The following is a 144,179-nucleotide window of genomic DNA, read 5'->3' as shown; positions in this document are numbered from 1 at the left end:
CAGACCTACAGCTGTGCCTGATTGACCGACATTTCTGTTATTAGCCACAAAAAAGGCCACTTTTAATGGCTAAAGCAAGAATGACCAGCTGGTGTGACAGGCCTTGGGTTTTTGCCTAGTTGCATTAAAATTCATCCGTTCTGGTCCTTTTTCATCATTTGCATGGTTTCAAGGGTGGTATTTCCAGACACATCTTTTACTGAAGTTCCTGGCTATCAAATATCTACTGTTCTTTTTTTTTTTCTTCAAAATGATATTCTCCATTTTGTAGGTAGCTTTAAACTTGCATTAAAAATGACTTCATATTTCACCTAAAACACAAAAAATTTAAAGAAAAAGAAATTCAGAACTATAAAAAAATGGCTTAGTAAAAATAAGTGGGGGAATCTTGTTATTCATCAAGAGAGACCTGTTGAGACATTGCATAATACAAAATCAAGAAGTCATGCTAAATTCAAATCATATGTTAAATAGATATGATCATTTGTCTGGAAAATGAATGTTTTCTGTTACTCTGGATCTGAAACTCACTAAGAGCCCTCAAAGTTTAAACTGAGCATAAACTCTTCGGATCTGGGATCTTTTTGTTTGTTTGTGGGCCCTGGGACTAGAGGAGAAGGGTTGACAATTGTACCATAGGTTAGTATGATAGGAAAGGTATATATCATTGGAAAACATTGGCACCAGGTGCATTTTTTTCACTCAACTCAGTTGAAAGAAATAAATTTGTTTTAAAATTAGTTAATTCATTAAACTTACCATGAACACCTACAATGAACCAGCACGGTGGGTGGTGCAGAAATGAATAAGACATAGTCCCTGACCATAAGATGTTTACCTACAACATGTACACAAATAAGTATTTTGAAAAATCCAGATGGTGAAATGTGTTAAAATGAACAAACAAAAAACAAAAACGAAGAAACAGGAGATATGAGCAGAATAATCTACTAATTCTGTGGATGATGAGATTGCTTTCTACTGGAAATATTGGGGAAGAAAGCCTTCACGGAGGGGTTTGATAGGCAAGCTTTAGTTTGTTCATTTTAATTTAAAAAAATGTCACACCCCTAGTCTTTAACCACAACTGGATTCAAATCTGTCTGTGAAAAGCCTCAATTTGAATTAAATCCCTTTCCTTTCAAGAACATGAAATTTTGTGAAAGTTAATTTCTATTTCCATCCGGTATGTAACTCCAAATAGTAAATCATCTGGGACTGACATGGCAGATCTTTCTAAAAAACATACCACAGAATGATGTTCAACTTTATTGCTAGGTCAAGGAGGTCTGGAGAAAAATCTCTCTGCAGCGCTTCCTAATCAGATGTCCATAATTTTAAATTAATCATTCTCAGTTGAGAATCTCAGGGGGCAGGTCCCAGGCTTCTGTACTAGAAACGAGTTCTAGAGGTGAGGCTGATGAGCAGCCAGGGTTGAGAGCCACTGCTTTATGTCTAGTATTGGAACACATACAATTATCCACCTAAAGAAAGGAAGCACAATCTATGGATACCACATTGCAATGGTTTGAATTGTGTGTCCCAGAAAGTTATAAGTTCTAGTAGTCCCTGATACCTGTGAAAATGACCTTATTTGGAAATAGTGTCATTGCAGATGTGATTAAATGAAGATGAAGTCATTAGGGTGGGCACGAATCTCTTTATGAAAAAACCAGATGCCATGGAGTCAATTCTGACTCATGGTGACCCCATGTGTGTCAGAGGAGAACCATGTTCCACAGACTTTTCAATGGTTGACTCTTTGGAAGTAGATTGCTAGGTCTTTCTTCTAAGGTGCCTGTGGGTGGACTTGAACTTCCAATCTTCCAGTGAACAGCCATGTATGTTAACTGTTTGCAGCACCCACAGGCTCCAATGTGTTTTTGACTGATGTCCTCATAAGAAGAAGCGAGGAGACACACAGGGAACACAGCTATGAGAAGATGGAAGCAGAGATTTTGAGTTATGCTGCCACAAGCCAAAGAACCCTTGGGACCACAAGAAAGTAGAAGCAGCAAGGAAGGATCCCTCCCCTAGACCTTCTGGAGAGATCATGACCCAGCCAACACCCTGATGTTGGTTTCTGACCTCCAGAACTGTGAGAAAATACATTTCTATTGTTTTAAGCCACCCAGCCAGTGGTACTTTGTTACAGCAGCCCTAGAAAACTAATACATACCTTAATTGCTGTTTATTTTCCTAAATTTTATTAATTTTGTTGTTGTTGTTGAGAATATACACAGCAAAACATATACCAATTCAACAGTTTCTACATGTACAATTTAGTGACACTGATTACATTCATTGAGTTTTACAACCATTCTTACCCTCATTTTCTGAGCTGTTCCTTTCTCATTAACATAAACTCACTGCCCACTAAGGTTCCTATCTAAACTTTTGAGTTGCTGTTGTCAATTTGATCCCATATAGATAGTTTTTAAAAGAGCATAATGCTCAAGGCAGACATTTTTCACCAGTTTTTAAGCTAAACTATTGTTCAGTTTTTAGAAGATTTCAGGGGATATTCCTGGTTTAAGTTTTAAAAATTATGTCAGGGCAGTAGTTTCAGTGGTTCATCCACCCTCTGTGGCTCTAGAAGGTTTGGAGTCCATGAGAATTTGAAATTCTGTTCTGCATTTTCCCCCTTTTGATCAGGATTCTGCTATAGAATCTTTTATCAAAATGTTCAGTGTTATGGATTTAATTGTGTCCCCCCAAAATGTGTGTCAACTTGGCTAGGCCACAATTCCCAGTATTGTGTGATTGTCCACCGTTTTGTCATCTGATGTGATTTTCTTATGTTTTGTAAATCCTACCTCTGTGATGTTAATGAGGCAGGATTAGACGTGGTTAATGAGGTAGGACTCAATCTACAAAATTAGGCTGTGTCTGTGTCTTACATCAATGTCTTTTGTGATATAAAAGAGAGAAGTGAGCAGAGAGATGTGGGGATCTCATGCCACCAAGAAAGTAGTGCCAGGGGCAGTGCAGTGAAAGCAGCTGAATGAGTCCTTTGGACCTGGGGTTCCTGTGCTAAGGAGCTCTTATACCAGGGGAAGATTGATGACAAGGACCTTCCTCCAGAGCTGACAGAGAGAAAGCCTTCCCCTAGAGCTGGCAGCCTGAATTTGGTATGAGAGAAAAAACTTCTAGCCTTCTAAAGTATGAGAAAAAACTTCTGTTTGTGTAAGCCACTCACTTGTGGTATTTCGATTATAGCAGCATTAGATAACTAAGACACTCAGTAATGGTAGCTGGGCACCATCTAGTTCTTCTGGCCTATGGCAAAGGAGGCAGTTGTTCATGGAGGCAGTTATCCACACATTCCATATCCTCCTCCTGTTCCTGACACTCCTTCTTCCTGTGTTGCTCCAGGTGAATAGAGACCAATTGTTGTGCCTTGGATGGCCTCTTGAAAGCTTTTAAGACCCCAAGCACTACGCAACAAATTAGGAGATAGAACAGAAGCACAATACACGTTATTAGACCAATTAACTGGGAAGTCCCATGGAACTATGACCCTAAACCTCCAAACCAAGGAATCAAATCCCACGAGGTATTTGGTTGTACATCAGCAGCCTCAGCAGCTACTCTTTTTGTCATTGTTGTAAATATATCTATCACACAACTTTTGCCAGTTTAACTTTTTACAGGTGTATGGCTTACTATTAACTTTAAAAGAGAATAATTCCTTCCTTAACATGTTTCTGCAATCCAAAGAGAGCGATATAGCACAAATCTTATGCCTATGGGATAGAACCACAATCACAGGCAAGGTTATGCTACTTTTGTTCTCTAAAAATTAAAATGACCTCTATTTTCTAGTAACACCAATAAAGACAATTTAGATTAAAACAAATAAGAAATTCCTTTGACTTCCTTGGAAGGTAGGTTGTGCAGGTAAAGTTTTACTGGGGTACAGTTCTGTTTACAGGTTTGGATACAAGCACTTTTAACACATGGTGTTGGGTCTTCTCCATTTGCCCTTCTTCACCTCACCTGTGAGATTCATTCTCTGCCCCTTCCTTTCCTGTGTGGACTCCCTTGAGCTGCAAAACCCACCCCTCCCTGCCCAGGAGAGGATGCATACTCCCAGACTATAGCTCCTGCTAGCTAGCTAGTTCCTTATCTTTGGCTCCAATTCTCACCAAGCTCTGGTAACACTAATTCTTTACCTTCAGGCCTGTGGTGACAATGGCTTCCCACTGTTGCTAGTCCTGGGTACTTTGAAATCTCTCATTGGACCCCCTAACTCTGCTCTGTAAATAGTCCTTCTTTAATTTTCTTTAGAATCCCATCTGAGTGTGGCTTCTGCTTCCCACCAGAACCTGACTGCTACACCAACCACATTCTAAAAAGCCCCCTGGATATTCACACAGAGAAGCCCGAAAGATTTGTCTCTTTAGAGCATAAAATAATCAAGTACCATAGTAGTGCCATCAGGAAGGAGAGATTGGGAAACGTGGAAAAAAAGATTCTAGATAATTAAAGCAGATAGGGGCATAGGAAAGGTTTATACTGACTGGAGAGGTTTATACTGACTGCAGAGAGTGTCTAAGAACTTTTTTTTTTTAAAAGATTAGATTTACCTTGCGTTCACAATAGAACATTTTGAAAATAGATATTGGAAGCCAAATGATGAGGACTTGCAATCTTATCTCACAATATAACCACGGATTTGAAAGGATGGAGCTGACATCAGATCAAATATAGTAACTACTAAGTATGGGCAGGGCACTGTCCTTGCTCTAATCGCTGATGTTCCTGGCATCTGTGGCAGCACCTGCATGACATGGGGAAGGTGGGGAAGTGCTGAGGACAGCTCGGCATGTTGGGAAAAGTTTTTGTGTTCTGTCAGACTTTTTAAGTCTTACCAGGTTACCAGAAGGCTAACTTTGTGTATGTCTTGTTTCTCAGTTGTGTATGTGGATACTTTCAAAGACATATACTTTACTGATATAGGGGCGTAAGTTTGATTTTACAATCTAAGGTGGAGAAAGAAAAGTGGGAAGAGTGTAAGGAAAGAGCTTGTAGAGAAATAAGTTCTAGTCGCGTTCATAGTTAATAGCTAATACTAAAAAAAAAATACTATCGAGTGTTTATCACAGGCTAGATAGTGTTCTAAGCACCTTCCGTGAATTGGGTTATTTGAGTCTCACAGTGCTTTGAATTAGATTCTGTTATTCTCCCCATTTTACAGATGAGAAAATTGACGCACATAAAAGTTTAAATAACCTCCCCTGGGTCTCACAGCCAAGAATGTGGCAGGGCCAGCATTAAGCCTAAGTCTAACTTCAGAGTTGGGGAAGAGGCCAGATATGGTGGACAGAACCAATAAAGATTCTATGAAGGAGACTGTATTTGAAAAGGGTCTTAGAAACCCATTAAGATTTTGATATTTTGAGGTGTGTATTGGACTGGAACCCTAGTGGCATAGTGATTAGGAGCTTGGCTGCTAAACACAAGGTGGGCAGTTTGAACACATCATCCGCTCCTTGGAAACCCTATGGGGCAGTTCTACTTTGTCCTATAGGGTTGTTATAAGTTGGAATTGACTCAATGGCAATGGGTTTGGTTTTCGGCTATCGGACAGACAGAAGGAGCCCTGGTGGCTCAGTGGTTAAGTGTTAGGTTGGTAACTGAAAGTTTGGTAGTTTGAACCTACCAGCTGCTTTGGAAGAAAGATGTGGCAGCCTGCTTCTATAAATATAAATATTACAGCCTTGGAAATCCTATGGGGCCATTCTACTCTGTCCTATAGGATGGTTATGAGTCAGAATCAGCTTGACAGCAACAGGTTTTCGTTTTTTTTATTGGACAGACAAGGGAGGGCATTCCAGCTGGAGAAACAATATAAATACCTAAAAGTAAAAGTTTTTAATCCTAACCATGCTTTTCCATTTCTTCTATTGTCACCATGTAATATAGACAAAGGACTCAATTCCAAAGTGACCACAAAAGTCTCTGGAAAACTGAAGATTGAACTCATAGCATCACTGAACAGAACCCTTAATTAATGACAATACAGACCTGGCAGTGGATATTGAAGGCCATGGAATGTGAAACAAAAAACTCTCCATGTTACAGAAGGTTCAGCCAGGAGAGGTTGAAGGTGAGTTTAGGATAAGCCGAAGTTCTCTTGCCACATCAATGATTCACCCTTAAGAAAGTGTAGTTACTGGATAAAAGTAAATTTGGGCTTCCAAGTGCCTTTGACCATTTTTGAGGCATGCCTTCAGCAGGCTTCTTGCTGGGAAGGTGTTTCTTCTTCTCAGTGTGGTTTTACCTTAAATCAGGGCATTCTTGGGCAGCAGCAAAGCTTTTAAGGGGAGCCTTTGGGAGTCCTTCTGGACATGGGCTGGGAGAGGAGATTTGATCAATTCATCAATCAACAATATTTGTTGGATACTTATTCTATTGGTCTAGACCTGTAGTGTGAAGCATGTTTAATAACAAATAGATTTTTACAAAAACATAAAGATGGGTGCTAGTGACACAGATGATTGATGTAATTGGTGTCGCTGAATTGTGCATGGGAAAATGTGTTATATATATTTTTATAACAATAAAAAAAGAAAAAAGTAATAAAGGCAATTATAGTTAGTGTTATGGATTGCATTGTGTTTCTCCAAGATATGTGTTGTAAATCCTTGCTTCTATGCCTATGGTTCTTCTTCATATAGTCTGGCTTCTTATTTGTTCAGTATACAGATTGAATAAGTATGGTGAAAGGATACAACGTGGCATCAAGATTGGAGGAAGACTCATTAACAACCTGGGTGTGATATGCAGATGACACAACCTGGCTTGCTGAAAGCAAAGAGGACTTGAAGCATTTACTGATGAAGATCAAAGACTACAGCCTTCAGTCTAGATTACACCTGAACATAAAGAAAACAAAAACCCTTACAACTGGACCAGTAAGCAACATCACGATAAATGGAAAAAAGATTGAAGTTGTCAAGGATTTCATTTTACTTAGATCCATAATCAACGCCCATGGAAGCAGCAGTCAAGAAATCAAACGTGTTCTGCAGTGGGTAAATCTGCTGCAAAAAATCTCTTTAAATTGTTAAAAAGCAAAGATGTCACTTCAAGGACAAAAGTGTACCTGACCTAAGCCATGGCATTTTCAGTCACCTCATGTACATGTGGGAGCTGGACAAAGAATAAGGAATACCAGAGAAGAATTAATGCCTTTGGATTATGGTGCTGGCAAAGAATATTGAATATACCATGGATTGTCAGAAGAATGAACAAACCTGTCTTGGGTGAAGTACAGCCAGAATGCTCCTTAGAAGCGAGGATGGCAAGAGTTCATCTCATGTACTTTGGATATGTTATCAGGAGGGACCAGTCCCAGGAGAAGCACATCATGCTTGGTGAAGTAGAGGGTCAGCAAAAAAGAGGAAGACCCTCAATGAGATGGATTGACACAGTGTCTGGAACGATAGGCTCAAACACAGCGACAATTGTGAGGATGGTGCAAGACCAGACAGTATTTCATTCTGCTGTACATAGGATCTCTATGAGTGAGAACCAACTCAGCAGCACCTAACAACAACAACAACAACAACAACATGCCTGTGGTTATAATCCCATTTGGGAATGAGTTGTCTTTGTTAATGAGACGAGATTAGTATAGGATGTATATTGAGTCAATCTCTTTTGAGATATAAAAGAGCTCAAACAACCTAAGATGCAGAGATGGATCAAGACAGATGTTAAGACACATGGAGATCTTTAAGGAACAAGGATACAGAAGCTGAGGAGAAAAGAACCTTCCTCCAGAGTCGAAAGAGAGAGAAAACCTTCCCCTAGAGCTATTGTTATCTGAATTTGGACTTTTAGCCTCCTAAACAGTGAGAAAATAAATTTCTGTTTGTTAAAGCCATCCATATATGACAGAGTAGAACTGCCCCATAGTCTCCAAGGAGCACCTGGTGGATTCGAACTGCCAGCCTTTTGGTTAGCAGCTGTAGCACTTAACCACTATACCACCAGGGTTTCTAAAAGCCATCCACTTGTGGTATTTCTGTTATAGCAGCCCTAGATAACTAAGACAGAATTTGGTACTGGAGGATTGGGGTGCTACTCTAATGGACAGCTAAAATGTGGAAGCGATTTTGGAATTGGGTAATGGGTAGAGGCTGGGAGAGTTTTAATGTGTCACTATGAGTCAGAATTGACTCGAGAGCAATGCATTTTAATAGTAAAAGCCTTGATTGCCTTGTAGAGGCTGTTGGTGGAATTATGGACATCAAAGGCAATTCTGATGAGGGTTCATTAGAAAGTGAGGAGAGCTATAGATAAAGTCTCTGTCATCTTAGAGAATACACATGATACCAGCCACAGAAGTTGCAAGAAATGTGGAGATTGAATGTGTTTCTGGTGAGGTATTAAAAGAAAATGTTGAACATGAGGTTGGACAATGAACTGTGCAAGACGAAAACAGAACTTAAAGATTTGAAAAATTCTGTTGTACAAACTAAGGACACATGTCCTAGAACATTTGCCGAAGGTGTGGCTACACAATCGTTTGTTAAAGAGATTAAGTGTGTGACTGATGCATCTCACCAACCACCACAGCAGAAAACCCATCAGCTTGTACTGAGGGGAACAGAAAAAGAATGAGAGGAAAGAAAGAATGCTGTCTGCCTCTTGGAATTCTACAGGAATAGGCCAAAGGAGCTACACCTGTTGTCCTCCAAGAAAAGTACCATCCCTGGAGACACTCAGAGGCCAAGAGACCTGTTGGAAGGAACATGGGAAGCAGGGCCTTCTTGGTTTCAAGGGAAGGTGGAGGACACGGTCTTCTGGATCTTAAAGAGTGGGGTCATAGCCTCCTAGGTTTCAAAGAGTCGGATCTTCACCAACTGGGTTCTGGAGTGTGGGGCTGCTGTTAAGGTGTGCTAAGGGGATGGGATTACTGCCAAAGCTGAGGCGGTGGGGCTGCCGTGTCCAAGGTGCAGAAGAATGGGATCTGCTGGAGCTGAGGCAGTGAGGTTGCCACTCAGATGGACAATGAGAATGGGCTGTCCCAAAGCTGAGAGTAGAGCTGCTGTCCCGATCGGCCTGGAAATCAGAGCTGAAGTCCAGAGCTAAAGGAGCCCCACCCAGAACCCAGAGGGCATGGCCAACACCCAGAATCTGGAGGGCAAGGCCCTTACCCAGATGGTCTCAGAGAACAGAGGATTATGTTCAAGCCTTGAGAGCTAATGTAATTTTTTCTGCTGGTTTCTGGACTTGCTTGGTGCTTGTTATCCCTTCTTTCCCTCCAATTTCTTCCATTTGTAATGAAAATGTCTACCTTGTGCCTGTTCTACCATTGTGCTTTGGAAACAGATAACTTGTAATTCTAGGTTTCATAGGTCCACAGATGAACAATTTTGCCCCAGGATGGAATAAACCTAAAGTCTCACCCATATTTGATTTAGATGATTCAGAAGATGAGATGTTGGATTTGGAGCTGATTAAAGGCTTTTGGGATGATGTGATGGGGTGAATGTGTTTTGCATGTGGGAAGGACATGATTTCTGGGGGGCAAAATGGTGGCATGTTATGGATTGAATTGTGTCCTCCCAAAATATGTGTTATGTGTTGTAAATCCTAGCTTCTATGCCCATGGTTATAATTCCATTTGGGAATGAATTGTCTTTGTTATGTTCATGAGACAGGATTAGTGTAGGATGTGTCTTGAGTCAATATCTTTTGAGATATAAAAGAGCAAACTAAGAAGCACAGATGGGGTAAAATAGATGCTAAAATACATGGAGATCTCCAAGCAACCAGGAAGCAGAAGCTGAAGAGACAAGAACCTTCCTTCAGAGCCGACAGAGAGAGAAAGCCTTCCCCTAGATTTGGTGCTCTGAATTTGTGGTATTTCTCTTATAGCAGCAGTAGGTAACCAACACTATTAGAATTTGTTTCCTTCTTATACTGTGCCATTTTAGAGACAAAGGCAGTTCAGCTCTTCAGTTCATGCCAGGAGCCTTCATTTCTGTGAGTCACAGTACTGTGGAGAGATCTGCTGTCTCTCTCTGCAAGCACGGGGGCTGGCATTGCCACTGTGCTTCTGGGGAACAGGTTGGGTTGAGGAGTGACAGATTTATTCAAAGAGTGCCACTGTGAAGAAATAATGTATGGAAATGAAGGAGAGGTCATGATATAAAAGCAGAATATGACTGTCTTGGCTTGGACACAGAGGATAGTACTGCAGAAAGCTGCTCTGAAAGCCATCACTGATTGTAGGCAGAGCTAGAAGGAGGATGGCTTTTTGTCTTTGTCACCCCCACTCAGTTTTCCATTACTGAGTTACCCTGTTTTAACAAAAGGATTTCTCTGTCCTGCAAGCACATGAGTTCACAAATAGATGCAAAATATTTCCATCTGGAAGTCAGCCAAGTACGGGGCACCCTGCCTTGCATTGCGAACACTTCCCATGAGCCTGCGGAATGCAAAACCCCCTGCTCACACATTGATGGGACTGGGTTCTCCCATTTTCTTGCAGCCTTGTGGCTCTTTAAAGGATGAACACTCTTTAATGACCTTTGGTTTCTGAACCGGTAGCTCTCAGGCCCTCTGTTGGAGAGACAGCTGACTTCTCTCCAGTCTTAGAGAGAGCCGATGCGTGTCAGGCCTTGGTCATGCTGGCATTCCCTGATTTCTCAGTGCCGCCCCCATCTCCACCGTGATTGGCAGGAGCTGAGTGTGGGGCCCTGGTGCAGGATGAAGGGAGGAAGGAGTCTTTGTGACAGAGAAGGAAAGGGGACAGGTGGTCAGATGGAACGAGAAGGCCCCCAGCCAGCTCTTTGAGAAAAGGTAATGCATTTGATGTACTCTAATGGTACCCCTGACTGAGGGGCCATATGGAGCCCTGGATCCTGCATAATTCCATCTTACTCCCCAGTCGAGGCCACCTTTTCCTGCTGAAATTGTAGCGGCAATTGGGTCAAGCGGTTGCCACTGTTAGTTCCTACTGCTCTCATTTGAAGGGAAAAGTAAAAAATATAAGGTGGCACCCTGGTATCTGGTCCTAGTACATCTTTTATAATCAGAGTCTGCTCAAACTTTAGCAAAATGGAGCCTTCTGCAAATGGGTTATTTTAAAGATCTGCAACTTTAAAGATTGTCAAGGCTTCCTCATTAAGCCATAGAATATAAACCAGTAGGCCAAAGGGCCAAATCTAGCTACAGCCACACCTGGAGTACTTGAACCTCTTTAGGTTGGGCCAGCAGTGCTGTACCTTCTATTGATTCTTACAGCTAACTCACACAACTGGGCCCAAAAGGCATTTGGGTTTGTTATCCCTGTTTAGGCACTGGCACTTGTAAGTGGCTCCTTGATGGAAATATTTCTAACAGGTACTTCACTTCTGTGCTTTCTGAAGACATATGCAATGAATATAATTTTGTTTTCTGACGTCATCGTACACTCTAGTTTTGGCTCTACTCAAAGCTGTAAGCTCAGAGTTAGAATACGTGTGGAGTGGATAAATAGTTGGCTGGGGCTGACCCAAGCAGGCCTTGGAACTTGCTCTGAAAACATCCCTGAACGCAGGCTGCCCTTTGATTGCTTGTCTGATTCTTGTAAAGGCCAGGTGAAGCTAGGGCATGAAGGACAAGCATGTATTTTCTTTATTTTCCTGTAAAAAATGTTAGGAATCTTTAGCGTTATGCTCCTTTTGGTCTAGAATTTTCTCATAGGCTCCAAGTGTTTTCCCCTTTCTCATTCTCTAAGTGGGGCAGAACCTATCCAGGCTAGGTGTTTGCCATCCGAGTGGAGGGTGGTGAGTGTCATTAACTTCCCTTAGTGTCCACTGGGGTGTAAACAAGCTCTGTTGCTTAGATCTTCATGGTGGGGGTGGGGAGGGGGCAGTGTGACGTGCTCAACCTCCAGCTCTGCGCAGATCACCTGGGTTTCTGACTATGCTGGAGGGTGAGAAGGAGACTACAGTGATTCTAGGACATGGAAGATTCTACAAGGCAATGCCCCACACGTGCCCTGCTCATACAACTCTTCCTGAGTTTTCCCTTGCTTATCATACTACTTCTGCAGGAGACTCCATTTCCCAAGATGCAGTTTACTGCCACTTATCCTCCCAAATTCCTCTATTGATACCTTGTGAATGGATTTGTGATGGCAGGAGCTATTGGGGCAGCCATATTCTGGAAGCTCAGAAGGCAGTCCTAGACAGATGAGGGATGGCCACCTGAGTCCTGGTTGGTATACCTTTCATCCTGGGGTGGTGAGCAGATACTAGGAATGAGTCAAAGTCCATTTCCATAATTTTTCGATATTATTTGGATCAGAAGATAGAGTATATGCATTCAAAGAATATTTTTTTAATCTATCCCCATTTATATTTTCAGTTAATGGAACCTTCCCCTTGACTATGGCCTATGGTTACCTGTCATGTTTAGATTCTTGGACTGTTGCCAGTTCTTGTCCTTTTGTAAATTCCCTTGATGATTTTCATCAGAAGTTGAGGAGGGGGGTGGTCATAGCAGGCACTGTTTTGTACCACCATCTTGGTGTAGAAGCCCTCCGTCCTCTTTTGAAAAAAGAGTCAGTGGCAGAGCAGTACCCTGACCTTATTTCTTTTATATCTTTTGTTTTTGTTAAAAACGTATCTTTTACTAGAAAAACAATGTTTCCCTCTAACCTCTTCTCATCTGCTATTTCAATTTTTTGATTCTTGTCCTCATTTCAATTTTGAGCAAGAACCTCTTGATGCTAATTCTGAATCTCATGTTGACAGTGGGGCCTAATGGACTGCTAAGCATCTGATTTGAAATAAGAAAGCTAAGAGTGGAATCCTGTCATGTTTTCTGTCAGTTCTTTTTTCCTCAGTAAATTGGAAGCAGGGACCATCTCACATTTTTCTGCTTACCCTATTACCTAGCATAGTGCCTGACACAAATCAGTAGGTGAATAAAATGTGGAATAAAAGTGGAATAACTGCTCCTTCTAGCTACTCTTTTTGGAGTCCCTGGGTAGTACAAACAGTTAATGTGCTTGGCTGCTAACCAAGAGGTTGGAAGCTCGAGTCTACCCAGAGACACCTCAGAAGAAAGACCTGGCAATCTACTTCCAAAAAAATCAGCCATTGAAAACCTTATAGAGCACAGCTCTGCTCTGACACACATGAGTCAGAATCTACTCAATAGCAACTGGTTTTAGCCGCCCTCTTCACATACCCCCACTCTAGCTTACCCCAGACTATTCCACATTACTAGAGCCACTGTGGCCCTGATTCGCTTTCTCATTCAAAGCTCCCCTGTAAAATCTGCCTCCTCCACTGGTGTAGGGTGGGTATAGGGAAGAAGACAAAGGTTAAGAGACAAAGGGAAAAATAGAGAAAGAACATAGGAAAATGAACATTCCTTTAAACAAAAGCCTCTCCTTAGTGACAATCTAAGATGATGCCTTTTAAAAAACCACCCCTATTTATAACCATTAATAAGCAAATGCCATAAACTACAGTACAACTAGAGCACCAGTGAGGTTTGAAGACCAAGACTGAAAGGCATCTCGACAGAAAGTCAACTGCATCATTTTTAAGTGAGCACAGCTCCGAGCAATGGCAGATATTTAACAATTAATAGCAGGCTGATAAAACGCCTCGCTGCTCTGCCCGAGTATGACCTGGATACTTGTAAGCACAGATGGAAACCATTCGGGGGACTTATAAATTCTGGTCTTTGACCTACAGGTCTGTAATGTATCAGGCGAACTTTTACATGGTGACGCATTCGTTTCTATAATACAGAGTAAGGTCAGGTGGGACCATCCCTTCCAGCTACTTAAAAAGTCAAAGGCCAAATTCTGCACTATGATGAGCAGTTATCAAAACTCCTGACCCAGCCTATCAATAGATTCTAGCCACTTTCTCTCTCTCTTTTTTTTTTTTTTTAAAGGAAACATACAACTGTTTATTGGCTGCATAATATCATTAGATTTCCAACGTTTTGGCTTTTACATCTATAGGTTTAGTCAATTATTGTGATAGTTTTTGGTCTCTCTAAGAAAAGCCATATAAAAATTTTTTCAAGGTTGCCACAGACAGGTAGTGATTAGAATATATTGTCAAATCCCTTCTCTTTTTTTTTTTTGTCACATAGCTCACCTGCCAGCTTGTTCTTGTTAATTCAGCTCTTCTGGCTCCTGCTTGTTTCTACACTTAGTTGTGGGAAGATGAGGTGACTGAGATGGAATAGGAGATAGCAGTGGTAGCTGAAGCAAGATGAAAATGAACGATATTTTCAAATCCTAAGCAGGGCAGCAGAGGCTAATAATTACATTAAAAAGGCCCTCTGTAGGTAGGTGCAAATAGGCTAGTCTAAACAAGTGCGCTGTTTTAATATGGGCTGTTGGAGAGATGTCATTACCTGACGAGACTGCCACCTTTCACCTCCAGCCATTGTGATCCGTTAGGTCTCACTAACGGGGAGAGTGAGGAACTTGTTTTCAGGGGATTTGTTGTCTCACGCTCAGAGGCAGCTGAGAGACTTGCCAAATGACAAGAAGACGCTTACATTCACAAGGTGTGATTGCCTAAGTGTTTGTCTGTGTCTAATTAGTTTGCTTTTGCTGGTTGGTAACTCCACAGCCAGGAGGCAGATTGACTCTGCAGGCTGTAAGCAAAGAGGGTTGATTGGTGTTGTTATCATTTGTTTATTTAACCCACCCTCGAACCAGGAAATGTTCTTGAAAGGAGAGCCTTTTCTGCTGCCTTGTAAAAAGGCTTTTTTTTTTTTTAAAGATCAGGAAAAGAAAATAAGAAAGAAAGAAAATAGCTTGCACCGTTGCTGTCGCACTGTCTTCCTTTGTCACGTACCAGGAACGTGTAAGTTTGGCCAGTCACGGATATTCTTTGTTCAAGAACATACAGAACATTTTGCTTAGAGAGGATGGCCCCAAAGCTCGAATTCTTCAGACAGAGGAGCAGAAGATTAATTTGAGTCCAGTGCTGCATTTTCCTTCTTCAATGTTATAAACAACTGTGGAAAGGAAAGCAGTGGCCTGGGCCCCTGCTGTCGCTGCCTTCTAGTGCCCTGCACACCCGGCAGAAAAATGTGATGAGAAGTTAATTTAAAGAGGGGATTGGGTTGTGTCGTCTTGGTTGCCTTTCTGATGTGTGGCAGTGGCTCTGCCATAAAACCGCCGTTGACAGACATTCCCTGGTGCTGGACCTTTCAGGTTTGGGGGACCTGTTCAGGTCAGGCTCCAGGGCAGCCAGGTTCCCTTGCTTCCGCTTTTGAACTTGTCCTCAAAGCAGCCTCAAATACCTGTCTGAACTCAGAGGGCCATTACTTCAGGTAGACTTTTACAAGCAATCAGGTTTCCCAAGGATACTACATAACCTCAGTACATACCCTCAGATCTTTGTTTAGCTACCAAAAAAAAAAAAAAAAACTGCAAATGCTCTAAGAATTATTTTGTTTTTATAGGTCTGCTTCTTCCAATATGCTATGAGGTTTCCTATGAAGGGATTCTGACTTATTAACACAGTAACTAGCACTAAGTAGTTACTCAATAAAGTGTCCTGAATGAATAAACTTACATGAATCAACTATAATATCCATTTATACTTTATTTTTAAGCTCCACTTCTTTAAATGTTGCTTGTTACCCATTAAAGGACATGGTCTGGATCCTGTGCACAAGGATGGGTTACAATAATACTTAGCTTTTATTTAGTGTCTGAGGAGCCCTGGTGGCACAATGGTTAAACACTTGGCTGTTAAATGAAAGGTCAGCGGCTCGAACCCACCAGCTGTTCCTCAGGAGAAAAGACCAGGTGATCTGCTCCTGTAAAGATTACAGCCTAGGAAACCCTAGAGGGGCAGTTCTACTCCATCCTATAGGGTCTCTGTGAGTCAGGATCGACTCACCAGCACGCAACAATGACATTGAGTGTCTACTATGAAATCCTGGTGGCGTAATGGTTAAGAGCAATGGCTGCTAACAAAAAGAGGTCGGCAGTTCCAATCTACCAGGTGTTCCTTGGAAGCTCTCTGAGGCAGTTCTACTCTGTCCTGTAGGGTTGCTGTGAGTCAGACTCGACTCGATGGCAACGGGCTTGGGTTTTTTTTTTTTTTTTTTTTTTTTGTTATGTACCAGGCAGGAGTTCCTGGGTGGTGCAAATGATTAACACGCTTGGCTACTAACCGAAAGGTTGGAGGTTCAGGTTTACTCAGAGGCACCTGGGAAGAAATTCCTGATGACCTACTTCTGAAAAATCAGCCATTGAAAACCCTATGAAGTACAGTTCTAGCCTGTACAAACGTGGAGTCATCATGAGTCAGAATCAACTTGACAGTAGCTGGTTTTTGTTTTATGTCCGAGACACTAACTGCTGTACTAACTGATTTATATACATCATCTCATTTCATCCTCGCAACAACCCTCTGGGATAGGTGCTATCACTATTCCCATTTTATAGGTGAGTAAAATTGGACTCCACAGCTCCAAGAACCTTGACAAAGGTTGTGCAGCTAATAAATGGCAGACCCAGAACTTGATCCTATATCTGTCTGATTTGCAAGTCTGTGCTTGTGATCCAGCTCTCCACTGAATTTAAGAGGGTGTTCCCTGGGGGCCCATGTGTACATTGAGCCAAACAGAAATCATGAAAACCCAACCAGAAGGAAGTCAAGATCAAAGTTCAGAGAGAATGAATCACGTGCCAGGGTGAAGGGATTAGCCAAGACTGTTACATTCAATGAAGTTTACACTAATGGAACGAAGCTCATGGTTTCTAGCAGGTGAGGACAGTTTTATAAAATATATCCATACTTCCCTGGGCTCTGAAGAGGGCACTGCTTTTCTGTGAATCTGATACTTCTCATCGAATTAAAGGAGACTTCCCAAAGAAATGCATTATTATCATTACTACCATATTGTTTGGCTTACTATTCACAGGCTATACTTTGTCACAGAAATATTTGGGAGATTTTTTGGCAGGAGAAGTGAAGCAAGTAGAAAGGCCAGCAGCCAAAAAGCCACGGGCCATGAACAGAGACAGTAGGCACCAAAAAGAACATCAGAAACAGAGTGTGGTGGGCAGAGGCCCTAAGCAGGGTAGAAGAGCTGTCCATCTCAGAGATAAAAAGACACCATTAAAAAGGGTGGAAGCAGAGGTGGGGACAAACCATCAGTACAGAAAATTGCAGGAAGGAAAATCTCAGGGCATCCAGGGAAACATAAAATTTTTTTTTTTAGGTAATAGTGATTATTATAGTACAGTCATGCTATGCTCAATGTCCTTTTAGGCAGCATCTGACCGCATATACGTCTGAGGTCCCATAAGGATATAATAGAGTTCGGAAATCCCCATCGGAGAATAGGAAGTATCTGATGTAATCAGACATAGTGAATGCCACAACTTCCCACACTCAGCATGGGTATTTTATATCTCTTGTATATAAAGTGATTGCTCCACCTGTCATATAATGGTGCAGTACATATATAACCTATAATAATATGTCTTGATAGTCATAATATATGCCTATGTTACTGGCTGATGTGTGTCCTGTGTTGTACTTTCTATTTTTATTTTAAGGTGAACTTTCCCTACTTACAAATAAAAAGTTTACCGTATAACAGCGTTTGCATTGACTCACAGGCAGCAGCTTCCAATCTCCTGTATTGTGCATCTTTTGGGTGTTGTAGCATTATCTATCTGTTTAATTTTCTCTTGAAAATATCACCACTAAGTGCATCACGGCTCCGAAACACAGCAAAACCAGTGCTAGTGATAGCGGCAGCAAGAGGCAAAGGAGAAGTACCGATTTGGAAGTGAAACAACACAAAGGTAGCAAATCAGTGAAACCTATTGCTTGAGATTTAGGCATGTCGCACTTGACAATCACAGTGATGCTCAAAAACAAAGAAAAATTCACCAAGCTATTAAAGGATCGGCTCTAATGAAAACTACAAGGCTAATGAAAATGAGAGAGGGAACCTTATCAGATATGGAGAAATTACTAATGACACGGATTGAGGGCCAAACAGAAAAACGAATCCCTCTCAGCAAGCTGACAATCACTGCTAAGGAATGAATCTTGTTTGAGATGCTTAAAGTAAAAGCAGGGCCTTGCCGAATACCTTAGCTGAAATACAGTGCTGCATGTGTAGAGTATCTTGGCCATTTCGCCAATCCATGTACATACACTACAGTATCCCATATACCTTTTCTAAGCATATAATACGGTGTTTGCACAATGTCCAAATCGCATACTGTCCTATCTCACAGAACATATCGTGGACGTTAAGTAACGCTTGCCTGTATTAGTTTTGGTTTTTTTTTTGTCTGTGAGCCAAACCGGTGCTTAAGCAAAGTCAATAATTATAAAGCCAAAGTGATTTCAAAGCAACTCTTACGTTCATATTGCCACCAAGAAGGGTCCAGGTCATTGTTCTTACCCTCTGATAGCCACATCCTTGTGGTACTTGGAAATTCACATTTTACGGCAAGTCTGGATTCCTCAGCCCTCACTTCCTGAAAGCACTGTTTGTATAAGATTAGAGAAATAAGTGTAATTAAAAGAGAAAATATGTAACAAATATGGATACCAAGCCTGACCAAATCTCCATCCCCAGTGGGCATATGTGAATCTTTATGATTCAATCTGAAAAGGGACAAAGCGGGAGGAAGTAGGAGGTTTGCTCGTAGCTCCTGTCTGTATCATCTCTGCTGAGCAGCTGGCTGGCTCCTGGCATGTGCCTTCATGGCTGAAATCAGCAGGTTATTCCCAATGCTGGGTCGCCGTGCAGGGGCCGGGGGTGGGGGCAGCTGTTCTATTTCTGCTACCACTGTCACCCACTCCTTTGGACAACCTTGTCATATCCTTCGCTTACTTGACAGTCCTGGAATTTTAGAAGTGGATTCTTTTAGGGTTTGGTGTCTAGTTCCTTCTTGTGGGGCAAGGACTAGTATGAGAGAAGAGTTGTCTGTGAGGATAGTACCATGTATTTCGTATGTTTTATTTTTTAAGAAATCTTTAAAAAATCATTTATAGTATTGATCCATGCTTTGAAGAAACAAAGGCTTGTCCTTCACCACAGATAATTGGCAAAGAACTAGTATAGACCCTCCTTGGTCTTGGCAGGCTGGAGAAAGGAAGGAGTTCTCACATGTTTTCCTGCATCTCTGTCTATATCTTTATCAACTGTATCTTTTTTTCTGTATTATTGGAATCTGTTTTTTTTCTCCTGGATGCCTTCCTTCTTTTACACACGCACACACCACTGCCATCGCCACCACCCAGGGACAGATTACCCAATATGCAAAGTTCTCACGGATTTACTAATCCGTAGTGGTAAAACCCATGTGAAATTGTGCACTACGGATTAGTAAGTAAACACAAGTAAGCCTGTGCGTACCTTGCGTACTGGTTAACCTGTCCCTGCTATCACCACTATCACCAGCAGCAACAATATTCGTGATCACCAGCCATTAATCTTAAGATTTGATTTTCACTTTCTCTAACAATAGACCTAATAAATCTTTGGCTGCATCAGCCATTTTTGTTTGTCTGTAATACTCTTCCTAGGAATGAATCAATATATATATTTTTAACTGTGTTAAAATTTTTGAGTTTTTTTTGGAAAGGAGCCTGTTTAGCATGCATGTGAACCTGGCAGGATGCCACAATAAACCAAGTTGCTCTGGCACCGCTAAATGGATCAATGAACCACAAACAAATCTCTGCAAGAAATCAGGAGAAGAAACCCAGTGCAGCCTCCTGCCACCATTATCCAAGGCTATATTTTCTAAGTGGAACATGATTCATCCATTTACTCAACAAATATCTATTAAGCAACAAACCAAAGATGAGAAGTGAGTCCTAGCCCACCATTTCCACAATCACCTCCAGACTTTATGGGGGATTCTCTGTCTTCCTGGGAAGACACATCAAGTGTATCCCCTCTGTACCCCCTCACATCCCTCCTACCTCCCCCTACCCTCCCAAATTTCAGAGCTGCTGAGGAGTGCAGGGGTTTGAGTGGGAGACTAGAGAATAATGCCTGTGGACTGCCTGTGACCTTGCATGGCTTAGAGGGGATCCAAGAGTTTTCTGTGAGCAAGAGTTGGCCATAGGCTAAGAGTTAACTGTGGAAGTATTTGGGAGCATAAGGCCTGGGTGGAAGTGGGGTTTAGGGGCTTGGGAAAGGACAAAGATTTGGTACTTTTTCTGCATACCTGCAAATCTTTAGTGAGGGCTTATTATGGGCCAGACACTCATCTAAGTACTTTATACCCATTTTCTCATGTAGTCCTTGAAACTCAACAACTCCATAAAGTAGGCACTGTCATTATTCCTAGTTTACAAAGGTAGGAATAGAGACCTGGAGAGTTTACATACCTGTCTAAGGTCACGCAGCCAAAGAATGGGGGAATAGCATACAAACTAGGCTGTCTGACCCCAAGGACTGGCACTTCTCAGCCTTTATCCTGCATAAAAATCACCGGAGGTTTGTTAAAACACAGAATCCTGGACCCCACCCCAGAGATCCTGATATCCGTATGTCCAGGTGGGATCCAAGAGTCTGCATTTCTAACAAGCTCCCTGATGCTGCTGATGCTGCTGGTCCTTGGAACACATCTGGAGTTACTACCAGGCCACACTCTTAACCACTATGCATAAGGCTTCCTCTAAACTTCCCTCCAACCCCCACAACCTTCCAGCAGAGAGGGAAACAACCCTGTTTCATTCTTTTGGTTTGAAACTTAAGTCTCTGTCATACCCAGCTAGCTCTTTAGTGAATCCAGCAGGATAAAATTTCACGAGGTCTCTGTCTTTATGTGTATTGGGAGAGGGGGAGGTGTAGGCATCAGGGAAGCAGAATTCATCGTTTTGTGTTCTAAGTTACTGCTCCAAGGAAACGCTTCATTCCCCATCCATTACTATAGGAAATGCCAGGCAGGGAAGCTAAGCTGGACCAGAACTTCAGCCACACTCTCCTGTCTGCCCACTGGTTGTGGGTTACCACAATCCCACCAACAAAGCACAGTTATGAACATTGGAAGTTTACCTTGTAAACGTACTTTGTGAAGCCTCCTCTGCGTGGCTTACACGCGGCTCTCAGTTTCCCTCCGCTGGAGAGTTCGTGGATCTCAAGAGTGTACATTTCAAGGATCAGTTTCCATTCACTTCATCTCCTGAAATAACCAGATTGGGCTTGCTTCTTGCATCTTTTCCCTAGGTCTTTCCTTCGTAGGCATCTGCGGAGGCATTGGGAAGCATGGTCTTTCTGGAAGGAATGGGCTCTGCGGTTCTGCCTGGGCAAGATGGTTCTAGCATTGACTCTGCATGGCGTGGCTTACAAATCCGTCTCCTGCTAAGCCAGGATGGCAATGCTGACCTACCAGCCTAGTGGTACTTACCAAATCAAAACCAAACCCACGGCCGTTGAGTCGATCCCGGGTCATAGCAACCCTGTAGGACAGAGTAGAACTGCCCCATAGAGTTTCCAAGGCTGTAATCATTACAGAAATAGACTGCCGTATCCTTCTCCCCAGGAGTGGCTGCTGGGTTCGAACCACTGACCTCTCGGTTAGCAGCTGAGTGCTTTACCTCTGCGCCACCAGGGCCCCTTGGCAGTAGCAAGGGATGGTAAATAAGTGATTGCAGAGCACCTGGAAAACACCGAGTGCTGCCTAAGAGCATAATAACGCTACATCACATCACCATGGCTGATCCTCTGCGTGGGGGACTGCGCGTTAAAGCAGGCCCTATATATCGCACTCGTCACAGACACAGTGTGGAACTCATGCTCCTCCAGCCTTCCTCTCTAGTGTGTCTGGATGAAGCCTTTCCACACGTAGGGAAGGATGACGATTCCTTCTAAAAAGACACAAATCACAAAGCAGAAACCACACAGAAGAATAATTTCATTGAATGTATCAAGAGCCTAACTAAAGCTCAAGGGCACTTTCTGTCCAGTCTGTGGTTTTTATTACAGTAACCCTGTCTAGGAAAAAATGTAAATCTGTTTTCTGTTGTGCAAAGGAAGGGGAGAGATAAATGCAGAAACTCAAAGACTGACAGCAATAATAGGCTGCCCCTTCCCTCGCCCCCAGTTTGTTGTTTGGTTTATTTGCTTGATGTGATTTTTACTTAAAAACATTTATTGAACCTCTGTTATATGCCCAGGATAGGCCTGGGCCCTGGGAATTCAGGGGTGAATATAGCATAGCTCCATGCTCTTGAAGTTGTTGTCATTAAAAGCTGCTGTCAAGTCAGCCCCTGAGTCATGGAGACCCCATAAAAAAAAGGAACTACACAATGGGATGGTCCTGTGCCATCGAACCCCTGTGATCCATAAGGTTTCCATTGGTTGATTATTGCCAGGACTTTCTTCCTAGTCTTAGTCTAGAAGCTCTGCTGAAATCTGTTCAGCATCGCAGCAACAGGCAAGCTTCTGCTGATAGATGGGTGGAAGTTGTGCATGAGGGGCATTGGCTAGGAATCGAACTCAGGTCTCCTGCATGGAAGGCAAGAATTCTACCACCGAATCAATGCCTCTGCTCTTGAAGTACTCAGAGTTAAATGGGGTAGAAAACATACAGAGATAACATAAGAAGCTGTGTGCTGAACGCTACTTCTAGGACCTGGAATTGCAGGAAGCTCCCTCCTGGCTGGGGAAGCTTGAGGCTGAGTGGGTGGATTCTGAGGTTAAAATTTTCCTTCCTGTATCCTGACTCAGAAAGTAGATTTGTGTGAGCTGGACCTGCTGTTGTTGTTGTTGTTAGGTGCCATCGAGTCGGTTCCGAATCATAGCGACCCTATGCACAACAGAACAAAACACTGCCCGGTCCTGAGCCATCTTTACAATCGTTGCTATGCTTGAGCTCATTGTTGCAGCCACTGTGTCAATCCACCTCCTTGAGGGTCTTCCTCTTTTCCGCTGACCCCTTACTCTGCCAAGCATGATGTTCTTCTCCAGGGACTCATTCCTCCTGACAACATGTCCAAAGTATGTAAGACGCGGTCTTGCTATCCTTGCCTCTAAGGAGCATTCTGGCCACACTTCTAAGACAGATTTGTTCGTTCTTTTGGCAGTCCATGGTATATTCAATATTCTTCACCAACACCACAATTCAAAGGCATCAACTCTTCTTCGGTCTTCCTTATTCGTTGTCCAGCTTTCGCATGCATATGATGTGATTGAAAATAACATGGCTTGCGTCAGGAGCACCTTAGTCTTCAGGGTGACATCTTTGCTCTTCAACACTTTGAAGAGGTCCTTTGCAGCAGATTTGCCCAATGCAATGAGTCTTTTGATTTCTTGACTGCTGCTTCCATGCCTGTTGATTGTGGATCCAAGTAAAATGAAATCCTTGACAACTTCAATTTTTTCTCCGTTTATTATGATGTTGCTCATTGGTCCAGTGGTGAGGATTTTTGTTTTCTTTACGTTGAGGTGTAATCCGTACTGAAGGCTGTGGTCTTTGATCTTCATTAGTAAGTGCTTCAAGTCCTCTTCACTTGCAGCAAGCAAGGTTGTGTCATCTGCATAACGCAAGTTGTTAATGAGTCTTCCTCCAATCTTGATACCCCATTCTTCTTCATATAGTCCAGCTTCTCGTATTATTTGTTCAGCATACAGATTAAATAGGTATGGTGAAAGAATACAACCTTGATGCACACCTTTCCTGACTTTAAACCAATCAGTATCCCCTTGTTCTGTCTGAACAACTACTTCTTGATCCATGTAAAGGTTCCTCATGAGCACAATTAGGTGTTCTGGAATTCCCATTCTTCGCAGTGTTACCCATAGTTTGTTATGATCCACACAGTTGAATGCCTTTGCATAGTCAATAAAACACAGGTAAACATCCTTCTGGCATTCTCTGCTTTCAGCCAGGATCCATCTGACATCAGCAATAATATCCCTGGTTCCATGACCTCTTCTGAAACCAGCCTGAATTTCTGGCAGTTCCCTGTCAATATACTGCTGCAGCCGTTTTTGAATGATCTTCAGCAAAATTTTGCTTGCTTGTGATATTAACGATATTGTTCTATAATTTCCACATTCAGTTGGATCACCTTTCTTGGGAATAGGCATAAATATGGATCTCTTCCAGTCAGTTGGCCAGGAAGCTCTCTTCCATATTTCCTGGCAGAGACGAATGAGCACCTCCAGTGCTGCATCTGTTTGTTGAAACATCTCAACTGATATCCCATCAATTCCTGGAGCCTTGTTTTTCGCCAGTGCCTTCAGAGCAGCTTGGACTTCTTCCTTCAGTACCATCGGTTCCTGATCATATGCCACCTCTTGAAATGGTTGAATATCGACTAATTCTTTTTGGTATAATGACTTGTGTATTCCTTCCATCTTGTTTTGATGCTTCCTGCGTCGTTTAATATTTTCCCCATGGAATCCTTCACTATTGCAACTCGAGGCTGGAATTTTTTCTTCAGTTCTTTCCGTTTGAGAAACACTGAGCATGTCCTTTCCTTTTGGTTTTCCATCTCCAGCTCTTTGCACATGTCATTATAATACTTTACTTTGTCTTCTTGAGATGTCCTTTGAAATCTTCTGTTCAGTTCTTTTTTTTTTTAATTAATTTTTATTAAGCTTCAAGTGAACATTTACCATTCTAATCAGTCTGTCACATGTAGGTTTACATACATCTTACTTCCTTCTCCCACTTGCTCTCCCCCTATTGAGTCAGCCGTTTCAGTCTCTCGTTTCGTGCCAATTTTGCCATCTTCCCTCTCTCTCTATATTCCCATCCCCCCTCCAGTCAAGAGTTGCCAACACACTCTCCAGTGTCCACCTGATTTAATTAGCTCACTCTTCATCAGCATCTCTCTCTCCCCCGCTGACCAGCCCTTTTCATGCCTGATGAGTTGTCTTCGGGGATGGTTCCTGTCCTGTGCCATCAGAAGTTCTGGGGAGCATTGTCTCTGGGATTCCTCTAGTCGCAGTCATACCATTAGGTATGGTCTTTTTATGAGAATTTGGGGTCTGTATCCCATTGGTCTCCTGCTCCCTCAGGAGTTGTCTGTTGTGCTCCCTGACAGGGCAGACATCGATTGTGGCCGGGCACCAACTAGTTCTTCTGGTCTCAGGATAATGTAGGTCTCTGGTTCATGTGGCCCTTTCTGTCTCTTGAGTTCTTAGTTGTCGTGTGGCCTTGGTGTTCTTCCTTTGCCTTTGCTCCAGGTGGGTTGAGACCAATTGATGTATCTTAGATGGCCGCTTGTTGGCATTTAGGACCCCAGGCGCCACAATTCAAAGTGGGATGCAGAATGTTTTCATAATAGAATTATTTTGCCCATTGACTTAGAAGTCCCCTCAAACCAAGTTCCCCAGACCCCAGCCCCTGCTCCGCTGACCTTTGAAGCTTTCATTTTATCCCAGAAACCTCTTTGCCTGTTCAGTTCTTTTACTTCATCATTTCTTCCTTTTGTTTAGCTGCTCGACACTGAAGAGCAAGTTTCAGAGTCTCCTCTGACATCCACCTTGGTCTTTTCTTTCTTTCCTGTCTTCTCAGTGACCTCTTGCTTTCTTCATGGATGATGTCCTTGATGTCATTCCACAACTCGTCTGATCTGTGGTCACTAGTGTTCAGTGCGTCAAATCTATTCCTCAGATGATCTCTAAATTCAGGTGGGATATACTCAAGGTCATATTTTGGCTTTCCTGGACTTGCTCTGATTTTCTTCAGTGTCAGCTTGAACTTGCATATGAGCAATTGATGGTCTGTTCCACAGTTGGCCCCTGGCCTTGTTCTGACTGATGATATTGAGCTTCTTCATTGTCTTTTTCCACAGACGTAGTCAATTTTATTTCTGTGAGTTCCATCTGGCAAGGTCCATGTGTATAGTTACCGTTTATGTTGGTGAAAGAAGGTATTTGCAATGAAGAAGTTGTTGGTCTTGCAAAATTCTATCATTCGATCTCCAGCATTGTTTCTATCACCAAGGCCATATTTTCCAACCACTGATCCTTCTTCTTTGTTTCCAACTTTCACATTCCAATCACCAGTAATTATCAATACATCTTGATTGCATGTTCGATCAATTTCAGACTGTAGCAGCTGATAAAAATCTTCTATTTCTTCATCTTTGTCCCTAGAAGTTGGTGTGTAAATTTGAATAATAGTCATATTAACTGGTCTTCCTTGTAGGTGTATGGATATTATCCTATCACTGACAGCGTTGTACTTCAGGATAGATTTTAAAACGTTCTTTTTGACGATGAATGCAACACCATTCCTCTTCAAGTTGTCATTCCCAGCATAGTAGAGTATATGATTGTCTGATTCAAATGGCCAATACCAGTCCATTTCAGCTCACTAATGCCTAGAATATCAATGTTTATGCGTTCCATTTCATTTTTGATGATTCCCAATTTTCCTAGATTCATACTTCGTACATTCCAGGTTCTGATTATTAATGGATATTCGCAGCTGTTTCTTCTCATTTTGAGTCATGCCACATCAGCAAATGAAGGTCCTGGAAGCTTTACTCCATCCACGTCATTAAGGTTGACTCTACTTTGAGGAGGCAGCTCTTCCCCAGTCATCTTTTGAGTGGCTTCCAACCTGGGAGGCTCATCTTCCAGCACTATATCAGACAATGTTCTGCTGCTATTCAGAAGGTTTTCACTGGCTAATGCTTTTCAGAAGTAGACTGCTGGGTCCTTCTTCCTAGTCTGTCTTAGTCTGGAAGCTCAGCTGAAACCTGTCCTCCATGGGTGACCCTGCTGGTATCTGAATACTGGTGGCATGGCTTCCAACATCACCGCAACACACAAGCCCCCACAGTACGACAAACTGACAGACACGTGGGTTAGCTGGACCTGCAGTGAATTCCTAATGTGACTCTAGAAAACACAAGCAAGCCTGTGTGTGTGAAATTGTCCACTAACTGAATTGTCCACTAACTGAATCACCTGATATAAACACAGATTCCCAGGCCCTCTGCAAAACCACAGGTTAGGTGTTCTGGGGGCAGGATCTTGGGATCTGTATTTTAATGAACACAAGGTGATCTGACACATTAAAATATGAGAACCACTGATGTGAATTCTTCTTTTGGAATATCCTGTGTGGTTTGTGCCATGATTTGGATTTTACCCTTTCCTACACATCAGATGAGATAAAGTGAAAGGAAGCAGTTTTTTGATGTATAAGCACCAGACAAATATAAGGCACAACTACCATTAGCTAAGAAGTCCTGGTGGTGCAGCTATCAGCACTTGGCTGATAACTGAAAGGTTGGTAGTTCAAACCCACCCAGAGGCTCCTCGAGAGAAAGACCTGGTGATCTGCTTCTATGAAGATTACAGCCTAGAAAACCTTATGGGGCAGTTCTACTGTGTCATATGGGTTGGCTGTGCTTCAAAAAATTGACTCGATGGCACACAACAACAACCGTTAGCTATTTTACATAATTATGTAATTGAATCATGAGGCATTAGCCTTCCAGGGCAAAAGATCCTTATGAATAACAAAACATAACTGTTGTTGTTAGTTTCTGTTGAGTCAGTTCCGACTCATGGAGACCCCACACGTGCAGAATAGAACCGCTCCACAGTGTTTTCAAGGCTGTGCCCCTTTAGAAGCAGATTGGGATTTGTTGTTATTGTTAGGTCCCATCAAGTAGCTTCTGATTCATAGCAGCCCTGTGACAACAGAACAAAACACTGCCCCGTCCTGTGCTATCCTCACAATTGTTACTATGCTTGAGCTCATCATTGCAGGCACTGTGTCAATCCATCTCATTGAGGGTCTTCCTTTTTTTCACTGACCCTCGAGTTTACTAAGCATGAAGTCTTTCTCCATGGACTGGTCCGTAATGTGTCCAAAGTACGTGACATGAAGTCTCGCCATCCTCTTTTCTAAGGAGCATTCTGGCTGTACTTCTTCCAAGACAGATTTGTTCGTTCTTCTGGCAATCCATGGTACATTCAATATTCTTCACCAACACCATAATTCAAAGGCAACAATTCTTCATCAGTCTTCCTTATTGTCCAGCTCCTGTATGCATATGAGGTGACTGAAAATACCATGGTTTGGGTCAGGTGCACCTTAGTCTTCAAGATGACATCTTTGCTTTTTAACACTTTAAAGAGATCTTTTGCAACAGTTTTGCCCAGTGCAATATGTTGTTTGATTTCTTGACGGCTACTTCCGTGGGCACTTGATTGTGGATCCAAGTAAAATGAAATCCTTGACAATGTCAGTCTTTTCTCTGTTTATCAAAATGTTACTTATTGGACCAGTTGTGAGGATTTTTGTTTTCTTTATGTTGAGGTGTAATCCATACTGAAGGCTGTGGTCTTTGATCTTCATTTCATTAGTAAGTGCTTCAAGTCCTCTTCACTTTCAGCAGCAAGGTTGTGTCATCTGCATATTTCAGGTTGTTAGTGAGTCTTCTTCCAATCCTAGTGCCCTGTTCTTCATATAGTCCCACTTCTCAGACTATTTTCTCAACATACAGAGCGAATAAGTATAGTGAAAGGATACAATCCTGAAGCACATCTTTCCTGTCTTTAGACCATGCAGTATCCCCTTGAGATTGCCATTAACCCAGTGCTGCTGAGTCGATTCCAACTCATAGCGACCCTATAGGACAGAGTAGAACTGCCCCATAGAGTTTCCGAGGAGCGCCTGGTGGATTCGAACTGCCAACCCTTTGGTTAGCAGCTGTAGCACTTAACCACTACGCCATCAGGGCTTCCGAGATTGCCATTAGGGCTGTAGTAATATAATTGTTCTAATTTAAAGATGATTTCAGTGAGCTTGTTAGGAAATCTTTTTTCATTACAGATATTGTTCTTTCTGCCCTGTATTATTAATAAAAGGTAATCCTGTGAGTTTTGCTGATGATATTCATTCCTTTTCTAGTTTCCCGGAAGCAGGGCTGCACTGTGGTAAGAGTCAGCCTTTAGAGCCAGACAAACCTGGGTTTATGTCCTAGCTCTGGACTTGTGAACCATGTGATTTAGAGATGGAATTTTCCTCTCTGCCTCTTAGTTTCCTCATCTGTAAAATGGAAACTACCATACCTACTTGACAAGGCTGTTGGAAGTATCAGCGTTCAACATAGGTACACAGGCTCTCAACAAATGGTTATTATTACTATTCTTTTAAATTTTATCTTTCCTCAAAAATTGATAACTTAGTGGCAGTTCATTCTTTTGTAACCTTGTCACAACCCTGCCATGCAAATCCCCCTAATCTCAGCTTCACTAATTTGCCTTGTGAAATGCCTGCGATGAAACAAATTGTAATGACATTGGAAGATCGCTTAGAACATTAGCTCTGCTGCTGCTGCTGCTTGTTCCTGTGGTGCCTTGCTTGCATGCTAATCTGCAGCCAGTGCCTTCTTAGGTGACCAAGCCAGATGCCTAGGACCCTGTGAACTATTTTTGCAATGGCTAACAGAAGCAGGACACAAAGGAGCATGGCTACTATTTAAGCTAAAGGAAGTTATATCTACAACACTTTCCCCAACTCTTTTCATCTTATGATTCATTGTCAATCCAATGGGAAAAAGTAAAAAGTAGCAATGCATCACACTTATACTAAGCCTGCCCTTGGATGAAAGCAGACAATTTATATTACTTATTCTGTATAGTGAGAGTTTATAAAATTTTATCAGTTTATGGAAATTGTTAGAAAAATCTAAGCAATTAACAGGAAAACTGGAGGAGACGTCCTCTTTTGAGTATTGGTAAAGTGCCAGTTAACGTGTACTTCTGGGTAAAATGAGTAATAAAAGTTGTCAAATCTAAAATTGGTTGACTGAAATTTATTCTTGGTTTTACAATAGATTTTAATCAAAAGGTTATAGCTGTGAGGGCTTTCATGACAAAATATGTATATATTTAAGTTTCGTTGGTTGCAGAATTACATCAGATCTAACTGATGTAAATGTAAATTTATTCAGTGGAAAAAACCCCGCTACTATAATGCATTCATTTGCATGTACAATGCCACTTCAATCTTTCTTGTTTTTTTCCCCCCTTCCTTTTTTAACTCTCTCCTTTCTAATGCTGTCATTCAGGATAAAAATCTATAGCAGTGAGAAGAGTCTAAATGAAATTTTAAGCTACATACAAGATAAAATTCTAAGCTTTGAATTGGTTTCCTTATAAAAGTGTCAATTTCCGTGCTATATACCTGATAGGAGCAAAGTTTGATTATGGTGACACTTAGATCCTTTTTCTCTCACTAATGAAATGATGGATTTTTTTCATATCATTAGACCTCCCGTTTTATCCTAATTGTGCTAGTTGCTTTGAAGTTTCCTCCAGTCTCTCTTCTGCCCATCTCATTACACATCATTTTTTAAAAAATGCAAATAATGATTCTGAAAAATTTTGAGTCATTAGATTTATTATTATACTTTAGATGAAGATTTACAGAACAAATTAACTTCTCATTCAACAGTTAGTACACATATTGTTTTATGACATTGGTTAACAACCCCATGACATGTCAACACTCTCCCTTCTCAACTTTGGGTTCCCTATTACCAGCTTTCCTGTCCCCTTCTGCCTTCTAGTCCTTGCCCCTGGGCTGGTGTGCCCCTTTAGTCTCATTTTGTTTTATTGGCCTGTTTAATCTTTGGCTGAAGGGTGAATCTCGGGAGTGACTTAAGTATTCAGCTAAAAGGGTGTCCACGGGCCATACTCTCGGGGTTTCTCCAGTTGTCCAGTCTCTGTCAGACCAATAAGTGTGGTCATTTTTTGTGAGTTAGAATTTTGTTCTACATTTTTCTCCAGCTCTGCCTGGGACCCTCTATTGTGATCCCTGTCAGCGCAGTCAGTGGTGGTAGCCGGGCACCATCTAGTTGTACTGGACTCAGTCTGGTGGAGGCCATGGTAGATGTGGTCCATTAGTCCTTTGGACTAATCTTTGCCTTATGTCTTTAGTTTTCTTCATTCTTCCCTGCTTCCGAAGGGGTGAGACCAGTGACTTATCTTAGATGGCCACACATAGGCTTTTAAGGCCCCAGACACTACTCTCCAAAGCGGAATGTAGAACATTTTCTTTATAAACTACATTATGCCAGTTGAACTAGATGTTCCCTGAGACCATGGTCCCCACAGTCCTCATCCCAGTAATTTGGTCTCTCAGGGTGTTTGGATGTGTCTATGGAATTTCCATGACCTTGCCTTGGACAAGTTGTGCTGGCTTCCCCAGTCTTGTGTACTGTCTTAGCCCTTCACCAAAGTTACAACTAATCTATTGTCTATTTAGTGTTTTTCCATCCACACCCCTTCCCTCCCTCATAACCATCAAAAATTGTTTCTTTTTGTGTGTAAACCTTTTCATGAGTTTTTATTGTGGTGGTCTCATACAATATTTGTCCTTTCACGATTGACCTATTTCACTGAGCATACTGCCCTCCAGATTCATCCATGTTGTGAGATGCTTCACAGGTTCATCATTGTTCTTTATCATTGCGTAGCACTCCATTGTGTGTGTGTACCATAATTTGTCTATTCATTCATCTGTTGATGGGCATTTAGGTTGTTTCCATCTTTTTGCTATTGTGAACAATGCTGCAATCAACATGGGTGTGCATATGTCTATTGCTGTGACGGCTCTTTTTCTCCAGGATATATTCCTGGGAGTGAGATTGCTGGATCATATGGTATTTCTATTTCTAGGTTTCTAAGAAAGTGCCATATCGTTTTCCAAAATGGTTGTACCATTTTGCATCCCTAGTAGCAGTGCAGAAGAGTTCCAGTCTCCCTGTAGCCTCTCCAACATTTGTTATTTTCTGTTTTTTTGATTTGTGCCAGTAATACCAGGGTAAGATTATATCTCATTGTGGTTTTGATTTGTGTTTCTCTAATGAAAAAAAAAAGATTTTTTTTTTTTGATGGCTAGTGATCACAAGCATTTCCTTATGTGTCTGTTAGCCTCTTGAATGTCTTCTTTGGTGAAGTGTCTATTCATTTCTTTTGCTCAATTTTTAATTGGATTTTTTGTCTTTTTGTTGTAGAGGTGGATTTTCCTATAGATTTTAGAGATTAGAACTTTGTTTTATTTGTCATGGCCAAATTTTTTTTCCCAGTCTGTAGGTTCTCTTTTTACTCTTTCGGTGAAGTCTTTTGATGATCGTGTTTAATTTTTAGAGGATTCTGGTTATCTAGCTTATTTTTCAGAGTTTTTCTGTTGTTAGTTATGGTTTGTATCCTGTTAATGCCTTGTATTAGGGCCTCTAATGTTGATCCTGTTTTTTCTTCTATGATCTTTATAGTTTTTGGTTTTCTATTTATATCTTTGATCCATTTTGAATTAGTTTTTGTGTAAGATGTGAGGTATGGGTTCTGTTTCATTTTTTTGCAGATGGACATCCAGTTTTGCCAGCACCATTTGTTAAAAAGACTGTCTTTTCCCCATTTGATGGACTTCGGGCCTTGTCAAAGATCAGGTGAGCGTAGGTGGATGGATTTACATCTGCGTTCTCAATTCTGTTCCATTGATCAATGTATCTGTCATTGTACCAGTACCAGGCTGTTTTGACTACTGTAGCTGTATAGTAGGTTCTGAGGTCAGGTAGTGTGAATCCTCCTACTTTATTCTTCTTCTTCAATGGTGCTTTACTTATCAGGGGCCTCTTTTTCCATATAAAGATAATGATTAATTTTTCCGTCTCTTTAAAGGATGTTGTTGGTATTTGGATTGGGATTGCATTGTATTTGTAGCTTTTTTTTGGGTAGAATTGTCATTTTCACAATTGAGTCTACCTATCCATGAGCATGGTACGTGTTTCCATTTACGTAGACCTCTTTTGGTTTCTTGCAGTGGTGTTTTGTAGTTTTCTTTGTATAGGTCCTTTACCTCTCTGGTTAGATTCATTCCTAAGTATTTTATTCTTTTAGGGGCTATTATAAATGGTATTGTTTTCTTGATTTCCTTTTCTTCTTTCTCTTTATTGGTGTATAGGAATCCAACTGATTTTTGTATGTTTTTCTGTTTTCGTATGTTTATCCTGTTACTCTGTTGAAGCTTTCTATTAGTTCCGGTAGTTTTTTTTTGTGTTTTCTATGTATAGTATCATATCGTCCACAAATAGGGACAGTATTATTTCTTCATTACCAATTTGAATGCCCCTTATTTCTTTTTCTTGCCTTATTGCTCAGATTAGGACTTCCAGCACAATGTTAAATAGGAGTGGTGATAAAGAATATCGTTGTCTTGTTCCTGTTCTTAAGGGGAATGTTTCTAGCCTCTCTCCACTAAGAATGATGTTGGCTGTTGGTTTTGTATATATGCCCTTTATTATGTTGAGAAATTTCCCTTCTATTCCTATTTTATTGAGAGTTTTTATCAGGACTGGGTGTTGAACTCTGTCAAATGCCTTCTCTGTGTCAATTGAGATGATCACGTGAGTTCTTTCTTTTATTTATGTGGTAGAACATGTTGATTGATTTTTTAATGTTGAACCACCGTTGCATACCTGGTATGAATCCCATTTGGTTGTGGTATATATATATTTTTTGATATGATGCTGAATTCTATTGGCTAGAATTTTGTTGAGAATTTTTATGTCTATATTCATGAGAGATAGTGGTCTGTAGTTTTCTTTTTTTGTGGTGTCTTTTTCTGGTTTTGGTAACAAAGTTATGCTGGCTTCATAGAATGAATTCTATGTGCTGAAATAGTTTGAGTAGTACTAGTGTTAGCTCTTCTCTGAATGTTTTGTAGAATTCTCCAGTGAAGCCATCTGGGGAGGGCATTCTTTTGTTGGGATTTTTTTTTTTTTTTTTTTTTTTACCTTTTCAATTTCTTCTGTTGTTATGGGTCTGTTCAGATTTTCAATGTCATTTTATGTTAGTTTGTGTATGTAGTGTATTTCTAGAAATATGTCCATTTCCTCTAGGTTTTCAAATTTATTGGAGTGTAGTTTTTCACAGTACTCTGTTATGATCTTTTTTATTTCAGTTGGGCCTTTTGTAATGTTTCCCATTTCATTTCTTTTTGGGTTATTTTCATCCTCTCCTGTTTTTCTTTTGTCAGTTTGGCCAGTGGTTTGTTGATTTTGTTGATGCTTTCAAAGAACCAACTTTTGGTTTTGTTGATCCTTTCTATTGTTTTTCTATTCTTATTTAATTTGTTTCTGCTCTGACCTTTATTGTTTTCTTTCTCCTGGTGGCTGTGGGATTCTTTTGCTGTTCGCTTTCTATTTGTTTGAGTTGTGTAGCTAATGTTTTGATTTCATCCCTTTCTTCTTTTTTGATAAGTGCATCTATTGCTATAAATTGACCTCTAAGCACTGCCTTTGCTATGTCCCAAAGGTTTTGGTATAACGTGTTTTCATTCTCATATGATTCTAGGAATTTAATGATCCCATCTTTGATTTCTTCTATTACTCAGTGGTTTTAAGAAGGGTGTTACTCAGCGTCCATTGTAATTGATTTTATTTTTTTCTTGCTCTTCCTATTGTTAATTTCTACTCTGATGGCATTGTGATCAGAGAAGATACTTTGTATTATCTCAATGTTTTAGATTTTGTTGAGGGTTGCTTTGTGGCCTATTCTGGAGAACATTCCATGAGCATTGGAAAAGAATGTGTACTTTGCAGCTGTCTATGAGTTCAAGTTGGCCAATTGTAGCCTTTAGACCTTCTGTATCTTTGTTGAGTTTCTTTCTAGATCTTCTGTCCGTTACCGAGAGTGGTGTGTTGAAGCCTCCTACTGTTCTTGTGGAACTGTCAATTTCTCTTTTCAGTGCTGTTAGAGTTTGTTTACTGTATTTTGGAGCCCTGTCATTCGGTGTGTAGATATTTATTATGGTTTTATCTTTATGATGGATCATCCTTAAAATCCTTATATAATGCCTTTCTTTGTCTTTTATGGTTGATTATGTTTAAAGTCTATTTTATCTGAGATTAGTATTGCCACTCGTGCTCTTTTTTGGTAGCTGTTTGCTTGATATATTTTTTTCCACCCTCTGATTTTTAACAAATTTAGGCCTTTGTTTCTAAGGTGTGTCTCTTATAGATAGCATATTGATGGGTCCTGTTTTTTTAATCCATTCTGTCACTCTCTGTCTCTTTATGGGAGCATTTAGGCCATTTACAGTCAGTGTAATTATTGATAGGTGTGTGTTTATTGTTGTCATTTTTTTTTTTTTTTGTGCTAACATTTTCTTTGTTCCTCTTATTCTCCTTTGCTGAATTCGTTTTGTTTGTGGATTTCTTTTTTCGCAGATTTTGTTTTTATTGGAACTTTATGTTTTCTTTCTTTATTTTGATGAGTAGGTTTGTTAACTCTCTTTGTGGTTACCTTGAAATTTACCCTTTTCTTCCTAAGTTTGAATCAGCCTTTTATCAGTTGATATCACCTTGCCTTCCTCTCCATTTGAAAGTTCTGTATCTACACTGTTTATTCCCCCTTTTATTGTTCTGATGTTGTTGTAATTTACAGATTAACCTCTCTGGTTAATGCTATAAATCTTTTAGTTTTGAATAACCCTTGAGTATTCCTTTCCCCGGTTGGTATCTGGCTGGTGTGATCTTGCGTCCTAGATTTAGGCTGTGGTATGATGTTGTTTGTTCTTAAACCAAAGGATTCCCTTTAATAATTCTTGCAAGTTTGATTTGGTTTTTACATATTACCTTAATTTCTGTTTATCTGGAAATGTCCTAATTTCACCACCAGATGTGAATGAGAGTTTTTCAGGATATATTATTCTTGGCTGCCAATTTTTTTTCTTTCAGTGGTTTATATATGCCATCGCATTGCCTTCTTGCTTCCATGGTTTCTGCCACATAATTAGAGTTTAGACTTTTTGTTTGCCCTCTGTATGTGACTTTTTGTTTTTCACGAGCTGCTTGCAGGATTGTTTCTTTTTCTTTGGTTTTAGCGAGTCTGATTATGATATGCATTGGTGATTCTCTTTTGGGGTCTATGGTATATGGAGTTCATTGAGCTTCTTGAACGGTCAGCTTTTAATCTTTCATGATATTCGAGAAGTTTTCTGTCAGCAATTCTTCAGTGATCCTGTCTGTATTTTCTGTTTTTTCCTCCTATTCTGGAACTTCAATCACTCACAAAATTTTGCTTTTGATTGTATCACACGTCATTCTCAGGGTTTCTTTATTTTTTCTCTAATTTTTCCTCAAGTAGAGTAGTAGCTAAGGATTTGTCTTCAGTTTAACTGATCCTATCTTTCATTGTTTCAAACCTGCTCCTCAGACCTTCTATGATACTATTCATTTCTGAAATCTTGTTGTTTATCTTTTGGATTTCTAATTTCTGTTTTTTGTATGATTTCTAGTTGTGAATTTATTTTGACCTTTTTTCCCCCTGAATTCATCCATTGTTTTGTCTGTGTTTTCCATGATTTTATTTTTTCCTCATTTTTGTCTGCTTTTTGCTTCAACTCTTTGCTAGCTCTGAATATTAGAGATTTGAATTCCCTACCAGATAGTTCCAGTGCTTTTCTTCTACTGGAAAGCCATCTGGTGATTTATTTTGGATGCCTACTAGAACCATCCTGTCCCTTTTTAAAAATATGTTTTGATATTGTTTGCTGTCTTTGGGACATTTAATAGTTATTTTCTTCATCTATTGATCATAGATTTGTTTGTTTTGTCCTGCTTTTTTGTTTCATTTGTTATGTCTGAGCAGGTGTGCTGTGTGTTTTTTGTTGTTTGCTGTTTGTGGGCATGATACTTCTCACTACCTTGTCCAATGGGCAGGGTAGTCACTCAGCTATGGTGCAGCAGGGTAGGTCCAGCTGAAGAGGAGGGGCTGAGATGGGTTGTTTGGGGCACGTACTGGGGCTGGCAGGGTGGGGCTGGGGGTCAGTGCAAGGCAGCTCCCAGTAGGCCATGCCTGTACTGCTCAGGAGTGCAATGTTCAGTGCATGGTGCAGATAGACCGGAGGGAGGTGGAAGGTTGTGATGTGTAACGCCAAGTGGGTATGGGAAAGGAGAGAGAAACAGGAGCCAGAAAAAAAAAAGTGCTGAGGGAGACTGCATTGGAGCAGAGAGACGAGAAACCAAGAAATGAAGAAAAACAAAAAGAAACAGAGAAATAAATAAATAAATAAATAAAAGAAAAGAAAACAGACACCTCCAGGAATCCCGCTGGTGTCAGGGAAGTGGCTCCTAGCCCTTGGGGTACAGCCCATTTAGAAGGGGTGGAGATTGCACACAGCACCAGCTATTCAGGAGACAGGAAAAGATAGCATGTAGAGAGAGAGATAAAAAACTGAGAAATGAAGAAAAACAAAATGAAAAAAAGAAGAAAAAATAATGCACCTAGGGAAGACCAGGGATGTGACTCCCAAGCAGTGGAGTATGGCCCAATTCTGGCTCACAGCAACCCCCTTGGATTTCCAAGGCTGTAAATCTCTACGGAAGCAAACTGCTACATCTTTCTCCCACAGGGCAGCTGGTGGTTTTGAACTGGTGAGCTTATAGTTAGCAGTCAAATGCTTTAACCACTGTACCACCAGGGCACCTTTCTTGCTCTAAAACCCGTTGAACCCACTGCCATTGAGTAAATTCAGACTCACAGTGACCCTATAAGACACAGTAGAACTGCCCCATAGAGTTTCTAAGGAGTGCCTGGTGGATTTGAACTGCCAACCCTTTGCCAGTATGCCACTAGGGTTTCCTTTTGCTCTAAAGTATGGCTAAATAAGAACCGTGTGCACCTGTTCCAAGAAATGGGCCTTGTTCATACCTGGGGACTGCCTGTTGTCAAAGCCTTAAGGATATTTACAAAGAAAGGACATAAAGTTGTGATTAATCCAGGGCTTCCCACCGGTTGGTTCTGGTTTGAATCCCAACTGAGAATTTGCATTTCTAACAAGTTCCCAGGTGATGCCAATGCTGCTGGTTAGGGACCAATTGAGAAGCCCTAGTAGGGCAGTGGTTCTCCAAACTTATTATACATAAGAATCACCTGGGGATCTTGTTAAAATTTAGATTCTGATTCAGTATATCTGGGTGGAAATGGAAATTCTCAGCAGGGGTTTGAACTGGAAGGAGCTTGGTTTGAAGCCCTGGATTAATCTATGTCCTGAATTTGACTCAACACATTAAAGTAACCCCCACGCTTTAATGAATTTCTCAGTTCTAGAGTGAATTTTAGGAGCTGAACCTCTCTGATTTAGGCACACTGTGAACATGTTTTATATCTACGATTATTTCCTGACAGCTGGCCCTGGTTTTTGTTTTTTTTGTTCAACACATCTTAAGAGCTTTACTCAGTGAAAGACGGTTCACAAGCCCCAAAGCCTAGGTTAATGCCTTTATTTTATACGCTCCTATCACCTATACTTAGTTTTATTATAACACTTTTCACATGACCTGGAAATTTCCTTTTACTTCTCACTCTCCTCCAGTAGACTGTAAGCTTGTCGAAGTGAAGGAGTAACTCATATTTCTGGTAGTATTTCCACCCTTAGCCAGTGCCTGGACTAAGTAAAAGAAAGAGCTTGGCTTTGACCAGCCTAAGAAGTGAGCATAAGAAAGGAGTGCCCTCATCCTGATGTACGTGAATTATCTTTCTCTGTCATGACCTTGCCCAGCAGTCTAATGTGGCCCAATGATTGTCAGGTGAGCACATATGCTGGTGGGGAGGAGCTGAGGGGGTTAATAGAAAGGCTAGGGAGAGAATTTCCTTCCTCCATTGAGTGGCACAAATGGTTAAGTGCTTAGCTATTAACCGACAGGTTGGCAGTTCAAACTCAACCAGAGGTACCTCAGAAGAAAGGCCTGGAGAGCTACTTCCAAAAAAAAAAAAAGTCGCTGAAAACTCTGACACACATGGGGTGGCCATGAGTTGGAATTGACTCCATGGCAACTTTTTTTTTTTTTTAATGGGCTGGAGACAGGAAGGTGTTACCCTGCCCTCCACAGGCACAATCAGTCTGTCCAGCGTGAGGGATTTCTCCGGCCTTCAGGGATGACTCTAGCTAATTGTGTGTGTGTGGGGGGGGGGGGGTCAGTATACCTACAATGAAAACTGTAATTCCTCATTGCCAAAAAAAAAAAATTACAAGGCAATTTAACAATAGCTTCTAAGGAAGAAAACGAACATGTCTATGGAAAATGTACTTACTAGTATTTGCTTGCTAAATGATCAGTTGTGTTCCCCCACCTCCCTTTCTGCAAGGGAGCTGGCAAATTCGGCAAAGTAGGCTCAGTCTGGGGAAATACACCAGGAAGTTGAGTGTGCCAACGGAATCTCCACAGAGGCAAACCGAGTCCTACTTTACACAGCAGCAAAATTGACAAGGTGCTTGGCCCACAGAAAAGGAACACATTACAGCTCTTGTCCTTCAGCGTATCCTCTTTCCTTATTTACATATTTCCCATAAAAGGTACATCTTCAGAGTTCAGCTCCTAAAAGTGTGCATGCTAATTTTTCTACAGATCTATTATGTATGAATGAGAAGAGTCTATTCTCTTCTTGGTGTGTGGAGGATTTGTGCGTGTAACCCGCCATTAGCGTTAATGGCAGATCTATGCATAATTTCCCTAACTCCGAGAATCCAGGGCGCCTAACTAAGCCACATGCAATTACTTACACACACAATGACAGGGAGCAGATAGCAGGGCTAAGGAAACCAGGGTCTGAGGCTGGATTTCAAGTTCTTGCATTTTAGTGGGCTGTGTTCAAAAGAGAAGGGACAAAGGATGTGAATAGAAGAGATTTGCTTATCTTAAAACACCTATACAGTATTTTCATGGCTTTCCTTTGTTAAGATGTCTCTGTGCCCCACAAAAAAGTGAACTGGTTGGGGCCAGGGACTGCACAGTGCTACATGTAGTGTGCCTGGCTCAAAGAAGGTGCTTGGTACAGACAGACAGACAGACACACACACACATTTGAGTGATTGAATGAATGAAAGAACAAACAAAAGTATTTTTTAATGTTGTTGTTAGCTGCTGTCAAGTCAGCCCCTGACTCACGGCACCCCCATGCACAATAGAAGGAAACGCTGCTCAGTCTTGAGCCAATCCCCCTGATCATTTGGGGATCAGATTGCTGTGCTCTGTTAGGGTTTTCGTTAGCTGATTTTTCGGAAGTAGATCATCAGGCCATTCTTCCTAGTCTGTCTTAGTCTGGAAGCTTCGCCAAAACCTATCCAGCATCATAGCAACACTCAAGCCTCCACCAACAGATGGGTAGTGGCTATGTGTGAGAAGCATTGGTCAGGAATTGAACCTGGGTCTCCCGCATGTAATATGAGAATTCTACCACCCAACCACCAATGCCTCTTTTTTGTTAATAGGTTTGGTAATTCACAGAATTTGGGGTTTAGGCTTGCCTCTGGTGTTCTCAGCTTTTGGGTTGGGAACCACTAGCAGCTACTATATAACGTGCTTCCTTGATGACAGGAACGTCACATGTACTATTACAAGGAGTCCTCTCAACAGCATTATTATCTTAATTTTGAGATGACTGAAGGGTGGGGCATATGGTTAAGAGCTTGACTACTAGCTGAAAGGTTGGCACTTTGAACCCACTCAGAGGCTCCTCAGAAGACAGGCCTGCCAATCTTTTTTAAAAAAGTCACAACCTTGAAAACCCTAGGGAGCAGTTCTATTCTACACATGTGCATCTCCATGAGTCGGTGACTGGACACCAATAGCAACAATGAACTAAAATTTGGAGAGGATAAATTACTTGTCTAAGATCTCACGGCCAGTACAAAATAAAACTAGAATTTGAACTTGGGTCTTCTGACTATGAAGTTCATGTTCTTTCTGCTACAACAGCTGCCTAGTTCTCTGTTATATTACTCCATACCCGCTTCCTTGACAGTCTTTCTCTCTAAAACAATTATCAATCTTACCTCCACCACTTATACCCACACCTAACCCACTGCCATGGAATGTTTAGACTCATAGTGACCCTGTAGGACAGAGTAGAACCGCCCCATAGGTTTTCCAAGGATCTGCCGGTGGATTCCAACTGCCGACCTTTTGGTTAGCAGCAGAGTTCTTAACTACTGGGCCACCAGGGCTCCATACTCAAACCTACACTGCTCTAAATATGAAAACCTACACTTGTGATCAGGTAAAGGCCCCGCCCACCCCGTACACACACCTTATTCTCCAATAGAAGAAATTCCAGCAAGGTGATGCATGTTAGCTTACCAAAGACCACAGAACTGGTCACGCAGGGCCTCACTGGCATCAAAACCTACAGATGTGGATCCCCTAACTCATTCCTTGTTCTCTAAACTACACAAATATGTGAGTTTTGTTAGAAGAGAAAGAAAAATTAATTGTGAACAGAATAAAAAAGAAAAGAAAAAGATGATTTAAGCATCATTGTTTCTTGTTCTTAGAGATAAACTACAATAGCTATCTCTGGTATACCAAAAGTTCACTGGGTGTTTCACATTCTGATAGAGTTTTCATTCCATAGACATGGATAAATCAAATCCTTCTGTGGTGTTATGTCACCTTTGTCTCTTTTTTTTTTAAAGAGCAAAGGGCCATTTGATGCAATTCGAATAACTAACTTGTCCATTAGCTTTGCCAGTTTGTCCTTGGCACAATCAAAATGGTACAATTCCATAATAAATACATATGAATATAATTCTATAATAAATAATAATATAATTAATAGATATTAAATTTTTCTATGTCCTCATGACAAATGACAGCCTAGTACTCTCGGTGGTCTGAACCTGTGGCATAGAGTTATGAGACTAATGGCCCATAGAACAAGTTCTGTTGCTTTACGGTGATTCATTGTGATCGTATTTCTGGCTTTTCTTATTCTCCTAAAAATGGATTCTGTTCCACATACTATAGAAGCTCAAAACTTTAGCATAGACTCAGAGGAAGTACTTGAAAACACTTAATGAATTATGAAGTATTCAAAGGATAGAGATAATCATTGCTATCATGAAATCATAATTAGAATGTGTCAGAAAGGAGAGGTGGAACTTAATGTTTTTTTTATTTGCTAAGAGTTGGCTCCGATTCCTTTCAAGACATACTAGGTTTCATAGTTCCCATAGGATCAAAAGCTCTGTGATTCCAAATATCTAGTTAAGTACAAGTCCAATGTTTTGGATTTAATCTTGGTCAGTGTTGTGAGGATTATAGTTTCTTTTTTTTTTTTTTTTTAAAGCTTTCAGAGCCCAATATTGGGTCCTTGAAAATTGTGTTTTATGAATAACTTAATTTGGGAAATTCATAGCCCTGGGTAGATTTGATAGCTAATTTAGAAACTAGTTGCTTGTTTTCAACCTAGTGATAATTAAGAACTACTAAGAAGAAACCTCCGTAAGTGGGGAATTCTTTGGTATTCAGCAAAGGAGGCACATTTATTTTTGTCTTCTTTTATTTTTTTTAGGAAGATGCATGTTAGATGGGGGAACATAATATAATATTTAGAGACTGCCTGAGGGATACGAAGGGAATATTTCACTTTCAGACATGGAAGGAAAAGGGAATACGAGAATAAGTTTCTTTGGAAACAAATAGCTTTTTTTCCTGAGAAACTTTCCCTTGATGCTCAACTGTAATGTATGCAAAGAAACTTACATAATAGCCAGGGACTGAAAAATATACAAAAACTAAATTTTCTGCTATCCACCTTCATTCCCTTCTCGCTCTTCAATTTTCACCCATGTGAAAGTGCTGTGGGTACCATAGCAGGAAAGATGGTGCCCTGTATGATAAGCAGTGCCTGAGATTGTTGTCCAAGCATCCTTAGAGATTTGCCCAAACTGAAAGCACCTGAGCTGTGGTCCATTGAAGTTAATTCATCAGGCAGGAGAATTGCTGATGGTCTTACCTTCATGGTGGGAGAAAGTTGTGGCAGTCTGCTTCCATAAAGATTTATAGCCTTGGAAACCCTACAGGGCAGTTCTACTGTGTCCTGTAGGGTCTCTATGAGTTGGAATCGACTCGATGGTGGTGGGTTTGATATTGGTTTACCTTTATATTTACATGATTGAGTGATTAATGAACAGATACATTTTATGCCAAACAATTCAAAGCAGTAAAGTAATCACTTAGGCAAGGTTAGGATTTTATTTGACAGTATAGGGAGAAGAGAGAGAGAGATCTTTCTCTAGAGAACTTTTGGGTTGATAAATGAAGCCAGCTTATTAATTCACATCATGAATGGTGTTAATTAACTTACCATGTAGGAGAAACTATTACTTGATGTTGCCTATTCATCATAATGTGTAGTAAGAGTCTGGACTTTGGTAGGTAGAAAAATAAAAGAATCTCCAAAGATTCTCAGGCAGTAAAAGATGCTTCTTATAGCATCTGACACCATGAGCCCATAACACACACACCACATCGTTGCCCTTGAGTCGATTCCGACTCATAGCAATGCTGTAGGACAGAGTAGAATGGTTCCATAGAGTTTCCAAGGCTGTAATCTTTATGGAAGCAGACTGCCACATCTTTCTCCCATGAAGCAGCTGGTGGGTTCGAACCACCAACATTTTCTGTTAGCAGCTGAGCTAGCCAGGGCTCCTCTCCGGAGCCTATATTCATACATAAATGTGTGGAGATAAATGTTTGCTTGAGGATGCCTAACTCAGTCAATGTACGTTTGGATGCATGTATTGTGAAGGGCCGGATGTGTTCCGTGAATCACTGTATAAGAAAGATGTAGGAAAATGTATTGAGGCTTTTTATTTACCTGATTTATTGATGTAGTGGGCAGGAAAATAGCCCCGCCTCCCCAATCAACTTGCTGTCTTTGCTTTCCTACACCCAGATGGTCGGAAGCTTCTTAATGCATCATGGTGTCAGTTGGCCTGTACTTTAGATACACTTTACTGTGAGTTGAATCATGACTAATTGAGAAAGAAATTGACACGATGTGATACGTAGTGAGAGGGGAAGGTGTCAGTCAAAGCATAATCAGGAAAATCAAGATTGTCTCTTGTCTAGCTGCAAAATATTTTGTATCCTTAATAATTTTCTGTTTACCTCTTTTATCAATTACTGGTAGAGGAGTGTCTACGACTCTAATTGTAGATTTGTCTATTTCTCCTTTCAGTTCTCTTAATTTTGCTTCATGTATTTTAAAGCTCTGTTATTAGGTACATAATGTTTAGGATTGTTACGTCTTCTTAGTGAATGGGCCCCTTTATTATTATGAAATGTTCCATTTGATTTCTCTACATGTTATGTCTGACATAGTTTGCCTCCCTCTCTCCCTCCTTCCTTATTTTAGTGTTCACATGGTATGTCATGTCCTGTCTTTTTATTTTTAACCTGTCTGGGTCTTTATATTGAAAGAGGGTTTCTTATTGACAGCATACATTTGAATTTTATTTTTTTAACCCTCTCTGACAATGTCTGCCTTTAATTGGATTATTTAAACTATTTACGTTTAATTTAATTATATTGTTAGATTTAAATCTACCGTCTATTTGTTTTCTATTTGCTTTATCTTTTCTTTGTTTCCTTTTCCCTCTCTTACTGCCTGCTTTTCAATTGTGTATTTTTCTTACGATTTTATTTTATCTTCATTATTGACTTATAAACAATACCTCTTTAATTTATTTTTAGTGATCTGGGATTTACAGCATACATCTTTAGTTTATCATAGTGTGTTTCACGTACTATTATGCCAATCCATGTATGATGTAAGAAACTTACTGTAGTCTAGTTCCAATTCTATTTTCTTATTCTCCATGCTATCGTTATACATTTTAACTTTTCATATGTTTTAAACCTCACAATGTGTTCTTCTTCTTCTTGCTTTAGGGAACCCTAGTGGCACAGTGGTTAAAAGCCTGGCTACTAACCAAAAGGTAAGCTGTTCAAATCCACCAGCAGCTCCTTGGAAACCCTATGGGGCAGTTCTACTCTGTCCTGTAGGGTCACTATGAGTCGGAATCAACTTGACAGAAATGGGTTTGGTTTGGGTTATTCTTGCCTTATATATTTCTAAGTAAGAAAAATGTCTTTTATATTTGTCCACATATTTACCATTTCTGGTTATCCTCATTCCTTTGTGTATGTCCAGATTTTCACTTGGTATCATTTATCTTCTGCCTGTAGAGATTCCTTTAATTTTCCTTACAGTGTTGGTCTGCTGGTGGTGAATTTTCTCAGAGTTTGTCCGAAAAAGTCTTTATTCTGCCTTCATTTTTTAGTTATTTTCACTGGGCGTAGAATTCTAGGCAGACAATTTTTTCTTTTAGTGCTTTAATGATGTCAATCCATAGTCTTCTGCTTTAAATAGTTTCTGACAAGAAGTCTAGTATCATTCTTGTCTTTATTACTGCATTTGTAATGTGTCTTTTCTTCCCCTCTTAATGCTTGTAAGATTTTCTCTTTATCACTGATTTTAGGTAAGTTAATTAATATGCCTCAGTGTGCTTTTCTTCATAGTTATTCACCTTGAAGTTGGTTGAGATTCTTAGATTTGTAGGTGTATAGTTTTTATTAAATTTCAAAAGATTTTGGCCACTATTTCTTTACTTTTTTTTTTTTTTTGTCTATCCTCCCTCTCTGTCTGAGGCTCCAATTACATGTGTCTTAAACTACTTGGTATTGTTCTATAGGCCACCAATGCTCAGTTCATTTTTTAAGTCTTTTTTTTTTTTAACCCCGTCTGTGCTTCATTTTAGACAATTTCTATTGCTATGTCTTCAAATTCACTTATTTTTTTTCTTTCACAGTGTGATTAATCCTGTGATCTGCTGTTAATTCCATCCAGTGTATTTCTATTTCAGACATTTTAACTTTTATTGCTGAAAGTTCCATTAAAAAAAAATACCTTCCCTATGTCTCCTCATTATACCAATGTTTTCCTCCACATTCTTTTTGTTGTTGTTGTACTATAGATGAAGATTTACAGAACAAACTACCTTCTCATTGATCAATTAGTACACATATTGTTTTGTGACATTGGCTACCAACCTGATGACATGTCGACACTTTCCCTTCTCAACCTTAGGTTCCCTATTACTAGCTTTCCTGTCCCCTCCTGCCTTCTAGTCCTTGCCCCTGGGCTGGTGTGCCCCTTTAGTGTCGTTTTGTTTTATGGGCCTGTTTAATCTTTGGCTGAAGGGTGAACCTCAGGAGTGGCTTCATTACTGAGCTAGAAGGATGTCATGGGGCCTGACTCCTGGGGCTTCTCCACTCTCTGTCAGGCCAGTGAATCTGGTCTTCTCTTGTGAGTTAGAATTTTGTTCTACATTTTTCTCCAGCTCTGTCTGGGACCCTCTATTGTGGTCCCTGTCAGAGCAGCCAGTGGTTGTAGCCGGGCACCATCTAGGTGTGCTGGACTCGGTCTGGTGGAGGCTGTGGTAGTTGTGGTCTATTAGTCCTTTGGACTAATTTTTCCCTTGTGTTTTTGGTTTTCTTCATTCTCTCTTATTCTTGACAGGGTGAGACCAGTGCAGTATTTTATGTGGCCACTCACAAGCTTTTTAAGACCCCAGAAACTCCTCACCAAAGTAGAATATAGAGCATTTTCTTTATAAACTATGTTATGTCAATTGAGCTTGAAGTTCCCTGAGACCACGGTCCCGCAGCCCTCAACCCAGTAATTCAGTCCCTCAGGGAGTTTGGATGTGTCTATGGAGCTTCCATGACCTTGACTTGGGCAAGTTGTGCTGTCTTCCCCAGTCTTGTGTACTGTCTTACCCTTCACCAAAGTTAACTCTTATCTATTGTCTATTTAGTATTTTTCCATCCCCACCCCTCCCCTCCCTTGTAACCATCAAAGATTATTTCTTTTTGTGTGTAAACCTTTTCATGAATTTTTATACTAGTGGTCTCATACAATATTTGTCCTTTTGGAATCGACTTATTTCACTCAGCATACTGCCCTCCAGATTCATCCATGTTGTGAGATGCTTCACAGATTCATCATTGTTCTTTATCTTTGCGTCGTATTCCATTGTGTGTATGTGCCATAGTTTGTTTATCCATTTGTCTGTTGATGAGCATCTAGGTTGTTTCCATCTTTTTGCTGTTGTGAACAATTTTGCAATGAATATGGTTGTGCATATATCTATTCGTGTGATGGCTCTTATTTCTCTAGGATATATTCCTAAGAATGGGATTGCTTGATCATATGTTATTTCTGTTTCTGACTTTCAAAGAAGTGCCATATTGTTTTCCAGAATTGTTGTACCATTCTGCATTCCCACCAGCAATGCATAAGAGTTCGAATCTTCTGTTTTTTGATTTGTGTCAGTAATGCCAGATTGAAATGTTATCTCATCGTGGTTTTGATTTGCATTTCTCTAATGGCTAGTGATCTCAAGCATCTCCTCATGTGTCTGTTATCCTCTTGAATGTCTTCTTTGGTGAAGTGTCTATTGATTTCCTTTGCCCATTTTTAATGGGATTATTTGTCTTTTTGTTGTAGAGGTGTTGGATTTTCCTGTAGATTTTTGAGATTAAACCTTCGTCATATTTGTCATAGCTAAATTTTTTTTTCCCAGGGTGTAGTTCTCTTTTTACTCTTTTGGTGAAGTCTTTTAATGAGCATAAGTGTTTAAGTTTTAGAAGATCTCAGTTACCTAGATTATCTTCCAGAGTTTGCGTGTTGTTTGTTATGGTCTGTATCCTGTTAATGCCATGTATTAGTTCCTCCTGTGTTGACCCTATTTTTTCTTCTATGAACTTTATAGCTTTAGGTTTTATATTTATGTCTTTGATCTATTTTGAATTAGTTTTTGTGTATAGTGTGAGGTATGGGTCCCATTTCATTTTTTTTGCAGGGGGACATCCAGTTTTGCCAGCACCATTTGTTAAAAAGACTGTCTTTTCCCCATTTGATGGACTTTCGGCTCTTGTGAAAGATTGGCTTTACATCTGGGTCCCCCTCCATATTTTTGACCCTGTGGAGCATAGTTATTATAACTGTTTCATTGTCATTATCTCCTAATTTTATCATTTCTATCGTTTCTGGGACTGATTCTAGGGACTGATTTTTTCCTTCTGATTATGGGTAATATTTTCATGCTTATTGCTTGCCTGGTAAATTTTGATTAAATGCTATGACTTGCAACTCTTACGTTGGTTGGTGTGGGCTTTGGTTCTATTCCTTTAAATGATCTTGACTTGTTCTGGTTTGTTGTTATGTCACTTGAAATCACTTGGGTTCTTTTGTGGCTTGCTTTTAAACTTTGTTAGGGAAGGTCTTGGTTGCCTTTTTAATGGCTAATTTAATTAAAATATTAAAGCGATATCCTTCTTATAGTTCTACCTGATGTCCTGTATGTAATGAGTTTTTTTTCACTCTCTCTTGTGGGCACATGAGTAAGCTTTGGAAATTGTTTGGTCTTCTGCTTTCCAGGATTTCTCCCAGCCTTGGGAAATTCAGTATCATGAATGTGTAGATCAGTCACCAGCCAGTGACTTGAGGGGCCCCTCTTTGCGAATCGGCAGAGAAATCCCTCTATGCAGCTCTTAACTCTATGGCTTTTTATCCCACCAGTTGTAGTTGTTTTGAACTTTCTCATCGACGGCACTGGGTTTTTTGTGTTCAACTTCCATATCTGTCTTCTTAATAAGTAAGATGGTTGGGCTTTTTGGGGGCACCCTTCCCCCTGCTGCAGTTTGGAAACTGCCTCCAGGCAGTAAGCTGGGACAATTGTAAGGCTTACTTTTTTTGTTTCCATTTTTTCAAAGATCATAGTCCTATGCTGTCTATTTTTCAATGTCAGAAAATTATTGTTTTATATAGTTTGTCCATTTTTCTAGTGACTTAATGCAGATACCTCTAGTACTCCATTTTGGTGGGAAGTAGAGGCTAGTGTGAGGTTTAAATGTGGTAGTACTACATATAGTTAATCCTCAATAGAGGTAAGCTTTTTCAACTTTCTCTCTCTTCATAAGGCAGAACTAAGACCAAAGACTGAAAGTTTTAGTTAGAAATATCTTTCTACCATAGCTTTCCATCAATGCAAATTGGCAGGAAATAATAAGGTTTTTTTGTTTGTTTTTTAATCACAGAAAGTATTTGCATAGGCTATAGAACGAGGATTTTCTTTTAAAGACATTCCTCATTGGGAGAGTTAACTTCTATACTCCCTCCCAAATTTCAGATTCCATGATACTTTTGAAAAATATCTCTGTAGGTAAATAGTGCTAATTAGAGCAGAAAATAGAGATTTGTTCTTGTGAATCCCAGGTTAGTGACATGTCCATGACTAATCTTTAGAATTACCTTTTCAATTTTAACCAAACTATCCATGAAAATGGCTAAGGGATTGAAACTTAAAAATTTGTGGGAGAATATATGCTAAGTGTAGAATTTATGAAGATTTTATTCCAAGTGTTTACTTGAACAGTTCTTGTCTTTCTGAATGTATCAATATCCTAGCCATGATAAGATCAATGATTTTAGTCAAAGGGTGGAAAAAGACTAAATGGCCTAAAATTTTTTTTCCAAGCAGTGCTTTTGCTATACCCCAATGAGTTTCTAGGAGATAAAGTGAGTGATTTTCAGGAAAACAAACCAGAACTCTAAAGGTGGATTTCTTTTTTTATTATTGTACTTTAGATGGTTTATAGAACAAACTACTTTTCATTAAACAATTAGTACACATGTGGTTTTGCAATATTGGTTGCCAAACCCATGACATGTCAACACTCTCCCTTCTTGACCTTGGGTTCCCTATCACAACCTTTCCAGTCCCCTCCTGCCTTCTAGTCCTCGCCCCTGGGCTGGTGTGCTCATTTGGTATCATCTTGTTTTATGGATCTGTCTAATCTTTGCCTGAAGGGTGAACCTCAGGAGTGGCTTAATTACTGAGCTGAAAGGGTGTCGGGAGCCACAGTCTCAGGGATTCTCCAGTCTCTGTCAGGTCAGGTCAGTAAGTCTGATCTTTTTTTTTTATATATATATGATTTTTATTGTGCTTTAAGTTTACAAACCAAGTCAGTCTCTCACATAAAAACTTATATATACCTTGCTACATGCTCCCAATTACTCTCCCCCAAATGAGACAGCCTGCTCCCTCCTTCCACTCTCTCTTTTCGTGTCCATTTTGCCAACTTCCAAGCCCCTCTACCCTCCCATCTCCCCTCCAGGCAGGAGGTGAAAACATAGTCTCAAGTGTCCGCCTGATCCAAGTAGCTCACTCCTTACCAGCATCCCTCTCCTACCCGTTGTCCAGTCCAATCCATGTCTGACGAGTTGGCTTCTGGAATGGTTCCTGTCCTGGGCCAACAGAAGGTCTGAGGGCCATGGCCACCGGGGTCCTTCTAGTCTCAGTCAGACCATTAAGTCTGGTCTTTTATGAGAATTTGGGGTCTGCATCCTGCTGTTCCTCTGCTCCCTCAGGGGTCCTCCACTGTGTTCCCTGTCAGGGCAGTCATTGGTTGTGGTTGGGCACTATCTAGATCTTCTGATCTCAGGATAATGTAGTCTCTGGTTCATGTAGCCCTTTCTGTCTCTTGGGCTCTTTATTGTCTTGTGTCCTTCGTGTTCTTCATTCTCCTTTGATCCAGGTAGGTTGAGACGCTGATGCGTCTTAGATGGCCACTTGATAGCATTTAAGACCCCAGACACCACTCTTCAAAGTAGGATGCAGGATGTTTTCTTAATAGATTTTATTATGCCAATTGACTTAGATGTCCCCTGAAACCATGGGCCCTAAACTCCTGCCCCTGCTTCGCTAATCTTCGAAGCATTCAGTTTATTCAGGAAACTTCTTTGCTTTTGGTTTTGTCCAGTTGTGCTGACCTCCGCTGTATTGAGTGTTGTCCTTGCCTTCACCTAAAGTAGTTCTTATCTACTATCTAATTAGTAAATATCCCTCTCCACCCTCCTTATCTCCCCCCCTCATAACCACAAAAGAGTGTGTTCTTAGTTTAAACTATTTCTCAAGATCTTATAATAGTGGTCTTATACAATATCTGTCCTTTTGCAACTGACTAATTTCACTCAGCATAATGTCTTCCAGGTTCCTCCATGTTATGAAATTTTTCACAGATTCATCACTGTTCTTTATTGATGCGTAGTATTCCATTGTGTGAATATACCACAATTTATTTACCCATTCATCCGTTGATGGGCACCTTGGTTACTTCCATCCTTTTGCTATCGTAAACAGTGCTGCAATAAACATGGGTGTGCATATATTTGTTCGTGTAAAGCCTCTTACTTCTCTAGGATATATTCCAAGGAGTGAGATTTCTGGATCGTATGGTAGTTCTAGTTCTAGCTTTTTAAGGAAGCGCCAAATCGATTTCCAAAGTGGTTATACCATTTTACATTCCCACCAGCAGTGTAAAAGTGTTCCAATCTCTCTACAGGCTCTCCAACATTTATTATTTTGTGTTTTTTGGATTAATGCCAGCCTTATTGGAGAGAAATGGAATCTCATTGTAGTTTTGATTTGCATTTCTCTAACGGCTAATGATGGAGAACATTTCCTCATGTATCTGTTAGGCCCGTGAATGTCTTCTTTAGGGAAGTGTCTGTTCATATCCTTTGCCCATGTTTTAATTGGGTTGTTTGTCTTTTTGTAGTTGAGCTTTAGCAGAATCATGTAGATTTTAGAGATCAGGTGCTGGTTGGAGATGTCGTAGCTGAAAATTCTTTCCCAGTCTGTAGGTGGTCTTTTTACTCTTTTGGTGAAGTCTTTTTTTTTTTTTTTTAGATGAGCATAGGTTTTTGATTTTTAGGAGCTCCCAGTTATCTGGTTTCTCTTCATCATTTTTAGTAATGTTTTGTATTCTGTTTATGCCCTGTATTAGGGCTCCTAGGGTAGATCCTATTTTTTCTTCCATGATCTTTATCATTTTAGACTTTATGTTTAGGTCTTTGAACAATTTGGAGTTAGTTTTTGTGCATGGTGTGAGGTATGGGTCCTGTTTCATTTTTTGCAGATGGATATCCAGTTATGCCAGCACCATTTGTTAAAAAGACTATCTTTTCCCCAGTTAACTGACAATGGGCCTTTGTCAAATAACAGCTGCTCATATGTGGATGGATTTATAGCTGGACTCTCAATTCTGTTCCATTGGTCTATGTGTCTGTTGTTATATCAGTACCAGGCTGTTTTAACTACTGTGTGGTACAATAGGTTCTAAAATCAGGAAGAATGAGGCCTCCCACTTTGCTCTTCTTTTTAAGTAATGCTTAACTTATCCAGGGCCTCTTTCCCTTCCCTGTAAAGTTGGTGATTTGTTTCTCCATCTCATTAAGAAATGTCATTGAAATTTAGATCGGAATTGTGTTGTATGTATAGATGACTTTTGGTAGGATAGACATTTTTACAATGTTCAGTCTTCCTATCCATGAGCCAGGTATGTTTTCCACTTATGTAGGTTCCTTTTAGTTTCTTGCAGTAGTACCTTGTAGTTTTCTTTGTATAGGTCTTTTACGTCTCTGGTTAGATTTATTCCTAAGTTTTTTATCTTCTTGGGGGCTACTGTGAATGGTATTGATTTGGTGATTTCCTCTTCGATGTTCTTTTTGTTGATGTAGAGGAATCCAACTGATTTTTGTATGTTTATCTTGTAACCTGACACTCTGCTGAAATCCTCTATTAGTTTCAGTAGTTTTTTTTGAGGATTCTTCAGGGTTTTCTGCATATAAGATCATGTCATCTGCAAACAGAGATACTTTTACTTCTTCCTTACCAATCTGGATGCCTTTTATTTCTTTATCCAGCCTAATTGCTCTGGCTAGGACCCCCAGCACAATGTTGAATAAAAGTGGTGATAAGGGGTATCCTTGTCTGGGTCCCATTCTTAAGGGGAATATTTTTAGAAAAACACTAGTTTTTTTTTTTTTTTTTCTCCATTAAGGATGATGTTGGCTGTTGGCTTTGTATAAATGCCCTTTATTTTGTTGAGAAATTTTCCCTCTATTGCTATTTTGCTGAGAGTTTTTATCATGAACAGGTGTTGGATTTTGTCAAATGCCTTTTCTACATCAATCGGTAAAACCGTGTGGCTCTTGTCTTTTGTTTTATTTATATGGCGGATTATATTAATTGTTTTTCTAATATTGAACCATCCTTGCATAAAAACCAAAAAACCAAACCCACTGCCGTGGGGTTCATTCTGACCCATAGCGACCCTATAGGACAGGGTAGAACTGCCCCATCAAGTTTCCAAGGAGCACCTGTGGATTCAGACTGCTGACCCCTTGGTTAGCAGCCGTAGCACTTAACCACTGCGCCACCAGGGTTTCATACCTGGTATAAATCCCACTTGGTCGTGGTGGATTATTTTTTTGATATGTTGTTGAATTCTATTGGCTAGAATTTTGTTGAGGATTTTTGCATCTATGTTCATGAGGGATATAGGTCAGTAATTTTCTTTTTTTTGTGTTGTCTTTAGCTGGCTTTGGTATGAAGGATATGCTGGCTTCATAGAATGAGTTAGGGAGTATTCTGTCCTTTTCTATGCTTTGAAATACTTTTAGTAGCAGTGGTGTTAAGTTTTCTCTGAAAGTTTGTTAGAGCTCTGCAGTGAAGCCGTCAGAACCAGGGCTTTTTTTGTGGGGGGGGGGAGTTTTTTTTAATTACATTTTTAATCTCTTTTTTTTTTTTGCTATGGGTCTGTTTAATTGCTCTATTTGTGTTAGTTTAGGTAGGTAATGTGTTTTTAGGAATTCTTCCATTTCTTCTAGGTTCTCAAATTTGTTGGAGTACAATTTTTTGTAGTAATCTGATATGATTCTTTTAATTTCAGTTGGGTCTGTTGTGATATGGCCCATCTCATTTCTTATTTGGATTATTTGTTTCCTTTCCTGTATTTCTTTAGTCAGTCTGGCCGATGGCTTATCAATTTTGTTGATTTTTTCAAAGAACCAGTTTTGGCCTTGTTAACTCTTTCAATTGTTTTTCTGTTCTCTAATTAATTAATTTAATTCTGCTCTAATTTTTATTATTTGTTTTCTTCTGGTGCCTGACGGTTTCTTTTGTTGCTCTCTGTCTATTTGTTCAAGTTGTAGGGACAACTCTTTGATTTTGGCTCTTTCTTCTTTTTGTATGTGTGCATTTATTGATATAAATTGACCTCTGAGCACTGCTTTAGCTGTGTCCCAAAGGTTCGGATAGGAAGTGTTTTCAGTCTCACTGCATTCTATGAATTTCTTTATTCCCTCCTTAATGCTCTCTGTAACCCAGTCTTTTTTGAGCAGGGTCTTGTTCGGTTTCCAAGTATTTGACTTCTTTTCCCTGAATTTTCTGTTAATGATTTCTACTTTTATGGCCTTATGGTCTGAGAAGATGCTTTGTAATATTTTGATGTTTTGGATTCTGCAAAGGCTTGCTTTATGACCTAATATGTGATCTATTCCAGACAATGTTCCATGTCCAGTAGAAGAGAAAGTATACTTTGCAGCTGTTGGTTGGAGTGTTCTATATAAACCTATGAGATCAAGTTGGTTGGTTGTGGCAATTAGATCTTCTGTGTCTTTATTGAGCTTCTCACTGGATGTCCTGTCCTTCACCGAAAGTGGTGTATTGAAGTCTCCTACTATATTTGTGGAGGTGTCTATCTCACTTTTCAATTCTGTTAGAGTTTGTTTTATGTATCTTGCAGCCCTGTCATTGGGTGCATAAATATTTAATATGGTTATGTCTTCCTGGTATATTGTCCCTTTAATCATTATGTAGTGTCCTTCTTTATCCTTTCTGATGGATTTAACTTTAAAGTCTATTTAGTCAGAAATTGATATTGTCACTCCAGCTCTTTTTTGATTGTTCTTTGCTTGATATATTTTTTTCCATCCTTTGAGTTTTAGTTTATTTGTGTCTCTAAGCCTAAGGTGCATCTCTTTTAGGCAGCATATAGACAGATCATGTTTTTTTATGCAGTCTGCGACTCTCTGTCTCTTTATTGGTGCATTTAGACCATTTACATTCAGTGTAATTATAGGTAAGTATGAGTTTAGTGCTGTCATTTTGATTACTTTTTTTGTGTGTTGTTGACAACTTCATTTTTCCACTTTTTTGTGCTGAGAAGTTTTTCTTTGCAAATTTTGTGTTCCTCGTTTTCATAGTAGTTGAATTTATTTTTGCTGAGTTGTTACGTTTATCTTGGTTTTTATTTTGAGTTATGGAATTGTTAGACCTCTTTGTGGTTACCTTAATATTTACCCCTATTTTTCTAAGTAAAAACCTAATTTGTATCGTCCTGTATCGCCTGGGTTTCCTCTCCATATGGACGAACTATGCCTCCTGTATTTAGACCCTCTTTTTTGATTATTGTAATCTTTTATGTAATGACATCAATGATTCCCTGTTTTGAGCATTTTTTTTTTAATTAATCTTATTTTGTTTTTGTGATTTCCTGATCTGAGTTGATATCAGGATGTTCTGTTTTGTGATCTTGTGCTGTGTTGGTATCTGATATTATTGATTTTCTGACCAAAGAATTTCCTTTAGTAATTCTTGTAGCTTTGGTTTGGTTTTTGCAAATTCTCTAAGCTTGTGTTTATCTGTAAATGTCTTAATTTCACCTGCATATTTCAGAGAGAGTTTTGCTGGATATATGATTCTTGGCTGGCAGTTTTTCTCCTTCAGAGCTCTATATGCATCATCCCATTGCCTTCTTGCCTGAACGGTTTCTGCCGATTAGTCTGAACTTATTCTTATTGATTCTCCTTTGCAGGTGACTTTTTGTTTATCACTGTCTGCTTTTAAAATGTTCTCTTTATCTTTGGTTTTGGCAAGTTTGATGATAATATGTCTTAGTGGTTTTCTTTTGGGATCTATCTTGTATGGGGTTCAATGAGCATCTTGAATAGATATTCTTTCATCTTTCATGATGCCAGGGAAGTTTTCTGCCAACAGATCTTCAATATTCTTTCTGTATTTTCTGTTATCCCTCCCTGTTCTGGAACTCCAATCACACGCAAGTCATTCTTCTTGATAGAGTCCCAATGATTCTTAGAGTTTCTTCATTTTTAAAAATTCTTTTATCTGATTTTTCTTCAACTATATTGGTGTCAATTGCCTTATCTTCCAACTCCCCCACTCTGCATTCCAGTTCCTCATTTCTGCTCCTCTGACTTCCTATTGAGTTGTCTAATTCTGTAATTTTATTGTTAATGTTTTGGATTTCTGAATGCTATCGGATTCTTGCAGCTTATTGATTTTTTTCACTATGTTCTTGAATAATCTTTTTGATTTCTTCAACTGTTTTATCGGTGTGTTCCTTGGCTTTTTCTGTAGATTGCCTTATTTCATTTCTGAGGTCATTCCTGATGTCTTGAAACACTCTGTATATTAGTTTTTTATATTCTACATTTCACAATTCCAGGAACGTATCTTCATTTGGGAAAGATTTTGATTATTTGATTTGGGGGTTTGTAGAATCAATCATGATCTGCTTCTTTATGTGATTTGATATCGACTGCTGTCTCTGAGCCATCTATAAGTTATTGTAATGATTTATTTTATATTTGCTTACTGAGTCTTATCTACTTGTTTTGTTTTGTTTCAGTAAATCCAGATGGGCTAGTAGAGTGTGCTAATTGTTGGAGCCTTTGAATCACTTATGTCCTGTTACCAGCTGGTTTGTGCTGTTACCTGGTATATGAGCCTATGAGTCCATTCACTATTCTTGAGTAGAATCAGCTCAGGTGTCCTGATAGTGGGTCACCTAGTGTGTGGTATAGGCTCTCCCCTACTATCTTAGAGAGGTAGTGGTGATGTTTGTATGCACCAGTTTCTAGCAGCAGCAGGGCATCACACTCCAAGAAGGGCAGGGTGCTGACAGCCTTCCCCCATGTGCCAGTGAGGAAGGAGCATCTATGTTCTCTAGCGTGCTCTGGTGGGTGGGCTCTGCAGCTGTACCTTAGGCACCCAATGCTTGTACCTCTGAAAACTGGTAGGCGTCACTATCCTCAGACCCCTTTAGCAGGTGGTTAGGTGGTGTGGATGGAGCCTCAGCCCTCAGTTCCCTGCTTCAGATCAGTGAGGTCTCTGTTTAATAAGTAGAGTGGAATCAGGCCTCCAAAACTTGCCCTTCCACTGCTCAGCTACAACAATTACTGCCAGTTCTCTGAAAGAATTGCCTTTGTATTAAAATAGTCACCTGGTTGCACGTAGGGGTGAAAGCCAAAGTCTGTGGATCTCTTATGGCTGGATGGTGCTGGTTCTGTACTGCTATTCCAGTTTAGAGAAATCAGGAAAGGATTTTCACCTGATTGTTAATTGCTGCTTTTCCAGGCCAGGAGAATGGGTTAGGAAAAAAAAAAAAAAAAACCTCAAAGCACTTCAGTCTCTGGCCCAGGGAATTCCAATGTTAATGAAGCTGGCTGGGGCAGGGAGGGGAGGGATCAGAAAGATAGAAGAAAGTAAAATAGATAAACTCTCTTATCTTGTTTGGTGAGGGCTGTTTTATCTGAGATTCTGGAGGGGTGTATAGCCTGTGTGCACTGGGTGGGTCTCCGCGGAGATTGCCCCAGGGGGTTATCACTGCGTCCCTGCTTGCCTTGTCTCAGGAAACCACAATCATCTCCACGGCTCTGGCCCCAAGGCTCCGCAAGGGTTCAGGTCTGGGCTGCAGCTTGCTGGGCTCTGGAACTGGTCACTTCTTCAGCGTGTGGTTTTTCCTTCCCCTGAGGGCTCAAGGCTGGGGTGTGGCGTGCCAGGATCCAGAACTGGCTGGTGTCCCAGCATGCGGATTCTCTCTCCCCTGTGGGCTCAGGTCTGGGGCATTGCATCCCCGTTCTCTGGGACTGCTCTGTGTTTCAGCGTGGAGATTCTCGCTTCCCTGAGGGCTCAGGGATGGGGGGCAGCACGCAGGTCTCCAGAACTGCTCGCTGCTTTGGCACACATGGATTCATTCTCCCCTGAGGGCTCAGGGCTGGGGTGCAGCTCACCGGTCTCCGGGACTGCTCTCTCCTTCAGTGTGCAGATTCTCGCTCCCCTGTCTTTCAGGTTAATTCCCTAGTTCTGAGTTTGATGGTCGGGGTTTGTAGATTGCCATGTATGTAATTGATTCACTTGCTTTTCCAAGTCTTTGTTGCAAAAGAGATCAGTGGGAGCTTCTTCCTAGTCAGCCATCTTGGTCCCCCAGGTGGATTTCTTTTAAAAATTATATGGAGTTCAGAGAAAAAGATAAAAAATAAGAGGATAGGGTTGGGATGTGTTGCAAAATATTGACTGGATTTATCGAATCTCCAGATTGCTTGAGTTGTTTGAAAAAATCCCTGAGAGGCCACATGACTGGTCTCTAAAATTGTTCACTTAAGGAGTACTGACTCAAAAAAAGCTTCCAAAGACCATTTGAGTTTCAGGAGCAATTGTTCTTCAGCCTTTGTCTTCAATTTGCCTGAAGAACACTTTGGAATTTAACAAGCCCCCACTTGGCTTCTCAGAACACATCTTTTCCAGCCTCTTGACATTACAAACAAGGAGATTGAGGCCCTGTAAGACACAGTGACCTGACCCAGATTACAAATTAGTTACAGGTAGAGCTAGGGCTATTCTCTCAGGTACAAATATTCACTAACTATCTACTGAGTGCATTACATACAATAGGAGCTATGTATTATTGCAACTAGTTCAGTGCTCTTTATACCACATAAGGAGACTTCCTTTGGTGATTATAACATGGGGAGAGCTTTTTGTGTTTTAAGATTTTTTTTTCCACTCTACAGTTAAAAAAGAAACCTCTCTGAACCTATCATTAGTGCATGTTCAGAGATATTGAGTAGCTCTGGTGACAAGAAAGAGTCCGAGCCAGGATCAGCAGTGAGTAGCTGCTTGCCAGAGCATGATGTGTTTCTACTGAGAGGGAGATTTCCATGAACAAGTGGAACCAGAGGTCAGAGACCAAACACAACGGTCAAATGTGAATTAAGAACAATTAATGAGTCTGGACACAAATTTATTAAGTTCTTACCACATAAATAATCAGGTCATACTAACACTTGAATTCAACCTTGCAATAGCAGAAAAATAGAGGGGTGTTGAATTGGTTATATTATTATTCAGAAGAGAAGGGATGCTGGTGTTGTCAAGTACAAGCTCTTGTCAGATGCTTCTATCTGCTCAGATCTCCAGTTACTGTTCAAAGTTCAACTTTCACTAGATATGAATCGCACAATTATGTCAACTATTCAGGTTCAATCGAGACAACATCAGAGAAAAGGGAACCATGTTCAGTAGAGATAAGCAAAAGCTGTTTGCACTTCTGGAGTGGAAAAAAAACAACAGTGTGCAGATGTGAGACAAGACAAGGGATGCTACCTGGTATGTGAATATAATAAAATTTGATCTCCTCCTTCAACTTTAACTATACAAAAATTCTAAGCTGGGGAGATAGCAGTTTAAAGTGTTCTATTAAGGTTCTCACTATTGTTTTTAGGGAAAAAAAGTCTACCCTTTGTGAATCTGAGTCAGGTTTGGCTGGCCTTGAAATTTAGATTTCTTTTGTAAATATAGCATCTTTGGGAAAATTAGGAAAAGTGCTTACATAAAGACATCTCCTTTGAGTGGACCAATTAGAAAAAGGTGCAGCCTCTTTTAGGCTATAGTCTTGGAAGCCAAAGCATGGCCTGGATTTCAGCCCCAACTTGACTCTTTGGCTAAGCATCTTATGTAGGGCACGGTTTACCTAGTAAGCCTACCTTGAAACCTTATGATTTTCTGAACTTCTCTCCCAGTCATTTAAACTGTCATGGCCTCTTGCCAGGCCTGGGGTTTGAGACAAAGGCATAAGTTAGCACTAACTTAAGACTTTAGGAGCAGAAGGACTTCCAAAAAAGACAACATGTAGGGGTAAAAGTGGGGCTGAGGACCAGACAGATGAAACGAATACCAAATCTAAAGGGACTAGACAGAAAGACAGAAACTGGCTTTGGATCAAAGGGACCGTGACCAGAGTCAGGAAGGTGGGGAAGGCAGGATCAGGAGGGAAGGTGACAGCAGAGCCTGGGTGATGCTGGAAGGGGCAGGTCCTGTAGGCATGCCTAGCTGGATTGGGCAGGGGTCAGCAATGACTATCAATGGAGCTCTGGGGAAATAAGGCAGTTACTGTGGTGGTTGAGTGCTGGCTGGTTCTGGAGTAACACTGCCTGGGTTCAAATCCTAATGGTCCTCAGACTAAAAACTCAGAATCACCCTAACTTCTTTCTTGCATATCTTACATCCAATGCAAATCCTGTTAGCTCGATTTGTAAAATATATCCAGGATCTGGACAGTTTTTACCATTGCCACTAGTCTTGTCTGAGCCACTGAAATAGCCTCCTCGCTGATCTCCATGGTTTTGCCCTTGCTTCTACCACCCATAAGAGTCTATTCTCATCACAACAGCCAGGATGATTGTGATGGATTTTGCCACTTCTCTGCTCCAAGCCTTCCTATGGCTTCTCATCTCACTGAAAGTTAAACCCAGAGTCTTAAATAACTTACAAGACCTACATGGTGTGAACCCATGCCATCTCTCAGACTTCATTTCCTGACACTGCCCCCTTGCACCAGACACATAAGCCACATTAACCTCCTCGCTGTTCTTTGAGCAAACAGAGTGTGCTCTAGCCTCAAGATTTTTGCACTTGGGACCACTCTGCTGGAAACACCCTTCGCCTGGTTAATCACTTCCTTCAGATTTCTTCCTCAAATGCCACTGAAGAGGACCTCTCAGATCACCTTGCACTTCCCATTGACTCTTCCTGCTTTATTTTTCTTCTTAATAATTCTCAACTTCTGATATAATGGAGCCCTGATTGTGGCATAGTGGTTAAGCATTTGGCTGCTAACCAAAAGTCAGCAGTTTGAATTCACCAGCCGCTCCTTGGAAATCCTTTGGGGCAGTTCTACTCTGTCCTGTAGTGTTGCTGTGAGATGGAATTGACTCAATGGCAATATGTTTGGTTTAGTGTTTCAGTTCTGATATAATACATATTTTAAATTTTTATTGAAGTATAATGTTCTACAGTTAAGTGCAAGAATTTTAAGTATATCAGTTGTTTGTTTTTATTACTGAGTAGTATCACTTCTGCTTCTGTTAAGATTACAGGCAAGAAAACCATATGGAACACAGTTCTACTGTGTAACATGAGGTTTGCCTGGGGTTGCCATGAGTCAGAATTAACTTGATGACAACAGGATGGGTTTTAGTATGCAGTTGTATAAATATGCCACAATGTATTTACCTATTTATGTGTTGATAGACCATTGGGTTGTTTCCAGTTTAGGGTCTATTATGGGTCACCCTGAGTTGGTATCAACTTGACAGCACATAACAACAACATGAGTAAAGATGTTTTTAACATTCTTTTACAAGTTTTTTTTTTTATTATTAATTATGTTTATTGAGATTTTGGTGAAAGCTTACACAGCAAGTTATGTTCCCATTTGACAATTTCCACACAAATTGTTCAGTGACATTAGTTTCATTTATCACAATGTATCAACATTCTCTTTAATTGTGTTCTGTTTGTTCCCTTTCCAGTATTCCAGTTTCCCTGACCCATTATCTTCTCATCTTTGCTTTTGAGTGATTGTTGAGCTTCTGTTCTCATACTGATGGTTTTTAAGTAGGGCACTGATCTTATAGATAATATCCTTTATTTTGTGTGCCACTCTGTTATTTCACTAAAAGGTGATATTGGGGATAGGCTTTGTTCTAGGTTTGAAGTGTATCTCAGGGCAAGAGTCCTAGGGAGTCCTCTGTTCTCTGCTGTTCTAGTTTGTCTGGTTTTTTTTTTTTTAAATAAGAATTTAAGTTCTCCTCTGTATTTTTCTTCCATTATATCTGGTGCCAACTATTGTGACCCCAGTAAGAAGAGTCCGTGGTGGTGGCCAGGCACCATTTAGTTCTTCTGGTCTCAGGGTAGATGAAGTTGTGGCTTGTGTAGACTTGTTTCCTCTCTGAGCTTTTGGTGACTTTCTTACTGTTTTGCTCCTGGTGAGTAGCAATCTGCAGTTGTGTCTTAGATGGCCACTGGCAAGCTTTTACAACCCCCGAGTCTACTCACTTCACTAGGATGCAGGCCATGATTTTTGTGAACTAGGGTATGCCAGTTGACTGAGTTGTACCATGAGACTATACAGACCAGCTTTAAAACCTCTCAGGTCCTCAACTCCCTTATTTGTAAGGACTAACAATGCTGCCCAGCAGAGTTTGTGTGATTAAATGAGACAGTATATTTTAAGTGCCTAGTATAAAAAAAAGTACAGTGTCTGCCAAATAGCAAGTGCTCCAAAAAAGATCTCCATCCTTATCTCAGTCAAATGCTCTTATTAACCTATTTTCTCCCTCTTATTTATTTTTAATATTTACTGTGCTTTAAGTGAAATTTTACAAATCAAGTCAGTCTCTCATACAAAACCTTATATACACCTTGCGATACACTCCTAGTTGCTCTCCCCCTGATGAGACAGTACACTCCTTCCCTCTACTCTCTCTTTTCACGTCCATTAGGCTAGCTTCTGACCCCCTCTGCTCTCTCATCTCCCTTCCAGATAAGAGATGCCAACATAGTCTCATGTGTCTACTTGATTCAAGAAGCTCATTCTTCACCAGTATCATTTTCTGTTCCATAGTCCAGTCCAATCCCTGTCTGAAGAGTTGACTTTGGGAATGGTTTCTGTCTTGGGCTAACAGAAGGTCTGTCTCTTGGGCTCATAAATACCTTGTGTCTTGGTGTTCTTCATTCTCCTTTGTTCCAGGTAGGTTGAGACCAATTGATGCATCTTAGATGGCCGCTTGCTAGCGTTTAAGACCCCAGATGCCACTCTTCAAAGTGGGATGCAGAATGTTTTCTTAATAGATTTTATTATGCCAGTGGACCTAGATGTCCCCTGAAACCATGGTCCCCAAAGCCCTACACTGGCCTTTAAAGTATTCAGTTTATTCAGGAAAGTTCTTTGTTTTTGGTTTAATCCAGTTGTGCTGACCTCTCCTGTATTGTGTGTTGTCTTTCCTTTCACCTAAAATAGTTCTTGTCTACTATCCAATTAGTGAATATCCCTTTCTCTCCCTCCCTCCCCACTATTGTAACCATCAAAGAATATTTTCTTTGTTTAAACTATTTCTTGAGTTCTTGTAATAGTGGTCTCATACAATACTTGTCCTTTTGCAACTGACTAATTTCACTCAGCATAATGCCTTCCAGGTTCCTCCATGTTATGAAATGTTTCATGGATTCATCATTGTTCTTTATTGATGTGTAGTATTCCATTGTGTGAATATACCATAATTTATTTATCCATTTGTCTGTTGATGGGCACCTTTTGCTATTGTAAACAGTGCTGCAATGAACATGGGTGTGCATTTATCTGTTCGTGTAAAGGCTCTCATCTCTCTAGGATATATTCCAAGGAGTGGGGTTGCTGGATCGTATGGTAGTTCTATTTCTAGGTTTTCATGGAAGTGCCAAATTGATTTCCAAAGCGGTTGTACCATTTTACATTCCCACTAGCAGTGTGTAAGTGTTCCAGTCTCTTCACAACCTTTCCAACAATTATTATTTTGTGTTTTTTGGATTAATGCCAGCCTTGTTGGAGTGAGATGGAAGCTCATTGTAGTTTTGGTTTGCATTTCTCTAATAGCTAATGATTGTGAGCACTTCCTCATGTATCTATTAGCTACCCGAATGTCTTCTTTGGTGAAGTGCCTGTTCATGTCCTTTGCCCATTTTTTAACTGGGTTATTTGTCTTTTTGTAGTTGAGTTTTTGCTGTATCATGTAGATTTTAGAGATCAGACGCTGATCGGAAATCTCATAGCTAAAAACTTTTTCCCAGTCTGTAGGTAATCCTTTTTACTCTTTTGGTGAAGTCTTTGGCTGAGTATAGGTGTTTGATTTTTAGGAGCTCGCAGTTATCTGGAAACCCTGGTGGCATAGTGGTTAAGTGTTACGGCTGCTAACCAAAGGGTCAGCAGTTCAAATCCACCAGGCACTCCTTGGAAACTCTGTGGGGCAGTTCTACTCTGTCCTATAGGGTCGCTATGAGTTGGAATCAACTCGACGGCACTGGGTTTGTTTTATTTATTTATTTTTTTTGGTCTCAGTTATCTAGTTTCTCTTCTGGTGTTTGTATGTTCTTAGTAATATTTTTTATACTGTTTATGCCATGTATTAGGGTTCCTAACGTTGTCCCTATTTTTTCTTCCATGATCTGTAGTGTTTTAGATTTTGTATTTAGGTCTTTGATCGATTTGGAGTTAGTTTTTGTGCATGGTGTGAGGTATGGGTCCTGTTTCATTTTTTGCATATGGATATCCAGTTGTGCCAGTACTATTTGTTAAAGAGACTGTCTTTTCCCCATTTAACTGGCTTTGGGCCTTTATCAAATATCAGCTGCTGTTCATATGTGGATGGATTTATGTCTGGATTCTCAATTCTGTTCCTTTGGTCTATGTACCTGCTGTTGTACCAGTACCAGGCTGTTTTGACTACTGTGATGGTATTATAGGTTCTAAAATCAGGTAGAGTGAGGCCTCCTACTTTGTTTTTCTTTTTCATTAATGCTTTACTTATCCAGGGGCTATTTCCCTTGCATATGGAGCTGGTGATTTGTTTCTCCATCTCATTAAAAAATGTCGTTGGAATTTGGATTGGAATTGCATTGTATCTATAGGTGGCTTTTCGTAGAATAGACATTTTTACACTGTTGAGCCTTCCTATCCATGAGCGAGGTATGTTTTTCCACTTATGTAGGTCTCTTTTGGTTTCTTCAGTACTGTCTTGTGGTTTTCTTTGTATAGGTCTTTTATGTCTCTGGTAAGATTTATTCCTGCGTATTTTGTCTTCTTGGGGGCTACTGTAAATGGTATTGATTTGGTGATTTCCCCTTTGATGTTCTTTTTGTTGGTGTAGAGGAGTCCAACTGATTTTTGTATGTTTATCTTGTATCCTGATACTCTGCTGAACTCTTCTATTAGTGTCAGTAGTTTTCTTGAGGATTCTTTAGGGTTTTCTGTGTATAAGATCATGTCACCTGCAAATAGAGATACTTTTTCTTCTTTCTTACATCTGGATGCTCTTTATTTCTTTATCTAGCCTAATTGCTCTGGTTAGAACCTCCAGTACAACGTTGAATAAGAGTGGTGATAAGTGGCATCCTTGTTTGGTTCCTGATCTCAAGGGGAATGCTTTTAGACTCTCTGCATTTAGGATGATGTTGGTTGTTGGCTTTGTATAAATGCTGTTTATTGTGTTGAGGAATTTCCGTTCTCTTCCTATTTTGCTGAGAGTTTTTATCCTGAATGGGTGCTGGACTTTGTCAAATGCCTTTTCTTCATCATTTGGTAAGATCATATCGCTCTTGTCTTTTGTTTTATTTATATGATGGATTACATTAATTGTTTTTCTAATGTTGAACCATTCTGCATACCTGGTATGAATCCTACTTGGTCATGGTGAATTATTTTTTTGGTATATTGTTGAGTTCTATTGGCTAGAATTTTATTGAGGATTTTTGCATCTAAGTTCATGAGAAATATAGGTCTGTAATTTAATTTTTTTGTGATGACTTTACCTGGTTTTGGTATCAGGGATAGGCTGGCTTCATAGAATGAGTTTGGGAGTGTTCCGTCCTTTTCTATGCTCTGAAATACCTTTAGTAGTAGTGGTGTTATCTCTTCTCTGAAAGTTTTGTAGAACTCTGCAGTGAAGCCGTCTGGGCCAGGGTTTTTTTTTTTTTGTTGGGATTTTTTTTTTTTCCCAGCACTTGACTGTATATTTATTTTAATTGTAAAAAATAGCTAACACAGCATTTGACAATTCAGAATATTTCAGGTGTACAATTTAGTGATATCAATTACATTAATCTTGTTGTACAACTGTCATCCGTATTTGCTGCCAAATTTTCCATCCTAAATAATAGCTTCCCCTTCCCACCTCCCTTGCGCCCTAGCAACCACTCATAAACTATGGATCTCTACTTTTGCCTATTCTTATTATTTCATATAAGTAAGAGCATACAATATTTGTTCCTTTGAGATTGGTTTATTTCATTCAACACAGTGTTTTCAAGGTTCTTCCATGTGTCAAGATGTATCAGGACTTCACCTCTCATTATTGCTGAGTAGTATTCCATTGTGTGTATATACTACATTGTGTTTATCCATTCATCTGTTGAAAGACATTTACTTTGTCTCCACCATTTAACTATTATGAATAGTGGTGTAATGAACATTGATGTACATGTGTCTGCTTGCATCACTGCCTTCAAGTCTTGGGTATATATGTAGGAGTGGTTATTGCTGGGTCATGTGGTAGCATTATTTTTAACTTTTTAAGAAACAATTTTTATTGTGCTTTAAGTGAAATTTTACAAATCAAGTCAGTCTCTCATACAAAACCTTATATACACCTTGTGATACACTCCTAGTTGCTCTCCCCCTAATGAGACAGCCCACTCTGTTCCTCCACTCTCTCTTTTCGTGTCCATTTTGCCAGCTTCTAACCCCCTCCACTCTCTCATCTCCCCTCCAGGCAGGAGATGCCAACATAGTCTCAAGTGTCCACCTGATTCAAGAAACTCACTCCTCACCAGCATCCCTCTCCAACACATTGTCCAGTCCAATCCATGTCTGAAGAGTTGGCTTCGGGGATGGTTCCTGTCCTGGGCCAACAGAAGGTCTGGGGGCCATGACCACTGGAGTCCTTCTAGTCTCAGTCAGACTATTAAGTCTGGTCTTACGAGAATTTGGGGTCTGCATCCCACTGCTCTCCTGCTCCCTCAGGGGTTCTCTGTTGTGTTCCCTGTCAGGGCAGTAATAGGTTGTAGCCAGGCACCATTTAGTTCTTCTGGTCTCAGGGTGATGTAGTCTCTGGTTCATGTGGCCCTTTCTGTCTCTTGGGCTCGTAATCGCCTTGTGTCCTTGGTGTTCTTCATTTTCCTTTGATCCAGGTGGGTTGAGACCAATTGATGCATCTTAGATGGCCGCTTGCTAGCGTTTAAGACCCCAGATGCCACTCTTCAAAGTGGGATTCAGAATGATTTCTTAATAGATTTTATTATGCCAATTGACTTAGATGTCCCATGAAACCATTGGCCCCAAAGCCCTGCCCCTGCTATACTGGCCTTTGAAGCATTCAGTTTATTCAGAAAACTTCCTTGCTTTTGGTTTAGTCCAATTGTGCTGACCTCCCCTGTATTGTGTGCTGTCTTTCCCTTCACCTATCGTACTTCCTATCTACTATCTAATTAATGGATGCCCCTCTCCCACCCTGCCTCCCTCCTCCTTCTTGTAACCACAAAAGAATGTTTTCTTCTCAGTTTAAACTATTTCTCAAGTTCTTAAAATAGTGGTCTTATACAATATTTGTCCTTTTGCAACTGACTAATTTCACTCAGCATAATGTCTTCCAGGTTCCTCCATGTTATGAAAAGTTTCACAGATTCCTCACTGTTCTTTATCCATGTGTAGTATTCCATCGTGTGAATATACCACAGTTTATTTATCCATTCATCCGTTGATGGGCACCTTTGTTGCTTCCATGTTTTTGCTATTGTAAACAGTGTTGCAATAAACATGGGTGTGCATAAAGCTGTTCGTGTAAAGGCTCCTATTTCTCTAGGATATATTCCAAGGTTTGGGATTGCTGGATCGTATGATACTACTATTTCTAGCTTTTCAAGGAAGCACCAAATCAATTTCCAAAGTGGTTGTACCATTTGACATTCCCACCAGTGGTGTGTTGGTGTTCTAATCTCTCTACAGGCTCTCCAACATTTATTATTTTGTGTTTTTTGGATTAATGCCAGCCTTGTTGGAGTGAGATGAAATCTCATTGTAGTTTTGATCTCATTTCTCTAATGGTAATGATCGTGAACATTTCCTCATATATCTATTAGCTACCTGAATGTCTGTTAGCTACCCCATTTTTTAATTGGGTTATTTGTCTTTTTGCACTTGAGTTTTTGCAGTATCATGTAGATTTTAGAGATCAGGCGCTGATGAGAAATGTCATAGCTAAAAACTTTTTCCCAGTCTGTAGGTAGTCTTTTTACTCTTTTCATGAAATCTTTGAATGAGCAGAGGTGTTTGATTTTTAGGAGCTCCTAGTTATCTAGTTTTTCTTCTGCGTTCTTAATAATGTTTTGTATACTGTTTATGCCATGTATTAGGGCTCCTTATGTTGTCCCTATTTTTCCTTCCATGGTCTTTATAGTTTTAGATATTGTATTTAGGTCTCTGATCCATTTTGAGTTAGTTTTTGTGCATGGAGTGAGGTATGGCTCTTGTTTCATTTTTTTGCAGATGGATATCTAGTTATGCCAGCACCATTTGTTAAAAAGACTCTTTTCCCCATTTAACTGTTTTGGGGCCTTTGTCAAATATCAACTGCTCATATGTGGGTGGATTTATGTCTGGATTCTCAATTCTGTTCCATTGGTCTATGTATCTGTTATTGTACCAGTACCAGGCTGTTTTGACTACTGTGGCAGTATAATAGGTTCTAAAATCGGGTAAAGTGAGGCCTTCCACTTTGTTCTTCTTTTTCAGTAATGCCTTATTTATCCGGGGCCTCTTTCCCTTCCATATGAAGTTGGTGATTTTTTCTCCATTTCATTGAAGAATGTCATTGGGATTTGGATCGGAATTGCATTAAATGTATAGATCAGTTTTGGTAGAATAGACATTTTTATAATGTTAAGTCTTGCTATCCTCGAGCAAGGTATGTTTTTCCACTTATTTAAGTCTCTTGGTTTCTTGCAGAAGTGTACTGTAGTTTCTTTGTATAAGTCTTACATCTCTGGTAAGATTTATTCCTAAGTATTTTGTCTTCATGGGGGCTACTGTAAATGGTATTGATTTGGTGATTTCCCCTTCGATGTTCTTTTTGTTGATGTAGAGGAATCCAACTGATTTTTGTATGTTTATCTTGTATCCCAATACTCTGCTGAACTCTTCTATTAGTTTCAGTAGTTTTTTGGAAGAGTCCTTAGGGTTTTCTGTGTATAAAATCATGTCATCTGCGAATAGAGATACTTTTACTTCTTCCTTGCCAACCTGGATGCCCTTTATTTCTTTATCTAGCCTAATTGCTCTGTCTAGGACCTCCAACAAAATGTTGAATAAGAGCGGTGATAAAGGGCATCCTTGTCTGGTTCCCGATCTCAATGGGAATGTTTTCAGGCTCTCTCCATTTAGGGTGATGTTGACTGTTGGCTTTGTATAAATGGCCTTTATTATGTTGAGTAATTTTCCTTCTATTCCTATTTTGCTGAGAGTTTTTATCATGAATGAGTGTTGAACTTTGTCAAATGCGTTTTCTGCATCCATTGATAAAATCATGTGATTCTTGTCTTTTGTTTTATTTATGTAGTGGATTACATTAATTGTTTTTCTAATGTTGAACCATCCCTGCATACCTGGTATGAATCCCACTTGGTCATGGTGAATTATTTTTTCGATATGTTGTTGAATCCTACTGGCTAGAATTTTGTTGAGGATTTTTGCATCTACATTCATGAGGGATATATGTCTATAATTTTCTTTTCTTGTGGTGTCTTTACCTGATTTTGGTATCAGGGATATGGTGGCTTCATAGAATGAGTTTTGTAGTATTCAGTCCTTTTCTATGCTCTGAAATACCTTTAGTCGTAGTGGTGTTAACTCTTCTCTGAAAGTTTGGTAGAACTCTGCGGTGAAGCTGTCTGGACCAGGGCTTTTTTTTGTTGGGAGTGTTTTGAATACCTTTTCAGTCTCTTCTTTTGTTATGGGTCTATTTAGTTGTTCTACCTCTGTTTGTGTTAGTTTAGTTAGGTAGTGTGTTTTTAGGAATTCATCCATTTCTTCCAGGTTTTCAAATTTGTTTAGTACAGTTTTTCATCGTAATCTGATAGGATTCCTTTAATTTCAGCTGGGTCTGTTGTAATATCACCCATCTTGTTTCTTTTTTGGGTTATTTGCTTTCTCTCCTGTTTTTCTTTTGTCAGTTTGGCCAGTGGTTTACCAATTTTGTTGATTTTTTCAAAAAACCAGCTTTTGGTCTTGTTAATCATTTCAATTGTTTTTCTGTTTTCTATTTCATTTAGTTCAGCTCTAATTTTTATTATTTGTTTTCTTCTGGTGCCTGTCGGTTTCTTTTGTTGCTCTCTTTCTATTTGTTCAAGTTGTAGGCATAATTCTTTGATTTTGGCCCTTTCTTCTTTTTGGATGTGTGCATTTATTGACATAAATTGGCCTCTGAGCACCGCTTTTGCTGTGTCCCAAAGGTTCTGATAGGAATATTTTCATCCACATTGGATTCTATGAATTTCTTTATTCCACCCTTAATGCCTTCTGTTATCCAGTCTTTTTTGAGCAGGGTATTGTTCAGTTTCCAAGTTTTTGATTTCTTTTCCCTGCTTTTCCTGTTATTGATTTATGGCCTTATGGTCAGGGAAGATGCTTTGTAATATTTCAGTATTTTAGATTCTGCTAAGGCTTGCTTTATGACCTAATATGTGGTCTATTCTAGAGAATGTTCCATGTATGCTAGAAAAGAAAGTATAGTTGGTTGCTGTTGGGTGGAGTGTTCTGTATATGTCTATGAGGTCATGTTGGTTGATTGTGGCATTTAGATCTTCCGTGTCTTTATTGAGCTTCGTTCTGGATGTCCTGTCCTTCTCTGAAAGTGTTGTGTTGAAGTCTCCTACTATTGTTGTGGAGCTGTCTATCTCACTTTTCAATGCTGGTAGAGTTTGTTTTGTGTTATCTTGCAGACCTGTCACTGGGTGCATAAGTATTTAATATGGTTATATCTTCTTGGCGTATTATCCCTTTAATCATTATACAGTGTCCTTCCTTATCCTTTCTGATGGATTTAACTTTGAAGTCTTTTTTGTCAGAAAGTAATATTGCCACTCCTGCTCTTTTTTTTGATTGTCGTTTGCTTGATATATTTTTTTCCATCCTTTGAGTTTTACTTTACTTGTGTCTCTAAGTCTAAGGTGTGTCTCTTGTAGGCTGCATATAGACGGATCTTGTTTTTTAATCCATTCTGCCACTCTCTGTCTCTTTATTGGTGCATTTAGTCCATTTATATTCTGGGTAATTGTGATAGGTATGAATTTATTGCTATCATTTTGATGTTTTTTTGTGTGTGTGTTGTTGACAGTTTCTTTTTCCCACTTAATTTTATGTGCTGAGTAGATTTTCTTTATATATTGTCCTTTCCTCATATTTGTTGTTGTTGATTTTGTTTCTGCTGAGTCTGTATTTTTCCATCGTATTTTATTTTGATGTGTAGGATAGTTTGTCTCCTTTGTGGTTACCTTATTATTTACCCCTATGTTTCTAAATTTAAATCTAACTTTTATTTCTTTGTATTGCCATATCTTCCTCTCCATATGGAAGGTGTATGATTACATTTTTAGTCCCTCTTTATTATTTTAATGTTGTCTTTTTTATATAATAACAACACTGTTACCCTGTTTTGGGCTTTTTTTTTTTTTATAGTCTTGCTTTGTTTTTTTTGGATTTCCCTGTCTGAGTTGACTTCTGGTTGCTCTGCCCAATGTTCTAGTCTTGGGTTGATATCTGATATTATTGATTTTCTAACCAGAGAATTCACTTTAGTATGTCTTGTAGCTTTGGTTTGGTTTTTCCGAATTCCCTAAACTTCTGTTTATCTGGAAATGTTTAATTTCGCCTTCGTATTTGAGAGAGAATTTTGCTGGATATATGATTCTTGGCTGTCATTTTTTTTCCTTCAATGCTTTATACAAGTTATCCATTGCCTTCTTTCCTGCGTCGTTTCTGCTGAGTAGTCCAAGCTTATTCTTATTCACTCTCCTTTGTAGGTTACTTTTCCTTTATCCTTAGCTGCTCTTAAAATTTTCTCTTTATCTTTGGTTTTGGCAATTTTGATTATAATATGTCTTGGTGACTTTCTTTTAATATCTAACTTATGTGGAGTTTGATGAGCATCTTGGATAGATATCTTCTCATCTTTCCTGATATCAGGGAAGTTTTCTGCCACCAAATCTTCAACAACTTTCTCTGTATTTTCTTTTATCTCTTCCTGATCTGTTACTGCAATTGCTTATAGGTTATTTCTCTTGATAGTGTCTTACGTGATTCTCAGGATTTTTTTATTTTTTTAAATTCTTTCATCTGAGTTTTTCTCAGGATATATTGGTGCCAAGTGTTTTATCTTCAGACTCACTAATTCTGACTTTCACTTCCACAATTCTGCTCCTCTGACTTTCTATTGAGTTGTCTAATTCTGTAATTTTATTGTTAATCTGAATTTCTGATCTCTGTCTCTCTATGGATTCTATGAGTCGCAATTGACTCGACGGCACTGCGTTCTGGTTTTATGGATTCTTGCAGCTTATTAAATTTTTTGTTATGTTCTTGAACAACCTTTTTAATCTTCAACTGCTCCAAGTGTGGGTTCCTTGGCTTCGTCTGCATTTTGCCAGATCTCCTTCCTGATCTCGTTCCTGATGTCTTGAAAGGTTCTATATATTAATCTTTTGTATTCTGCATCTGGTAATTCCAGGAAGGCAACTTCGTCTAGAAGATCCCTTGATTCTTTGTTCTGAGAGCTAGTTGAAGCAGTCATGGTCTGCTTCTTTATGTGATTTGATATAGACTGTTGTCTCTGAGCTATCTATAAGTTATTGTATTAGTTTATTTTATGTTTGCTTACTGTATCCCAGCTCTTTGCTTTGTTTTGTTTTATATACCCAAATGTGTTGCTTGAGTGGGCTAGTTTGATTATTTTCTCCTTTGAAGGTCTAACATCTTGTCACCAGATGGCTTGAACTGTTATCAGGTATATGAGCCTAGGAGTCCATTCACTTTTCTTGTATGGATTCAGCTTAGGTGTCCAGGTAGTTGGTCATTAAGTGTGTGATACAGGTTCTGTCCTACAGTCTTAGAGGGGCAGGGTTGATTGGTGTCAGTACAGGTATCTGATTGCAGCAGGGGTCACACTCTGAACAAGGCAGAGGGCTGACAACCATCCCCCAAGTGTCTGTGAGGAAAAAGCATCCCTGTTCCCTAGATTGCACAGGTGGGTGGGTTCTGCAGATGGACTGTGGGCACCCAATGTTTTTGTTTATAAGGACTGGGAGGTACCCATTATCCTTGGACCACTTTCACAGGTGGCTGGGTGATGTGAGTGAAGCTGCCAGTCCTTAGGCCCCTAATGTGGGTAGGTGATGACCCTGTTTAATAGGCAAAGATGAAACAGTTGCAATCTGCCAACAGGGCCTATTCTCCTGAAATAGGCCCACACAGGTCCATGTAGTGGGGAAAGGTATTCAAAGTCCACAGGCTGTTTGTGCCCGTTAGGTTAGTGGAGCTGGCAGTTTATCTTTTCCCCCAATTGTGAGTTCATTCCTTCTCCAAGGCCAGGGCAACGGCTTAAGACACTCAGCAGAGCCTATCTTAGGCCCAGGGAAATTGATAGGCACTGAAGACAGCTTGGGTGTTGGGGGCATGGTAAAATATATGCAAGTATTTGGTTTTTACCAAAACTGCAGTTCTTCTCTGGTTCTGGAGGTGTGAGTATGCTGTGTGGCTGTCTGTTTCTCCCTGAGGAAACTGCGGCCTAATGCTACCATGAGCCAGCTGCAGTTGCTTCCTGGAACAGTGCCTGCGGGTTCTGGATGATTCAGGTCCGGCAACCCCGCTACCTTTTCAGAACTGTCTCTCCCTCCCCCTGTCACTCAGTCCATTTTTTAACTTTGCCTTTGATGTTCAGGGCTCCTAGCTTGTCATAAATATAATCGTTTCAGTTGTTTTTTCATGTCTTTGTTGTAAGAGGGATCAGTGGAAGTGTCTGGTACTCTGCCTCTTGGCCCTGCCTCCTACAAGTTTTTTTGTAGACATATGTTTTCATTTCCCTGGATAACTACCTAAAATTGGAATTAATGGGCCATGTGGTAAGAATAAGTTTAACTTTATAAGAAACTGCTAAACTGTTTTCCAAGGTATTTAGTCATTCAACTCTGCTCTCCCATGGACAATGTATGAGTTGCTCTATATTCTATCCAAAATTTGGTCTTATCTCTCTGTAATTTTTGGCATTTTACTAGATATGGAGAGATATCACATCATAGTTTAATTTCCATAACTAATGATGTTGAGTATCTTTTCATGTGACTATTGGCTATTCATATATCTTGTTTATTGAGAGGGTGTTCAGATCTTTTGTTGATATTTTCATTGAGTTATCTTTTTACTGATTAGTGGAGTTCTTTACATATCCTGGATATAATTCCTTTGTTAGACATATGTTTGGGAATATTTTCTCCCATATTTGGTCTTGGCTATTTGTTTTCTTTTGTATTTTGATGTGCAGAAGCTTTAAATTTTGGTACTTAGTTGTAGTTAGTGCTTGTTAAGTCTTGCCTAAGAAATTTTGTCTACCCCAATGTCATAGAGATATTTTTGTATAAAAGCTTTATAGTTTCAACTTTTGTGAATGAGTCTATGAGACCTCTCAAGTTAATTTTTATGCATAGTGTAAGGTAGGAGTTGAAGCTCAATTAAAAAAAAATATATATATATAGTTATCTAGTGGTGTTCTTCTAGGAAAGAAAAGACCAAGATGGATGTCAGAGGAGACTCTGAAACTTGCTCTTGAGCGTTGAGCAGCTAAAACAAAAGGAAGAATTGATGAAGTAAAAGAACTGAACAGAAGATTTCAAAGGGCTTCTCGAGAAGACAAAGTAAAGCATTATAATGACATGTGCAAAGAGCTGAAGATGGAAAACCAAAAGGGAAGAACATGCTCGGCGTTTCTCAAGCTGAAAGAACTGAAGAAAAAATTCAAGCCTTGAGTTGCAATAGTGAAGGCTTCTATGGGGAAAATATTAAACGACACAGGAAGCATCAAAGAAGATGGAAGGAATACAGAGTCATTATACCAAAAAGAATTAGTCGATATTCAACCATTTCAAGAGGTGGCATATGATCAGGAACCGATGGTACTGAAGGAAGAAGTCCAAGCTGCTCTGAAGGCACTGGCGAAAAACAAGGCTCCAGGAATTGATGGACTATCAGTTGAGATGTTTCAACAAACAGATGCAGCACTGGAGGTGCTCACTCGTCTATGCCAAGAAATACGGAAGACAGCTTCCTGGCCAACTGACTGGAAGAGATCCACATTTATGCCTATTCCCAAGAAAGGTGATCCAACCAAATGTGGAAATTATAGAACAATATCATTAATATCACACACAAGCAAAATTTTGCTGAAGATAGTTCAAAAATGGCTGCAGCAGTACATTGACAGGGGACTGCCAGAAATTCAGGCTGGTTTCAGAAGAGGACTTGGAACCAGGGAACCAGAGAATACCAGAGGATGTTCCTTTAATCTATTTGAGTATCCTATTCCTCACTACTTAGATTACTGTGACTTTAAACTTCAAATCAGCTAGTACAAATCCTCTTTGTTCTTCTTTTTCAAGATTATTTTGGTTGTTTTAGGCCTTTGTCCTTGCATATAAATTTTAGAATCAGCTTGTTAATTTCTACAAAAACTCTTGCTGGGGCTTTGATTACAATCTCATTGCATCTATAGACCAACTTGGGGAGAATTGACATCTTAATGATATTGATTCTTTTAATCATTGAACATGGTATATCTCTCTATTTTCTTTAGGTTATCTCTAATTCTTTCAGTGTTGTATAGGTTTCAGTGTACAAGTTTTGCACACATTTTGGTAGCAATGAGTCAGAATCAACTCGATGGCAACAGGTTTTATACATATTAAGGTCCCTGGGTGGTGCAAACAGGGAGGCTGTGCCCTCCCGCCGCGAGATATTTTTGTAAGTGTTCTATGCTAAGTTTTTTTTTCTTACGGCAACATGTCGAAGAGGATTGGCATGGTGGAGCTTGTGAAGGTGCCTCACGGCAGGAGGTCATGGCTGACAAACGAATGCAGAGGGTAAGCTTTATTTACGTAAAAACGCGGTAAGGGCTCATCTACTAACGGAAAGATTGGTAGTTCAGACCCACCCAGGTGCCTTGGGAGACAAGCCTGGAGATTTGGTTCCAAAAGATCATAGCCTTAAAAGCCGTATGGAGCAGTTCTACTCTACGCACATGGGGTCACCATGAGTCAGAACTGACTTGACAGCAACTAAAACAACAATATGTAAGTATTAGTATTTAATGTTTTTGAGTGTTCTTATTAATAGTATCTTTTTCAAATCCAATTGTTAATTGTTCATATACAGAAATAAAATCAATTCTTGAATATTGACCTTATCCTGTTACCTTACTAAACTTATTTTTAGTTGAGTTTTTTTTCAATGTGGATTCCTTATTATTTTCTACATACACAATCATGTTTTCTATGAGAAAATACTGCCTTATTTCTTCTTTTGCAATCTGTGTGCTTTTATTTATATTTTCTTGCCTTTATGCACATGCCAAGACCTATTCTACAATGTGAAATAGTATTGATGAGAGCAGACATTCTTGCCTTGTTGCTGATCTGTGAGGAAAATATTCAGTTTTTAGCCACTGAATATCATGTTAGCTGTATGTTTCTTATAGATGTACCCTATTAGAACTGGGAAGTTCCTTTCTATTCCTATATTGCTGAGTTTTTATTATGATGATATTTAATTATATCAAATAATTTTTAAAAAATCTATTGAGATGATAATATAGTTTTTCTCCTTTATTCTTTTAATGCAATAAATTTAATCAATTGGTTATTGAGTGTTTAACTAACTGTACATCCCTGGGGCAAACCCCACTTGGTCATGTGGTGTTATTCTTTTTTTAAATATTGTTGGATTTAATTTACTAATATTGTTAAGGATTATTGGTCTGTAATTTTCTTTTGTTCTTATGTCTTTGTCAGCTTTTGGTATCAAGGTTATGCTGATCTTATAAAACAAGCAGAGCAATGTTCATTCCTTCCTTTTCCATTTTCTGAAAGATTTTGTATAATATCTATAGTCTTTCTTTTTAAAATATTTGATAGAATATACACATTAAGCCATTGGGAATATTTTAAATTATGGATACATGTTCTTTAACAGATACAGGGCTATTTGTATGTTCTATTTCTTCTTGTTTTAGCTTCAGCTTCAACTTGAAAGTTGTATCTTTCAAGGAATCTGTCCACTTTATGTAAACGGTCAAATAGTCATATAAAGTTTTCATAATATTCCCCTAGTACTTTTTAAATGTCTGTAAGGCCTGTAATGATGGCTTTTCTTTTTTCCCTGATATTTATTATTTACATTTTATCTTTCCTTTCTTTTTTTTTAATTGTTTGGTTGTGAGTTTAGCAATTTTATTAATTGACACCTTTTTTTGCCTTTGTTTTCTATTTCATTGTGATCAGAGAGCATACTGTGCATAATTTTGTTTCTATGACACTTATAGAGACTTGGACTATGGACCACCATATGGTTCATTTTGATAAATATTCTACGTATACTTGAAAAAAATGTATATTCTGCTCTAGTTGGGTGAAGTACTTGAGCCACTTAGACCAAGTTCATTGATAGTGTTATCCGAGTTTTCCATACCTTTAATGCTTTCCTGTATACTTATTCCAAAGGTCATTTACTGAAAGAAGAGTGTTGAAATCTCCAAATATAATTCTGTGTTTACTGATTTATCATTTTAGTTCTCTCAATGTTTGCTTCATGTATTTTGAAGCTCTGCATACATATACATTGAGTATTGGTATGTCTTTTTGACAAATTTGCCCATTTATCATTATCAAATGTCTTCCTTTATCTCCATTAATATCTCTTGTTTTGAGTTCTATTTTGTCTGACATTAATATAGCCATGCCAGGTTTTATATATTTACATTTGCATGGTATAGGTTCTTCCATCCTTCTGCTTTCAACTATCTGTCTTTATATTTCAACTGTGTCTCTTGTAGTTGCACATTGTGTTTTTCTTTTATTCAGTCTGATAATCTCTGACTTTGAATTATTGTACGTATTCCATCTGCAATTAATAAGATTATCCTTATTACTGGGTTAAATCTATGATTTTATTGTGTCCTATTTGTTCCCTGTTCTTTTGTTCAGAGACTGTTCTAGGCATTACAATATCTATCCCTAACTTAATTCTACATTAAATTAATATACTACTTTATGTTTTAATGTAAGAAACTTGCACCAGTATACACCCATTTTCTCCCTCCCTTCCTTTGTGCAACTGTTGATAAATGCATGGCATATATCGTTAATAAATCACTAATCCCACAATACCTTGTTATTGTATTTGTCTTTCACAGAAATTAAGTATGAAAGAAAATAGTCTATTATATTTCCTTACATTTTTACCACTTTCTATGTTCATCATTCCTTTCTGTAAATCTGTTTTTCCATCAAGTTTTATTTCCCTTCAGCTTAGAGAATTTTCTTTACCATTTCTTGTAGCATGGAACTCCTCACTATGTATTCTCTCCACTTTTGTTTATTCTAAAATAACTTTATTTCATCTTCAGATTTGGTATATATTTTCCCTACATATATACTTTTAAGTTGACAGTTCTTGTTTTCTCTTAGCAATTTAATGTTTCTTTCAGTGTCCTTTGGCTTGCATCATTTACGATCAGAAATGAAAAATCATTCCTTTTTTTGTTCCTCTGTAATATGTCTTTTTTCTCTGTCTGCTTTTAAGATTTTCTTTTTCGTGTGTTTTTTGCAATTTGAACATTATATATCTTGGCATGATTTTCTTTGTATTTTTCCTTCTTGAGGTTGATTGAGGTTCTTGGGTCTGTGGGTTGATGTTTTTCATCACATTTGCAAAAGTTTAGCCATTATGTTTTTCAAAAAGTTTTCTGCCTCTTCTCTCTCTCTCCTCTTATTTGCAAACTCTAATTACACATATGTTTTCCTTAGCACATTTAGTTGTGTGTTTTGGAGGGTAATTTTTTTTATCTGTGTATATCTTTTGCTAGAATAGGAGCTTTTAGAAAGGTCAGAATCGTGTCATATTTTTATATATTCTCATAACATATGTATGGGAAAATCTCAAAATATGCTTGTGGAATTAATGAATAAATGAATTATAGTAATAACCATTAACTGACTGTTTACTATGTGCTGTACGCTCTTTTAGGTACTTTCACGTGAATTATTCATTCCTACCTAACAATAATCTTGAGAAGCAGATAATATGTATCCTCATTTTACGGAGGAGTAAACTGAGGCTCAGAGCTCAAAAAACTTGCTCAATTTAATATAATTAACAAGAGGAGAGTTGGGACTGAAACCATCATACCTCTTAGTGATTAATAGGAAAGGAAGAAGTGAACTAGTTTAGTAGTAGGCTTGATTTCTCCTTTCATCCTGTATCATCATTCATTAATGAGAGGAAAATAAATTGTGGGCAATACCAGGAATTGAGGAAGCAGATGGCATGATGGCCTTAAGCTGAATGAGACTGGGTGTACCCAGCAGGGGCATGCTCCAACTGAGATGGGCAGAAAGAGGGCAAGACTGGGGGCAGGTGCCCCATTTGCACTTACTCATGCAGTTTAAGAAGATGGCAACAGTCTTCCTAGTGACACCAGGAAGCTTGTTAGCTGCTGCTTCTTCCCTATTTTGGTTTCTGCAAAATTGATCAATTTTGGCTTCCACTGGGAGCAACTTTTAAGGGCTTAGAAAGAAGGCACATTACCTATGAATTCTCAGGGTGGTCATTTCCAGACACATCATGAAGGTAAACAAAGGAGCAGCATTTTGAATTTATTTCCCCTTATCTGCTTTTTGTGATCTTGGTCATTCCTGTGAGGAAAAGAGTTACTTCCTGCCTTAAGAAGAAAATGATGATTAGCTAATTATTTTTTATATCAATTTCATGCTACTATCTAAGAGTCTAAAATCTATATTTTTCTCTCCCTATCTTCTATCTATTTATTCATCTGTCTATTTATCTATCTACCATTCATCTCTATTTGTAGCTTTAAAAATTTATTCTGCTTTGTATAAATCTCCAGTATCCCCATTCCAATTCATGGCATTTTTAACGTAGCTTGTTAGTGTGCATTTTGGACAATGTTAACATAATTTCAGGTATTGAAGACATGTGAGGAATCTGCTTAAGTCCTTAGAAGATGCTAAAAAGACTATTAACAACCCAAGTCCATAAAAAACATCTGTTCCGGTTATGCTGGTGATTTTTTATTAGTCCTTCAAATCCATAACAAAGATCTCTAGAGCAAGACAAATGTTCTAGTGGAGTGCAATTTCCAATTTCTTAGCTAACCTGATTTTGTTGATTCATACATATGCATGATTCAGCGCTGTTCTTGAACACACACACACACACACACACACACACACAAAGGAAGAAAAGGAAAGAAAAATTCTTTGGGGCGTTATGTCCTTTTTATATTATTTACATTTCTTGAGATGCCCTTGAAATTTCATTTGCTAAGGGAAACTAAACAAACAATTGCATACTAAAAAGGAAATGAGGACTAGCAAAGTAGATAATTTGTAACATCAAATATTCCTTTTCCATGGTTAACATTTTCTCTGTGAGGAAACATGAGGAGTAAACAGATCCGTGTATCTTAAATGCAATAACTAATAACAATGCCAAATGCATGAAGTGAAAATACCTCAGGATACACTTTCAGAGTTCTGCTCCATCATAGCTGAATGCAATATGCTATAACAATAATGGGAGTCACGCTGGTCATATTTTCCCTGATCTCTAAAGAAGGATGCCAATGCAATAGTAATGCACCTTGCCTCTCTTTCTTGCTATCAACATTCTTTTTGTTACTGGGGCCTATTACATACCTTGAAAAGTTTCTTCTGAAAACAAACTTGACAGTACTTTGAGGCCAAGGTAATGAGACAGACACCCAGCACTGTCTTTGAAATCAATCATGACCACCATCTGGAGGAGTGGGTAAACATATCGTACGGTATTTGGGACACAGCATCGTTCTCTGCGTGAAGGCAGGAAGGCAGCATGGGGGTGGAACTTAATTTCTGTGGCATAATACTCATTGTTTTCAACTCTACCATCAGAAGACTTTTTGTGGTGAGACATACTTCTCATGATTGCAAACTGCGATAAGCTTTGAAAGTGAGATAGGTTGTAATTTAAACGAGCAGGGTTGATTAGGGAACAGTTTGATGTCCAATTTCAGCTTAGTAGAGTGTCTATATTTCTGCTTCCAATTAGACTTCTCCTAAAATGGACTATATTTTAACACTCTTAGCTTCAGGGTAGGATTGGGTTCTGAGTGCTAAAGAATTATTAAGGAAAGAAACAACTTACTTCTTTATATCTAATATCTTGTCTTAAATTCCTACCCTGATCACCAAAATAGAAGAGTTTTAGAGGTGCAAGAGATAGAATAAACCAGATCAGAGAAAGAAGAGATAGGAAATTAATAAGATTGTGAGGCTACTGGGATTCCAGGTCCCTTTCCTAGGCCCAAACCTTTTTTTTCTGTTTACCTCTCTTCCCAATTGGTTCTGGGGACTCAGTTGTTTTACTTTCCTTCAGTAATTGTCCACCACTCATTGCATGCATATTTTACCTTTTCCTCCCAAATTACACCTCTGATTGATTCTTTTCTTGCTTACCTTCAGATACCCACATTCTTCTACTTCCTGCTGAATCACCAGAGATAAGCTCACACACTGATGCTCATTACCAGGAATCATGGGCATAGTGTGACCATAATAGCAGATGTGCCCTAGAGGGATTTAGAAGACCAATCGGCAAAGGAAACAGAGGAAGTTGATTTTATAGAAAAGAAAAACATAGACCTCTAATGAAACAAACTAAATTATCTTCCATGCCTCCTGGAGAACTGGAAAGGATTCCTCGTTGTAGAACCAAGGGTTAAGAAAAGCCAGATCTGCAAATGTAATGATAGCACGGCTCAAGGTTCCCAGGAAGCAACAACAGTTCCAGGTCTCACTGTGATCCCCAGGGAGAAGGCTTGCACAAGTAGCGTTGTGTGAAGAGATTTGAAATGAATGTGTTCAGGGCTGATTCGACATACACAGGAACTAATCACTTTGAGACACACTTCTCCAAATTTGTCATGTAAGTGAGATAAAGAAGGTTTGCACATTGAAGTCTCTCAGGAATTCTCAATCTCTATGAGCACTCTATGCTACTAAAGTGGAATACATGCACTACATACTATGTCTTAGTCACCAAAGTCCTTTGTACATCCCTGTGATAAGAGCGATCAGTGTGCAAGGGGTAGTAGAGCTAGTGGTTAAGAGCTTGGAATCTGGAGACGGGCTGTCTGCATTTGAACTGTGGCTCTGCCAATTAGTAGCTGTGATCTAAAAGATTTTTCCTCATCTAAAAAATTGGGATAATAATAGTACCTACCTTATAATAGAACTAAATGTAATAGCACCTACCTTGCATTTTGTTCAAATGCATTGCAAATTAGAGATGCATTGAATAGATTTAGATATATTTATTCACATGATAAAATATTTATCCATTGCACATAATTACATGTGGGAGACCAAAAATACAAAAACAGCAACTATACACATAGACCTTGCCAGATGGAATACACAGGAATCAAATCAGGTATATCTGTAGAAAGAGACAATGGAAAAGGTCAGTATCATCAGTCAGAACAAGGCCAGGGGCCAACTGCAGAACAGACCATCAATTGCTCATATGCAAGTTCAAGTTGAAGTTGAAGAAAACCAAAACAGGTCCACGAGAGCCACAGTACAACCTTGAATACTGAAAGAACTGAAGAAAAAACTCAATCCTTGAGTTGCAATACTAAAGGATTCTATGGGGAAAATGTTAAACGACACAGGCAGCATCAAAAAATGATGGAAGGAATACACAGAGTCACTATACCAAAAAGAATTGGTCTATGTTCAACCGTTTCAGGAGGTAACATATGATCAGGAACTGATGGTACTGAAGGAAGAGGTCCAAGGTGCACTGAAGGCATTGGCAAAAAAACAAGAGTGGCAAAAAACAAGACTCCGGGAATTGACGGAACACCAACTGAGATGTTTCAACAAACAGCTGCAGCACTGGAAGTGCTCACTCATCTATGCCAAGAAATTTTGAAGATGGCTACCTGGCCAATGTACTGGAAGAGATCCATATTTATACCTATTCCCAGGAAAGGTGACCCAACTGAATGCGGAAATTATCAAACTATATCACACACTAGCGGATATTATTTCACTTGTAGATGTCCCCGAGTGTTGGAGGTTGAGGTACTAATCCCTTCATGGTCTTACCATTAAAAAACAGGCCCTAGGAGCCACGTAGGGAGCAAAGTATCCTTATGAATGAGGCTCCATAATTCCTAGAATTCAGAAACTCCTGGAGAAGTTAGGTTGGAGAGATTATGAGCTGAGATGCCCGCATCTCCTACTACTGGATGCTTCTGTCCAAAGAACTGAGTTTGTAAAGTGAATTCCAAGACACTCACCTAGCCAATAGGCCTTCTTCATAAATCCAATTATGGCAGAATGGAGAATCTGAGAAAGTGCAGGTCTTGATTTGGATACAGGTCAAATCATTTGTTATGAAGAAGCAGAGAGGGAGGTCTGGTCTTTTCTAAGAATTCTGAGTATAAGAGATGACAGAGTATGTTTTCTGCCAACCTTATGTGGAACATGGCCGTATAGACATGGTGCTCTTAGAAATCAGATAAGCTATTTATCTCTGGGAAAGGAATAAGTGACGAGTGAAAGAATTGTTTAATATATTCTCCTTGCCAGCACTTCCCAAATGGGAGCTGAATAATCATCTTGACTTAAGGTAAGGTAGGACAAGGAGATAGCAAGTGTTACTTCCCATACATAATATTCCATTGGCAAGAAGTTAGGCAATGGCTCCACTTAACTGCAAGGAGGGTTTGAATATGTACTTGCTAGCTAGGTGGTCGTGTGCCCAGCTATAATACCACCATGAAAAGGGGGAGAAAAAATTTAGGTAACAAGTAAAAGGCAGAAAACAAACTGACCTTTAGTTATTTTCAATTGTTTATGCCATAGTGAACATATTTGCATATACACCTTTGACCATGTCTTAGATTACTTCCTGGAGAAATATTGGTTCCGGAAGAAGAGCATGGTTAAGGCTTTTGACATATATTAACATAAAACCTGTGGCTGTCAAGTCAGTTTCAACTCATATCGACCCTACAGGACAGAGCAGAACTGCCCCCTAAGGTTCCTGAGGCTGTAATCTTTACGGAAGCAGATTGTCACATCTTTCTCCCATGGAACAGCTGATGGGTTCTAACCTCCGACCTTTTGGTTCACAGCTGAGCGCTTAAACACTGCACCACCAGAATCAAACCAAACCAGTTGCTATGGAGATGATTCCAACTTATAGCAACCCTATAGGAAAGAATAGAACTGCCCCATAGGGTTTTCAAGAAGTGGCTGGTGGATTTGAACTGCCAACCTTTTGGTTAGCAGCTATACTCTTAACCATTGTGCAACCAGGGCTCCACTGCACCACCAGGGCTCCTTATATTAACATAGTACATTCCAAAAAGGCTGAATGCTCTCATTTATACTCCACCAGAATGATCTCTCCATTCTATGCCAGCATTAAGAATGACCGTTAAAAGAGTTTGTCAAACTGATTAATAAAAAATGGCATTTGATTTTTTAACTTTAATTTTATTGGTAAGTAATGCTCTAGGATTTTCATGTTTATAGGCCGTTTATATTGGTTTTTCATGTGCTTTGCCTATTTTCTGTTGGTTCATTGGTGTTGTGGCAAGAATGGTTAAACACTTGACTACTAGCTGAAAAGTTGGCAGTTGGAACCCACCCAGAGGTGCCTTGGAAGATAGGCCGGATGATCTGCTTCTGAAAGGTAACAGCCTTGGAAACCCTATGGAGCAGTTCTACTCTGCGTACATGGGGTCACCATGAGTTGGAATTGACTGAATGGCAATTAAGAACGATAACGTTTTAATGACAGGAACATTTTCCCATATTGCTGCAAGTATTTTTCCTCAGTTTGTTTTCTGCCTTTTACTTGTTATCTAATTTTTTCTCCCCCTTTTCATGGTGGAATTATAGCTGGGCATACAACCACCTAGCTAGTGACTACATATTCAGATGCTCCTTGCAGTTAGGTGTAGCTATTGCCTAACTTCTTGCCAATGGAATATGAGCAGAAATGATGGTTACCATTTCCTGACCAGGTCTTTAGACAGTGGTTGTGCTTTCTTCATGCTGTTCCTACTGCCTATAAGCTTGAAACCCAGTTGTGGTAGAAACACAGCTTTAACTGTGCAGGAACAACAGTGCCCTAGGAGATGGCAGAGCAAGGACTTGGGAAGAACTTGGGTGAACCCAACTCTTAGGTGAGAGAACACAGACTACTTCAAGCCACCATACAGTTGAGTCTTTGTTAACTCCTAAACTATTTCTTTATGACTCTTTGTATTGCATTTATATAGAAAGTTCTTTCTCAATCGAAGATCTTATAAGTATTTATCAACATTTTTTCCTAGACTTTTATGGTACAGTTTTAAAAATGTAGCTCTTTAATCTACTTGGGTTTCATTTTGACATAACATGAGGTGAACTTGCAACATCTTTTTCCTCCAAAATTTATTCACTTGTTTCAGTACCAGTTAATGAATAATCTTTTATACCCCATGGATTTATGGTACCATCTCACTACATACTAAATTCTTACAGAGATTAATATTTCTGGAATACCTATTCTGTTTCTCTTATAGCTCTTTTCTATGAGTGTGCAAGTAATATAACATTTTGAATATTATAACTGTTTTATAGTATAACTTAGTGGAATAGGTCATCTTTCTTTGAGCTTATATTTCAAAATTTTCTTTGCTATTTTTTTGTACATTTTCTTAGATATATTCAGAATCACCTTGTCAAGTCCTTGCCTTCTCTATTCCACATGAAACAAAAGTCTTACTAACATTTTTATTAGTATTGCCTTTAAACTTCTACATTAATTTGGAAATAATTGATATTTTTTACAATAAGGAATCTTCCTATCTAAGAGTATGGCATATCACTACATTTATTAATTATAACTGAGAGAAGCTCTGTAGTTCTCTTCATATAACCTGATAAATTAATTTTGGTTAATATAAATAAACATATTGTATAGTTAAATATCATGTTTTTTCATACAAATAGGATCTTTTCCTATTATATCTTCTAAATAATGATTCTGATATGCTGCAAAGCTTTTACTTATTGAATCATTTTGTATGTGACCTGTTCTTTTGTTTGCCTCCTCCTGGAGAAGGGGTCCCAGGGATGGCCAACACACAACATCTAGCATTGGGTAGGTGAGATGGACAGCAGTTTATTAATCACATATACTTACATCCTGGGGGAGAAGGACAATGCACACCATGCAGAGTCACACAGAGGGTTGCACTCAGGAGCAGAGTGAAACAGCAGGGACTTGAGAGGCAGACTTTGTAGTAACAAGATGGTGAGGTGCCCTCTAGTTCCTGTGAGAGGATGTGATTGGCTGGTTTGAATAATTCCAAAGGCTGGTGGGGAAATGAAACCCATTATGTTGAGGACTGGGTGGAGTGTAGCTGACCCAGCTGATAGAACTAGCCAAGTGGAGAGCCCTTCCTTTTGGGTGGAGGGCATGTCTCGTGAGAGCAGGGAATTCACAATTAAGCCTTTGGGTCCCTGTAAGGCTCAATGATGTCAAAGTAGCATAAGAAATTTTGGGTCCAACAAATATACTTGTTTATTAACTTTGCTTATCATCTGATTCTTTGTATGCATTTCCTCTGCATTATGATAGAGCCCCTCAACTGAATTCTTCACAACCTTGATTTTATTTGGTGACAGTTCTCTTTACTGCTTCTAATGCAGATCTTATTTCTGCTATTTCATTTTCAGTTTTCTTTTAACCTTTACTTATCACAGACAGATCCTTTTCATCCCAGTCTGTTGAGACATATATATATATCTCAGTTCCTTTACTGAAAGGAGTTTATTTTAGATGTATAAGAGAAAGATGAGTGTACAAGATTTTTAACTTTTTTTTTTTTTTTTAATACAGTGATTGGAATCATAGGCTTCCTAAGTATAGGAAAGCCATATTATTGATATGGCTTATTTGTTATAATTTAATGCTTTTTTGTATATCTTAAGTCTAACAAGATTTTTTCTCAGGCTGTGTTTATTTTTATGACTGCTTAATAAATAGAAACTTTATTTTATTTACATCCTCTGGGGAGGTAAGGCATCTTGCTTGGTAAATTTCATTCTTCTAACTATCCCAGCAGGAAACAGATGGTACACTATAATTGGGTAATTTAGGAAAGTCTAATAAAGAGACTATTTCCAAGGATGTGGGTGAGGAGCAGGGAAAGCCCACAAAGGATCATGCAATACTCCAGAGCTAGTGAACCTCCAGGTCTGAAAGATCAAGAAAAGGATTGGTTATGAGAATCCAGGGAAAGAGAGAAAGCTGTGTGGAGAGGACTTCCCAACTGGAGCTGTGTCCTTTGGTTGAGGGACACTCTTAGATAGCAGGAAGCAAGCTTGATGAATAAAAAACCAGCCTTACTACCATCCCCAGGTCTCCTCCTGGTCCTCTCCAATGGCCAAACTCAACTGGAAGTCAGAGGGCCAGGGATTCTCTTAATTAGGCCATATAGCTCAGCCCCAGGGGCTCAGATTGGGGTGGAGAAGGGTTGATCTAGTAGGGCTGGCAAGAGATATCAAGTGCATCAACCAAGGAGTTCTTACCTTTTCACTGGTTCAGACTCTATTCTCCCCTCACTGGCCAAGTCTCAATTTGGCAAGTGCTCTGGATGGAAACAGCAGCTTAATTCCATTCAAGGTCAAATGTGCATTTACTGAGAAAGAGAAGGGAAAGATAGCCCAGAGGCTGATTCTTATGTGGTAACTGAATGAGACAAAATATCATTGGGGTTTGGAGAAGTGATGGTAGACAGCTTAAATATGTATGAAGTTATCCTTTGGACAGTCTTAGAAAACTTCTACTATGAAGTCCGATACCAGAGCAATGTCAGGATTTAAAGAAGTACAGTCCAAATAAAAATTCCAATCTTCTGTTGTGCATCTCATTTAAATAGGTTAAAGTACACACACCAAAGTATGGTACTATCAGCTGTTGTCTTCCTTTGTTTTGCCCAAGGAAACTTGCAGGAATTCCTCACTCACTTAGTTCAGAAAAATGCTGTCCTATTACCCCTACAATAGGCTTTACATCACGTGTCTCCTTCAGACTCCCAGTCCTGTACCACGTATGCCTCCCAATATGCCACATTTCCCCTATTTCATTCAGCCCCTTGGGGCATGCAGCTTTTATTTTTATTGATTTTCCTTATAGAAGTTTCCAGTGTGATTTTTACCCTTCCTTTCCTAACAACACTAGGAAATGGAGATCAGGTAAACAGGCAAGATCCAAAACCTCTGAATCAGAGAGGGAGAAAGGTGTGAACAAGTTAATAACTTCCTCCTGTCTTCTCTTCTCCCTGTCTTCCTCCATTTCCCTTACTAAGAAGGTAGAGGGTGGATTTATGAAAAAGCTGCCAGGGTCTGCCCAACAATGTGAATTACTGTGCCAGATTTGCCCCCACGGTGTGTAGAGCACTTTGGAATTCCACAGAGGGAAGCATGTTTGTAGGAAAGCTGCTGTTACTATTATATTTGCATGGTGGAGCTTGGTGACCCCAGAGAATAGCCTGCAAAGGTGTGTGAGTTTTGCCTACGGAAGATTTTTTTAAGTCTAATTAGTTTTTTTGAGTGAGGTATGTACATCTGGAGACTTTCTTTGTCAGGGCAAAGGAGCAGACGGTGAGGTGCCATCGTCTTGACTGGGGGTGGGTAGGTGGTTGTACCTGCCACCCATGATGCCTGCTGAGCTCCCTAGGAACCTCATCTTGGGTTGTTCCCAAGTGTCTCTGTGAGGACTGTGAGTGTGCCATTTCCTGTCGTTTTTCAAGGGATATGTGTAGCAGCAGCATTACGTCTTTCCTGGCCTGCCAACCTGATTTCACGGAGTTCTTGAAAAACAGTCCCCTCAGGGAAGTCTATGGTTGTTTTGACATTTGGGATTGCAAATATTTACCATGTAACCTTTACATTAGAACACCTAAAGCTAGGGACTAACAAAGAGTATATTTATTTGCTTCAGTGTGAGCATTTGGGGTGGTGTTCAAAGTGAATCCTCCTTTAAATGCAAAAAGGACAAGGAAGGAATGTAGGGGAAGGAGAGAGAAGGAAAAGAAGATAAAAAGGAGAACGTGTACATCAAGACTTCCATCTACTGATACGTATTTCCTGCTTTGAATTTGAGGCCTGGACAATACTTACTAAGTATAAGAATATGAATTACAATTGGCCAAGGTCTTTAGTCTTCAAGATCTCTGCTGAGGCTGAGGAGTTGAGGAGGGGAGCTGGGAATTAGAGCATGCTTAGACTGTAGGGGCATCACCACACCTGTTCATCATTTACTTGTACCATCTTTGAGCATCCCCATACAGAACCTCCATGAAGTAAGTGTTTTTGGAAATGAAGCGATGAGATTTGGGGTGTGGGGCGGTAGGAGGCTCTCTCAGTTCTGGAGGATTTGTAAGGTGGGAAGGGACTCTTTGAAAGAGCGTTCGATGTTCCCCTAACACCTTCCTCACTAATTCTTTGAGCATGGAGGCTCTTGGTGATCTTTGCAGTTTCCACAGAATCTTAAACTTCTTTACGAAGGAAGGTTTAAGAAACCTTTGTTGAGTGACAGACTCTGTAAAAGAAACATGCCAAATCATAGTAGGAAACAAGACAACTCCCTCTTGGATCCTTGGTCAGTCCACATTTTGGTAAAAGGACTTAGAAGGACATTAAAGACCACAGGCTTCACCTCATACCATCCCTACCTAACACGCCCCCTATTTATACTATGGTGTTCTTACATTCATGCCCTCAGAATGGGCTTAAAGAGAAAGGAGAGAGGATAGAGAGGGGAATCTCTGACACCTCCACCCCTTATTTAAATGGAGTAGCTCCACTGTTACCTGTTTTTACATAGTTCTGCATAGGATTTGTTAAACAAAATCACAACTGCCTCTGGGACATCTGTTTAAACAGGGCAGGTTCACCACATGTATTTCCCTCCTCTCCCTCTTGAGGAAACCCTGGTGGCATAGTGGATAAGAGCTACAGCTGCTAACCAAAAGGTCTGCAGTTTGAATCCCCAGACACTCCTTGGAAACCCCGTGGGGCAGTTCTACTCTGTCCTATGGGGCCACTATGAGTTGGAATCGACTCAACAGCAGTGGTTTTCTCACATTTGAATTTTCCATTAAAATCATATTCAAAGAACAGAAATGAAATTATATAAACCCACAGGGACAAACAAGCAAGAAAGCAGACAATAGACAAAGGAAGTCAACATATTTTTTGGAAGGGAGGAAGTAGATCCAGTGGTAAACGACTCTGTAGATCAGAGGGATTTATAAAGCAAGTACTTGAGAGGATGTTGCTAATAAAAGTGAGCTGATTCACCCCACAAAACTTCAGGAAAATTCAGGTTGGAGACCCTGGTACCAGGTTGGAGAAGAAATCAGGAGATTTAATAGCTGGTTGGCATAGAGAACATTTGGACTCCCAGAGCACTGCCCAATCCAGAACAGCCAGGAGGTGCTCCTCCACCATTACCCTCCCCCTTCCCTCACATCTCATCCCCCTTTCCACCTTCACTGACCACAGAGATTTAGTCTCTGGAAAAACAAGGAGACCAGAAGCTGAACATGGCCACATTGGAGGACAGAGGTTGAGGGGCAGAGTCAAAAGCAGTGGGGTTAATAATAGTTTACATATTTACTGATAGGGCCCTGGCATGCTTACCCTACCTTGCTCACAGACTGGAGGTATTCAGTCATATAGAATGCCCAGGCAGGAGTCTGGAAGAGTCTCTTCTTGAGAAACTGAAGAAGCCTGGAGAAAAATCTATGGGTATTGAGATTTGAGGATCTGTTGACATAAAGCCAGCTCACCACTTTCTCACCTACAGCAAAGCCCAACAGTTGACAAGCTCAGCTCATGCAAAGGAATTTTCAAATATCTTTTAGTACTTTATTCTTTAAGTAGAGTCAGTGATTCCCACACAGCTGAGGAAAGCCTCTCAAAAGAAAGAGACTGATAGATGGAAAAACAGAGAATAAAAGTTATGGCCTTTAGAATATGGAGCTAAGGGGAGGGGAAGATGGAGGAGAGGAATAGCTATTTTTTGTTATAGTACAACTTGACCCTTTAAACCAGTGGTTCTCAACCTTGGCTGCACATTAGAATCACCTGGGGAGCTTTAAAAATACTGATACATGGGCCCCATCGCCTGGAGATTCTATTTCAATTAGTCTGGGGTGAGGTCTAGATATTGGTTTTCTAATAGATCCTCGAGTGGTTCTGATATATATCCAAGCTTAACAACTGCTGATTTCAGCTATGGACATATTTTACTTAGATTAAAAAATAAAAGTTGATTTTTATTAAAATGTTATACTGCTTAAGGAAAAAATGAAGAAAAAAAAAAGACAAAAAACTGGACTACAGGATCAAATAACTCTTTGGCCTGGTGCTCAAAGAATCTCCCCCAGTTTAGCTTCCTAACTTCATCTCTCACAACTCAGGGTCCAGGCCATGGTGCTTCTGCCATTTTCACACACCTTTGCCTTCCCTCCTTTACTTTTTGTTCATATTCCTTTTCCCACTTTAAGTGCTCTTGTATTTAATTATTTTTCTCCTATTAATATAGGAGCCCTGGTGGCATAGTGGTTAAGTGTTTGTCTGCTAATCATAAAGCCAGCGCTTTGAATCCACCAGCCATTACTTGGAAACCCTTTGGGGCAGTTCTACTGTGTCCTATAGGGTCACTATGAGTCAGAATTGACTCGACGGCAATAGCGTTTTGTTTTTTTTTTTTAATTGATGTTGAAATTGTCCTAAAATGTCTAGCTCCCATCCCACTCTGCCAAGACCACCCTAGCATAAAGCAAGGTCTTACTCCACTGATCTTTACCATTACTTGTTGTCTTGTTTATTTGGTAATGGATCTGTTGGTTGTGTTAGCATCTCCCAATAGCCAGTAAGTCATGTGGCCATTTAGATTTGTCTAACTGCAAAAAATTAGAGATTGTTTGACATACAACATTTTAGTAACTTACGGTTTACCACTGACGAAGTTAATTTTACCCATGTCCTGGGATCCTGAAAATTCCCCCACCCTTTTGTGTTCTGGAAAATTGACAGACCAAGATGGCATTAACATTTTCATCAGTTTGACTAAACTTTAGACAGCTTCTTCTTGACTCTAAACCTTTGACCTCTCTTTCCCTGGACCTTACAGAATCTACATGGACCATGTTCTATCTATCCTTAACAGTAAATTCAGGAGATAAGTCCATGTGATCAACATACCCCAATGCTTTGTTGTTGTTAGGTGCCACTGAGTTGACTCCAATTCATAATGACCCTGCGTACAACAGAATGAAACACTGCACGATCCTGTGCCATCCTCACAATCTTTTCTATGTTTGAGTCCACTGTTGCAGCCACTGTGTCAATCCATCTCATTGAGGGTCTTCCTCTTTTTCACTGATGCTCTACTTTACCAAGCATGATGTCCTTCTCCAGGGGCTGGCCCCTTCTAATAACATGTTTAAAGTACATGAGATAAAGTCTTACAATCGATGTTTTTAAGGAGCATTCCAGCTGTACTTCTTCCAAGACAGATTTGTTCATTCTTCTGGCGGTCCATGGTATATTCAATATTCTTTGCCAACATCATAATCCAAAGGCATAAATTCTTTGGTCTTCCATATTCATTGTTTAGCTTTTGCACGCATACGAGGTGGTTGAAAATACTATGGTTTGGGTTAGGTGAACCTTAGTTCTCAAAGTGACATCTTTGCTTTTTATCACTTTAAAGAGGTCTTTTGCAGCAGATTTGCCCAATGTAATGCATCATTTGATTCCTTGACTGCTGCTTCCATGGGCATTGATTGTAGATCCAAGTAAAATGAAATCTTTGACAATTTCAGTATTTTCTGTCATTATCACAATGTTACTTATTGATCCAGTTGTGAGGATTTTTGTTTTCTTTATGTTGAGTTGTAATCCTTACTGAAGGCTTATCCTCCCTTAATGACCTTGAGTACTTCAGTATTTTTCCACTGATTCACTTAAGACTTTAAAAACATTCCTGACTACTTCTACTTCAGCCAGAGTAATAACTCAGACTTAGTTCTAGTCTCTTTCCTGCATTGTGATGGTCTCCTCCCATTGCAATGCTCTTTTCTTGCCCTCCTTTCCCTTTCTCTCCCTTATCATCATTCTTTTTAAATAAAGTCATCCTTGCCCATTTTTAACATTGTCCATTGCAGTTTTTTGACACCACAAATAGCATTAGCATTATCTTCTTTAATTTTCATGGCAACGATGTAAGTACCAATATCCCTATTTCACAGGCAAGGAAATCGAGTCTCAGAGATATGAAGTGACACGCCTGTTTTTTTTCAGGCAGCAGATAGCACAGCTGGGACTTAAACCCAGGTCTGTAGATGATAGGTCTTCTCTAGTTCCAGAACAACACTTCTGCTCTTGTTTTGAGGTTTAAGTGGACAAATGCTCATGTTTTCCAAAGAGATTGTTAATACCTTGAGAATGACAACTGAATATTATACTTTAAAATTTCAATTTTAGTTGCAAATTCAATGCCTTGCCCACTGTAGGCACTCTAAAGGTATTAAAAAAAAAAAAAAAAAAAGCCAAACCAGTTGCAGTTGGATCAGTTTTAGCTCATGGCAACCCTATGAGTTTCAGAGTAGATTGTGCTCCATATGGTTTTCAATAGTTGTGATCTTTTGGAAATAGAGTACCAGGCCTTTCCTCTGAAGCATCTCTGCATGGGTTCAAGGTATCTCTGGTTGGATTCAAGGTGCTAGGCCTTTCCTCAGAGGCACCTCTGGGTGGGTCGTAACCACCAAATTTTTGGCTAGTAGTCACCCATTTAACTGTTTGCACCACGCAGGACTCCTTTAAAGATATTAGGATGCATAATACCTTTGTGGCAATAATGATTGTGCCAGGCCTTCACAGGTATTATCTCATTTAATCATCACAAGAACTGTGTGAGTTGGTACAATTATTATCCTCATTTTATAGATGAACAATCGGGGCTTAAAGATGTGAAGTGACATGCATGAAGTCACACAGTAGTCAGGGGTGGAGCTGGGGCTGAGCCCAGGACTGTCAGAGTCTAGCCTTCAAGGCTTCGCTTTGCTCCCTTTCTTCTCTGTATGAAATCACTAAGACCATTTCTGATGAAGGTTTCACAACCCAAACTTGCAATCACCATTTTAAAAAATTTCCCAAGACACAGTTGGGAGTGAAAGCAGGACAACATGTAACTAATTTGGTGGATGACATTACTCATGGCAGTGCTGGGAGAACCACTTGAGCACAGACCCATGCAAACCAGCAAACTCCTGCTTCAACCTTTGTTCTGCAGTCTATTCCTGCTTTTTAAAAATAACTCAAGTTCAAGAAAGCTAATGTATTTGTCAATTGGAACTTTAAATCTTGTGAAAAGGAAAAAAATAATAACCCCCAAACAACATTTGAACCTTGGTCTCAAAATTAAAAAAAAAATGAACACATGCGAACGCACACATGCACGTGCGCACGTGCAAATGTATGTGTATTTTTTGCCACGTGGCAGTGGTTGTGAAGTAAATATATCCCACTGTGCTGATCTTACATCCTGTCACATTAATGTTTCAAAGCACTCAATATAAATATTAAAACTAATAGCTTCACTCTTCAGCTATTACTCCGCCATCCCCTGAAATCATCATAAAACTTTCAAAACCTCTTAGAACATTTACACACTTGAATCTGATGGTGGGGAAAGGAGACTCACACAGCGCAGCCCGTAAGCTTAAATAATAGGGAAGAACTGTTTACGGAATATGCTTTATTTATTCATCATTTCAAGTAAAGTTTTCGTTTTGATGGAGGGGAAAAAAAATCAAAGTATAGCTGCCAAGGGAGAAGGCTAAAGTATTGCTTTTCTGTACTGAGGACTTGTAAAAAAAAGAAGTCCATGAGAATCTCAGTCCAAGGTCAATCAATGCTAAGACTGTGGGTACGTAAACAGCTAATGGATTGTAAAGACACATAGCAGTGTTATGAATTTTTAAAGAGCAACTCTTCAGCACAGAACCCCATAAATCAATGATGACTTATTGGCTGGATCAATTATGCAAACTTTTAAAACATTTAATGACAGGTAATGAACAGGTCTCTGGAGGACACCAGTCAACAGTGTTTTTGCAGTTGTAGTTACATCTGCTTAAGTAAATTGGGTAGAGGCAGTCATTTCGAGGAAGCAATTAGAAGTAAATCTAAGAGTCTGGCTAAAGGGAAAGAATAATTACTTTCATCTCCATAGATACCTCAAATGGCCAAGGAAATGGATTGCATCCTAATGTATTCATAGACAGCCCAGGTTGGTTTTAGACTGGGCATGCCATTCTCCGGGAACTTCTATCTTTAAGCATTTATTTGGAGGGTTTCTGCAAAGTGATGTGGGTGCCAGGGAGAAAAATAATTTTTGAGCGCAGAAAACGTATAGCATGGGTTCTGACATAGATAGGTTCTTATAATTGTTTATTTTGAAATTAATTTAAAATAATCATTGAAAGAACAGACAGAGATGGGGTGATATTGCAGGCTTCTGCTCAATCTAGAAGCAGAGGACAGAAAGCTGAATGTGAGTTGACTGATCCAGCAGAAAGTCTCACATCATCACTTGTGGCATTACAGTATCTTAATTATGTATTAAAGTAGTGACCCAATTAAAGATGAAGGACTTTGGAGGGTAGATTTCTGTACTTAATAGTTCTTTAGAGTTTTAAAATTGGTCTACCTTACTGTAGAACTTCGGAAAAGTCTTTAGATTATGAAAAAGACAGAAGTTAAACATGCCGTTCAGTACTAAGCATGGTTCTTTAACGTCTAAGCCACTGACATTGATGCTGTATTCCTGCGTTAACATAGTTAAGGCATCACTCAGCTCAGATAAAGCCTTCTGACTAAATCTGAAAACACTCACAATTCTGATATTCCCATATACATCTTGCTCATTTCACTGCTCAGCAGAAGGACTGTAAAAATGAAAAGTATAAAATAGATTGGTTGTAAAGAACCTGAGTTCAAATGTCTCTGGTCTAGGATGGTTTTCTATGTCAGAGAAGCTTCCCTAGAATTGTTGCTGGGTTTTCAAAATACTGTCATTTGAAGGAGAAAAAAGGTCATATCTTAAGGAAATTACCAATTTTTGGATATTTCATTTTCTCAAAAGCCTTTTGCTAACTACCCAACTCACCTGAGAAGCTTGAACATTATTTTTTCTGTGCGTATGTACATGTTTGTTAGAGACAGACTTCCTTGTTAACGAAGATCACAAGAGAATTCGGTCTGATCACTACACCAAACCCTATGATACGCATTTATTGTCATATTCATATTTGAGGCCAAATAAAATGAGTGGAGCACTTTGGAATCAAGATCCTTTGTTAAAATGTATAAATCCTACTCTGTGTTGATAGTAAAAATAAAAAAGAGCTCAAGGTTTGGAAGTAGGTAGGTGGGTGTTCAAATCCTGATTCTGCCATTTACTGACGGTATGACCTGACCACAGGCAAGTTTCCTAAGCAACGTGGTCTCATTTTGTCATCTGTAAAATGGGTAGCATAATTCCTACCTGGCAAAAAAAAAAAAAAAAACAGCATGTAGGAGATAATAAATGGCAGTGTAATTATTATCTGCCAAATAGAAATATCCCTAGGAGCAAAAACAGTGGAATAACATTAGGGCAAGAATTGCTGCTTAATTCAAGCAAGTAACCATCACTCTGAGAGCATGATGGTTCAGTGACAGAACTTACCTTCCACATGGGAGACCCCGGTTCAATTCCTGACCAATGTATTTCACATGCAGTCACCACTTGTCCGTAAATGAAGGCTTGCCTGTTGCTATGATGTTGAACAGGTTTCAGTGGATCTTCCAGACTAAGACAGACTAGAAAGAAAGACCTGGTGATCTACTTCCGAAATCAGCCAATGGGGGAAAATAAAACCCTGTGGATCACAATGGTCTGATCCCCAACCCGTCACGGGACAGTGAAGGACCTGGCAGTGTTCTGTTCCATTGTGTATGGGGTCATCGTGAATTGAGGGCCAACGTGATGGCAGCTAACAACAACAACACCCATCCCACCGCCAAAGGACATTGCCTTTTACAGAATAATAATAGCTGTTAACACCAAGCCTTTCATTATATATCAGATTCTTTTAGTTGCAATAGCTCTTTTGCTACCATTTTACAGATGGGGTCGTTGAAGGTCAAAGAAATTAAAAAATTTTACAAGTTTACACAGTTATTAAAAGGGATAACTGAGATGATTCAAAGTAAATCAAACTGTGTTTGACATCTGTGTATATGCCACAATGCTGATCCTGTAATTGACTAAACTAAACACAAGGGGCTAAAGATAGTATACCAAAAATTTTCTCTGTTGATATGCATGGCTTTTGTGGAAATAAAGGATACAAGTCTCACAATGGTGAACTTCCCCAATTGTCAGGGAGAACAAATGAGGTTGAAATTTGTCCTAAGCATAAAGGAACAAGAAGCAATGATGCACGGTGCACGGTTTTGTCTACATGACTTAGCCAGTGATTCTATCAGACAGGAGTCATGCTGTGAGTAATAAATGGTCTGTTTTTCTGATCCACAGGTCTTGTGTCTTCTGTCAGTGTATGTATATAAAACTATGGCAGGCTAACTTGTTAGCTTCCAAGTAGGGTAAAACCTCAGGCCCTACACAGTTTGTGACTTAGCACTGGGAGGAGAGGTCATGACTCTCACATCTCCACATGGTAGGAAACATCAGGAGCATGCCCTGAAATACAGGGTCTCAGAGTTTCCCAGCACAGTTGGGGCTGGGGAGTGGGACTGTAGAGATAAAACTTGAAGGACATCTTATGCATGGGCCTGTATTCTCATAAAGTAGGAGTTGGAGTTATGCAAATTGAAATCAGTAAAATGTCACTTCATGTTTTTCAGCATGGCAAACATAAAATGTTGGTCATACCAAGTGATGAGAAGGTGGGGCAGTGGGGACTTCTACACACTGCTGGTGGGAATAGAAATCGAGACCAGCACTTTAGAGTTCAATTTGATAAGACTAGTAAAATTGAAGATACCAGCTCAGTGTTCCAGAAATTCCATTCCTAGTTATATATCATAGAGAAACTTGCACAAGGACACTTATATAACCATATTTATTTCTTTTTATGGCAGAGTAATATTCCTTTGTGTATATATATATATATATATATATATATGTATATATATATATATATATATATGTATATACATATCACTTTTTGTTTATCCAGTCATCTATTCATGGGTGGTTAGGTTGTTTCAAGCTTTCGGCTATCGTGAATAGTGCTGTTCCTGTCATTGCTTTCAAGTCTCTGGGGTATATGAAGTCCTGATACATGCCACAACATGGATAAGCCTTGAAAACATTATGCGGAGTGAAATAAGTCAATCACAAAAGGACAAATATTATGTGATCTCTCTAATATGAAGTACACAAAATAGGTAAATATGTAGAGATCAGAGTTTAATAGTGGTTACCAGGGGCAGGAGGGAAGTGTAACAGGGTAGTTATTGTTTAGGAAGCATTAAGTTTTTGGTTAAGGGGGTGAAAAATTTCACAAAGGACATTGGTGATGGTTGCACAACATAACTGGTAGGTGATCTCATAGAATGGTATGTGCGAAAAATGTTGAATTGCCAAATGTGGTGCTAGCTATATTTTTGAAAACAATAAAAAAGTTTTTTTTTAAAGACTTCATTGAAACATTGTAAGAATGAAAATCAGGGGAAAAATCTTAAATATTCATCAAAAGAAGAATGGATAAATAAATGGAGGTAAATTCATACAATCCAGAAGTTTAAATGAATAAACAAAAACTACCTTATCAATATGGATAAATATAAAATGCATATGTTAAATTAATAAAGGCAAGTTGTTGACAAATACTTGAGTTTTAGAACACATAAAACAATAGTATATATTTTAGGGGTACATTCAAATGCAGCAAGAGCATAAAAACATACACTGAATGTTTGAGAGTATGAAGAAGGAAGGAAATGGAATAGGGAAAGGTATACAGGGATTCTTTAATTGTATTTGTGATCTTTTACCTCATAAACCTGGTTGTTGTTGTTAGGTGCCTTCCAGTTGATTCTGACTCACAGCGACCCTATAGGTCAGAGTAGAACTGCCCCCATAGGGTTCCCATGGAGCAGCTGGTGGATTTGAACTGCCAACCTTTTGGTTAGCAGCCAAGCTCTTAACTACCATGCCACCAGGGCTCCCACTCTTAAGCCTGCTGGCAGGTATAGAAGTATTTATTGTATTTTCCTCTATATTTTTGTGTGTCTGAAATGTTTCACAAAAATAACTTTAAAGAGTATTTATTGATTATATTAAGGAAATATATCAGAATAACTTAATTTATGGTACAGTGATTTCAACCTTAGATGTTTTAGAATTGTAATGTAAAAATGAGTTAATTTGATCATCTATCAATTGCACCTGCATTTCAGAAGTCATTGATCATTCCTCTGGTAGCATATACAGTTCCAGAAAACCCTTCCCTATCAGTTTGTTTGCTTTTTGAGTCATTTGTGAAGTTTTTTTTGACTTTTTAGGCACTACATTATTAATGGTTCCTAGGCCAGGAAGTAATGCCACATAGCTTAAGGTGTCAATAAGTGGACTTGTACATTGATCCTAAAGTATCAACTACATATCCTTGAAGAGGAAAGATTATTCAAATTATTATTCTTTTATGACTATCAATAGTGATTTTTTGAAAATCCTGGCTTCTGATGAATAGCTCTGAATTTCTAGAAAATGTGTTGTCTCTAAATGAAAAACAAATCATGGTTTCCTCCTGAGATGAGGTGTCCCCACATATCTAACTAACCTCTTCCTGAATTTCTGTGACCAAAACTTTGCAGCCTCAGTGTTGCCATCTTAAAGACAATCAGGAAGTTAATATAGATTCTTTCTTAGGTCATGGTCATTCTGTAGGGGAAAAGTAAGATGATTACCTGACTTGCGAGGCCCATGTACAATTGGACACATATTTTCATCTTAAATCACAGACCTTGATATTGTGATAATTTCCAAGGTATATATTGAGATTTAGTGATGTGTCATAACTACTCCTAGGAAATATTTTATTCTAACTTTCAAAATGTGTTCAATCTCCAAATAAGAACTCAAGTCTTATGTCCTCCATGGAATTTCCAAATGCATCCTCTGAACCACTGACAATGGCACCAGTGTCCCCTTACTCTGAGCCAATAACATTTACAAGCTATTACTAAATGGGCATGATCTGGTTCTGGTACACAGGCAAAGATAAGATTTTCCTTCCATTGTTTGACCAATTCTGCTGTTAAAAAGTCAAGGAAAGTGTTTAGAGGGAAGAAGAGCACAAGTTACAAACAGAGCTCTCTGCAAACCACTTCCAGCTCTGCAAAGAGAGAAGGTGCTGGGCTCTCTCAGGTTTCAAGTTTTGTCCGGGTTTCCTTGCTGAACACACCAGCATCAGTTTAGAAGTTCACCTAACACTTGGGATGTAACTGATCAAAGCCACCAACTTGCTGGAAGTAATCTGACTTACAAAAATACTGATTATTTATGACAAAGATTAAGCCATAAGTAACTCTACACAAATTAAGCATACCAATTAACACACACACAAAAAAATTTTTTTTTTTTTTAGGCATAGGACAGGAAACCCTGGTGGTGTACTGATTAAGTGCTATGGCTGCTAACCAAAGGGTCGGCAGTTCGAATCCACCGGGTGCTGCTTGGAAACTCTGTGGGGCAGTTCTAGTCTGTCCTTAGGGTCACTATGAGTTGGAATCGACTTGACGGCACTGGGTTTGGCTTTTTTGGTTAGGCATAGGACAACTTATGTCTACCAAGGACAATAAAACAGTTAGAAGAAAGAAAGCCTCCGAGGAGATATGTTATCTGCCCAAAGTCATGGAGTTAGTTCATGGAAGAGCTGAGACTAAAACCAGAAAATATCAGTAAACAGGTATTATACAGTGAATCAATATTATTTCCTCTACCACATCCATCATTTTAAGACTAGTAATATGATTTAGTTATTAGTGGTATTATTACAGTGAAGGTTCTAGAAATGATTTTTCAACAAACCAAAGATACAGTGAACATGGAAAGAGCTAAACAAATGCAATATGATTAAATGATTGAGGTTAGATATGTATTATTTGAGCTTTAAAGACTAAGGGAGTTACTTTATGTGGTGAAGAAAAGACAGAGGAAAAAAATAAATTTCTTCAGACTGTGAAGAGTTTTCACAGGGAGGTTCAATTTGTTCTCCTTTTCCACGAAGGATAGCCTTTCTACAGATAATTTGGCAGGAAAATCTTTATGTGAACATAAAGAAGAACTTTTGGATAGTATTTTAAACACTGTAAAAGATTATTGACAAATATCTTGGTCTTGTAGTTTTGAAATTAAAGTGGCAACAAACTCTCAGCTACATGATCCAGTTAAGTCTTTGTGGCTGCTTGACAGGCTTTGCTCCTCAGCTTCAGGGATTCCACGTTTGGAATTACTCTCAATTTACTAGTGGTATATATATGACTGACTGATGGCATTGGTGGTTCAGTGCCAGAATTCTTGTCTTCCATGAGGGAGTCCCAGGTTCAATTCTCAGTCAATGTACCTCATGCACAACCATCACCCGTCTGTCAGTGGAAGCTTGTGTGTTGCTATGATGTTCAGCAGGTTTCAGCGAAGCTTCCAGATTAAGATGGACTAGAAGGAGAGGCCTGGTGATTTATTTCTGATAATCAGCCAATGAAAACCCTATGGATCACAATGGTCCAATCTCCAAGTGATCATGAGGATGGTGTTGGACCCAGTATGGGGTCACCGTGAGTCAGGGGCTGACTTAATGGCAGCTAAAACAACAACAAGAAAAAGGACTCAGAGAACTTGAGTGGCATCAGTAGAAAGAGTTCATATTACAGTTTCAATTAGAATGTAAAGACAGTCAGATTCCTTTATGCCACATCTTGTTATGTATCAACTACATAAGGAGCTTGCGGATCAATTCACCTAACGCCTTCCTTAACTAAGATAAACACAGACGACTGATACTCTGCGGGATGGCCTTTGAGTCAATACATGAGCAGTACATAATTTGTCAGGTATTTTGTATAGTTAAATTCAATTTCATTCAGTTAAATTCTGCAAACATTCTTTCAGGACCCACTGTGTGCCATATGCAGATCAAGTGCTAAGCATATGCTTTTAAATGAGGCAGACACAGTGCTCATCATCATGGTGCTTCAGTCTAGCGGGACAGACAGACATTAAGCAAATAATTTCAAGTATAATAACATTAAAGGGGAACGAGATGGGGAGTAAAACCGAGGCGAAGTTAGTGTGGTTTTTGCCATAGCCTGAGAAAGGCTATTTCTGTCACATGGGATAAGGTAACATTTTAAGTCTGTGGCTTCTTGAGAAGTAGTTATTCACTTTTATAGCTAAGTACTTTTTTTCCCATAGGAAAACACTTGTTACGATGCTGAAAGCTATGCTACCAGTATTCAAAATATTAGTAGGGTCACCCATTGTGCACAGGTTTTAGCAGAGCATCTAGACTATGACACAGTAGAAGAAAAGACTGCTTCCATAAATTAGCCAATGGAACCTCATGGATCACAGCCAAACTACATGCAGTCTCCAACTTACAACGGACTTGAGTTACAACGAACACCATTTACAATCGTCTGTTTTTTTGGTACATTTTATCTTTAGTAATATATACTACACACAGTGTTGCAGTGTGTGATTTGCTGATGTTATCATTCTCAGATGTTCACTCACAGATGTTATGAAAACTAAAAAAATTTTTTTTTTAATATATACTACATACAGTGTTGCAGTGTGTGATTTGCTGATGTTATCATTCTCAGATGTTCACTCACAGATGTTATGAAAACTAAAAAAAAATGAGATATTCGACTTACATCAGAGCCAATTGAAGACAGAGTCATTGGAACTGAATCCCATCATAAGTTCGGGACAACCTGTATTTTACAATATAGTGCTGTAAGATGAGCTCCCTAGATTGAAAGGCACTACACAGTAGCCACAATGATAGATTCAAACATATCAATGATTTTGAAGGTGGTGCAGGAACATCTGCCTGTCGTCATGTTTTGTGGGGTTGCCATCGAGTCGGACCCAACTCAGTGGCAACTAAAAACAAATTAGGAAAGCATATTTCATTGGTCTAATATCTTATATAAATCCAAAGGAAGAATATAAGTTACTAAAGAACAGCTGTACTTCTGTAGAATAGTTAATTTTATGTACTTAATTTTCAAATCCGTTATACACTTTGTATTTTATGAGGACATAGATTCAGGCTTTACATGCCTTCATTTTATCTGTCATCATGATTAAGTGTGAACTTAGCCAAAACAGTCATTTAAATAGGTAGTATAGGTGGTTTAGCCACACCACAGTCTGCTCTTTGTCTGGGCTCCCTCAAAGAGTGGAGCCTGCGACAAAGGCTAGTATGCAGTTGGCTTCTTTGGGAAGTGGTCCCAGAGACAAGAAAGAACTGAGGAGAGTGAAACCTGGAAAGAATCTATGGGTGTGTTATCAAGCTGATTGCCACTGTGGACAACTGGGACTTAGTGCTCCTGAAGACAGCCTAGGGACTCTTGGGGATGTTGGAGAGCAGTATTCATCAACTGGCTCCCTTAAAACATTGGTCAAGAGTTGCCCCAGGGAAAATTAATCTCCAGCATGCGCCAGGAAACCCTGGCGGCATAGTGGTTAAGAGCTACGGCTACTAACCAAAAGGTTGGCAGTTCAAATCCACTAGGTACATCTTGGAAACTCTATGGGGCAGTTCTACTCTGTCCTATTGGGTCGCAATGAGTTGGAATCAACTTGACGGCAATAGGTTTGGTTTTTTGGTTTTTAGCATGCACCAGGATGGCTGAGTGGGCTACAGCAACCATCCCAGTCTCTGGTGGCAGAGAAGTTCAGGGTGGAAAGCAAGATATACATGCAGCAACAACTAAACCAAAGTGCTGTCAGGCTCCAACTGGTTTTTGTAGCCATGGCCAGAACAGGGAAAGAAATGGTATCTTAGGGTTCTTTAGAGAAACAGAACAGTTACAAATACACACACACACACACACACACACAGAGACATATATAGAGAGGGAGATTTACTTCAAGGAATTGGATCACGTGGTTATGGAGGCCTGGCAAATTCAAAATCTGTAGATCAGGTAACGAGAAGAGTGAAGAGTGACAGTGTTCTGGCAAAATGTCTGTTTATAGTCTGGAGGCAGAACACCCTAGGCAATCTCCCTTTTTGCTCTTAATGCCTTTAACTGATTGAGGCTTGCCCACATTATGGAATGTAATCTGCTTTACTTGAGGCTAACTGATTTAATCATGTGTTATTATTTTATAAAAGCAACTTTGTTGTGTGCCATCGAGTCTGTTCCAACTCACAGTAACCCTGTAGGACAGAGCAGAACTGCCCCACAGGGTTTCCTAGGCTGTAAATCTTTACAGGAGCAGATCACCACATCTTTTTCCCATGGAGTCACTGGGTGGATTTGAACCACCAACCTTTCAATTGGCAGCTGAGTGCTTAACCATTTTGCCACCAGGGCTCCTTATAACAGCAACTAGACTAGTACTTTACCAAAAAACTAGGCACCATAACCTAGCCAAGCTGACACATAAAATTAACCATCACAGATGGGACATCAGATATTCCTTATGAAGGACTATTCAAAATACATTCTTCTTTTCCATGGTTGAAGGGTGGATGTCAGAGCACCTAGCACACATTACAATTCAAATGATAAATGCAGGTACTCTTTTCAGAGAGATCTCCTTCTGAAGCTCACCTTGGACATGATTCTATGAATTCAGAGTCCAAAATGGTCCCTTGTGTCTTTGAGGATGTTGTTTAGGAATTTAATGAGTATTTGTTAGCCAAAGTTATAGCAAGTGAGAAGGAAATCCTTTCAAAATGCTGATGTCCAAGATTTATTCATTTATTTATTAGACCAGTGTTCTCGAGCCACTTCTATGTAGCCTAGGCACTTGTGGTAGGTAACAGTGGATAGAAGCTTGGATAAGATGTAGTTCCTTTCCTCAAACAGGGTTCAGTTAGGGGTAGAGACAGAGCAGTAAACAGATGAATAACACCACAATAAATTTTGAAACATGATCCAGATTTGAAGAGAGTGGTGAAAGTCCAATCAGCCCTTCCTGGGCTATTGGGAAAGATTCACACAGGAGAGGATTTGGAGACAGGCAGGGCTAATGACCACCTTTTACAGTAACCATAAGCATTTTTTCTGTAAGTATTTATAAATTGTTGGATGTGTACAGAGGCACAAAAATTAATGTCCTAATGATTTGTATTGTGATGTAGTGCTAATGTATGAGAAGTCAGCCCTGTCTTGAGATAGTTTACATACCAGTTTTCTGAACAGAATGGCTAGATTCCATCAAGGCGTCTTCTTGGTTGCTAAGGACTTCATAAATTCCTCTTGGTAATTGACTTGCTTTCAGACAATAATTGTTACCTGATAAATAGGAGAATTGTCAGGTGTGGAATCAGTGGTGAGAGAAAGATAGTTTCTCTGTGGCACTTACAAAGAATCGCCGATAAGACCTCTGATCCCATTAAGGGTATAAACTCTTCAGATGGAGTTGATGACAGCCCCATGGGCTGTCTGAGTCCTCACCAGCTTGGCTGCTCGCAACGCATGTTCAGCCAAAGGGGGGTGAAATCAATGCAAGAATTTCATGGCCTCCAAGAAAATTATTGTTGAGAGATGACCCAGTTCTTTGATTGGTGTCACCAGAAGACAGGCCTCCTTGGGAAATGAACATAATGACATCCACCGGCTGCTTAAATTCTTTCTATTACATGCATTTGCTTTCAAAGGGCTTAACATTTTAGCATAAACCACCACTTGCTTTCTTCCCAGATTTGGGTTCTGGGCATTTTTGAAGCAGCACAGAGAGAGGTAGCCTGGCACAATAAGTGCATCCTTCTACATCTCATAGGATGGAAGAAAGCATTTTTGCTTGGATCCCTTAATGATTAAGAGCTAAGAAACTGAAACAAGTGGATTAGTGATTCCAGACTGAATTCCTCTGTCTCCTTCGTTGCATTCTCATTCCCAGGGATCACAATGGTGTAAGCTAACACCCTTTGTTATGGATTGAGTTGTTTTCCCCCCAGAATGTGTGTCAACTTGTCTAGGCGATCATCCCCTGTATCGTGTGATTGTCCACCATTTTGTCATCTGTTGTGATTTTCCTATGTGTTGTAAATCCTACTTCTATGCTGTTAATGAGGCAGGGTTAGAGACAGTTATTTTAATGAGGCAGGACTCAATTTACAAGATTAGGTTGTATCTTAAATCAATCTCTTTTGAGATATAAAAGAGAGAAGAGAGCAGAGAGACTTGGGGACCTCATACCACCAAGAAACAAGAACCAGGAGAATAGCGCATCCTTTAGACCCAGGGTCCCTGTGCTGAGAAGCTTCTAGTCCAGGGGAAGATTGATGTAATGACAAGGACTTACCCCCAGAACCGACAGACAGAGAAAGCCTTCCCCTGGAGCTGGCACCCTGAATTTGGACTTCTAACCTTCTAGACTATGAAAGAATAAATTTCTCTTTGTTAAAGCCACCTTCTCACGGCATTTCTGTTATAGCAGCACTAGATAACTAAGACACCCTATAACCATGAACACAATATCGCCACCTTCCCTTCATTGACCCACATTGGTTTTTGCATTCATAAGCTCTGGTTTTATTCATTCTAATATCTGCACAGACTTCTGAAAATCCTCAAAAGGGTCCCATTTTATCCCAATGAGAGATCTAGATATGAATGAAAGAGAAAGTGGGCTATGATGATTGAAAATGTAAAGCATAAGTGAAACCAGGAAACTGTAGTAATCTTTGCAAATGAATGAACCTCAAGGGAGTCTGCTGATTTGCCACAGGGCTATCCCCTGAAACTTTCTCCCATTCCCCATACCAGTATTTTTTCCTTCCCTGCCTCTTTCCTCACCTGCAGGATATAGGGAACGATGGTGGATAAGATGTTATAAATATATTACAACAACAACAACAATGACAATAACAATGGTAACTTTTTAAATTGAACTCTTTACTGAGCACTTACTGTGTACCAGACACTATTCTATGCACTTTTCACACATTAACTTGTGTAATCTACACAATAACCTTACGTGCTGTTATTCTTACTATTTCATAGGTGAGACACTGAGGCACAGAGGACTAAAGTAACTTGCTAAGGTTATATGACTAAATGTGTCCTGCTCCTTAATCATCACTTTCTTCTGCTTGCGGATGGTATAAAGGATCAAATAAGGAACAGATGTTATGGATTAGAGTTAATGCCTATGATTTCTTTGCTAAACGGAAATGTAGGTTTTGGTAAGTTTCAGAGGAAGATCCTGGGCTTCTTCCCAGGGAAAGAAATTATGACCTTTGAGCCTCTCCAGCCAAACAGTGTTATCCTTTTGGAATGTGTGAGACCCTGGGCCATTTTCAGGGAGCCCCATGTCTAGGACAGGTCACACTAAAACTACGCCATCCCAGCATGAACACATGGCTACCTGAACACCATGCACAGTATCTTTAAGACAATTGTGAACAATAAGTTGCCACCACACACCTTCCTCCCATAGGCCTACGTAGGGACATGCTCAGCTACGTGTTCCTGTGTGTTACTAGTTCCTGCAGTCAGGAGGTAAGTTAAAGTGCAATTTCTAACCAGCACTGGGCTCTCATCTAATCCAAGTCTGAGGAAGAGGTAGTTTCCAGCACCTTTTTGCCTCAGATGACAAACTTTTGGGAATTTAGCTAAACTGGGACATTGTCTTCCCACATTCCCATCTGGAGATGTACTCTTCATAGGGAACCTGTGAGATGGGTGTGATATGGAAGCACTCTCTTGAAGGGACTCCTGGGTCTTTATGATTCTTGATATGCATCTCTGAAGAGCAAAGATGGAGGATTTCTCACCACTCAATCTGACCAGGGCTTGGAATGTGTGTGTGCCAAATGGCTTATTTGTTTTATAGCAGACATCAATTGAATATAACATGGTGGGTAACCTCCCTAAGAGGTGCCCAAATAGGTGTTTTCCCCAGGTTCCCTTGGGAAACTCCATGGGAGGAGGAAGTGACTGAGCTTAGCTCACTTGCTCTGGGTTGTTGGCAGTGAGGGTAGTGCTGTGGTGCCCACCCCGCTGCCTAGCAGCCTGAAGAGGAAATGGTGCAAGTCTATGCTCTTGGCTTGCCTGCCTCATGTGTGTGCTTCATGCATTTGGGAAGAGGCAGCCCCGCATCATAAAGCCTCCCTGAAAGCCACTGAGGTACCTCTCTAAAAAACATAATGGATTGTACTGAAAGCCTAGCTTTGACTGATGTGAGGTTTGGGACTCTACCCAGGTAAGAATCCATGCAGCAAGGAGACCAGAGAAGGCAGATGACCCAGAGTAGGGCCAAACTGTTTACCAGCAGATGTGTTTTTGAAAATCTTCCTTAACTGGTCATGGCAGCGGAAAATACCCTGCTGTTAAACGCATCTGCAATCCGCTGCTCTCCCAGTCCACCTACAAAAATTTTGACCTTTAAAGAAATGATGGAGAAGCTGATTTTTTTCTATGGCATTGAAGCCCAGTCTATTTTAGGCTCCAAGGCAGTTGCAGCCCTCTTTGCTCCCTATTTCACATCACTTTTAAGTCTTGTTCTGGCCACTATGAACCCTTCAGCACTTCTCCCTGTGCAATCACTCGAGTCAAGATCTGTGATCTGTGATTTGCAGATGACATGTACATTTCTTGGCTGATGGTTGCTGAAGCAGTTTTCAAACCTGTGGCAGTTAAGGGGGGTGGTAGAGGAAGAGGCGATTACAATTGAAATACTGTGATGCTACCCTAAATTTTTATTCCCACGCAAATGTCTAACAGCTTTCTCATTATTTTGATTGAAGGGAAGGCAGCTCAGTATTGCTGTTGGTGTGAATTACCATATTCATGTTTATGATGACCAACTGGCCAATTTTTATTATTTGTCAATCCTATGATAGAGTGCGGTACTTTAGAAATCCAGGTGGGGGGAAAATGTTATTAAAAATTCTCCCTGCCTCCAAAAATGGTCAAACACAAAGATGAAATCTTAGGTTCCTCTCATTATAACAATCTGTTGCAGGGGTGCATCAAACAACCTTCAGCTTCCTGAGCTTTAGAACAATGACGGCTACATTTTAGATCATCTTTCATTTGAATATCTACGAAACATGCAAATTACCAAATCTTGAAGGAAAGTTAGTTTTGGTATCATTTATTGAAATATTTACTCATTAAAAAAAGACCAGCTTAATGCAAAGCAAGCCTTATTTGACTTTTAAGCAGACATGATACATGTAAAAATGTAATGTGATCTGAAACACACATTAATGAGATTGCCATCAAGAAGGATTACTGAGATTCTGTGCTCACACACCGAGAAAAGCCAAATGGGTGTATCAAGAGCCCATTCCTAATCTTCAAAAGCAAATTTATTGAAGTGTCTCAATTTTGCCACACACCCTAACATCTGCATATGGACCCAGATTCTTAATCCTGTCACACTGTGAGGCTGCAGATTAAGGGAATGTATAATCAATGCTTCTGTCGCTACACATAAATATAGACTGCTAAATCAAGTGTGGGCTTTATAACACAAAGGCCCCTTATCTTAAGCAGATTTTGCACTAAACATTGCTCAAGTTCTGAAGAATTAAAGGCAAAAACAGAAACAGTGATTGCCTCAGATGTTTTCTCCTTTTACCTAGTTTAAAAGAATTTATATATAAGTGGAGGCTACCATAGAAATCTTTTGATAACAAACATGAAGCAAAGATAAGGGAACTAACACATGAAGAACACCCCACCGTGTGTCAGACATTGTGTTAAATACTTAACATGCATTATTCCATTTAATAAGTCAATACAAAGAAGTACTCATTAAGCTTTCTCCACATTTTCGTGTCTGTGCTGACATAATACCTCAACAGTTTTTATGAATTGACGCCTTTTCTCCTTTACTATTCTTTTTTTAATCACTATGTTAGCTATGAGAATGTATGTGAAGGAGTCACTGAGACCTTTGAAAATCCCCAAATTCATAAAACTCCTATAAGGGAGTAAGTAGAGAACAAAGTTATGGTGTCTGGTTAAGTGACTCACTCCTGCCTCCCAACGCCGGCAATTCAGATTCATGCCTCAGCAAAATTACAAATTACGACATGCCACGGGCTTTTAGGGTCCTTTAAGACCCTTCAAAGCCATGAATGTTAAACCCACAATTGCCAAGGGCTTATTGTACTATCTGTGTCAGCATGGCCCTCAATTGCTATTTTCGGTGACAACCAAAATAGCTGCCATTTAAATTATCCACTACAAGCACTTATAGCATTTCAAATTTCTGACTATCCTATTTTTTATCTTGCCTTCTGAGTTCCATCGGCTCAAAGTCAGTGTAAGGTAAAGGTTAGATGTCATCATAAGTCCTCAGAGATATAATCATTAGCTGCAGCAACGAGGCCTTGGGGAAGAGCTGAGGTATGTCCCCTTGCAACTCCCCAAAATGAGAAAAAAAGCCTACCTGTAGAATATATGATATATATAAGATCAGCCATTTAAATTGCGAGATGTAAGTCACAGTTCTATTGATTTTGTTACTGGGTGAAAAAAATCACAATTCGTTCATCAATACGGAGAAAAAAAGCAAAGAAAACTAAGGCCACTTTGGGCTGCCTCTATCATTGCTATCAGATCTACCTGGCTTGAGTCATGTTTATATTTCTGTAAGAATTTGTGTGTTCATGTCAAAACTTGAATTTAGAACTGCTTGGATCACAGATTTTTAAAATTATAATTCCATTCCCTCAGTGTAAGATTGATTAGACTTTTATTTTTGGTAACAGTGACGATTGAAAAATAAATCAAAAGCCTGTCTTATTGTTTCATTGGAGATCAATCTCTCAGAGACTATCTCCTCAGCAGCCCTGCCTGTATTTCCTCTATCTGCTCTCTCCTTTCTCTCACCATCACCTTTTTCTTTATGTGGTTCTGAATTTCTTGGTCTAAATGGAGCCCTACACATTGCAAGGTTAGGAAAAGCAACCAAGATCAGATCTACCCAGAGGCACCTTGGAAGAAAGGCCTGGAGGTCTACTTCTGAAAATCAGTCACTGAAAACCATATGGAACATATTTCTACTCTGACGCATACAAGCTTCAGGACCAATCACAGTGCATGGGTCCTCATCGAAGTCCAATATTTCAGTTGCTACATCTACGGTCAGTGTATTTTATTCCAGGCCTCAACAGCATACTCAGAATAGATGGCCCAAAACAAAACAAAATAACCCATACTTTTCCTGGTTATAAGGCCAGGAGGCTCTCATTTACCAGCCCTAGGTACTTCATCTGCTACCATAACTGAGACAGGCCTCTCTGCCCGCCATGTTTGGTTGAAGAGTGGGTTGAGATGACCTGGAATGGAAGAATTATGGGTAGAATGGGAAATAAGCACAGCAAAAGTGCCTATGGGACAGAAACACCAACTCTAGCCCTAAACACAGATGTGATCCTAGCAAGATGTTGAGCCAGATTCTCTTGGGTAGAAGTTACATCAATTCAGCGATTTACTTTTTGTCCATGAGTTAACATAAGCTGCTTCCTTTTGTGTTTAAAGTGCTCAGTAAAGTGGCCTGGGCTTTTGGGAATTGAAGAGTCAAGTTCTCCTCTTGTTGTGTTTTTATGTATATATCATTTGCCATAAAAGTCAGAGACCAAGCAGGTTACTTTTACAAGAATGAGTTCCTGTGCCTAATTCCTAAATCCCACACATCCTTTACACTTCTGTCCCAAGTGGTAAACAGAAGCCCAGAGAACTAAAAAGGCTAACCCTGAGTGCTAAGGAGTTGAAAGATTGCAAGTCCCAGGTACCTCGGTTTCCTAGGCCAGAGAAATAAGCAGTCTTGCAGGCAGAATATCTTTATCCTTTAGAAAAATATCCCCTGCAGACAAGCATGGCATTGTCCTCTTCTATATAAATCAGTATCTCCTTCTTAGACCAATCATGAGCATTTCCATCTGTTGGTATCATAGCCCTATGTTTCACCAAAAGTTCCATCAAATTTATAAAAAGAGACTTTTACAGGCAGGGAAGAGTAATTAAAAAAAAAAAAATTAGTGTTTTTTTATATCTTTGGTTGTTTTTCTGAGTCCCTTCCCTTCGAGCATCACGCTTGTGCACATGGACTAATTTGCATGTTTGCCTTAACTAATTTATCTGATTTTATGGTCTACATCTACAGAAAATTAGATCAGAAGTGTTCCTGGTTTCAGGTTCCATTTTCCTTTGTAGATAACGAATCACAGAAGAGTTTACACAAGTTAAATAAATGTAACCAAATATACTCGTACTTCCTGAAACTGCGAATGATCTGGTGATACTAGGGAAGCAATTACATTCTTAATTGGCATCAAATGATGGGAAATTAGTTTCATGGTAAATATTCATTCTCTCTGTTATCAAATCTATTATTTGCATTAGAGATGTGACATTTAGCCTGGTAAAAGGAACTCAATTTCATTTGTTTTTCCAAAACATTTTAATTGATAATTAAAGGCCTTTGTGAAGATTGCCTTTGTGATGATTGCAGGAGGAGAAGTTTACTGTTCTGTTCAGATAACGCCAAAATAAATGTCAGGTATCACCTATCTTCAAAGTTAAAAACTCTGGGGTAAAAATTAATTTGTCTCAGTTGTTCAAGCTCCAGTTGAGTGAGATTCCAAAAAGAAGCAAGTCCAATGCAAAATTCTGTACAGTCTATTAAAGGGGGTGTTCAGTTATCTATTGATGAATCACTAACACCTCAAGGCTTCTTGTTATGTGCTGTGGAGTCGGTTCCGACTCACAGTGAACCTATGTTCAACAGTAGCAAACACTGCCCAGTCCTGCACCATCCTCACAATTATCATTATGCTTGAGCCCATTGTTGCAGCCACTGGGTCAATCCATCTCATTAAGGGCCCTCCTCTTCTTCCCTGACCTTCTATTCTACCAAGCATGATGTCCTTCCCCAGGGACTGATCCCTCTTGATAACATGTCCAAAGTATGTGACACGTGATCTCTCCATTCTTGCTTCTAAGGAGCATTCTGGCTATATTTCTTCCAAGACAGATTTTTTTGTTCTTTCAGCAGTCCACGGTGTATTCAGAATTTTTTGCCAGCACCATAATTCAAAGGCATCAATTCTTCAGTCTTCCTTATTCATACCCAGCTTTCACATGCATGTGAGGTGATTGAAAACACCATGGCTTGGGTCAGGCGTGCCTTAGTCCTTAGAGCGGTATTTGCTTTTTAACACTTTAAAGAGGTCTTTTGCCACAAACTTGCCCAGTGTAATGAGTTGTTTGATTTCTTGACTGCTGCTTCCATGGATGTTGATTGTGGATCCAAGTAAAATGAAGTCCTTCACAACATCTATCTTTTCTCCGTTTATAAAGTGGGTAGCTTACTGGTCCAGTTGTGAGAATTTTTGTTTTCTTTATGTTGACGTGTAATCCATACTGAAGGCTGTAGTCTTTCATTTCATCAGTAAATATTTCAAATCTTCTTCCCTTTCAGCAAGCAAGGCGTGTCATCTGCATAACACGGGATTTCAACGAGTCTTCTTCCAATCTTGATGCCTTATACTTCTTCATATAGTCCAGCTTCTTGGATTACTTGCTCAGCATACAGATTGAATAAGTATGGCGAAAGGATACAACCTTGACACATAACTTTCTTGACTTTAAACCACACAGTATCCCCTTGTTCTGTTCAAACAACTGCCTCTTGATCTATGTACAGGTTCCTCATGAACACAATTAAGTGTTCTGGGATTCCCATTCTTCACAATGCTATCCATAATTTGTTATGATCACAAGCTGAATGCCTTTGCATAGTCAATAAAACACAGATAACATCTTTCTGGTATTCTCTGCTTTCAGCCAGGATCCGTCTGACATCAGCAATGATATCCCTCCTTCCATGTTCTCTTCTGAATCCAGCTTGAATATCTGGCAGTTCCCTGTTCGATGTATTGCTGCAGCCACTTTTGAATGATCTTCAGCAAAATTTTACATGTGTGTGATGTTAATGATACTGTTTGATAATTCCCACATTTGGTTGGATCACATTTCCTTGAAATAGGCATAAATATGGATTTCTTCCAGTCAGATGGCCAGGTAGCTGTTTTCCAAATTTCTTGGCATAGACGAGTGAGTACTTCCAGAGTTGAAACATCTCAACTGGCATTCTGTGAATTTGTGGAGACTTGTTTTTTGCCAGTGCCTTCAGTGCAGCTTGGACCTATTCCTTCAGTACCATGGGTTCCTGATCATATGCTATCTCTTGAAATGGTTGAAAGTCAATGAATTTTTTTTGGTATAGTGACTCTGTATGTTCCTTCCATCTGCTTATGATGCCTCCTCTGTCATTTAATATTTTCCCCATAGAATCCTTAAATATTGCCACTCAAGGCTCGGATTTTTTATTCAGTTATTTCAGCTTGAGAAATCCCGAACATGTTCTTCCCTTTTGGTTTTCTAACTCCAGGTCTTTCTCATACTTTACTTTGTTTTCTCAAGCCACCCTTTGAAATCTTCCATTCAGCTTTTTTACTTCATCATTTCTTTCAGAGTTCTTCTGATACTCATTTTGGCCTTTCTTTTTAATGATCTCTTGCTTTCTTCATGAGTGATGTCCTGGATATCATTCCACAATTTGTCTGGTCTTTGGTCATTAATGTTCAACTCATCAAATCTATTCTTGAGATGGTCTCTAAATTCAGATGGGATATACTCAAGCTAGTACTTTGGCTCTCATGGGCTTGTTCTAGTTTTCTTCAGTTTCAACTTGAATTTGCATGTGAGCAGTTGATAGTCTGTTCCGCAGTGAGCCCCTGGCCTTGTTCTGACTGATAATATTGAGATTTTCCATTGTCTCCTTCCACAAATGTAGTCTATTTGATTCCTATGTATTTCATCTGGCAAGGTCCACATGTATAGTCACCGTTTATGTTGTTGAAAAAAGGTATTTAGAACGAAGAAATCGTTGGTCTTGCAAAATTCTGTCATGTGATTTCTGGCATCATTTCTATTACCAAGGCCATATTTTTCAACTACTGATCCTTCTTTGTTTCTAGCTTTCACATTCCAATCACCAGTAGTTATCAATGCATCCTCACTGCATGTTTGATCAATTTCAGACTGCAGAAATTGGTAAAATTATCAATTTCTTCATCTTTGGCTTTAGTGGTTGGTTCATAAATGTGAGTAATAGCCATATTAACTGGTCTTCCTTGTAGGAGTATGGATATTACCCTATCACCGACAGTGTTGTACTTCAGGATCTTGAAATGTTCTTTTTGATCATCAATGCAATGCCATTCCTTTTCAAGTTGTCATTCCCAGCATAGTAGACTATATGATTGTTTGATCAAAATGGCCAATATCATTCCACTTCAGCTCACTAATGTCTAACATATCGATGTCCGTGTGTTCCATTTCATTTTTTACAATTTCCAGTTTTCCTAGATTTATGCTTCGTACACATTCCTCAAGACTTAGCCACTTAAAATCACCATTTATTATTATCACTCATGGTTCTGTGCATGACTGGGCTCAGCTGGATGGTTTTCACTTGGATTTCTCCTGAGTTTGCAGCTTGAGTTGGAGTTACCTGAAGAACCAACTGGGTTGGACATCTAAGATGGATTGTTTACTTGCACATGTGTTGCCTCAGCTGGGATGACCAGAACAGCTGAGACTTATGGGGCATCTCTTTCTCTACATGGCTAGCTTGGGTTTCCTCACAGCATGGAAGTTTCAGGGCACTCAGATTCTTGCAATGAGGCTAGCTTCTTCAAGAGCAAACATTTTGAGAGATCTGGGCAGAAGTTTCAAAACTACATATGGCCTAGGCTTGGAGTCCATGCACCATCACTTCTCCAGTATTCTACTGGTCAAAGAGTCACAGATTAGCCCAGATTCAATAGGGTGAAGGAAATAAACTTCAGTTCTAGATGGAGGAATGGCAAGTACATATAGGGAGGGGGAGAAGTGGTGGTGGTCATCTTGGAGACAATCTGCCATGAGGAGTGTAAAGGATATTCATACTAGAATGTGTCCATCAGATTTCCCTGGAAAATATTCCCACTTAGTTTCTTTGTATGGAACATTGTGATTGTGTGTGCAAGTGTTCTTTGCCATCGAGTTGATTCTGACTCGTAGCGACCCTAAAGGACAGAGTAGGACTTCCCCATAGGGTTTCCTAGGCTGTAATCTTTACGGGAGCCACTGGTGGATTCGAACTGTCAAACTTTTGGCTAAGTCGAGTACTTACCCATTGTGCCACCAAGGCTCCTTATGTGGTTATACCAAAATAAAATCAAACCTGTTGCCATCGAGTCAATTCCAGCCCATAGCAACCCTATAGGACAGAGTAGAACTGCCCCATATTATAGCCAAGGACCGGCTGGTGAATTTGAACTGCTGACTTTCTGGTTAGCAGCCAAACACTTAACCACTGCATCACCAGGGCTTGTGTGGTTATAAAAACAAAACAAAACAAAAAACCCATTGCCACTGAGTCGATGCTGACTCATAGTGACCCTACAGGACAGGCTAGAACTGTACCGTAGAGTTTCTAAGGAGCACCTGGTGAATTTAAACTGCTGACCTTTTGGTAAGCAGCCATAGCTCTTAACCACTAGGCCACCAGGAACATAAAAGTATATCAACCAAGACAACAGTATTTGAGTCAGGTGTTGTGGGGGTACTTCTCTAATCTTTGTTTTCCTACAGAGGGGATGGCGTTTCCACTCCCCTCTCTCCAGGAAAGAAAAATAAGAGAGGAAATTTTCCAGCCTCTTACCACAACCTCACTCAAGCCTCCACTTGGGAAAAGAAGTGAGTTTTCCAAGGAATGAGTTTGGAAAAGTTGAGCTGGTGAGACTCAGCCTCCGTTGGTTTCTCTCTTTCGAAGTAGATGCTTTTCAGGATGCACAAGCTTATTTCCTCCTTTAGAGGAGGTGTGCAGTCTGGCTTTGCTACAAGCTGGAGCACAAGGCTGCCTATTTCAGGGCTGAAGTGTCGGGCAGCCTTTTGTACCCCCACATCTCTGACATGTTCTCCATTCAGAGACTCGCTGACTCTATATCTTGTTTCTCAATTAATTTAAATCTTGGGTGTTATTTGTCGTCCCCAGCTCCAACAGTAAGCTTCCCAAACACTCCTTCTTAAACAATTTCTGAAGATAAAATTTTGGTTGAAGAGCATCCTTTTCTGCCTGATACCATTTATTGAGTACTTATTCTTATGTCAGGCACTGTTCAGTGTTTTATATTTTCTTAGCTGATTTAATCCTCACAGCAACTCTGAGCAATATATATTATTTCCTCATTTTTCAGGTTACAAAACTGAGACCCAGTGGCATGTGGTGACCATGTGGCAACAAGTTATGATCACAGATGATTGACCTTAAAAGCCTGTGATCGTAACCACTATGCTACTCTGCTCTGCATTACATGCCAGCCCCAGACATGCTTTCATTCATGAATTTTTTTTTTTAACTGATCTTGTTCTTATACGGCTTCTTTGTTTCTTCAACTTCTTCGTTATATTAAATAATGATAATAATAGCTAACACATAGTAGGCACTTACTATGGAGCCCTGGTGGTACAGTGGTTAAAGGTTTGGCTGCTAACTAGAAGGTTGGCAGTTCTAACTCACCAGTTGCTCCTTGCAAACCTTATGAGACAGTTTTGCTCTGTCCTATAGGGTTGCTATGGTTCGGAATCAGCTCAAAGGCAATGGCTTTGGTTTGAGTCTTTTCATGTACCAGGCACTGCTCTAGAACTTTCCATGGATGAACTTAATTAATCTTCACAACAACTGTGTGAGTTAGGTACTATTACTATTTTATTTTCACGAGTGAAGAAACTGGGCAGAGTGGGTTCAAGGTTGTGCTGCAGGATGCTGTGTAGGATGGTTTCTGGGACACTGGGAGGGCTCTCTTGCACCCTGGTGTTTTCTGGACTTGCTGACTGGTGTCTGATATTTCTGCAGTAGAAAACACAGCATAGAGAGAGGGCCTAATGTTTATATACCCACGCAGACAGGTGGGGTATTGACTTAACACCTCACTATAAGTGTCAGGGATTCAGGCTCAAGATTAGGTTCTGCTAAGATGATGGGCAAGGCGTTCTGGGGGGAGGCGGCATCTTGGGAAAGGGGACATCACAAATGGGGAGGAAAAATAACACTGAAATGAGGAGACACTGATTTCCCTCCACGGCTAATCTTCCCAGGGCAGGACCCTCTTCTATTACATTCTTGCCCAGTAACTCATACTTTCTCTAGAGTCCTAGAAAGCAGGAACTATTTAGAAAGTAGCCCATCTGAAAGTATATATCCTGCTGTTTATCTGCTTCCAGAACTGGCTGAAGTTTACTTTTTGGTACTCCAGAGACCTAGCTTCTTCTTGCCTTCTTCCAATGTGGTCTATTTAATCTCCTGTCGTGTGGGAAATTATGTTCAAAATCTCCGCAATCCTCTGTCCATGGTAAGTTATGCATGTAGTGACAAGTACATGCCACAAGGTCCTGAGATTATATCTGCAATGTGTTGCTGCCGACTGTTGATCAAGATAGGCTGGAAGAAAAACATTATTTTCAGGTGTGAAAAACCGTCACCTTTATCAAATAATTTTTCTTGCATTTTTCCCAAGACATTGTAGCCTATTTAAACTTGGGAGGTTAAGTTTGTAGCATTCATTATGACTGAAAATTTAGTTCACACAATCATGATGCTCTCTTTATTAGGTGTTACCGTTAAACAATATTAAAATAAACACAACGTGGCTGGCTTTTTGTAAGCTACATGGCATGTTTACTTCTTTGCCTGGTTCCTTAATTGCATTATTCATCTTTCTGAATACCGATGTCACTGTCATCTACAATATTTGCCTCTTTTTTTTGGTATGTGGTTTACATTTTATGTTGTCCAATGACAGCATTCGATGGGAGCATTCTTATTTGAATGGTGTGTATTGGTTTGTAGTGTCTTATAGTTTGAACTATTGGCTGGCGGCTTACCACAATCCTAGCTCCAGTCTCAGCATTCTACCTTTGGAAATGGAAAATGATGGCTCTGATAAAAATCTCTTTTAATTAAGAATCCCAGGAGGGTGGAGGAGCAGGACCACGGAAACACCAACACATACCACTCAGCTTTTGTCAATCATGAGACGATCACGAAAATAATTGAAAGCAGCATATCCAAAACAAACAAAAAAAAAACCCAACACTCTATGATTAAAGATCTACACCTGGTAATTTAAAAACAATTAAAAGAATAGTCTTCCTCACTTGCCTTGTTCAAAAAATTGGAGCAGATTTGAGTTATACAGATCCAGTTTCAGGAGAAATGTCAAACACTGAGAGAGTCATACCTGGTACTTTTAAGTTTTTTTTTTTAATATATAGAAGCAACTTTGAGGACAAATTTGAATATAGGAAAAAATCCATAATCCCCGCACCCTAGCATCCATTTTTTCACATTTGTCTTTTTTGTCCCTACATACAGCTATGTTTTCTTTCATAGTTGCAGTCATAGAATCTATTCTCTAAACTTTTATCCTTTAACATTGTAGGGGACACATTGTTCCTGGTTTCTACATAGCCATCTGTATCAACATTTATTTAATAATTTCTATTTTATTGTGCAGGAAGTCTGGTGGAGCAAATGGTTAAGCACTCAACTACTAGTCAAAAATGTTGGCGGTTCAAACACGCCCAGAGGTTCTTGGAAGACAGGCCTGGCGATCTGTTTCGGAAAGGTCACAGCCTTAAAAACTCTATAAGGCAGTTCAGCTCTGCACACATAGGGTCGCCATGAGTCAGAATCGACCAACTGCAACTAGCAACAACAGCGTATTACTATGCAATAATGTTTCTAATTTTTCGCTGAAAGAAACGTGCACATCACTTTTGTTTCCTGTTGAATACTAACCTTAGAATAAATTTTTAGAAGACATTTCATAAGTTTTCAAATGTCAAAAAGGTATGAACACTTTAGTGATCCTTAATAACTTGCGATATTGTTTTCCGAAGAGATGGTTGCAATTGTACTTGCCACTACAACAGTATGAGAGGAATAATTTAATTTCAGTCTAACGGGGGATGCTACCGTTATTATTTTCTCCAATGTAATGGAAGACTTTAAAGATTTAAACCAAACTAGATTATCTTCCAGGCACTGCTGAAACCACACCTTAATATCCTTTATCTTGGGGGCGGGGGAAATGAGCTAAGGAGAAAGGACCAACAACAACAACAACAAAACCACTGGACAATTTGTGACCACTGGAGTGGTCTCCACTGGGTGAGAGACTCTTCAGAGTAGCTTATGGCATTTTCTGGCAAGGGGAGAACCATACAAGGGCTATTTCAGGCCTCAGGCCAGGACGACAGGTACAGCCTTGTCAGTGTCAAAGAAGAACATGGGTAGCAGGAGACCTACAAGTGAATGAAAATTGAATTATCTTTACTTCGAGGACTTGTCTATTGAGAAACAGCAGAGCTGGCAACCATTTACTACCAACAAGAGGCAGTTCCAAGAGTAGAATATAAAATATGCTCTGCTCAACCCCACGAAACTCAGAGTATCTCACAATGGCCAATTTATTATTTTTACCCTGCCCAGTGACATGGAAGGATGCATCAGGGAGCTGCTAGCCTCTGCGATGAATAACTTAAGTCAGGCTGCAACATGTGAAATAACTCAGCTGACCAGGATTTATAACACTAGCTGGATTTTTTGCTTTCTTTGGGGTTCATGAAGCATGGTGCTGTGAGAGACCACAGGAGTCCAGTGATGAAGTTACATATCTATTTCTCTTCCTTATTTTTATTTTTTGGTATTTTCATATTATTTTATTGTCTAGTTCAGATGTCTTTCTAAGCAGGGTCCAGTCTCCTAGGGGACTCGTCTCTTCTGACTTGGAAAATTAGAGCCACAGATGGATCAGACTCCTAAATACCCTGTTTTTACACTCCCTTCTTCACATATCTAGTCCCGATGGTTCTGACTGCCTGGTGCTGCGTGGAGTGTGTTGGGCTGCAATTTATTTTGCTCAATTATTTATGTGCACTTGCCCAAATCAGAGGGGTGAAAATCCAGCTGCTGCTTTCCATTCAGGGTATCTCAGTCCCCAGTTCATATGTCAGTTTGTTGGCTGGATTTGCAAAGGGGGCACAGTCTGCTGCCATTGGAAAATGGCTTTCAGGAGCTACCCAGAAAGAGCTCTTCTCTTTCCAGGTAATAATGTCCAAGCACAATTTCATGGTACTGGGGACAGTCTGAATTTTTGTGCATCAAGGAATTCAGAGGGACAGAGACACTGGGCAGTCACATATCCTAATCTGTGTATACCACATAGATCTTAGAGCTGGAAGGAATCTCAGGAGATTATCTGGTCAAATGTCCCCACCTTCTTATCATCATTTTTCCGGGGGCCAGTAATTTGTAATGTCTCCTTTTTGTGTTGTTATTTGAGGACTATGCTATAAGCCAGCCTTCTCCAAGTTACTCTGTGGCCCGTCCAATTTGTTTTAATTGGGAAATTCGAATGAGATCCTTCTAACAAGTAAAAAAGGAGGAAAAACACCTGCAAAAGCAGAATTTGGAGGGTAGCTACGGTTTCCCTCTGTTGACAAACCCACTTTTGACTTCTTGGCATAGCCGAATCAAGTCCCAGGGTCTTGAGAGGTTACTGTCTGACTGGAGGCTAACTATTTTAATATTTACTGATTGGCAGAAAGTATTATGAGCAAGTCTAATGCAAGATTCTTGAATGCAGAGGGCATTAATGGCTGCACAAAATGTAAATGAATTCCTAATTAGCTCAAGTCACTGCATGCCCAAGTAGCTCTTTTATAAGAAAAACACAGCTTACTGATAATGAGCATGAAAATTACTAAGAGATTGGTGGGGTAAATCTCTTAAACCGCTTTTCTTTTTTTTCCTGTCTCCAAATTTTGCTGTGACATTGCTAATTTGAGTGTGCGTCCCTGTCTATATTCTACAGACTCAAGCCAGTAAAAGAGGAGGAATGGATTTTGGAGGTTGGGACTGCAGTAGTGTCACCTCGGGGGCTCTAAAGATTATTATTATCATCATCATCATGACTTATTTTACTGAATCCAGGAAGCTAACGGGGTCTTAAGAAACCCATGTTACTCTCAGTAGCTGCACAGTGATTTCATTTTTAAATATACTTTCAGCTGTTATTTCATCTTATGGCCACAGAGTCCCCGTGAGGCAGGTATTGTACTGTCATTCTCCAATGGGACAGCAGAGACATAACAGGATAAATGAGATACCTTTCGCCATTCAGTGCATAAGTATGAATTGAGGGTCGAAGCTCAGGTGCTCCAGCCTTCAGCCCTGTGCTTTTTCTTCCCCTCAGCCACCCTGGTTTCTTCAAGTCCAATAATGGAAGTGATTGAAAGCTGCATTCTCAGGCTATCAGAAAGTGGTTCACCAGAGGTGTTTCTTCACCACTCTCATTCTTTAATGTCACTTGACACCAAAGACCTCATTACGAGAGGTGAATGTGGATTTGACTAGTCTGCTGACAACATCCTGCCATGCATCGGAAAATTACCGAAGCTGATCCCTCTGATAAGGAGCGCTTGGGTGGTGGCTGGCAGGGCTTCAACTGATACCCCTTCTTCTCCCCATACAGTGAGACATGACCGGCTAATGGCCCCCATTGACATTTGGGGACTGGGCATAGAGTTAGGAGCACTTTTTGTGAGTGCTGAGACTTGCAACCATGCACAAAGTCAAGCAGAAATGCGATCCTTTGAAACTACCAGCAATGCAGACTGTTGTGTTCAAGGCTTAAGTTGCCACTGCCTGGGTGGCTGGCCTGAGCCTACACAGGGAGTTAAGGGCAGAGCTGGAGCTGGGACAAGTCTCTTCGTTGCCAGCTGAGTGCTCTTTCTACTTCACCATGATCTCAAAAACCATTTCCCAAGCACAGGAACAAGGTTTACCACATAGCTGGGTATGGCAGCTGTGATGTCTCTCTCAGACACCTTTGTTCCTCCTTTGCTTTGGCCATAGGAACAGGAAGAAACTGTGATACCAGCCTTTCACCCTACCAAAAAGCAAACCAAACCAAACTGGTTACCATCGAGTCAATTTTGACTCTAGTGACCCTATAGGACAGTGTAGAACTGCCACATAGCATTTCCAAGGAGAGGCTGGTGGATTCGAACTGATGACCTTTTGATTAGCAGCCATAATTCTTTTTTTTTGTTTTTAATTTTTATTGTGCTTTAAGTGAAAGTTTACAAATCAAGTCAGTCTCTCATACAAAAATTTACACACCTTGCTATATACTCCTCATTGTTCTCCCCCTAATGAGACAGCACACTCCTTCCCTCCACTCTCTCTTTTTGTGTCCATTAGGCCAGCTTCTGACCCCCTCTGCTCTCTCATCTCCCCTCCAGACAGGAGATGCCAACATAGCCTCATGTGTCTACCTGATCCAAGAAGCTCATTCCTCACCAGTATCATTTTCTATCCCATAGTCCAGTCCAATCCCTGTCTGAAGAGTTGGCTTCAGGAATGGTTCCTGTCTTGGGCTAACAGAAGGTTTGGGTACCATAACCTCCGGGGTCCTTCTAGTCTCAGTCAGACCATAAAGTCTGGTCTTTTTATGAGAATTTGGGGTCTGCATCCAACTATTCTCCTGCTCCCTCAGGGGCTGTCCGTTGTGCTCCCTGTCAGGGCAGTCATCAGGTGTAGCAAGGCACCATCTAGTTCTCCTGGTCTCGGGCCAATGCAGTCTCTGGTTTTTGTGGTCCTTTCTGTCTCTTGGGCTCATAATTACCTTGTGTCTTTGGTGTTTTTCATTTTCCTTTGCTCCAGGTGGGTTGAGACCCATTGATGCATCTTAGATGGCCGCTTGCTAGCATTTAAGACCCCAGAAGCCACTCTCTGAAGCGGGATGCAGAATGTTTTCCTAATAGATTTTATTATGCCATTTGACTTAGATGTCCCCTGAAACCATAGTCCCAAACCTCCGCCTCTGCTACACTGGCCTTCGAAGTGTTCAGTTTATTCAGGAAACTTCTTTGTTTCTGGTTTAGTCCAGTTGTGCTGACCTCTCCTGTATTGTGTATTGTCTTTCCCTTCACCTAAAATTGTTCCTATCCACTATCCAACCAGTGAAAACCCCTCTCCCTCCCTCCCTCCCCACTCTCTGTAACCATCAAAGAATATTTTCCTCTCTGTTTAAACTATTTCTCCAGTTATTACAATAGTGGTCTTATACAACATTTGTCCTTTTTCCACTGACTAATTTCACTCAGCAAAATGCCTTCCAGGTTCCTCCATGTTGTAAAATGTTTCACAGATTCATCATTGTTCTTTAACGCTGTGTAGTATTCCATTTTGTGAATATACCATAATTTATGTATCCATTCCTCCGTTGATGGGTACCTTGGTTGCTTCTATTTTTTGCTATTGTAAACCGTGCTGCAATGAACATGGGTGTGCATATATCTGTTTGTGTAAATGCTCTTAATTCTCTAGGATATATTCCAAGGAGTGGGATTGCTGGATTGTACGGTAATTCTATTTCTAGTTTTTTAAGGAAGCCCCAAATCGATTTCTAAAGTGGTTGTACCATTGTACATTCCCACCAGTAGTGTATAAGTGTTCCAGTCTCTCCACAACCTCTGCAACATTTATTACTTTGTTTTTTTTGGATTAATGCCAGCCTTATTGGAGGGAGACGGAATCTCACTGTAGTTTTGATTTGCATTTCTCTAATGGCTAATGATGGTGAGCATTTCCTCATGTATCTGTTAGCTACCTGGATGTCTTCTTTAGTGAAGTTGCTGTTCATATCCTTTGCCCATTTTTGAATTGGGTTATTTGTCTTTTTGTAGTTGTGTTTTTCAGTATCATGTAGATTTTAGAGATCAGACACTGAACGGAAATGTCACAACTAAAAACTTTTTCCCAGTCTGTAGGTAATGTTTACTGTTTTGGTGAAGTCTTTGGACGAGCATAGGTGTTTGATTTTTAGGAGCTCCCAGTTTTCTAGTTTCTCTTCTGCATTGTTAGTAATGTTTTGTGTACTGTTTATGCCATGTATTAGGGCGCCTAGCATTGTCCCTATTTTTTCTTTCATGATCTTTATCATTTTAGATTTTATATTTAGGTCTCTGATCCATTTTGAGTATGCTTTTGTGCATAGTGTGAGGTATGAGTCTTGTTTCATTTTTTTGCAGTTATGCCAGCACCATTTGTTAAAAAGACTATCTTTTCCCCATTTCACTGACTTTGGGCCTTGGTCAAATATCAACTGCTCATATGTGGGTATATTTATGTCTGGATTCTCAATTCTGTTCCATTGGTCTATGTATCTATTGTTGTACCAGTACCAGGTTGTTTTGACTACTGTGGTGGTATAATAGGTTCTAAAATCAGGTAGAGTGAGGCCTCCCACTTTGTTCTTCTTTTTCAGTAATGCTTACTTATCTGGGGCCTCTTTCCCTTCCATATGAAGTTGGTGATTTGTTTCTCCATCTCATTAAAAAATATCATTGGAATTTGAATTGGAATTACATTGTGTCTATATATCACTTTTGGTAGATTAGACATTTTTATAATGTTGTCTTCCTATCCATGAGCAAGGTATGTTTTTCCACTTATGTAGGCCTCTTTTGGTTTCGTGCAGTAGTGTCTTCTAGTTTTCTTTGTATAGGACTTTTATATCTCTGGTAAGATTTATTCCTAAGTATTTTTTCTTCTTGGGGGCTACTGTAAATGGTATTGATTTGGTGATTTCCTCTTCAATGTTCTTTTTGTTGGTGTAGAGGAATCCAACTGATTTTTGTATGTTTATCTTGTATCCCGATATTCTGCTGGACTCTTATATTAGTTTCAGTAGTTTTCTAGAGGATTCTTTAGGGTTTTCTGTGTATAAGATCATGTCATCTGCAAATAGAAATACTTTTAATTCTTCCTTAACAATTTGGATGCTTTTTATTTCTTTGTCTAGCCTAATTGCTCTGGCTACAACCTGCAACACAATGTTGAATAAGAGTCGTGATAAAGGGCATCTTTGTCTGGTTCCCAATCTCAAGGGGAATGCTTTCAGACTCTCGCCATTTAGGATGATGTTGGCTGTTGGCTTTGTATAAATGCCCTTTATTATGTTGAGGAATTTTCCTTCTATTCCTATTTTGCTGAGAGTTTTTATCATGAATGGGTGTTGAACTTTGTCAAATGCTTTTTCTTCATCAATTGATAAAACTATGTTGTTCTTATCTTTTGTTTTATTTATATGATGGATAATATTGTTTTTCTAATGTTGAACCATCCCTACATACCTGGAATGAATCCCACTTGGCCATGGGGAATTATTTTTTGGATATGTTGTTGAATTCTATTGGCTAGAATTTTGATGGGGATTTTTGCATCTAAGTTCATGAGGGATATGGTTCTATAATTTTCTTTTTTGGTGGAGTCTTTACCTAGTTTTGGTATCAGGGATATGCTGGCTTCATAGTATGAGTTTGGGAGTATCCCATCCTTTTCTATGCTCTGAAATACCTTTAGTAATAGTGGTATTAACTCTTCTCTAAAAGTTTGGTAGAACTCTGCAATGAAGCCGTCCGGCCCAGCACTTTTTTTTTGTTGGGAGTTTTTTTGATTAATTTTTCAATCTCTCCTTTTGTTATGGGTCTATTTAGCTGTTCTACCTCTGTTTGTGTTAGTTTAGGTAGGTAGCGTGTTTCTAGGAATTCATCCATTTCCTCTTGGTTTTCAAATTTGTTAGAGTACAATTTTTCATAGTAATCTGATATGATTCTTTTAATTTCAGTTGGGTCTGTTGTAATATCACCCATCTCATTTCTTATTTGGGTTATTTGGTTCCTCTCCTGTTTTTCATTTGTCAGTTTGGCCAATGGTTTATCAATTTTGTTAATGTTTTCAAAGAACCAGCTTTTGGTCTTGTTAACTCTTTCAATTGTTTTTCTGTTTTCTATTTCATTTAATTCTGCTCTAATTTTTATTATTTGCTTTCTTCTGGTGCCTGAGGGTTTCTTTTGTTGCTCTCTCTCTATTTGTTCAAGTTGTAGGCATAATTCTTTGATTCTGGCTCCTTCTTTTTTTGTATGTGTGCATTTGTTGATATAAATTGACCTCTGAGCACTGCTTTCGCTGTGTCTCAAAGGTTCTGATAGGAAGTGTTTTCATTCTCATTGGATTCTATGAATTTCTTTATTCCCTCCTTAATGTCTTCTACGACCCATTCGTTTTTGAGCAGAGTATTGTTCAGTTTCCAAGTGTTTGATTTATTTTCCCTGCTTTTTCTGTTATTGATTTCTACTTTTATGGCCTTTTGGTCAGAGAAGATGCTTTGTAATATTTCAGTGTGTTAGATTCTGTTAAGGTTTGCTTTACGACCTAATATGTGGTCTATTCTAGACAATGTTCCAAGTGCAGTAGAAAAGAAAGTATACTTGGCTGCTGTTGGGTGGAGTGTTCTGTATATGTCTACGAGGTCAGTTTGGTTGATTGTAGCATTTAGATTTTCCGTGTCTTTATTTAGCTTCTTTCTGGATGTCTTGTCCTTCACCAAAAGTGGTTGCTGAAGTCTCCTGCTATAATTGTGGAGCTTTCTATCTCGCTTTTGAATGCTGTTAGAGTTTGTTTTATGTATCTTGCAGCCCTGTCTTTGGGTGCATAAATATTTGATATGGTTATATCTTCTTGGTATATTGTCCTTTTAGTCATATATGGTGTCCTTCTTATCCTTTGTGGTGGATTTAACTTTAAAGTCTATTTTGTGGGAAATTAATACTGCCACTCCTGCTCCTTTTTGATTGTTGTTTGCTTGATATATTTTTTTTCATCCTTTGAGTTTTAGTTTGTTGTGTCTCTAAGTCTGAGTGTCTCTTGTAGGCAGCATACAGACAGATCGCTTTTTTAATCCATTCTGCCACTCTCTGTCTCTTTATTGGCACATTTAGTCTATTTACATCCAGCATAATTATAGATAGGTATGAGTTTTTTTTTATGAGTTTAGTGCTGTCATTTTGATGTCTTTTTTGTGTGTTGTTGACAGTTTCTTTTTCCCACTTAATTTTTTGTGCAGTGGTTTATCTTCATATATTGTCTTTTCCTCTTATTTGTTGATTTTGTTTCTGCTAAGTCTCTATTTTTTTCTTATATTTTATTGTGATGAGTAGGATTGTTAGTCTCCTTTGTGGTTACCTTAATATTTACCCCTATTTTTCCAAGTTTAAACCTTACTTTTATTTCTATCACCTTGTCTTCCTGTCCTTATGAAAGATCTATTAGTACATTTCTTATTCTCTCTTTATTGTTTTGATGTTGTCTTTTACATAATAACATTGCTGTTTCCCTGTTTTGAGCATTTTTTTAATCTTGATTTATTTTTGTGATTTCCCTGTCTGGGTTGACCTCTGATTGCTCTGTCCAGTGTTCTAGGCTTGGGTTGATACCTGATATTATTGATCTTCTAACCAAAGAACTCCCTTTAGTATTTCTTGTAGTTTTGCTTTGGTTTTTATGAATTCCCTCATCTTCTGTTTATCTGGAAATGTCCTAATTTCACCTTCACATTTGAGACACAGTTTTGCTGGATATATGATTCTTGATTGGCAATTCTTTTCCTTCATTGCTTTATATTAGTTATCCCATTGCCTTCTTGCCTGTGTGGTCTCTGCTGAGTAAAAAAAAGTCCAAGTTTATTCTTATTGACTCTCCTTTGTAGGTGACTTCTTGTTTATCTCTAGCTGCTCTTAAAGTTCTCTCTTTATCTTTGGTTTTGGCAAGTCTGATTATAATATGTCTTGGTGACTTTCTTTTAAAATCTACTGTATGTGGAGTTCAATGAGTGTGTTGGATAGATATCTTCTCATCTTTCATGATATCAGGGAAGTTTTCTGCCAACAAATCTTCAACAATTCTCTCTGTATTTTCTGTTATCTCTCCCTGTCCTGGTACTCCAATCACTTGTATGTTATTTCTCTTGATGGAATCCCACATAATTCTTAAGGTTTCTTCATGTTTTTAAATTCTTTTATCTGATTTTTTAAAAAATATTTTAGTGCCAAATCCTTTATCTTCATCCTCACCAATTCTGCCTTCCACTTGCTCAATTGTACCCCTCTGACTTTGTATTGAGTTGTCTAATTCTGTAATTTTGATGTTAATCTTCTGAATTTCTGATTGCTCTCTCTCTATGGATTCTTGCAGCTTATTAAATTTTTCATTATGTTCTTGAATAACCTTTTTAATTTCTTCAGCTACTTTATCTGTGTGTTCCTTTGCTTGTTCTGCCCATTGCCTGATCTCCTTCCTAATCTTGTTCCTAATATCTTGAAGAGTTCTATTAATCTTTTGAATTCTACATTCTGTAATTCCAGGAAATTGCCTTCATCCAGAAGATCCGTTCTTTGTTTTGAGAGCTTGTTGAGGTGAGCATTGTCTGTTTCTTTATGTGAGTTGTTATTGACTGTTGTCTCTGAGCTATCTATAAGTTATCGTATTAGTTTATTTTATATTTTCTTTTTGTATCCTAGCTTATTGCTTTGTTTTGTTTTGATATGCCCAAATGGGTTTGAGTGAGCTAGCTTGATTATTTTTGCCTTTGAAGCTCTGACGTCCTGTCACCAGTTGGCTAGAGCTATTATTAGGTACATCAGTCTAGGAGTCCATACACTTTTCTTGTATGAATTCAGCTCAGGTGTCCAGTTAGCTGATCATCAAGTGTGTGGTACAGGCTCTATCCTACAGTCTTAGAGGGGCAGGGTTGATTGGTGTAGGTACCGGTATCTAGCTGCAGCAGGGGGTCATGTTCTGAACAAGGCAGGGGGCTTAGAACCATCCTCTGAGTGTCCGTGAGGAAAGCTTGCCCCTGTTTTCTAGAGTGTGCAGGTGGGTGGGTTTGCAGATGGAGAATGGGCACCCAGTGTTTTTGGTTGTAAGAACTGGGAGGTACCATTTTCCTTGGACCCCTGTTGTGGGTGGCTGGGTGACCTGAGTGGAGCCACCAGTCCTTAGACCCCTGATGTGGGTAGGTGACGACCTTGTTTCATTGGCAAAGTGGTCGAATATCAAACATCCACCTCTTCACCTCACAGGTGATATGGTTGCAGTCTGCCAACAAGGGCTGATTCTCCTGAAATCGGCCCATACAGTTCCTTGCAGGTGGGAAAGGTATTCAAAGTTCATGGACGGTTTATGCCTGGACAGGAGCTGCATCTGTCCTGAGCTCCCCAGGTTAGTGCAGCTGGCAAATTATCTTTTCTCCCAATTATGAATTTATTCCTACTCCAAGGCTGGGACGATGGCTCCAGGCACTCAACAGGACTTATCTCAGGCACAAGGAAATCAACAGCTTCTGAAGTTGGCTTGGGGGTGGGGGTGTGGTAAAATATATGCAAGTACTTAGATTTTGCCGAGAGCCCCGTTCTTCTCTGGTTCCAGAGGCATGAGTAGGCTGTGCAGCTGGCTGCTTCTTCCTGAGGAAACTGTGGCCGAACACTACTACCAGCCAGCCGCAGCCACTTCCGAGAATGGTGCCTGAGGGATCCCAGTGATTCAGATCTGGCAAGTCCTCTCCGCTTCTGAATCATCTCTCCCTCCCCCTGCTGCTCAGTGCATTTTCTAAGTTTGCCTTTGATGTTCAGGTCTTCTAGCTCATCATAAATATAATTGTTTCACTTGTTTTTTTTCGGGTCTTTGTCATAAGAGGGATTGCAGGAAGCATCTGTCTATTCCGCCATCTTGGCCCCACATCACAGCCATAATTCTTAACCACTGTTCCACCAGGGCTCCTCTGAGTCAGAATTGACTCGATAGCAACAGGTTTGGTTTTTTAGTCCTGGTAGCACAATGGTTAAGAGCTTGGCTGCTAACCAAAATGTTGGTGGTTTGAATCCACCAGCTGCTCCTTGGAAGTCCTATGGGGCAGTTCCACTCTGTCCTGCTGTGTCACTATGAGTTGGAATCACCTCAACAGCAAGGAGTTTCACCCTACCAGGGCTCCTGAATTCCCTATAAAGCACCTCTTGAAAGCTTGGCAAAGACAACAGGTAGTGGAGAGGTTTGGCCTAAGACAAGTGCTTCAACCATGGTGTCAAAACAAAATGGTGTCTCAATCAAAGGAAAGTTTTGTCACAAGTAGATGATCATCACCAGTAATTAAATTAGTGATGCTTATTAATGATTTGGCTTTATCCACATATTCGAACACATACACATGTGTGATTGACTTTAAGTAACTATCATTCTTAATCACCTGGATTCTGTTAACTTTACTGTGTGGGAATTTCACATAATACTGAATTTACCCTTAGGAGCATGCCATGTGTGTAATATTGTCTGTGGTATGAAGAAAAGTGGTGGAGAACTGAGGATATGTTAGGTGTTTACTCCTCCAGATTTTCCAAGATTTATATGAAGCCAGAGCAGAAGAAAGCCATCTATTTGGATTACAACCCTCTGAATCACCCCTTATGTTGAATCACCTATACAGAATTGTAATTTCACAGTATGTTCAGATTACTACATTGAGCAGATTAGAAATACCTACAGCATAAATAAAATATCTTTGCCCGTGGGCTAGCATTGCTATTGAAGAACCTGTACGTTATGTAACTCAAGGACTTTATATTAAGATCCTTGTAGCGAATTCTTCCCAAAGTTTACCTATGGTTGAGTTTTTTTCTCCTGGTGACATGGTAGACATTGAAAATTATTTAACCCATTGAATTTACTCCATAATTTTGGCTACTAGGAAGTTAGGATGCTCAGAATTAGGTTTTCTTTTGTACAACTGTTCGATCCTTTATATTTTAAGAAATGTTTTCCTTTTTTTTTTCTTTTAAGAAATTTAAAAGATATAGAAACACGCAAAGAAGAATATAATTAGCTCCTACATTCCCAAGTCCCACAGTTAACATGTTAATATTTTATTGTATTTATTTACTGTTATTATTTTTAAAGAAATAAAACTTTACCAATTTAGCTAATGTCCCACCCTATCACTCCAGCCCCACTGTCCTTCAGCGTCTGCATGCCATGGCCAACCACTAAGATGAATTTGGTGTGTATATTACAGTCCATTTTCTATACTTTTGCACACACACACATGCATGTATTTAAAAAATTATATTGTGTTATAAAAGCTTTACATAAACTGAATACTATACATATAGTGATGCTTTTTGCTGTCAACATTATCTTTTTAGATCTGCTCACATTGATCCATATCGACCTAGTTAATTCCCTTCAATTGTTGTAAGCCATTACGCAAATATTCATTTATCACTTTTCCCAATAAGGAATGCTTGTGATTTTTCTCATTTTTTGCTTTTTCAAACAATGCTACCACCAAAGTCCTTTTACATGTTCTTTTTTAATGTGTGTGAAAGAATTTCTCCAGAGTGTAGACATGTTTCTTTGTACACGTAGGCAAGAATTTCTTCAGAGTGGAGACCTAGCAGGGGAACTTCTGAGTTACTCTCTCTCTCTACTACATGTGTCTTATCTTTTATTCCATATTAATAGACTTTGCCTCTGTGAAATCTCTGAATTTATTATAAGCCACTTGACATCCTTTTTAGAATTAATTTTATCAAAATAAAAAGGAATAGGTAGGTCATTAAAGCTTTGCAAGACATTGTAAAATATACACAGAATGAAGGCTAAAATGAGTTTCCCTCACTGCCTGCTTTCTGCAGGGTCAAGGTAGATATGCTCAGGAAACAGAAAGTACTTTACCCTTTGCCATAAGCTTATTGTTCGGAAGGAAGCCCAAAAGGAACAAGGAATAAAATCAGTTTTAAAACAGGAAATTTCATTTCTAAAATTTCAAAAGGAATAGCAAAGGAACAGACAGAAGAGTTAGAAGTTATCAAGAGCTCCATGGGCAGCAGCTCTTTTTTTTTTTTTTCTATTCTTTGGTTCTAATTTCCTTAATCAGTCTGGGAAGGTTTTGGGACTGCCATTTGGAGCCCCTTTTATCACCAACATTTGATCAATGTGCTGGCACATCCCCTCTCCTCTGGCCTCCCTCTGCATCAGAAGGGCTTTAGCCTCTCTGGCTGTTCCCTCTTCTTTTCCCTTTTCCAGAGTATCAAAGAGCTTTCCCCATAGCCTACTGCATCCCTAGAAGCCAGAACAAGAGCTTGTAATAACTAGGCCTTTGGATGAAAATAAGACTCCATCTCATTTGGATTAAACCATAAGGAATATTTATTATTTCATAGACGTTCCAAGGTAGGGAAGTCCCAGGGTTGGTTATTTAGTGGTCTGGTAATATCATCAATGCTATCAGATTCTGTCCATCTTATCTTTTCACTCTGTCATTTTTGGTGTGTTTCCCTGACTTGAGGCTGTCCCTCTTTATGGCTGTAAGACTTCTAGGCATCTTATTGAGGCATGGCAATATCCAGCAAAAGAAGGACTGTTTCTTCCTGTATTTCTTTTTTTTTTAATGAGAGAGGAAAATCTTTCCCAGAGGCCAGTCAGCAACTTCCGCCTAGGTCCCTTTGATTAGAACTACATCACATGCCTATGCCAGGCTGTTCGTTGGCAAGGAGAACAAGACCACAAAGGTTCTCAACCAAGGCATTAGCAAATGTGTGGGGACAGAATACTGGCATTTAGTGGGTGGTGTCCAGGGATGCAAAACCATCTTTAATGTGTGGGACATTCCCACACAACAAAGGATGTTCCCAACCAAAAGCCAGCAGCCCCCACATTTAGACTGGTTTAGATAAATCATGATTTGTCTGGAGATGTACATGGAACTGGACCCTAACTCCCCTAAAGAATACTCTTTTACGCAACATACACATGGCCATCTTTACAATATTGGATATATTAGAAAGGAGGAGGGGGAATGGATATGGTGTAGCAACCAACCATAGCTCATAGAGGTCCCAGTTGTGCACACTGGGTGCCTTCTGGCCTAGAGAGAGGTAATAAGACTGGATGGAGAGTTATTATAAGGAGTACATTGGCCTTACCTACCTCCTGCTCCTTAAACCAGGGAGGAGTGGACACCACCCAAATTCAGTCACATTTGGGGAGGGACTACTGTTCCCTTAACCTGACCCCAGGCAATCCCATCCAAAGTGGCTTTGGGGAAATGATGATGTTTAGCCTTTCTTCTCCATGTTGTGGCAGCATTAGCATAACTGTAGTTCTATGACATCATAGCGCTGAGGTTGATAGAACTCATCCACCAGCTGAGGTGCTTCTTCATAGGAGAAGGAGGAGTGAAGTTGGATTCTCATACACAGCTAGGTTTGAGTTCCAGATCTGCTACATCCTACAGTCTGACCTAGGAAAAGTCATTCAACTTCTTTGAGCTTCAGCTTTTTCATTGGTAAATTAGAAGCAATATCTGTCCTACCTTTTTCCTAGGGCTTGGCTGCATAGCTGAGAAGGTAGAGTAAGATTTCCAGGGTTCTTGATGTTCATATTTCTGCTGGAAAAGACTTACATATATGGCATTGAATACTTTCAGTACTTGGTATGCAGATTCCACAAGTTCAGTTGCTTTATAATATATATCCTGAGTTTGCCTTGAAGAATGTTACAATCCTGGTATAAACCAGGTTCAAACCCATACTGAGAATTTTCATTTCTACTCCAGACATACTGAATCAGAATCTACAATTTAACAAGATCCCCAAGTGATTTTTATGAATAACTACCTGGGAACTTGATAGAAATGAAAATTCTCAGCAGGGGTTCCAGCTGGAAAAAACCAGTTGAATAGACTCTTAGTCCCTCTTTTTTTTAGAGAATAGAACTTATATGGGTGTAATGGTCAGAACAATTTCAAGAGTATCCTCTATGCAGGCCCATTCATTCATTCATTCAACAAACATTTATCAAGCACCTAGACATTTATTGCGCCAGGGAGGTGGTCTGTCTTCTGCCTACATGACAGAGAAACCAGTGGTGGCATTGATTCAACCAGCGCAGTTAAAAGACTTCAGCACGGAAATAAACAGTATTACTTTGAGTTTACAAACTCTGAGGTTACATCCTGATAAAAATGCAATATCCAGATCCCTTCACAAATTCCAAAAGGAAAGAACCAATGTTGGATCAAAGTTGAGTACCCAAGTTAGGTTATCATATAGAAAAGTCCTGAGCTCACAGTTCCAACTCAAATGGTGTGCAGAGAACCAGTGAACATCAGAGAGAAGAGCAGCAGCTCAGGATGTGGTTAAATTGATGATGGTGGATGGGTTTGATATGTTTTGTGAAGGCAGACCTAGTTAGGTTTAAAGAGTTAAGACTGGAAAGTCAGGCTTAGTAATAGTTTATATATGTCTTAATTTAGGGAAAGAAGATAGGTGGGAGACACGGATCAATGTCTGAGTGTGAAGAATAGAATTCAGTGAGTAAACCAAAAACAAACAAACAAAAAAACCCAAACCAGTTGCCTTCAAGTGTATTTCAACTCATGGTGATCCCATGTGTTGCAGAGTAGAACTGTGCTCCATTGGGTTTTCAAGGCTGTGACCTTTTGGTAGCAGATTATCAGGCCTTTCTTCCAAGGTACCTCTGGGTGGATTTGAGCCACCAACCTTTTGGCTAGTAGTTGAGTGCTTAACTGTTGGTGCCTCACTTAAGAAAATCATAAGGAGCAGGTGGTTTATTTCGGGCAAAGAGCTGGAGTTACATCACAGGGCAGTTCTGTGACTCTAGCACTAACCTGTTCTCATGTCAAAGAGCTGAAACTCTGAGAGTCAGATGTTTGTGAAGTAGCATCAGCATCACTATCATTATCACCATCAGCTATCCCTGAATCAAAAAAAAAAAAAAAACCAACAAAAAACATGGGAGTAAGACCAAGACATGGATGTCTAGCTAATGTTTCTTGGACACAAGGTCTGAGAAGGGTAAGAGAGACAAAGTTATGTCCAAAATGAGAAAGAATGAAGCCACATTGCAAGGTGTTTTCTTCAAGTTGGAAAGCTAAGACAAGATGAAGGACAGCTCTCCCAAAAGTTTGATGGCTTCAAGTACTTCCCAGAATCCCTAAAGCCATGTTTATCTTATTGCCCACGTTCCTTTTCCTGAACATAATTGAGTTTCTAAGCCATTTTTGAAAGTGACTGTAGCTATATAAAACTATAGTTACAGGAAAATGCAATCTGTTGATCTCTTCATGATGCAGTCTATATATCATTTACACTTCACTTCTCTGTGGGTGGAAAAGCTTTTTTCATGGTTTATTTAGCGGGAAGTCATTTTGATCAGTAAGACAAGTAATACTTTACAGCTGTTTGCAATTACTGCCTCTGCTCTGCCAGAAGTTTTGACTATTATACAAACTGAAATACCAAATGAGCTGACGCAAGATGGGGAGAAGAGAAATGCATATTTCATAGGTCCATTCATGTCACGAGAAATTATCCATCACCTTTTTTCCAATTCTGTGTTCCTAAACTCAAAGTCACATTTCAAGGATAGGCATTCCAGAGGTTTTTATCCACGAAGAGATGTGGAATTCATGAGCACTAGGTTTTGTATGACCATTGGGAGGTCAGCATGGCCAAATTCCACAGAGATATGAAGCCAGTTTGGCTAGGAAAAACTATACACCAGTTTCATTAATAAGGGCCTTAATCAGCATATCTGTCTCTTCCAAACACCCACTGTTATTCCACAATGATTAAATATTTCAATTACTAGAAGAATAAAATGACTTCAATATTTTTCCCCCTCTTCATTCAACATAAACTCGATTTAGCAAATCTGCACAATGGGGGAATTTAGGAGTCCGTTGTAAACTGTCAATCAAAATTGATGAGTAGCCAATTTATGGAAGAGCTAGAGAGAGACAGATCTATGTTCAAATTCAAACTCTCTCACTTACTAGCTCTGTGACTTTGGGAAAGTTGCTTAATGTGGATAATAATAATATAATCTACCTAATTTTTTTTTTTTTTAAATAGGGTTATTGGGAGAATTAAGTGACATGATTTATATAAGGGCTTAGCACAGTGCCTAGGATAAAGTCCTCCAAAAATGGTGACAATAATCTTTTTAGAAATAATTCTTCATAGTTTTAAGGTCCAGAACTCATGCTCCTTATTTGCCTTCCTCCCAACCCTGTTAACTGTTAACTGTGCCCTTCCCCCCACATGCACACACTCAAGTGAGGGAGCAAGCCGAGGTTAAAAAGCCTTGGGATTAGTTCTGATTGGTTTTGAATGGGCCACATGCCCTCCCTGAATCAGAAGAATGTTGTATTTTGGTTGTCTACCTTCTAGAATAAGACAGACTAGGGAGAAGGACCTGGTTATCTACTTCTAAAAATTGGCCAGTGAAAATCTTATGAATAGCAGTAGAACATTGTCTGACACGGTGCCAGAAGATGAGCCTCTCTGGCTAGAAGGCACTCAAAATACGACTGGGGAAGAGCTGCCTCCTCAAAGTACAGTCAATCCTAATGATGTAAATGACAGAGTCAAGCATTCAGGGCCTTCATTTGCTGATATAGCATGACTCAAAATAAGAAGAAACAGCTGCAAACATCCACTAATAATTGGAATGTGAAATATATGAAGTATGAATCTAGGAGAATTGGACGTCATCAAAAATGAAATGGAACACCTACGGGTTGATATCCTAGGCATTAGTAAGCTGAAATGGACTGGTATTGGCCATTTTGAATCAGACAATCATTTGGTCATATATTCCAGGAATGACAAATTGAAGAGGGATGGTGTTGCATTCATTGTCAAAAAGAACATTTCAAGATCTATTCTGAAGTACAATGCTTCCAGTGATAGGATAATATCCATACACCTACAAGGAAGACCAGTTAATATGACTATTATTCAAATTTATACGCCAACCACTAAGGCCAAAGATTAAGAAATTGATGGTTTTTACCAACTTCTGCAGCCTGAAAATTGATCAAACATGCAATCAAGACACATTGATAATTACTGGTGATTGGAATGTGAAAGTTGGAAACAAAGAAGAAGAATCTGTACTTGGAAATATGGCCTTGGTGATAGAAATGACGCCAGACATCACACGATAGAGTTTTGCAAGACCAACGACTTCTTCATTGAAAATACCTTTTTTCAACAACATAAATGGGGACTATATGTGTGGACCTTGCCAGAGGGAATACATAGGAATCAAATTGACTACATCTGTAATAGACTAGATCTGTAGAAAGAGACAGTGGAGAAGCTCCATGTCATCAGTCTGAACAAGGCCAGGGACTGACTGTGGAACAGACAGACCATCAATCTCTTATACGTAAGTTCAAGTTGAAGCTGAAGAAAATTAAAACAAGTCCGTGACAGCCAAAGTACAACCGTGAGTATATTCAACCTGAATTTAGAGACCATCTCAAGAATACATCCGACACATTGAACACTAATGACAGAAGACCAGATGAGTTGTGGGATGACATCAAGGACATCATACATGAAGAAAGAAGAAGGTCATTAAAAAGAAAGGACAAAAGACCAAAATTAATGTCAGAAGAGACTCTGAAACTTGCTTTTGAACATAGAGTAGCTAAAGTGAAAGGAAATAATAATGAAGTAAAAGAGCTGAACAGACGATTTCAAAAGGTGGCTTAAGGAGACAAAATAAAGGATTATAATGAAATGTGCAAAATCCTGGAATTAGAAAACCAAAAGGGAAGAACACTCTTGGCATTTCTCAAGCTGAAAGAACTGAAGCAAAAATTCAAGCCTCAAATTGCAATACCGAAAAATTCTATGGGCAAAAAATTAAATGACACAGGAAGTATCAAAAGAAGATGGAAGGAAAACACTGAGACACTGCACCAAAAAGAACTGGTCTATGTTCAGCCATTTAAGGTGGTAGCATATGATCAAGAGCCAATGGTACTGAAGGAAGAAGTCCAAGCTGCACTGAAGGCATGGCGAAAAACAAGGCTCCAGGGATTGACAGAATACCAATTGAGATGTTTCAGCAAATGGATGCAACACTGGAGATGCTCGCTCTATGCTAAGAAATTTGGAAGACAGCTACCTGGCCAACCAATTGGAAGAGATTTATATTTGTGCCCATTCCAAAGAAAGGTGATCCAACAGAATGCAGAAATTATCAAACAATATCATTAATATCACATGCAAATAAAATTTTGCTGAAGATCATTCAAAAGTGGCTACAGCAGTATATCGACAGGGAACTGCCAGAAATTTAGGCTGGATTCAGAAGAGGATGCGGAACGAGGGAGATCATTGCTGATGTCAGATGGATCTTGGCTGAAAGCAAAGGATATCAGAAAGATGTTTACCTGTGTTTTATTAACTATGCAAAGGCAGTTGAGTGTGTGGATCATAACAAATTATGGACAACATTGTGAAGAATGAGAATTCCAGAACACTAAATTGTGGTCATAAGAAAACTGTACATAGGCCAAGAGGCAGTCATTTGAATAGAATAAGGGTGTACGGTGTGCTTTAAAATTAGGAAGGGTGTGCAACAGGATTGTATCCTTTCACCATACTTATTCAATCTGTATGCTGAGCAGATAATCCAAGAAGCTGGATTATATGAAGAAGAACGGGGCAGGAGGATTGGACAAAGACTCTTTAACAACCTTCAATATGCAGAGGACACAATTTTGCTTGCTGAAAGTGAAGAGGACTTGAAGCACTTATTGATGCAGAACAAAGACCACAGCCTTCAGTATGGATTACACCTCAACATAAAGAAAACAAAAATTCTTACAACTGGACCAATAAGCAACATTATGATAAATTGAGAAAATTTTGAAGTTGTCAAATATTTCATTTTGCTTGGGTCCACATTCAACATTCATGAAAGCAGCAGTCAAGAAATCAAACAACACATTGTGTTGGGCTAATCTGCTGCAAAATTATTATTTAACAGTTCAAAGTGTTAAAAAAAACAAAGATATCATTTGGAGGACTAAGGTGTGCCTGACCCAAGGCATGGTATTTTCAATTGCATCATATGCATGTAAAAGCTGGACAAAGAATAAGGAAGATCAAAAAACAATTGATGCCTTAGAATTATGGTGTTGGCAAAAAATATTGAACATACCATGGAATGAACAAATCTGTCTTGGAAGAAGTACAGCCAGAATGTTCCTTAGAAGTGAGAATTCAAGACTTCGTCTCACATACTTTGTACATCTTATTAGGAAGGACCAGTTCCTGGAGAAGGACATCATTCTTGGTAAAGTAGAGGGTCAGTGAAAAAGAGGAAGACTCTCAACAATATCAATTGACACAGTAGCTGAAACAATGGGCTCAAACACAGCAATGATTGTGAGGATGGCACAGGACCAGGCAGTGTTTGGTTCTGTTGAACATAGGTCACTCAGTGGGGACCGACTGAATGGTACCTAACAACAACAACAATTCAAATTGTCCTATTCGAAATGGAAACAATTTATAAAACTTGACTAAATCCAAATGTTAGCAATCCAGTGAAAGAGTAAAGCAATGTATTATCAATACATATTAATAATAACTTCTCTTAGGGATACCTTGCTCTCTGTTTAGCAGAAGATATTAGATGATAGATGAACAGTTGAACAAAAGGTCAGAGGGTCACAAGCATTTCTGTGATGTAGCAAGCACTGGAGAACAGCTGCGAATATCGCAGGAATTTTCTGTAGGTATCAATAAAGCAATATTTGGGTTTCCAAACACTGACCCGAGTTCTAGTTTGGCAAACTGTATTTTCCATTCACCTTTACCTTCCAGTATTTTCAAATGGAGGTTAATGCAGGAGAAGACCCAAAGGGTAAGGATGGGAGAGAATTTTTTTTTTAACCACATACTTTGTGATATGCATGTAATAAAAACATAGGGGTGAAAAGAATACTGATAAATGTAAAAAGTTCTATATAACATACAAGGCTGAAGAAATAACATAAAAAGACCAAGATCTACATTCAGATTTAACTCTTACATGGATATCCCAGGGAACTCAGAAAAAATTAGATTCATTCACAACCAACATGAATATTGGCTACATGCCAGGCTCATGCAAAGAGCTTCCCCAAGCATGACCTCATTTAATCCTCAGGAGGATTCTGGGAGACAGGTAAGATTCTTTCCCTTTTAAAGATGAGGCAATGGAGGCTAAAAAAAAAAAAAAAAACCAAGATCACAAAACTGCTCAGTTGTGGAGTTGTGGTATGTACCCAGCCCTTCTAATTCCAACACTTTCTACGATACCCGTCTTTCCAGTAAAAAATGTTTCTTCATTCAAGTGCTTCCCCTCTCCCTTCAACTATTATAAATAATAAGTTTTATTTATTTATTTTTTCTGAAAAACACAAGCATGGCCTTGTTTAACTAAAGCAAAAATTCTGAGCACTAGCCTTTTCCCTTCCTAGAAAGGCAAGCCACAAAGGTACTTTAGAATCTGGAAGATGCCAACTTCCAACTTTGGAGTTAATGACCAATCTTTGCCGCTTAGAACCCAAGTGTTTTGACTACTGTTCAGTGTGTGCTCCATGACTGAAAATTTGAGATTAAGCCAGAAGGATCTTGTAAAAAAGCTTTGTCTTTGAGCCACTTGGATCTAGGTTTGAAGACAAGCATAAACAAATATAACCAGTATAATTTTGGATAAGTGGCTCAACCTCATTAAGTCTCATCTATGGGATGAAAATAATGAAATCATACCTACCATGTAGGACTATTGTGAGAATTAACTAAGAGAATATATATAAAGCACTTAACACAAGCCCTGGCAACGGTGAGTATATCATAAATGATGTTATGTGCTGTGGAGTTGGTTCTGACTCATAGCAACCCTATAGAATAAAGTAGGACTGCCCCATGGGGTTTCCAAGGAGCAGCTGGTGAATTTGAACTGCCGACCTTTTGGTTAGCACCCAAACTCTTAACCACTGCACTACCAGGGCTCCATCATAAATGACAGTAATTTTTATTAGTAATACCAATACTAATAGGATTATTAGTGTTCTTTAAGATTGATCAGAGGTAAATTCATTTTGTTGAAAGATAGAAATGTCTTACTTTTAGTTCATAGAAATATGATGTGTTACAAAAAGAAACAATCTTTGATGGTTTTGAGGGAGGGGAAGGATGGGGATAGAAAAACACTAAATAGACAACAGATAAGTGGTAACTTTGGTGAAGGGTAAGACAGCACACAATACTGGGGAAGCCACACAACTTGTTCAAGGCAAGGCCATAGAAGCTCCACAGACACATCTAAACTTCCTTAGGGAGCAAATTACTGGGCCGAGGGCTATGGGACAATGATCAAGGGGGAACATCTAGCTCAATTGGCATAAGATAGATTATAAAGAAAATGCTCTACATTCTACTTTGGTGAGTAGCGTCTGGGTTCTTAAAAGCTTGTAAGCTGCCATCTAAGATGCTGCACTGGTCTCATCCCATCTGGAGCAAGGGAGATTGAAGAAAACCAAAGACATAAAGGAAAGATTAGTCCAAAGGACTAATGGACCACAAGTACTACAGCCTCCACCAGACTGAGTCCAGCACAACTAGATGGTACCTGGCTACCACCACTGACTGCTCTGACAGAGATCACAATAGGGGTTCCTGGACAGAGCTGGAGAAAAATGTAGGATGAAATTCTAATTCACACACACACAAAAAACAGACTTACTGGTCTGACAGAGACTGGAGAAACCCTGAGAGTATGGCCCTGGGACACCCTTTTAGCTCAGTGATGAAGTCATTCCTGAGGTTCACCCTTCAGCCAAAGATAAAACAAAATGAGACTAAATGGGCACACCAACCCAGGGGCAAGGACAAGAAGGCAGGAAGGGACAGGAAAGCTGGTAATAGGGAACCCAAGATCGAGAAGGGGAGAGTGTTGATGTGTTGTGGAGTTGGCAACCAATGCCACAAAACAATATATGCTCTAATTGTTTAATAAGAAGCTAGTTTGTTCTGTGACCCTGCTGGTATCTGAATACCGGTGGCATAGCTTCCAGCATCACAGCAACATGCAAGCCCCCACAGTACGACAAAATGAGCTTCCAAACTAAGACATACTAGGAAGAAGGAGCCGGCAGTCTACTTCTGAAAAGCATTAGCCAGTGAAAATCTTATGAGTAGCATCGGAACATTGTCTGATATAGTGCTGGAAGATAAGCCCCCCAGGTTGGAAGGCACTCAAAAGATGACTGGGGAACTGCTGCCTCCTCAAAGTAGAGTCGACCTTAATGGCATGGGTGGAGTAAAGCTTTCGGAACCTTCATTTGCTGATATGGCATGACTCAAAATGAGAAGAAACAGCTGCGAACATCCATTAATAATCGGAACCTGGAATGTAAGAAGTATGAATCTAGGAAAATTGCAAATCATCAAAAATGAAATGGAACGCATAAACATCAATATCCTAGGCATTAGTGAGCTGAAATGGACTGTTATTGGCCATTTTGAATCATATAGTCTACTATGCTGGGAATGACAACTTGAAGAGGAACGGTGTTCCATTCATCATCAAAAAGAATGTTTCAAGATCTATCCTGAAGTACAATGTTGTCAGCAATAGGATAATATCCATATGCCTACAAGGAAGACCAGTTAATACGACTATTATTCAAATTTATGCACCAGCCACCAGGGCCAAAGATAATGAAATAGAAGATTCTTATCAGCTGCTGCAGTCTGAAATTGATCGAACATGCAATCAAAATGCACTGATAATTACTGGTGACTGGAATGCAAAAGTTGGAAACGAAGAAGGATCAGTGGTTGGAAAATATGGCCTTGGTGATAGAAACAATGCCGAAGATCGAATGATAGAATTTTGCAAGACCAACAACTTCTTCATTGCAAATACCTTCTTTCACCAACATAAATGGCAACTATACACATGGACCTCGCCAGACGAAACACACAGAAATCAAACTGACTACATCTGTGGAAAGAGATGATGGAAAAGCTCAATATCATCAGTCAGAACAAG

Source organism: Loxodonta africana, chromosome 3 (genome assembly GCF_030014295.1).
Source record: "Loxodonta africana isolate mLoxAfr1 chromosome 3, mLoxAfr1.hap2, whole genome shotgun sequence".
Lineage (NCBI taxonomy): Eukaryota > Metazoa > Chordata > Mammalia > Proboscidea > Elephantidae > Loxodonta > Loxodonta africana.
This window is presented reverse-complemented; position numbering follows the sequence as displayed.